This window comes from Ciconia boyciana, chromosome 2 (assembly GCF_034638445.1).
Source record: "Ciconia boyciana chromosome 2, ASM3463844v1, whole genome shotgun sequence".
Taxonomy (NCBI): Eukaryota; Metazoa; Chordata; class Aves; order Ciconiiformes; family Ciconiidae; genus Ciconia; species Ciconia boyciana.
The window spans coordinates 13,281,889-13,423,403 of NC_132935.1; the positions used below are offsets into that span (position 1 = coordinate 13,281,889).

The window sequence follows — 141,515 nt, forward strand, 5'->3', positions numbered from 1 at the left end:
GAGCCAGGCAGAGCAGATTTGTAACCCCCCTGGGTGTAACAGCACCCTACACCCCTTCTCTTCAGGCTGCCTAAAGCCTCAAGGTCTTTTTTTAATATGTACAAAGTTATTTATTCTTTATTTGAATTAGAGACTGCAAAAATGCAACATTCCCTTGCTTGGCCCTTCAGGACAGTAAGAGCCCAAAGGCTCGCTTACCGCCGGCGGCAGCACAGCAATACCGCTCTGTTTGCCGACATACGGGGTAAGACCTGAGTTTCAAAAGCCTGTTGCAATGAACCCAGAGCACGATTTAAGCCTGAACTAATGCGAACAGCTGGTCTGCTCAGAAAGAGCTGGAAAGAAGAGGCCTGGGTGCTCTTTACCCACTTAACCCCCGGCCCCCTGCAAAATGGCTGCTGTTTGGACGCAAAACACACCACAAAAACGGTACTGCCAGCATCTTCAATACTGCTTCTGAGCTCTTTCCTCAGACCCTTAACCTACCCCCAGTGGTGTATTTTCAAGCCTTTCTCACCCTCCCCAGGGCTGCGGGGCGAGCCAGCAGCCGGGAGCCCCAGCAAGGGGCACCAGGCAAGCATCCTGCCCCGCCATAGAACCACCGTCCTCCCGCTGACAGCTGCCTCTCCCTCTGCCCACTTCTCCCCGACGGTGCTGCGGGCCCTCGTGTCCGATCCCGCTCGCATCCGCAGCCCTCCGCCGGAGACAGCCCTTGCCCAGCTGGGCCCTATCGCAAGGACCCTGTTTATCTCGTGCACAACTTGCCTCCCTCGTCTGCAACTCTTTGCCGGAGCCAAATGTTTACACTCGCCGCACACTCTGTCAGCTGGCCAGAAACATTAATATCCCCGTGGCAGAGCAACAAAGCCTTCCCAAGGATCCTCCGCACCACGCAGCCCAGGCTCTGCCACTCCTGCCCTCCTGGGACCCCCGTTGGCTTCGGTGGCTGCTGGGAGCATGGAGGAAAGGGATTAGGTCTTCCCAAGGACTGTTTATTTGCTTCATTTTATCATGATTGCTTTTAATTTTGAAGGCGCATGAAGATGAAGTGTACAAATCATTGGAATAATACTGCAGCTAATTTTATGGCGTCTTCAGCACCATCCAAAAAGAAATAAAAAAACCCAGCCAACAAACACCCAACTCCCCCTGCAATGGAGCATTCTAAATAAAGTTTTTGAAGCAATACAATATTCGCCTGTATAGTTGTCAATGTTTCCACTGCCAGTTTGTCTACCTAAAGGAACCAAGTTTTGGCATGGCTTAGATCAGAAAAAAAATAACATCTTTAAATGTTTGCAAGGGGAATGGGATGGGTGGGGAGGTGATGGGAGTTAAAATCACTAGGAGTGTTGTACAATGTTGGCCTAAGAGCCTTGGAAAGGAAAAGGCCTCAATTTATCTGGATTTACTTGCCCGTGCCTGTGCCAGCAAGGGAGGGAGTGGAGCAGCAGCCCTCGCAGCCCTTACACCCAGCCAGGTAGCAGCACCCAAGGTGTGGGTCCTCCTCAGGAAGAGCCAACTGCTAACGGGAGCGGTGAGGCTATAATTTAACACTGCTTACTGCTGCTGCCGAGGTGAGCTTAGCAAGCATGGGAGCCGATACCCACTGCAAAACACGCTGCCATGAAAGAAGTCGTCTATATACATATGCATAGAGAGGCACACAGACACACGCGTGCAGCCATACAGACAATTAATGAAAGCTGTCTTTCAGAAGCCTGGCTGTGTAGTGTAAGGAAGGGCAATATTTTTCTTGTCAGCAGCAGCTTTGCTTGAAGGAGAGGCTTTAGGACATGGCTCATCCTGTGGTGGGGAAGGAATGTGTCTGCATTACTCACAAACCTTTTTTTTTTTTTTTGTGAATATATTCTGCCTGATGTAAGTATAGCCTGCTTGACAGTCTTAATGCAGCCAGAAATGGCGTTTGATTTATGGAGGAGGTGGAAATCCAAATAGAAGAGGATACAGATATTCCAAGGGTGCTCATTTTGGTCCCTCTCCATGAGCACACGTGTTACCCCTGAAGTCTCTTGGTGTTGGAAACTGATGGAGGAACCTCAAAGCTCCTCTTGCTGGCCAGGGTGTTTTGCTGTAATACCCTCTCAGGTATCTCAGGAAGCCACTTCTACCTCCAGCCCATCCTCAGGTTACCAGATGAACTGCATCAGCTGGGATCTTGCATCCCACTTAATATTTAATCACCCTTTGCCCTCATTTTCTTAAGTTGGCAGTGAAACCCTAGCTAGCCTGTGTGCCACAGCACAGCGGTATTTTGTTACAGAAAGCTCGAAACAAAGCTTCCACTTGCTAATCCAGCCATGCTAATGGCCATACTGCTGGAGCTCCATAGATCATTCTCCAAACAGCATTAAGCAGCAGCGAGAGGTGTAGTTAAGGCATTACGTGAGAGCAGGCTCTACCGCACTATGCAGGCAGGGCAAGGGACCTTACTGCAAGATACAACGATGCCATCTCAGACAAGACCAAGCGATGAGGAAGATGGTAACGCCTCTTTTGGGCTCCACACATGTGCTTTTGTCATGTGTAGGGCCTCAGATGTCCTCACGGCTGGACAAGCTCCACATGTGGGTTTTTGCCGTGGGCTCCGCTTGCTAAGCCAGGGCATTTGCTCATTGAATGAGCACAAATAATCCCCATTTCTGAGGATTTCTGTAAACCCAGCAAGCATCCTGAGTGGGGTGGTAATGTCCTGACAGTTCCACTGCCTACGTTGCCCCTGCATGGAGCCAGTGACAGGGACACGGTGGCACCCGGCAAGGGCTGGGGAGCTGCGCCCGCGCAGCCAAGGGCTGGGCTGAGCCATTCACAGCCACGGGTTTCCGCAGCGGTTCAAAGCAGCAAGGCTGCAGAGAGCATCGGCAGAAAGGTTTCACTTGGGCTCTGCAGCCGGTGGGGAGGGTGACTGCTGCATCCCTGCTCATGCAGCCTTTGGCAGAGGCTCGGAGGAGGCTGGGGCTGTGCCTCCATGCATGGATCCGATCTCCGTGCACGGTGTGAGCTTGGAGAGGCTGGCGAGCAGTGGCTGCTGGGACTGTGGCTCTTCTCTGCTGGGAACCAAGTCCATCTCTTGGCCTTTCAGATATCAAAAATACCCAATCTGGGTTTTTTTATTTAATAATTATCAAAAAAGTTAAATGAGAACGAGGATTAAGGAAAGAATCTTCCCAGTAAAACACCTCTGACAAATACAGCAGGTAGGGCACTGCAAATCCCCTCCAAGTCCCTTCTTCCCAACCTGCTGCTGGGAACAGGGCAGGGGGAGCGCTGTGCCCGTGCCCCCCAGCCCGGAGAGAGGCTGGACCCCTGCAGCCGTTCCCAGCACTGGTTATTTTGCATCTCAGGACCGAGCTGGTCAGGACCGAGCTGGTCAGGCTCCGTTTATTTTGTAGCAACTCCATGGACTGATGCATTTGAAAACAACTTCTGGCCAGACACATACCTTAGCATATTAAAAGGTATTTTTAGTACCTCTGGCAGAGCGGATCAAACTCTGCTTTCAGCTGTACTAAGACAACTCTATGGACTTTGCTGGCAGTGCCGCATATTCATACCGAGGTAGCAGCTGGTAGAAGCTACTTGACTAAGTGGTCGCATTTACTTCACGCAAGACAAAAACACAAGCGCAGATAAATGCCGGTGGGATTCCTGACTTACAGTGGGCTGTATTTTCTTCCTAGGAGAGTGACTTTGCCTGATAAAAGTTTGAATTGCTGAAGAAACAGCATCACATAGCAAGGAAAAAATGCTCTGAATGTCGCCTCCTCGATTTGTGATGACTTTTTTTTTTTCACTGGTATAAATATAACTGTGACCATTTCATACAGCAAAGTGCTCTGTGATGTGTACAGTATAAATAGCCGAACTGATTACACTGGCTATAAACAAGGACTGGAAACCCTTGCTTCACCCCAGCAGTTAAAAACGGTGGAAGCAGAGAGCTTTACAGCTAAATGGTTAAAAGCCACAGCAGAACATTTTCTCGGGATGGCTCCAAGCGTGGAGCTGGTGTGCTGCCATCTCAGCAGCCAAGCTGAGACAGTGGGAAGCACGCCGCCACAATTGCATACTAAAAAGAAGGGAAGGCTGAGATAACTACCATATTCTTACTGTGTAGGCCATTTAAAAAAAATAACATATAATGATTCCTGCCTTATTGCAGTGTTTGGGTTCCAGATATAGCCTTGCATGGGAAGGCCGGTATGACACTGAATCAGGCCAAATGAGCATTTCCTGCTTTTAAGTAAAGTAATATAATGTCAGGAATCCAGCTCGTCGGAAACACCCTGCTCCTCTCCCTCTGCACCAGCGCCAGACACTCAAAATGAGCTTCAGGTGAATAATGCTGCTTCACTAGGACTTTGTGAGTGACAGTTCACAGCTCAGGTCCTTTGAATGCTTATTTTTATCACTATAAAACGAAGCTCGGTACGCCTCATGCCTAGGAAGTGGCTTAGCTCACTCAGAAACTCAGGGACTTGCCAGAGGCCTTAGATTTGTTTTAGCTGCCCTCAGTATCCAAGGTATTTCCTACTGTAAGTATAAGGAAACATTGAGGATACTTAAGCAACCATATTTGTTTATCTTAGGTCAAACTGGAGAGATTTTCCAGAACCACTACTGCAGCTGCATTTAACTTGTTGAAAGGCTGCATTTGTATGGAGCGCTTCGCTTCTGACTCCATGATCACAAACAAAAACCTTCACCGAGAGCCGAGCTCCACGGGGAAGGGTGCACGCAGCTGCTGAGCAAACCTGAGCAGACGTCTCCAGACACTCACTCTCTGGGTATGCTTCATTAACATTGGCCTCAACTGGGCCAACTCCTGCGTAAGGAGGAAGCCAGAAGGGAGAAGAAAATCACCAGCATTCCCTCCCTCAAATTTCTGAGTAGGTAATTACCTGAAGAGAGACAGATGTCCAGACAGGTTTCACCTCAAGAGGAGATGAGATTCTCCAAGCCTGCGAATCCAAAGTGTTGTAGGAGGGCAACCCCACCAAACCTGGAGCCATCTGCTCAGCCGGGTGATGTGTGAAGTGATGCTCTGCAGGTCCTCCCTTCCGGCAGCATGGCTCGTGCCAGTCACAGGGGACAGCCACTACCTGGGTCATGGACGGCGTCTCGCTAATGGTTCTGCAAGGCACCCGGTGGGAGGTAACTGTGACTGCTGCAGGGACACGGTGGGATTTTCACACCTCCTTCCTATTCCCTGGTACAGCTTTCTCAGGACATTCAGTCTAGGACCCGTGTTTGCAGAAAAGACGGGGGAAAAAAACTATGAAAAATGAGAAAATTTGGACCAAAGTCATTCTAACAAAAGAAAAGCAGACCCCAGAGATGGCCATTTTACAGTAGATGTTTGGAGAGCAACAGTGCTTCAGAGCACACACGAGGCTCTGGCTGGATGATGACTGGGTGAGGAGAGGAGGCCACACAGGTCAAAATATCCCGACTGGGGCTCTCATCCTGGAATCTGATTCATACAAATGCACCCTGGTGCCTCCCTGCCTCCTTAATAGCGCAGATCAAATTGCAGCATCCCAGGTACCTAAATTTAGCCTCTGAAGTCCATAAATTGATAGTGAAGCCTTAAATCAACACCTTAGAATATCGACACCTTAGAATATCAGAATAGTCTGATATTCTAAGGTGTCACACACCCATTTCGGTAGGGATTGTGAATGCTGAACAGATCCCCAAAAATTGGTAGGTGGTTTGATGATGCTGGCATATAGCCCTTGATGCGCACGAAGGACTTGCACTGACATTACAGACTTAGTCAAGGGCTATACGTAACCCATTAGCCGCAACCTTGCAAGATATGGATCACCTCTGCACTGCTGTCACAATTATTTTTTTTTAACTGTAACAGCTACTGGCAGGGCTGAGCGTGCAGGAGAGAGCCGCTGGCCAAGCGTCCCAACCCACACGTCCACCGAATGCTGACTGCTCTCTCTGCTGGCCAACTGAGAAATGGTATTTTCTCAAGACAGACCTGGTCATGTGTAAGTTTGCAAAAATGCGCTGACCAAGCAAATGCGTGCCAGAAAAACAGCATTTTTTTCTAAAGTCCCAAACAGGCGAATAAAAGAGGTTAGTTATCAAATAAACCATATTCTTAACTCAAAAGCAGCAGCAAAGAGAAAAAGGCAGGAGAGACGTGGGTGTCCTATCTCATGCTGCAGCTTACTGCATCAATAGCCTGATGGAGGTGAGAGAACTACCCATGAGATAGGATGTCCCCCCATAATGAATATAAAGCTATCAGGGTCTTGCCCTACGATGTCTACAAGTGAAAGTGTTGGAGAATTTCCAGTGACCAACAGAATACAAAAGCTGGGTGACCGTGGGATTGTAACTGACCTGAGGGCAGGGGGAGTTCTCCTTGCGTTGTTCAATGCCTGACTCAAAGGTGACCTAGTCCAAAAAGCCACCACTTAGGGGCTCTCAGCACATAAATACTGTAATAAGTGGACAACAGAAAGACTTCACTGTGGGAAAGAACAAGGTAGAGAAGGCTGAAAGGGAATGGAAAGCTAAGCTGCACTAAGAAATCATCGTACTGAAAGTAAATAAGCAGCACATCTTTGTGCTGGACACATCTGGACATCGTCTGGACACAGGGAAGATTAAAAGCCTCAAGGGCTATCGACAGCATGGAGTATAGGTAAGCACACGCTGATCCTGCTGTGCCAGTGCACCCCAGCAAATTGGCCCTGCAGTAATGTCAAAGCTTTCATATTGTTTCATATCTCATAGTAGCATGAGCCCAGCTCCCCTGCATCAAGGAGCGAGGGTCTCCCCAGAGCACCACTTTGGTTGGGTGGCTGTACTGGCCAGCTTGGAGCTGTACCTGAGGACCACTGAGTTGTGCTCTGCCGTGTGGTGTACCCCATACGTAAGTATGCCCGTGGTATGAAGCCACTTGAATCTTAGGTGTTTAAATAATCAGTGATCACAGAGTTGATAATTAGTGATGTCTGGCAGTGAAGTTGCCTCCCTCACCGTCAGCTTTACAGTGACAGTCCTTTGCTTGTACTTCTGACACGCGCTGCTTCTGCAGGCACTCGGCAAAGTGGCTCTCAACAAACTTTGCTTTTCTGTCTGCAACTTACTGTGGTGCTCAGTGAGTAAATCACACTGGTGGGGCCACCTCATGCGTCTGTCTGAGGTGACAGCAGAAAGGTTAAACACAGCAAGTTCCCCAAAACAGTGAGGATGAGGGTTAATTGGAGAGAGAAAGGAGCAAAGAGGGGAGAGAATTCACTTAGTCCCTCTGATAGGACACCAGGGCTAATTGGCATTAGAAAAAGGGCTGGTCTCTGCTAATTATGGTGAAGCAAGTAGCTCCTCCTTGTATTTGGGGCCCTAAGTGAGCACTTGGTGTATTCCTGAATTCTGTCTTTCTGATAGTACACCTTCTGAAATGGTGGTGAAATGCCACCAGGCTTGAAGGGCTACAGAGACAGCACCACAATATCAACATCCTCGGCACTGAATTAAATCTCTGGCTTTTACCTAATCCCTCTGGAATGACAACTTTTTACAAGAGCTGCAAAAAGATTGTTAATTATAGAAAAGCTATCATCACACACACCCAGCCTGCTACATGTAAAATTAAGCATCTGTTCAGAATTAGAGAGAAAAAGGACTGTCTCTTCACATTGATTTTTTTTAAACATGTATATTCTGAATAATGGTTGTGACTGTTCTCCTTAACAGCCTTGATTCTGAAACTAGATTAAACCAGGCAAATTTTTGTGTCTGAGCCTCACCAAAGGGAGTGTGTCACAGATTTCAGGCACCAGAAACCAGCTGAGGATGGCAGCTCAGTATTTAAATCAAATGACATACTCAAGTAGGGAGGGATGGGAACCTAATGTTCTGCAACAGTTTAAAGGGTCTGTTGAGCAATGCACAGGAACTCTGTGTATATGAGATTCAATCACTTGAAGGATAAAAAGTGCTTAACATAACCCGTTCATCTAAAATGTGGATCTTTAAATTCTCAGTTCTGCTATTGTCTAACCTCGGCAGTGTGTGCAATGCCCTGGGCACTGGGCAGGCAAATTTCTGCTGCTGTGCACTTTTACAACCACTCTTCACAATGCTCAAAAATAGTAAGTAACAACGTCTTCACTCACTCAAAGTGCGCCTGCCACATCAGAGTCATGCAGAAAGAGTTGCCATTTCATCCAAACACCGATAAATCAGACCTTTTACACAGGTATATTTGGTTAAATCCAGAGCTGCCTCCTCTCGGGAGAGCTCTGAGCACCAGTTTATCAGGAATCCTGAGTTCCACCATCTCAATCTCTTCTGGTGAAGCTGGTTCACAGAGACAGAAACTACAGATCAACTCTCCCACTCTGCAGATGAGTGCCCCGACAACTGGCCTCCTATCCGTAGTCTGCGCTGTTACCCAAGGAATCCATGTGGTAGCAGCCTATCTGCACAGCCAACCAGCTGTGCTGCATCTGGTAACAGAAAGTGTAAGTTTCTACATTCAGCCAGCCCTTATGACACAGAAAAAGAGATGACTGGATGAAGTGAATCAATCCCACAGTCGTTCAATGGTCTGTCTCTGCTGTTAATATGCTGAGTAAATTCTCTGGAACTGATGTGATACAGTAATAGAATATGTATATAACAATACACCTATATAACAGTAATATACATATACGTGTCTTAAGTTTTTATATTTTTCTGTACTTACAAATAAAATAATCCCTTAATACTTAAAACCATTACTGTGCTTTTCCTCACCAAGACTGAAGTCCATCACAAATGTTTATTGTAGTCTCAATCCCAGTAGGTTTCCAAGTCCTGACTGCATAAAGCCCTGGGCAGCCTGGTCTGACCTGATTTGAACAGGAGATTGGACGAGAGACTGCCTGACCCTTCTAACCTGAATTATTCTACCAGTCTGTGATTCTATGATATGCTAGTATGTAAAGTAGAACAGGTCCAAAACCAGAGAATTAAATACCCCACCTTAGCCTATTTCTGTAATCCCATGTTCAGGGCACTCTTCTAAGATGTGGGAGACTTTGCTCCAACCCCCCAATCAACATGGTGGCTTTCCTGGGTTCCCCTGCAAGGATGCAGCTTCCTTAGATCACCTCTAAGGAAATTCAGCAGCAAGCGACCCTGTATGGGGGAGGCTTTCTCATTCCCTTCCCCCCAACCATATGTTCCTGCTGATTTCCTTATACCCGCAAGAGCAGCTGTCTGACCTCATGGCAAGCCAGTTCAAGGAGCTAAGAGGCAGAAAAAAAACCCCTTTACTTCTTTCTGTTGGTTTAGCTTCCTACCCTGGATTACCATGGGGCCAGACAAATGCCAAGTGCAAGCACATGGGGGCAGGTGAGAATGCGCAGCCAGCGTAAGAAGGAAAAACAACTGCTTCTTCCAGCAACTGTCAGCACTAGAACAGTTTAACTGGCATGGCAGGCGTTTAATTCTCCCCTCGTACAGCACAGAAACCTAGATACTTACCTGGTTTTACATAGTGCTTGGGAGTTCAAGATTGTATTACTAAATCTATGTTCCCTTTGTGAGTCTGGCCTTTAGGCTTCTGCTAAATGAGCCTAACTGATAAAGTTAGTGACTAAACTGAGATCCACTGTCTGTTTATATAAGTGATAGAAATCATAACATAAAGAAAATATACTGTATCTCACTTCTAAAACGTGGTGACATTTAACAATTTGAGCTACATTGTTCAGTATTTTATGCATATATTTTTCCAAAAGCTTTTCTTACAGCATGTAAATGCTCTTTTCAATTTGGGTACAGTAGATGGAAAAGTCATATGCTTACAGTGGGATGTCTGCCTTTGATTTGACGTATTAAAAACCAAGTTCATTCTTACATAATCAAAATAAAAGTTTTTATTCCGTTCATGATATTTCTGATTGGGTATTCTATTTGCCCAAATACTTATTCCATGTAAAGAAACATAAACCATAAATACAATGTAAGAGCAGCAAAAGAAAACACAGCCACTCAAAACAGAAGCAGGGAGAACTTCTTTGTTTGTTTCACTGTCCTTCCAAGGAATAGCTGTAATCAGTCTGTCTGCCAAATCGATGCACAAAGTCCGGAAGGGGGAACACTGAGCCCCATCCCACTTTGGGATTCATACTGATGAAATCATCCAAGTTCATCTTGGAGTCTAAAAAAGGACCAGAAAAGGGAAATATTTAAGTTCTTGATGCAGCTTCTGTAGCACAGGTATACATCTATCAAGCAAATGCCCAGAAAACCCTCTTTGATAGTTCCATTCCAAATAGTGGAATTCATAGCACACTTGCTGAGCAGTAGTCCGGCAAGATCCTGCAAATTGTATGGTGCTATGAAAACATCTATTTCCAGTCTCTGAAATGTTGCTTTTGTCCCTGATCCCTCTCTCTGCCTATGGCAATAATCACATTACCAGATCAGTAAGCATCCTTAGTCATTAGAAACTAGCATGCGTAGCAAAGAGTAAGATTTTTCCCTGCAACAGCAGCCTAGAAGGGTCGAGTAGTGTCAGAGAACTGGAGTCCAAATAACAACCAACACAGGGAACTGCAATGCAATAAACAGGTGCTTGTAGTCTTCCTGCATTCACACAAGGCTCATTCATTACTCAAAAGCAGGGGAGATATTATTCCCCCATTAAGTTCTGAACCAAAGTCAACTGAGTCAGCTTTTGCACTGACTACAGAGGACCTGGATCAGAGCAGCAGTCAGAACTGGAAGTTGCTTACTGTCTCTCAGAAGTGATTAGTCTCTTGGCAAACCTACAATTCGTTACTCCCCAGACTACAGTATTTGCTCTGTATTTGCTTTCCCTCCAGCCCTGAACTTTGTCCTTGCTGTACACCGGTCCACTGCACAGTCAGAATATGCAGACCGGCAGAAATGTCTGACATAACCTAGCCCATAGCCTAGAGGGATGCTCAAAGGAAGGTACAAACCTAGGCTGGGGGCAAACACTGTTTTTTTGAATCCTGAACCACTGAATGAAGTCAGACAGGAAAAGGTTAACTGCCAGAGTTTCAAAAGAAAAGTAACCATGACTGCTCTTTGCCAGGAGTTTGATCTGCTCTGACCCTGCAGGAGAGGTAGAAACCATGCTGTCCTGTTCATGGATCCCAGAGAGCTCAGTGGAAAGTGCTGGTGTGCATTTTTTTGGTTTAGCTGCCTTATACATCCTTTTTCTGGAGCTGGCCTGGTACAAGCTTTGCTGACTCAGAACCATGCTGATCAGAGGTTTCTGATTCCTCAGCCTATTCAGCTCTTGACTACAAACATCCGTGGGCTTGTTGTTTTATGTTCTCACTGACGATCTGCACAAATAATCTTTTTAAATGCCCATTAAAAGAAAACTGGAAGAGAATGAGTTTAAAGAACAGAGTGGGAGAGCCACTGGATTTACTGTTACAGCTTTCCTGCTGTATTTAAGTATTTATTTTAACATGGATGATTCAAGTGCGTACTTAAGGATTAAGAACCAAACAAGAGTAGGCTCTAATGAATGGATTATAAAATCCATAGGATGGAATTTGCTTCAGCTGCAAATAGCTTGTGCAATTAGGTTTACCATTATGGACAGCGCAAGTGAGGAAGGGAAGACAATGTTCGGGAATCCCAGACCCAACAGTGCCAGCCATAACCCAGCCCCCGAAGCCCTCTATTTGCACCACATCTACGCTATGGCACAGCTTTGTGATTTACCTAATCCCAGCTCTCACCACTTCCAAGGTCTGGCCCCTAATTCTTTTCTTGTTAACCTGTTTGGGCTCTGCACATTGAAAATCCTTACGTCCAGCCAAGCATCTTCCTACCGCTGAAGTGAGTCTGGCAGAACAGGGCCAATTTCTGCCTGACTATGTGGGGATTTAAATAGCACAAGCCCAGCAATTTGCTGTTGTAGCTCAAGAACAATTAGTAGTGGGTAACAGCTCTTGCTTGCTGGTAGACTGGTAAGCCTGTTTTCCAATTCCCAACTTGTCTTTTCCTCCCAGATGCTTTTGTTTTAAAATTAATGTGATTCTTCATATAGTTTAAGATTTGAAAGATAAGTAATTGCCTGGTTTATGTGCACTGAGCATAGTAGAATAATTTAATAAAACTGTTCTGCAAATGGTAAAGAAGCCCAAAGGGGATTGTTCCAATAGAGTTACAAATGCAGCTGCTGCTGCTAAGAACTTTGAAGTTGCTGTCACAATGTCTGTAGGAAGTGAAATATTCTCTTAAATTCAGAAGGATTGTGGCAGAGCATAACACAGTCCATCAGAGAAGTTTAATGAAAGGAAAAATTGTTTTAACAAAGCCAACAGGAACACTCCTGTGAAGAGGGGATGGTCTAAGAACTGGTCAGTAGATGGCACTGAAGCAGTATGAGAGCTATCCATAGGAAAAAAGATAGCGAGACCTCTCCCGTTTTATTTAATTCAGGAGATAACAGTCTCTCTATGCCACTCTTCTTACTCATGGGCTGTATCTGAATGCCATGTATGTTATGTTAGACCTTGCAGCTTTAGGAAACAGCTTGGCAAAAATGCATGAGAACACCACAAAGTCCTCTTCCTGAAGCAGATGAAGAGTGACAAACAGCAGAATTTACAAAAGAGACATCTGGATGCTACAGTTGACAAACCAAGAGGATTTCTCCACAAAAGGAGGAGCATGCTTTATATAACATTTATACAAGGTCAAGAGCAGCAGAATCAGGTTTTTTTAAAGATTTACATTACACTTGCAGTCCTCCTCAGGTGCTGTGGCTATTATACTAGCTTGCATTTGTGCATGCACAGAGCCAATGCTTCCTCTTTGATGAAACTCACTTTGTTACGCACACACACTGTCAATGAGACCTAGCTGGCGCATTCTGGGATTCCTGCATAATTTTATTTTTTTAATCAAGTCCGACACTTTTGCCCCAAGCAGGGATGAAATAAAAGGCCACACACTATCAGATGGCATTGTTAGCCATGATACTTGTGGCTTCTGCCAACAGTAGTTAGAAAGCAATGTTTCAGCCAAGACAAGGCTTGGCTCACAGACCTTGGACTAACTGCATAATGACAGCTGCTGAATGGCTGCTGGAGGTGAGCAAGTCTGAAACAAAGCCTCCAAGATCTGCTGCTGCCTAACCTTGGGGGCACCCAAAATACTTAGAAAGTTGGGCTCTTCAGAGACTTCTGTAGGCATTTACAGTTCTCTTCAGATGGCCCTCCCTTGCCTGAGAAGGGAGAGAAGTGTTTTTGCAGGCAGAATCGGAAAGGCTGTTACGACACTCAGCTGGAGGGTGCTGTCCCCACAGCTGAGACATAACCAACGGTGCAAACCACCTTGGTCCATCTCGGTGTAAAACAAAGCTGCTCACCTTAAATTATCTTTCACAGAAAGCGGCTTAATTTCAATAAGCCACTCACAGAATTTAAATACTTCTATCTTTAGTTGTGCCTTTATTGTCTCTATCCTGACTTGATTCTTTACTTCCACAAAAGCTCAATGAAGTAAGGACCTAACTTGACAAACTGGAATTTTATTCTCATATGAAAGAAGCAGAAGGCTCCCATGAATTGCATATGAGCTACTTATATCCATATCGGTGCTTCTTTTTTTCCTTCACTAGGATCCTACCACCACCTCAGAGAGGAGATACAGAAGGGAACTACAGACATCTGCCTGGCCTCTGTCTAGCAGCTTGCCTGTTACACAGATATGTCACACAGCACCTCCAGAATTTCTCAGCTGTCCTACTCATGCTCTTCAAAACAAACAAAAAAACCCCAAGTAAACCCCCATCATTTATGGCTACCAGGGATATTAATAATAATAAAAAGAACAAAAAGCCTTTACAAATCAATCCTGCCAGTGTGCTACCAAACACCTAGGGAGAACTGAAATTCAAACCAATGCTTTTCAGTGTTAGAGCTGATGCTAACAGTTGTATATAAGCAGTACCACCATCTGTTCTGAGTAATTTTGAAATGCACTGTGCAAGCTGTATTTTACACAGGCTTGCAGTAAGGAGGCCTGATCTCACCAGGACTCATAAACTAAGCAAAATCAGACCTCATTAATTTGTGGAGAGAAGACTTAAAAGAAAACCCCAGGCTGGGCTCACCAGTCCTAGAATGATGAATCTGTGCACCAAATTGCATCATCTTAATTTATATTATTTGAACAAAATACCAGACTTGCTCCTGTTTTCTTTCAAGTGGCAACCAGGTGGGACCAGGGAAATCTGCTGTAGCTCAGGTATGCTTATTCCACCAGAGCTGCTTTGAGGATAGGGCTGGGTGAGAAAGCACCATGCACCCAGTTAGGTTAGCCAGCTTCTTCTGGCATGCATGGCAGCAAAGCAGAACAGTGGCCAAAGCAATGCCAATAAGAAACATAGAGGCCTAGCTCTGGAAAATGGCTAGGCCAGAGACAGTTGCAAAAGGCTAATGCTTAGCATGTGAGTTCTGATGGAATATTGAGGAGTTTCAGGGTTTTTTGTTCAGTTGGTTGGTTTGGGGTTGTTTGGGTTTGGTATTTTGGGGGGGTTTTTTGTTTGTTTTTTTTTGTTTGGGTTTTTTTGTGTGTGTGTTGTTTTTTTTTAATAACACTAAGGTTCTTTTTTAAAAAAATCGCCTAGTCCCATCTTCAATTTTTTTTAAGCACGGACTGGAATTTATGACTCAGGCTTATTTTAGAAGGTTTATTTTACAACCCCATGAGCAGCACAAATACAGTTTAAGAATAATTCCTTTTGAGTTAATATTAAGAAAAAAAAATGCTGAACTGGTTACTGATAGAGATTCCTTGATTCCATTCCAAAAGGAATTTCATGGTCATTAAACATTTCCTGGTGTATTTCATAAAAAGTGTCACTGGTCCCAGTATCCTGTCCCAGCTCCACACTGGGTAATTACATTATCCTACCTATGGTCCTATTTAACTTACATTTGACTTGGATACTATGGAATTTCCTTTTATTTATTCCTTGAATTTACCAGTCTCTAAAGGATGAGAATTACCAGTTCCACTTGTTGACAGCAACATTTTCTAAACCTGTATGTTGGCCTGCAGGACACATGCTCATCTACACAACCACATCACTGAAGCACAGGACTTAGATTCAGCTAAAAGTTAAAGCACATGCTTGTTCAACAACAGTTAAACCCAGACTCCTCACTGACTTACAACATTGTGCTCATTGAAGCACTCATCATTCTAAGATATCTCAAGTGCATACAGGGAAGACAAAAATCAAAGCTGGAGAAACTGGTACTGAATGAAAGACAACTTGAACTAAATATCCTAGATCTGATACAAACTATTCCTGTTCTGACCCAGATCCTGAAGCTACCTAATGAACAACCTTCCACCTTCAGTGGGTGCAGGCTAACCAGTTTTCTTCATCTGCAACATTCAGCCAACTGACCAGGAGACCAGAGTGCATCAGCACAGAGCTGGAATATTGTGTCCAGTTTGGGACTCCTCAGTACAAAAAACCCCCCAAAACATTGACATACTGGAGTAAGCCCAGAAGAGGGACATCAAGTTGTTTGGGGTGGGAGAACATGATATTCAAGGAGAGGCTGAGAGAACTGTGCGTGTTCAGTCTTAAACAGAGAAGATGAAGGGGAGACCTTTCTGCTGTCTGCATCTACCTGATCAGAGGACACAGAGAAGATGGAGCCAGAGCCTTCCTGGAGGAGCCTGGCAACAGGACAAGAAACAAAGAATGGAAGTTGGAACATGGGAAATTCTGATTAGATATGACAAATTATTTTTTTTTTTTACCACGACAGTGGCCAGATATTGGAACAGACTGCCCAGAGAGATGGTGGAATCTCCATCCCTGGAGGTGTTCAAGACGAGACTGGACAGAGCCCTAAAGAACCCCTGTTTTGAGCAGGGGTTGGACTGAATGACCTATGGATGTTCCTTTCAGTGTAGCAAGGTACAGAGCAAAGAAATAAAGCATGGGAGAAATTGAAGATCTATGTATCTTTCACTATCTATTAACATCACTGAGACAATCTGGAGGTTGGTTGAGACCATGTGGCTGCTGTGCGTCAGTGAGGTAAAGCTCAGTCAAGCAAGACAGATAAGGGGAGAGTTACAGGGTTTGCAGCTATGGAGTCATTCACTACAGCTAGAGGTACACGTACACATCTGCAACTGTTTGAGTCATTCTGTAACTTACTATCTGCAAGTAATGTTTTCTACTATTTTGATTTGAGTAGAAGTTTTCACCTTCCTTATCTGGCCTGATCTATATTCCTCACACTTTCATTAGCTCTCAACTATCACAAGAATAAGGTTTCCACAGGCAAAAAGTCCTCAGCACCCTGGAAGCTCCAGTAACAGTGAACCATCCACTGCAGTCCAGGCATTCTCCACTTGCTACACCACCTTTGTATAAACCTTTACTAGAGATAAGGACCAAGACATAGAATTTAAGGTGCTGCATAACCTGGATTGTCTAGAAAACACCTAAAGCTTCACAATGAAGACTACATCTGTGTTCCTGCCCACATTCATAACTCGCTTCTACTCTAGTGTGAAACACCAAGCTTCCTTAGAAGCCAAAGCAAAGACTGAGAATTAACTTGCCAGCAACTTAAAACCACGATAAACTTAGACCTAAACACAAAACATGTTTCTTTGACCCTGCCTTCTCTAACATAAATACATAGCAGTACTGTGTTATTAAAAAAGCAACAAAACCAAACATGCAGAGCAGTAACATGAAAACTCTTTCAAAGCAAAACTTCACCACGCTCTTCTCCATCTGGGAAGAAAATGAGAGAACAAACACATGGCAAATGTTAGCCAGCTTGCCAAACGCATGATTAGAATAAGCTGAAATGCTGTGTGATAAGAATGGTTTCAGCAGTTCTATAGAAGAGAAGAGATGGCAAGTCTTTCCTTCTCTCTCTGCTTGGCCCAGAGGCTATTATCTAGGCTATCGCTTAAAAGAGGCTTAAGGAAAAATTTGCTGACTTGCCAGTTTGGCTTAAAGTGTCCTCAGGTGCATACACCTGGTAGGGAAACCTCAAACAGATCGTGCAGGCAAACCTAGCATGCTGAGCAGAGCCTGAAAACTTTCTCCTGTCAAAATACTCTGCTCTGGCAGGATGGGACCTGCCAACTAAAGTGTGGTATAATCACTGTGTTAAAAATTCACTTTGTGACCCCTAAGCAAGTTGCTTCAGTTCCCTGCTGTAACAAGGGAACAGTATTACTTACCTCTCATTCTCTGCTCAGTTTATGAAGATCAGTAATTAATGTTTGATAATGGTAAATGCCAGGAGACATGCTAGACTTCACATGTTCAGAAAAGGAAGTGCCAAATGCTTCATAGCCCTATTTTTTTTTTTCCATACGAAATAATAAGCTAGTGTGCTGGTTTTGGCTGGGATAGAGTTAATTTTCTCCATAGTAGCTAGTATGGGACTATGCTTTGGATTTGTGCTGGAAACAGTGTTGATAATACAGGGATGTTTTCATTGTTGCTGAGCAGTGCTTACACAGAGTCAAGGCCTTTCCTGCTTCTCACCCCACCCCACCAGCGAGTAGGCTGGGGGTGCACAAGAAGCTGGGAGGGGACACAGCCGGGACAGCTGACCCCAGCTGACCAAAGGGATATTCCATACCATATGATGTCATGCTCAGCATATAAAGCTGGGGGAAAAAGACATTCGGAGTGATGGCGTTTGTCTTCCCAAGTAACCGTTACGCGTGATGGACCCCTGCTTTCCTGGAGATGGCTGAACACCTGCCTGCTGATGGGAAGTGGTAAATGAATTCCTTGTTTTGCTTTGTTTGCATGCGTGGCTTTTGCTTTCCCTATTAAACTGTCTTTACCTCAACCCACGAGTTTTCTCAGTTTTACTCTTCTGATTCTCTCCCCCATCCCACTGCAGGGGGAGTGAGTGAGCAGCTGTGTGGGGCTTAGTTGCCGGCTGGGGTTAAACCACCACAGCTAGCTGCATGTGCTTCTGGACACGTTATGGAACCATATTTATTTCTTATGTGCATCTTGGACCATGTCATTCAACACTGTAAACAGGAAAAAGGAGCTCTGGCAGCTTACCTGCAGTTTCAATGCAAGGGTATGAAGGAGGAGGTTTCTGCCATTGCCCATTTGCATCTTTCATATGAGATCTGTCTGAAGCAAATGTCTTCAAGTACAAATCTGCTCGAATCATTCTGATTTTCCTAAATAATAATGCAAAATTGTATCAAAAGATGCAGGTATACAATACTGCATTAGTCACTCAGAACAAGAGCCCTTTCCTCCCATCAAGGAACATTAATTTCATTAAATACATAAATCAGCAATACTGTGCCAAGCAGTTAACTAGTTAACAAGAAACTACAGTAGGAAAGAAAAGGGCTTTTGATGACTAACACAGTGCATTTATTTTACTGGAGTATAGCAAAAAACCTCTGTCACTACGCATCCACAAAGAGAACTTCAACTTTTGATTTCATGAAATAACATTCATGGTCTTTATATTTTATGTCATCACCTGTGAAATTCTGGATGAAGGCTGTCATCCAACCTAAAGGCCTCCACACTGTACACATCAAAAGGACACGGAAACGGCAACACTGTGTCAAGATCATAAATGAAGTTCTGCTCCCCGCTGGAAACATGAAGTAGAATAACATGGTAGTCCTGGGAAGAAGGGTAACTGCTATTAGTTAAACAGCCATTAATGAGAAACTGGCAAAGGGAGTGAAAAAAAAAGCTTCCTAGAAGCAGAAGCTAAAGATCCTTTCTTTAAATCCTGCTTTCTGCCCTTGAAGTATTAAGCCTGTAATGCTTCTGGCACCAGAAGAGAGATTTCCTAATGCCTGTCTCACCCATCGTGCCTTTCAAGAAACCTTGGTATTCTCCCCATTCCTTTGCAGCCTCCTTTGATTTAAGCCTGGACAGCTAAACTAAAGTGTATGCTAATCCTAAGAGAACAGCAAATCTCTTTCACGTCCCACACCAAAACACAAAAGTTGAGTTGGATAAGCATTTTTGTCTTAGACCCAGTCCTAAATAAAAGCTCACAACAATATATGATGATAGCTTAACATTAAAATTATCTAGCGATCTCTTCTAATAAGAGATGTTGTACCTGTTGCAGTAACACGGTATGTGAATTTGAGTGCCGAGTGTTTAGCTGCCAGAAGCAGCTGAAAAAACAGCATGAACTGAAAAAGCAGCAAACGGCTCAGGTCAAGAGGAACGTATGAGTAAGATGAATTCCTGTAGTAGCTCTTGAAGCTGGGAAAAAACGCCTATGGGTACTATACCACAGTTTTTCAAGGTAACTATTTTGTCTTGACATTTGGGTTCCGAGGTGCAGTTTTATTCCCTAACTTGTAAGAAACATAGGTGTGGTGGAGGTTTGGAGAAATTGGAGTTACTTATGTTAGGTGTCAGATATGTACACTGCTGTTTTCCAATATTAAATTGAAGGTAGCTGTTAACAGCTTATTAAAGCTTACATTAAATCCACTCACAAAAAGAGTCTGAAGCACTGTTTTTTGACGCTTTCAATGTTAAACAATCCTAACCACAAAGGGATTGGAATTAAAAAGATCTTAGGCAAGCTATTTTGACAGACCAATATATACATACAACTGTATGCAACAATATTTAGAAGAATCTGTTACAGAGTATAAGAAAAATTAACTACAAGCTTTACATATCCTGTGTTCCACTGAAACATCAAAGTTAAAACACCTTTTGATCCATGAGTTTTTATCAGAAATCCACATTCTGCAGTGGCCTTTCCCAACTCTCCTATTCCTTCTTAGATCATCTTCATAACACTTGGATCTCTTTTTAAACTAATCCTTTTTTGTACTATAAACAAACATATTTTGGGAGAGGATGAATGATTCAGAACACACAGAACTTCAGAAGTTTGCAGATTATTTTGCAGAATTTCAGAACCAGAAATTGCCACAGGAAATAGAGTTTTTTCCATGTCAGATAACTGAAATAACTCTGTAATGATACATATTTGAAAGGAATTCTGTAGTGGCAATTACTGAATTAATTCATGAAATGACACTCCAAAGCCACCATTTATGGGTCAGTTTAATTGATGACATCTGCATACATTAACGCTTATATTTTTCTATCCTCTGTCAGGCCTATATGGATATTTTCACACACCTACTTCTTACAAGTACGGACATCTACTGAAAATTCTACAAAGCTGGTAGCCTCAACGATACCCACATAATAATTTTCACAAATCTGCACGTACTCTTACCAATGTTAAGGTTTGTCATCTGTAGATTTTACTGGCTGTCTCACTGTTAATTTACTATGAATGGTAAAAAGGAGCACTGGATTTAGGCTCTTTATAAATTTCTTGTAAAAGAATAATAAATATTAATACAAAACTATAGAATGGTTGAGGCTGCAAGGGATCTCTGGAGGTCCAAACCCCCTGCTCAGGCAGGGACATCTAGAGCCAGCTGACCGGGACCATGTCCAGGCAGCTTCTAAATATCTCCAAGGATGGAGACTCCACAATCTCTCTGGGCAACCTGCTCCAGTGCTCCATCACCCTCACCACAAAAAAAGTGTTTCCTGATGTTCAGATGGAACAGTTTGTTGCAGTGAAGATGGCTGACACTGCCCATGTCTGATCCTGCAGATATCAACTATGGAAGCATGCACTCGAAATTACTGAGAGAGAGAGAGAGAGAGAGAGAACAGAATGCTTTACCCAGACAACAGGCTCATCTCCATGTCCTGATTTCTGCTTCCAGAGTGGAATCTGAAAGTTATAAGTGAATAAATCTGAAGTTAACAAAACCTTTCAGATTAATACAGATTAATTTGGGGTTAATTTGTTAGTTCTTTGCTAACCTATCCACTTCATCAGCTCACATCTGTGCTGCAGTCAGAAAATTTTCTCTAGTTTCTATCTTTCAGGAGCATGAAGTTGGAGATAGTATTCTGGACCACATAATATAATCATTCTCCTAAACCGACAGATTACAGGGAAGAATTCCCCCACAGCTCACAGGGACATCATGCCTCTTCCCATGCTCCTGAATGCATCAGATAACTAAAAGATCTTACATGGTATGGTTTGCACGCCTCTGAGCCAAAACGAGCTACAAGAGGGTTTTGGACCATGTCTCACTTACAGGTTGGGCTGTGGTTAAAATGCCTGGGCCCATGTCTCACCTACGTCAGGCTGCAGTCTAAAGACCTGGGACCACGTCTCACCTACACTGGGCTGCCGTCTAAAGGCCTGAATCTCTCCATAGCTGCATTCGCATCACATCTCATCGACTCACCATCCTCTTATCATTAGATATGAAAACAGCATAAAATTCTTCTAAAGGGTATTCATCCTGACTCCTGATGTAGTCACAAAGTTTCCAAACGTTTTCTTCACTGTAAAACATAAGAATTAATTATTTTTTCCCCCTTAGCTTCATTTCTAGTGAACAGAAGCGAGCCGAGAGGCGATGCCTGCTGGAAAGTCACCCAGTGCAGACTCCATTTGTGGCCAGAGGCGCTCCAGGTCACACACCCGCTTAAGATAAGCCTCCCAGTACAGGCTGACACAACGCGCGATTATCGCTCACGCCGCTCTCTGCCTCAGCGCCTCACGGGGGGTGGGGGCATCAACCTCACGGCTCCCGCCTGCCCCGCGCACCGCCCCCGGCCCCGGCCACCGGCGGCCCTTACCAGTAGCAGCTGGTGTAGGCGCAGGCGGGGCGGGGCGGCACCGCCGCCTCGTAGGCAGCCGCCGGCCGCGCCATGGCCGGCCTCGGCGGGGGGTGAGGGCGGGGCAGGAAGTGCCGGGCGCGGCGGGAGCCACCGGCTACGCCTTCCCCGAGGAAGCGCGGCCGCGCGGCAGGGCCGCCATGCCGGCTCGCCTCAGGCGCTTCCCGCGCATCGCCGGAGCAGCGGCCAGGGGCGCGGGAAGCGCGGCCGCTCGCACGCGGGGCCCCCTGGGGCGGGGAGCGGAGGGATGAGGAGCCGCGCCCGCCGCCGCGCGGGGGAGCGGCCGCTTTAAGCGGCGGCCCCGGCAAGCCCGGCGGCCCCGCCCCCTGCCGGCGGGAAGCGGCGGAGGGGCGGGCGCAGCGCGCGCCGCCGAGCCAATCGCGCGCCGGCAAAACAACCTGCTCAAACTTTTACGCGCCAAAAACGTCGAAAGGCCGCAGGGCGGAACGTGTTCTTCCGCCGCCCGGGCCGGGACTCGCTGCCGGAGGGAAAAGCAGCCGCGGGGAGAGCGGGGCGGGGCGTGCGCCGCCGGCCTCCGCGAGGGCGGGCACGCCGCGGCGGGGGAGCCGCTGCGGCCTTCGGGGCGGGCGGAAGGAAGGCAGGAAGGCGGCGAGGCGGAGGGATCCGGGGGAAAGGGCGGCCACCCAGCGGCGCGCGAGCTCTGGCGGCAGAATCGGGCGCGGGGCTGGCGCGGCGCGGCCCCGGCTCCGCCATGGTGGTCCTGCGGAGCAGCGCCGCCCGCCCGGCGGCCCGCGACAGCCGCGGCCGCCGCCGCCCCCCCTTCGACCTCATGGACTCCAGCTCCGAGTTCATTTCCTTGGAGCCCCCCTCGCTCAGCAGCCGCCGCATCTGGACGCGCTCCGGGGCCGCCTCGGCCGCCGCCAGGGCCGCGGGATCCAGGGGGACCAGAAGAGCCGACGAGGCCGTGAGTACCGGGCGGGGGGAGCGCCGGCTCCTCTCGGCTCTGCCCCGGCTCCGCGAGGCAGGCGCTGGGCTGTGGGCCCGGGGAGGTGCGCGGTGGGGGTGCCGGTGCCGGCCGGGAGCCTTCGGGAGCTGTTGGGGGGGTGGGGGGGAAGCTGGGAAAGCCGGGTCCCCGCGCAAAAGCGCCGGAGATCGGTGTCACGTGGAGGAAAAAACAGGGGAAAAATGAGTATTTAGCGTGAGCGCCTGCAGTTGTGGCCGGTTGCGTTACCGTGTGTGAAGAAGCAGCCGGGGCCGCCCCAGCCCCGCCGCCCCGCGGGTTTCTGGGCACCCCGCAGCTGAAGAGGGGCTCGGCACAACCTCTGGGCCCGGGGACCAGTGACAGGGTGCTGAGAGACCCTCACCGGGTCGCCTGCAGCCCTGCGAATGTAAACTTTTCGCCTCGCCTTCTGGTTTGGTGTGTTATCTGTATTTCCCTTTCCCCCTTTATTTTGATTGAATTTGTTACCTAAAAAGTTATCTTAAAAAGATCTTAGAGACCGCTTTACTTTAGTTGTGGTAACGCTCATAGAGAGAGCACTCGCTGTTTTGATGACAAAAATACATCAAAATACATGCTCGACACAAAATATACATGACCTATAACTGCATTCTAGCTGTCCTGAAGTGCCTGTAAAATACTCCTTAGTCAGGTGTATATAGGTACTACTTTGGATGCCTTAAAAACAAAGCTCTGTTTAGAAATCAGGACTAATTTGTACTTAATTAAAGCACTTATGTGCGTAACCTAAAATGGTGAACATTTTACTTCAGCTTTTTATAATTTGAATCTACCCTAGTAGCAAAGAGACAACTTACATGATTATAAAGGATATTATGCTGTCTGTGCTATCTGCATCTCAGTGTTGCTACTTGAATAACTGAACCATTTCACTTTGAGAAGTTCATTGTTTTTAATGTAGCCTTCAAAAGCTAAAACTCTTCTCTGCTCTTTCCAAGTCAGGCTCTTCTCCACAGGGTGTCCTGCATTTCCATGACAAATAAAGGCAGACCAGATCCAACTCAGAAGTGGTCTGCTCTTCAGGGGAGCCTTGCCTTGGAGTGATGCTTGTAGTGGACTCTGTTTCTTTCCAGCAGAACTCTTTCAGGATTTTCAGTTGTATGGATTAATATATATATATTTTTTCCATTATTTTCAAGACTACTGAACTAAGAAGGAAGAAATCCTTGGGGTGGTTTTTTGTTTGTTTTTTTTTTTTTTTTCCTTTGCAAACAGTCATGGAATCTGCGTAAAGATCACTGCTTTGCTTTTGCAGTGTACACTAGAAATGGTTGTCAGAGGCTACAGGGAATTCAGCTGCCTGTTGCGCATGGGGGAAGGCTGTGCAAAGTTAGGCAGATAAAGCAGCTGGCACGTGTTTTCAGTGTGAACAGGAATGAGGAAGATAAATGTAAACTTTTCACTGAAACCAATGCAGAATCATCATTATGAAACTGGCTGTAAAGTTCTTTGTTTTGGTTTCTTTATTTCTTTTCTTTTTTTTCTTCCTTTTTCCAGACCTTTCCCATGCTTTGAGGCATGGAGTCATTCTTATTTCATTTGTAGGATGGCCAGGCTTTGCTGGAGCTTTGTAACTGCAGAGACAATGCAGAAGTCATCTCCGAGATGACGGAGATGATGATGCTGGTGCTAGTTGCATGTTCAAGTCCTAATGCCTCTTTCCTGTCTTGTTGATGTGCAAGGACTTGGTGGTGGCAGCTTTTGCGGTTTTTCTGATATCAGCACGCAATATATCTCTACTTATTTAGCTTATTTTGTCCATAGAGAGTAAGGAGCATATGGCAGGAGGGCTAAGGTAAACTGGCCTCTGATGGGTTTATCTTCTTCCAAGTTTCCAGTTCCATGGAGTCCCGTGGCAGATCTGAAGTGGTTACTGTCCCCTTGGAAGCTGTGTATCTGCAGGTCTATAACCCTGGTGTAACTCCCCAGGCTGAAAAAGATTGTTGTCTTGTGACCTGTATTTGAGGGCAATGTGCTCCAGAGTTCCCTTTTTGTCTGGGCAAAGTGGAAACCAGCACCTTTCTAGGCTAAGCCTTCAGACTCGTCTGTATAGGGACCTTGGCATCTGAGCTCACAGCCTTGTTGCCTAAGCACTTGATCTGTTCTGATAGTACTTCAACATAGATTTACTTCCTCAGAGATACCAGATAGCTAAACATAGATTTTGTAAAAAGACTTGTTAGAAACAATTTCTAATCACTTTCTATAGCATGAGAAAAGTAACAAAATATGAAATGCTTTCAAAATTTGAAATACTTCACAAAATTCTTTCATCCAGTTGCCTTACCTTTCCAGTTTAGCCATTTGCTTCTACTGAATTTCAGTTCTTGAGCATGTTTTTTCAGCCTGATAGGGTTGATAAGAGTTAGTTACTCTTGCTCTGCTGGTAGCTTGCTGGAGTTCACCTAATGGTTCTTGGTGTCTGCCATTTCACAGAGCTGGGATGCCTTCCTACGAATGGAGGATGGTCAGAGTTAGCAATATGCATTGTTACTGCTTTGCCTGTGTCCTAATTTAAGCCAAGATTAAGGTAAAAAGTCAGTATAGAGGATAAAGAATAACACAAGTATTGCGAACATTACATTAAAAATACATTTAAAAAGGCAAACAAGTGCATAAGTATACATAGAAATATTTCCCAGGTCACTATACCCTTTTTTTTTCTAACATCTGTGCTGACATTCTTTAAGTGTTTGTTCTTCTTTCAGTCTGGGATTTGGCCCAGAAATTTGTGAAGTGTATTATTGCAGTGTATATCTTTTAACTGATATGGCAAACCTTTAAGATTTCTCCCAAGGAATATTTACTTCTAGATCAATGAAGTAGAAATACCCAGAGTGGCAGTTATAACTTATGTATCTTGCAGTTTAAGTAAGCTAAATCTTCCAGAGTTGCTCCCAACTTCAGAGTCTAATTTCACAAGTGAGCATGTATTTAGAAATAAAGCCTCTTACTTAAAAAGTTGTCCTTATTTGAAAGTGCTGTTTGTTGAGAGTAGCTGAATCTGGTAGCCCTATGAACAGTACAAATGGCCTGATCCTTCTTCCCTCTCTGGCTGATCAGGATGAAAACCTGTTAGTGGGAAAATACACACAGAGATGTATATATGTAATATGGATCCCTGTATTTGGTCTTGGGCACGCAGTCTGTCTGTAGCTGCCATCAGATGCCTGGGTCTCCCCAGGGGCTGGCAGCCGGGTGTGTAAGCCCCAGAGGTGCACAGCCCTGTTCCAGTTGCTGGTATTTAGACCCCGTGTGTGTGCTCACACGCACGCAGTATGTAACTGTCCGTAGACGCTCGGTCAAACCAGTAACAGGCCCTGGGTGGCCTGGTCTCCCCGTTGCCTCATGCACAGACACAGACGGGTCCCTGGCCCAGACCTATGGCCTCTCCAGTAGCTGCCCCCCAGCCCAGCACTTGGCTCAGACCCGCCTGGTCTCTCCAGTATTTGTCCCAGACTTGTGGCCTTTCCAGTACCTGGTTCCCAAAACTCTCACCCTAGCTACCCTAGCCTCTAACCCTAGCTATGCTGGCTTGGTGTCTGTTAGCGATGGCGCAGGCCATAAGGAGGTGTAGCCCCTTCTCCCGTCGCTGGCACTCGGACCTCTGTGCCTCATGACACAGAAACACCATCAAATAAATAAATAAGAAGCCAGGACAGACTGTGGTGATCGGCGTCCCACAATGAGTCATCTTCTAGGCAGAGGCCCTCACTCGGTCTGTGAGGTGACCCCCGAGGCCTCTCCCGCCCGCACCCCTGGGGAGTCCCTCGCCCTGGAGCCAGGCCTTGGGCTGACCGACGGCCTCGAAGGGAGCGGGGTCGGGCCGCTCCCCCAGTGCTGCGTTACGAGGGTGCCTCTGCCTGCCAGTGCTTTTCTGCTGCTTTTTGTGCAGATTAGCCTTTAATCACGTAACCTAACATTATAGGCAGTTCCCAGGCATGCCGATAGATTGTATAGGATGATATATAAGCCATACTCATACCAGCTGCAGGAATACTACTGAGTACATTTGCAGGTGATAGAACATCATTATTTCTTGGTCTAGGGGTTTTTTTTCTAGTTGTCTCAGTGATGAATGCTGAAAGTATTGGTTCAAGTCTTTATTTACTCCTTTGTGTGAGCATGCACAAAAACCTGCCTTCTTCAGATAAACCTAGGCCTCTGTAAAATTAAAAATTAGTTGAAAGGCTTCCTGTTACTATTTCTTTCTTAAACTTTTGAGAGGAAAAATGTTAAAGGTGACTCTGACGGATCAGAGTGCCTCTCATTAAGTTCTAGGTCTTGCTACATCCATCTGTGCTGGATCTGAGAAGCAGAAAATGTCTTTAGGGATTTCATCTCAGATGCCCAGATTAAAAAGCCATCTATGGGAGGCACCTTGTGAGGCCTCGCTCCACCAGCCCGGAGGACTGCAGGGAGGGAGGTGCTCTTTAAAACAAGCGATGAAGGAAAGGTGATTTAAATCCTCCTTGTGCAAAAGGTCTGTCTTGAGAGAAGTTGTCAGGTTGTTGTGGTTTAACCCAGCAGGCAACTAAACACCACACAGCCGTTTGCTCCCTCCCTCCCCTCAGTGGGATGGGGGAGAGAATTAGAAAAAAAAAAAAGTGTAAGTTGTGGGTTGAGATAAAGACAGTTTAATAGGACAGAAAATGAAGGAAAAATAATAATGATAAAAGAACATACAAAATAAGTGATGCACAATGCAATTGCTCACCACCTGCCAACTGATGCCCAGCCAGTTTCTGAGCAGCAGTCACCGCCTCCCGGCCAACTCCCCCTAGTTTATATACTGAGCATGATGCCATATGGTATGGAATAGCCCTTTGGTGAGTTTGGGTCAGCTGTCCTGGCTGTGTCCCCTCCCAGCTTCTTGCTGGCAGGGCATGAGAAGCTGAAAAGTCCTTGACTAGTATAAGCACTGCTCAGCAACAACTAAACCATTAGTGTGTTATCAACATTATTCTCATACTAAATCCAAAACAGAGCACTATACCAGGTACTAGGAAGAAAATGAACTCTATCCCAGATGAAACCAGGACACAGGTGAACATTGGGGACGGCTTGTTCAAAGTTGACTGAAGAGAAGACCGTCAGACAGTTACAGGATTGCCCAGGTCTGTGGCTCAGGGCTGACCCCTCAGCAGCGGGTGGCTGCAGCTTTCATTGTGTGGTCCTGCAAGGGCCTTGCGTGTGTATCATTGCCCTCCTGTAGCGACCTTCTTCACGCTTCTGTCATCATCTCCATCAACTGCTAATGGAAGTACGTCTTAGTTAGTGTTAAGTTAGTGTCAAGAACTAGAAGAATCTGGTCTATTTTCTGCCCTTTTCAGTGTGAGATTTACTGTGGTGTACTCTTAATGAAACTTTGGGTTGTAAACTGAATAAGGCACCTCTCATCATCATCACAGCTTTTCTCACGTAGTAAAAGTGATAGTAGTCATCCTCCTTGCAGAAATACCAATGTGAACAAGATTAACAGCCATTAAAAAAGTGTATCTTGAGTTCCCTTTGGTTTCCTGTGGATAAATGCCGTCCTCCCAAAGGAAATCTTTTAATGTCCCTCCAAATGCAGTCATAAATGGAACAGAGATAGGAGAAAAACTCTCCTAACTAGATTTTAATCCTAGGACATGCACGGTCAAGCTTGACTGCTCTTCTGAATGAATTTTTAAATAAAAGTTGGGGTTTTTTTTAATTAAACGCTAAGTTTATATGAAAGGCTTTGCCGCAATAATTTATTCAAAGGATATTAAGCTCAAGTTGTCCACAAGAAAAGCATGGCGGAGGGGAGCTTTAGCTTCCAAAGCTGTGTTGTTTTTTGTTTTTCCTGAGAGCTACTTCTTGGTGCAGAAGTGGTTTAAGGCTTACCTGCTGTTAGTTGCACCACTGTCAAGTCAGGAGAGTTACAGAATAAACTTGCCTAAATGAGGGAGAATTTCCTTCTTAGATCAACATACATGGTTCAGATAAATATGTTCTTATTTCCTTCTTTCCCTAGGAATTTTCCTCTGGTAAAATTGAATGCTTCAATGGACACTGTTTAAGATCAACAAGAAAAAACATGCCGCCCTGTTCAGACTCTAGCTTTGACAAAAGCATGGAAATATTAAGTGAAAATGTCAATCGAAGACACTTTACGAGGTATTGTGTTTCTAGACGTCCAATCTCTGTTCAATTCATAGAACGAAAAGGAAAAGTGAAAGCATATACAATGAGTCATGTCATGATAAATCTACAGCTAAAAATCTGCAGGGGAATATGATTATGTTAATGTCAGTGCCAGTATCTTAGAACTAGACTCACTCTTCTTAGTAAAACTCTTCTGCTTGTATAAAAAACATGCATCTTTTCCCAAGTCCTTTGAGATCTCTGCTTTGGTTACTGAGATGTTATTTGCACTATTGAGACTTTAAGATTAGCAGGTTAGGAAATTTATGTCCTTATAGAACTGTCTGCATATGGTACGCAGCAGACTTGGGATCCGAATCCTCTGTGTGGTACACAGGCTTTTCTTTGCATGATGTGGAGCACTGGATTATAAACTTGGCTGGGTTCCCTAGGCTTGATGGGGAACAATACAATACTTCTGTACATTAATTCTAATACAATAATTCTTTTCTCCCTTCTCTACTCTGTCCTCTCTCTTAATGTAGGCAGTTGGCAAAGCCGAAATCAGACCAGAAAAAAGAAGAATATAAAGAAGGTAAGGAGCAGTAACTCCCTAGGATTCCTTTTTAGCCTGGTTTCTGAGAAGGATTGTGTTTGGTCACTCAATTTAACTTGGCCGCAAAAACTTCTGAACTTATCAACTGAAATTAGCTGAAGTTGCGAGAATAGATATCTCAAAGATAGTGAACTTCCTATGAGTTTTATGAAAAGAGGTAGGTGCAAATAGGAGGATATGCTATTAATTCCTTTCAGGCTTGGGGAGAATGCAGTGTGAATTCCAGCCCACTCTTAGGCACTAGAGAATCTGTTCCTTAGCTTCGTTTTTTTTGTCACATGGATTTTCTGGAGTCTGCAGGACACAAATTAGTTGAAAATCATTCTTGCAAATAGGAGAGAATATTGCAGTATTATAATATATGTGAGTTAAAAAGTAATTCAGTCATGAGACGCACAAACCCACTGAGCTGGGGAAGGTGTCACTGAAGTTCAGCGATTTACCTTGGAACTGAATTGCCGTGCTGAGTACACAAGCAGGCTTGGTGCCGTGAGGCCGCTTGCTGGCAGCTGGGAAAATCCGTTATTTCCAGGCAGTGTCCTGCCAGCCACGGGCTGAACGCGGGAAGGGGCCTGAAATGCACTTTGTGTGTAGTAATTCAAGTTCTAATTGTGCACTACTTTCTCACTGACCTCTCTTAACTGTGTTAGTGATAGTGCAAGTAATAAACCCGTGGCAAAGGATGCTGTGTGGTAAATACTGGGCAGATCTTTTTTTAAAGCAGGCAAGCATTTGAGTTCTTTGGTATTTGGGAGTTTATCCTGAGACACTTCTTACTTTCTAGAGCTTTTGTGTCATGATGCAGAAAATGAAAGTGATGCATGCTTAAACAGCATACTAAAAACAGGCATCTTAAGAAGAGACTTCCCACATAAACAATTTTTTTTAAAAAACTATTAGATACAATTTTACATGAATGGAGTAAAAACACCTTAGAGAGAGGTATTTGGTTTTTTTCACTTTTCCAGAAAGAAGTAACTGGAATAAACTTGCCTCCTGCAGGAACAAAAGTTGTGTGTGTGTTTTCATCAGATTGGCTTTCCAGTCTGTTAAAAAGTTGCTATATGAGTCATGCTTTTAAGTAGGTAGTTTAAAAATAAATAATTTAAGTTGAATGCTGTGGTCATGACAATAACTTCTAATTCAGTATCTAATTCAGAAAAAATCAATCCACTGCAGATTTTTTTACATTTTACTAGAGCAACGGTGAAATAAAGGGAATAACATATTTTCCGCCTCAAAATATTTTATATATCAATGCATTTTAGTCACCAGAACACTGAAGACCAGAGCTGATGCAAAAGCTGCAGAACAAGTCCATGAAGAAAATGGGGATTTGGAGGTCCGCCGAAGCTGCAGACTTCGACAAAGTCATTACACCGCTACAAATCAATCTGTTTTGTTTGACAAACTTATAACAAAGTGAGTGGGGTTTTTTTCATCATCTTGCAAAGCTACTAAAATGAGCCTTATTAACCAGCCTTTGTGCTATGGCTTAATATTGGCTAGGGACTTTCTTCTTTTGACAGCAGGAAAAGGTATTGTTATTCCTGGCAGCAAGAGCTAAATGTATTCGGTCGTTAGGCTGAGACTTCCCCATGTGCCCCTATGAATCCTGTACATCCTTGTGATAACTGCTGGGCTGCAGATGCCCTCCATAGTAGTGTCCCACCAGAGTTACATGGCTTAGAACTTGCAGAATATTGTTAGCAACCTCTGCTAACATTCCTTTGCTGTTGATCAGGTGGGGTCTCCTCCTCTTCCTGCACCAGTATGTCCTGTAATCATTGTTAATATATTGATTGATGTAAGGTGTGGTCCTTCATACTTTGCAGCCAAGCTGTTTAACCTGAGTTTTTTGGAAATAGGTGCTTGTGGCTGTTTAAGACTTCCGGGTCGGAGAGTGTGTGCAGGAGGACGTGTTTGGAAGGTGCTTCATGTGTAAAGAATTTGGGCACAGCCAATGTTTAAATTGGCCACTGGTATCTTCATTTTGGGATTGCCAGTTGCGGAGAGATCTCACACTAGAGCATCTTTTATGTATGGGCTGGGTGGGTTTATGTGTTGTCTTGTGAACCAAAACGATCACTTTACGTTGTGACATTTGGTAGATTTAACTTGCCCTCTAAATCAATTTTCTTGGCATCAGAAGTGGCTTCATTTTTAATTATCTTTTCTTCTACACTTATGAATATTTTTGTAACACGCGGTTGAGTTAAGATACTGAGGAAAGTTGGATACAGCCAAAGTGAAGTAGTCCTAGTGTTTCTGCCTGTCCGTCCATGGCTTAATTCTCTTTGTAAAGCCCAAACTGACCTTGTTTTCTGAAAGGTTTGCAAAGTGTAACAGCAGTGGGATGTTTTTTCCAGCATATATAGTCATGGAAAACCAACACGAATCTTAAATTACAGTTAAGAGAAGAATAAGCAACCTGTTGTCTGAGGAAAGCTGTGAACTAAAAATGACTTAATGCTGTCATGCAGATCAACTTAAGTGCTATTAAAAACTGCCATAATTTCTGTTATCTTACTATGATCTTCAGAATTCTTTTTTTCCTACTAAAACATTTTTTTGGTTTTTTTTACTGTGTTCAGCGAGAGGGGAAAATAAACCTGAAAACGGTGTATGTTTGCAAATCCTCAAATGCTTGTTCTTAAATCTCTTTATAAAAAAGTAAACGTTTGACCTAATTTTTAAGTAGTGTTTAAAAACTTGGCTAAGCGTCAATGACTCTGGCTTTGTGCATGCTATATTAAAATGTCATACTGATTATGTGTACTGTTTTAAATGGGGATTTTTTGTACTTGCCTGTCTTTGCTCTTACATGTCAACTTTTTATCTTAGTACTGCAGAAGCAGTCTTGCAAAAAATGGATGACATGGAGAAGATGCGTAGACGGCGAATGATGGAAGACCTTGGGGTGTTCCACGATGCAGAAGAAGTAGATGCTAATTTATTTTACTATTTTTGTATAAGTAGTGTATTTCACACAGGGAAATTACTTAGTTGTAATTTTAATTTAGCTGAAATAACTTCTTCCAAAGAATAGCGTACTCTAAAATAACGTTTGTTTTTGCTCTCTAATTATAATTTAACATCTTACTGTTGCAGTCATGCTACAGATACACTCTAAAGGTGGAGGAAATATCTTCTTCAGAAGACATGAAATAGCAGTGATATGCTGAAATACATGTCTTATACTACGCTTTCTGAATTGCCTTATGATTGTTGAATGGACACTGCTTACAAACAGCTGTTTCAGGGGTTGGGTTTTCACTTCAGATCTTACTGAAAAGTGAATTCATTGATGCCTGCTTTATCTATGTTTGTTCTTGTGCCAGCCTTGCCTGTGTACTTAAGTAGTCCTGTGTCCCTAGAGGAACTTATGTTAAAATTATATACAGCAATCATATTTCCTCTATACAGCAATCATATTTCCTCTGTCTTAGTTTTGCTCTATTAAATTAAGTTCTTCTACTGTCCTTTTGAATGACAGGCACTTCATTTTTTAAACATCTTCATAGCCTGCTTTCATATTTTTTTGTTTAGATCTGAATTCCTTTTTTTTAATTTTTATTTAATGAAACCAGAATTGTCTGTAGTACTTCATATATCATCTCTCAAATTCCATATGAATTTTTTTTGTCTGCTAGGAATTGCTTTTTCCTGGGTTCTGCCACACTCTTCAGTTATTAACCTGTGATTAATTGATACACTCAGTTTTGTATCTGGATAAGTATTTAACTATTGCATGTACTAAACCCTATTTTAGAGCAGAAATTCTTGTTACTAATCCTGGGTGCCAGAATTATGTTCCTATCCTCTCCTCTTGTACCTTAATTTAATCTTTTGTGTATATGGAGTCCCTTGATAATGTTACTCTATAGGCACCAAATATGCCGATATCAGGTTTTCTGCATATTTGTGACTGATCTTTCTTGTTTCTTTTGATTAGGAAAACCTTGATATGTACTCCCGAGGAAAGAAAGAAATCCAAAGAGCTGATGAAGAAATAGCTGATAATCAAGGTGGCATTGTAGCTTAGTTCTGTTTTAAATTTTCTTTACTATGCTCTAGCCAAAACCTTTGTCTTAAACAATTGAGATGAGCTGAACTACTGGGTATTTTTCATCTATTAAAAAATTTGTATTGCTATTGACATTACAAGCCATAGTCACGGACTCTAGTGAGCTCAGAACAGGTATTCAGAGGAAAAAAAAAAAATCGGTGCTTTTCCAAAATGTTTACAAGATAAAAGGCAACAGATGGCTGTGGACAGGTGGGAATATAAAGAAATGGACGGTATTACTCAGAATGAGAAAGAGTGATCTTGCTGCAGCAGGAGCATGACAGTTTTCACGGTTTCGAGCAGCACAGCAAGAGTTTTCAGGAAGTAAGGGAGGCTGCCAGATGTGTATGGAAAGCTCCTCCCGAGCGTGAAGATCAGCAGGGGAGAAGATAGTGTTGTTCGTTTTTGTGTTTAGCAGGTAGTCAGTGGAAGCTGCTGTCCGGGCCTGTAATTAGGAGCTGTCATCCCAGTACTCAGTGGGAAATAACATGAGGAATAAGGCTTAATTGCAAAAGGCCATATTAACTTTATGTTTGAAATGAGGGGGAAAAACTTTAAGGTTTTAAGGAGAATGATAGTTGCGATTAAGGCAGTCAGTCCAACGATCCTTGTAGGAGCTTTCTGGATGGAACAGAATGGGGCGAGACTGTACTTAAGGACAGAAAAGGATGTGGTGGTAGTTGAGCCAGTCATTGTTAGGTTGTGTGATAGACCTCTGCATGCCCACGTTGGAGCTCAGAGAGACAGCGGCAGGAGGGGGAGCTCAAATAATACCCCGCCAGGCTACTCCCAAGGCCATCAGCCCATCAAAGTCCCATCTGCACAAGCCCAGAGGAGCACAGGGGTGCGCAATGGCAAGCAGGGATCCAAATCAAGGACTCAAATCAAGGAGGAATAGCCACCTTGTCTGAGTCCCTCCCAGGGCTGTCCCAGCAGAACCATCAGCCCCAGCGTGAAACCTATCTGGATGAGTCTATCGGGGGCAGCTCTCCAGATCACCTTTTGGACTAAGGCGTTACTGCCTAGGGGTGGGACATTGTGGGATGCAGGGGAAAAGCAGTTCACGCAGGACTTATGGGATCTTGAGAGCAGGAACTGAAGGCAGGACAAGGGAGGGGGTTTAGGGGATTTTGGGAGGAACAAGAGTGGGAAAATAAAGGGGCAAGGGGATAAAAAGGGCCAGTCACGTGTAAATAGTTCACTGGTCAGTACGTTTGTTTGACTGTGCCCTGTGCCTGATCACCTGTCTGACCATCAGACCATCAGAACTTGAATGAGAGATGATTTATGCAATACCCATTGAGGGCAGTATCTTGTACATGTTACACAGACTGTGTAAGACTTGACCACTGGCAGTGGAGACCTACAAAAAGGTTCAAACTAGATGTCCAGGTGATCTTGTTCCTAATCATGAACAAGCCAGAGAACAGTCCGTGGCCTGTTTTTAGGCCTGTTATTCATTCAGACCTAGCCTGTGGCTCCCACGTGTGCACCTCAGTGGTCAGACTTCCTCGTAGAGCAGCAGAGAACTGTTGGAGCCACAGGAGTCCAGCAAGAGGCTGACCTGAAGAAACCAAGGTAGGGCAAGGTATTAACAAAAAGAAACATGCTCAAGTGTGCCAAGGGCATTTGACTGGTAAGGGAGAAGGACAGCTAACTCATCACTTGGAGATCTAGTCAGGAGAATATCAACTCAAGGCCTTAATAAGAGCAGCTTTAATACTAGGGGTTGGCAGTCTACAGGGAGGAACTATATGGCTTGGTTCAAGTGTGTAGATCTCAGGGTGTTGGGCAGGAGAGACCTGTAGAAAGTAATTATAAATAGCATGTTGGATGGGAAATAAGAGTATGGGGCAATTCATTTGTGATCAAAGTGAAAACTCTGGAATTTTAAATTAGGAAAAAACTAAAATATACTTTTATAATGAAAAGCATGCCAGGAAGGAGCGGGGAAAGTGTGTCAGTGTTGGAGTAAAGATGAGTGAAGCAAGGGGAAGGACTAGAGGAGCAGAAAAACAGAAATTCATGCCTTTGTGACAGGAGTGTTGTAGTACCGAGGACTGGGGATGGTAGTGATGTCAAAATCATTTTTCAGTTTTCCATGTGCTGTCTGTATATCTTGTGTAACTTATCTCGCATTCAGCAAGCAGTGCGACCTTTTGGGTGGAAAAAAAAAAGGGTAGTGCTTTCCAAGGAATAAAATTTACTTAATTTTAGTGAGCAGATAGGTGAACAGAGCATGTACATTCCTTGCCTGGTATCCAGCTAGTGACATGAGAGGGTATTATTAAGAACCTGCTAGATAATGATACTCTGGTTTTTGCATTTTTAGCCCCTTTCATGAAGAAACTTCAAGTTACTTTACAGAAGCTAGTGGCATAAACTGTATGCATTTGACGTAGTTTTCTCAGTGAGGAAGTTCAAACCTGTGGTTTGCCCATTATTGCTCATGTAATCTGTGGCAGAGCTAGGACTCAGAGCTAGATTACCATGCTTAGTCTTACCACTACAGAGTATTAAAAACATTTCCTGGAAACACTTTCTCAAAATAACAAGAAATAACTTTCTGAAATAGTGATTTTCATAAGAGCTGCATCTTAGCTAAGCAAGATGACAGAATTGTTGTTACTAAGACTGATGAGACGTCACCCAGCAATTTCAGCAAGGACAGAACAATATATGTATGCTCCTCTGTGTGTGTTTTGTAATTTCTGGAATGTGTCTTGCATAAATTGGTCTTAAGGTTTTGCAGGTTTTCAGATCTATTGTGTCATTAACATGAAGGTAATAGTAAAACCTGTAGGCATCTGTGTAGTGCATTTTGAATTTAATATAATTTGCAACAGTACTTAAACAGTTTAATGTTATGTCGATGTACAGTAGTTTCATCAGAAGAAAGTGAGGAGAAAGAAGATGATGATGGTGAAGACACTCGAAAGCGTTATGACTTTCGACAGAGGAAAACCGTTGAGCGCTATCAAGCTCCATTGGAAAGTAGGTTATATGCACAGTTTCTCTTAAGAGCTAATTTCTTGCATATAAATGAGATTATTTTACTTTATATATATATATACTTTATATTACTGTATATTACTATATTACTTTATATTACTATATACACACACTCAGCTTCTGTTTAAATTTCTTTCCTTCGTTCTGCAAGTAAATTTTATTAAATGCATGTATCCTGTGCACGTTATATTTTTTTGCCATTTGGCAGACTTATTGTTGTTTTTCAGTAAAAAAAATGGCCTATGTATCCTTGAAAGAATAGTAATTAAACAGACTTGATAATCTTACTCTTGTGGTTTTCAGTTCTCCTTAAAAAGTAGGTGTGGGTTTTTTTCACTTCTACTGTACTGATTTAAAAAAAAATCTGTCCCCCAATCACTTGCAGCTTCCCTTGAAATTAGAGAAGATGGGTGAAACGCATCCCATTTTCTATCCTTTCTATCCTCTTTAACTATCCTGCTTTCTCTTAAACTTCTTTGTAACATTATTCTAAATTCTTTGCTTTCAACAGAACCAAGACAACGTAAGATATATTTTTCGGGCCGGTCTTCACCTGTCAGACAGAGATATTCATTTAGAAGTGCTCAGGCACAAGGCTCTTGCTGCAAAAGAACTAACAGGTTGGTGTATGGTTAGTGATAGTTCTTATTTATCAATACTGCTGTCAGTCACATTACTGAATAATGCTTTCAAGGGTTTTTGGATTGGTGGTAATTACAGATTAATAGTATGATTATTGCTGTGGTAGTCTGAGGGTATAAAGAAAACAAATATTGCGGGTGGGAGACTACTCTTATTAGCCATTAGATTTTTTAAAAATGCAGTATTTGTGGTCACTGATAAGGTGATTATGGAAGTCGTGGCTGAGATTGTATAACTGAAATTCTTTTGTTCTGGAATTGGAGCCAGAATCTCCCTCTGAAAATCTTAGACTATTTAATCTTGAAGGATACAAATTATTTTCTTAAAACTGCAGATAATTTAGTTAGAGGGAGAGCCTGGATGAAAGTTTTAGTGGAATTTTTTATTCACTCAAATTGATTCTGGTTTCTCTTTGGAATCAGTTAATGTTTCTGTATTAAACTATCCATAAACAAGAAAAATGCTAAATTAAATTATGAATTATAAATTGCAGTAGTAATGACAAAGGGGTTTTGGATCCTGTAAGCAGTTGGAGCATGGAGAATGCCATGTCTTGATAGATATGAGCACTTTGTTTATCATCCTTGAAAGCAGACAGTTATGGAAGGAAGGGTTTTTGAAGACACATTTTTAAGTAAGTTAAAAAGGTTTATGTTTCACAGAGTGGATACATAATGCTAAGTGAAACTTGATTTGTGTGTGAGAGAGAGATTGGACAAAATGAGTAATTTGTTTATGAAATTTCTTTGCAAAATAGTTAAACATTTTACCTTCCTAAGAAAAATTAAATTTTGCTGCTACAAGGAAAATCATGTAATGTACTTTGAAATCAGATTCATAAGGAGTACAATGATCTGGAAACTTAATAGATCTCCAAGTAAATTCTGAGATAGAATTCACTTAAATTTTGATATTACTTAGTGAGTACTTCAATTTTTTTACTTGTTTGTTTAAATGTTTGCAGACGGAGACATGCAGTCCACAACAGTGATTCCACATCCTCATCCTCATCTGATGATGAAGAGCATTTTGAGAGGCGTAGGAAGCACAGCCATAACAGAGATTTAAGAAGGTTAATGTCATTGGAGAATAGGGGAGGGAGGAATCTACTTGGGAGGAGTTTGCATCTGCCTAACCGTGAAGTGTTATCCACTTCATCTTGTACAGTTTCTAAATTGCAGCAATATTTAATCATGTCTGTTGGTACTGACAACTGTAACTGGACTCTCTAAAATTGGATTTTTAGAATTGATTTTTAATAATCAATTTGATTTCTAGGCGGGAACGTGGGGAGGAACACTTTTATGTAATTTTTAAATGTAAAATTCTACTGCTCCTGTGCTTTACAGTAGTTTATTTGGAAAGAAAACCACCATAACAGAGAATGTTATAAATAGAGGAAATGATGGAGGTTTTGTTACTTAACAAATGCTCTAGAAAAACTATTTTAATAACAATCTAACAAATAAGTTTTCAGCCAGATGTCTTTCAGACATGTGTGTCTTCTGGCACACATCCCAAAGTCCTTGGGAAGGACCAGCAGTGGTGGGCAGCCTTTATAATGTTAATCCCCACTGAAATAAGTATCCTTGGGCTGTAACTTTTTGAATGTAGAAGCAAAAAAATCTTTGAAAGATGTCAGGGTGTTTTGGGGGGTTCTTCCATCACACAAATCAAGGTCAGTTCACAGTCTCCACATACAGAATAACTTGTTCTAAGCTGGCATTCGTATATGTGCTGTGTTGACTGGTATGGGATATTCATAAGTGCTAAGAGTTGTTAAAATAATTAACTCAGTTTAATGTCTGGAGTGACCATTTTCCTTTATTTACTCATGGACATTAAACCAATTTGAATGAATATTTAACTATTTAGGAAGTTTATGCTCATTTATAAGGTCTCTGCGTTCACTTGCCATCATTATAAAAGCAAAAATCTTCTAGCTACATCTTAAGTTAGAAAGCACCTTTCTCTTTCTCCTTAATTCAAATCAGGTGTCTTCCATTAAATTTTGGGAAAGATGAGTTAAAGGGAATTCGCAAGGATCGAATGAAGATTGGAGCAAGTCTGGCTGATGTTGATCCAATGCAAATAGATTGTTCAGTAAGTATTTTTAGTTCATTGTGTCAGTGAGATGTTTCCAGTGTTTATGAAAGCATTCAATAACATGCTGTCTTACAGCTACCTTGGTTTACAGTTTTGTCAAGCGATTTGAAAATTGCCCAGAACATTTCCTTTGTGCTGACATATAATTTCTGATGGAACCTTATCAAGGTTGCAGCTTCCTTTAACATATAGAATGTGTTCTGTTGAATTTATCTTTAGGTACGATTTGATGGTGTTGGTGGTCTTTCTGACCACATTTCAGCTTTAAAAGAGATGGTCGTTTTTCCATTGCTTTACCCAGAAGTCTTTGAGAGATTCAAAATTCAACCTCCAAGGTAACAGACACTGTTTAAAACTATACATTCTAATTCACCCATTTTCAGGAGAATATTCAACTGAGGTATCAATACGTTTCCATGCTTCAAAATTTTCAGCAGTGTTGATGGAGTTTTTTAGCAGTAGTAAAAAGTTATTTCTTAAAAATGCAGAGAATCCAGAATATATTCAGGTTCAAAGATTTACTGTGTGGTGAGAATATACTTTAAAAGTGTTTTGCCTTTAAAAGGTGGGGTTGGGGTGTTTTTGTTTTGAGTTCTATATATAAGTCAACTTGATTAGTTTATAAGCAGGAAGGAATAATCTACTGGTAGTCAACTGTAATTTATTGCTTGGAAGCCCAGTTGTCTCTCCTACCGACTCTCTTTTTTTACAAGTGCTCAAGTATCAATTTTACAATTAATAGTGCTTGCAACTAGAACCTTGCAGTGTTTGTTGTGCTTGGGCTAAAATACAGATCTGTCCACTTACACAGCTAAATTAGTTCTGCGTTAGGAAATAAAATTATTAGAGATTTAATTGCTAGCTTTATATATTCTTGGTCAACAAAACTCAATCATGGTATATTGAAATATGACTTTAAATTCTTTGCTTTCAGTAACTTTAGAAGTATTACAAATAATTAAAAGAAAACCTTTCAGTGTTTTGCTTCTTTATTCATTGAAATTCTTTTTGAAACAGCAGTGTATTGGCTTTTCTAGTTGATGGCTATATTTATCTGGAAATGCAGAATACCCTCCCAGCTTTATTGTTTATGATCCCAGCTCCTTGTTTATGATCAGAAATGGATGGTCTGGGAGACCAAATCCAGTAACTTAAAGCTTTTTAAGGGAGAATGAAGTGCTTTACTATCAAATCTTGCCTTTTGTGAAAACAAGAATGAATATGCAGTGTATTATTGAAGAATGAACTGGTGATTCATGAAGTTAGCCCAGTCTCAGATTCTGTGCTGAAGCTTGTTCTTGTTTAGCTCCACTGTGCTGTAACCACCCCTGTTAGTTTGTCAGCAGTTTTGGAAGTGTCCTTTTGAGACACTACGATCTTTTCTCAAGGTTTTGTACATCTGCGCTATCCTCTTTATTCATTTCGTTTACTGCCTTCTTGAATTGTGTAGAAACACAAAACTTCCATCTGTTTTGACTTTTCTCACACTTCAGCTGTTACTGTTATCTTATACATGAAATGTTTTGGTGAGGAGAGCTGTGTGTTTTGGGGATGGGGGCTGTAATAGCTATTTTTCAGTGATGTTTTTTTCTTATGTGAATCTTTTTTTGTTTTTTAATTGCAGAGGCTGTCTATTCTATGGTCCACCAGGGACTGGAAAGACACTGGTTGCTCGTGCACTTGCTAATGAATGTAGCCAAGGTGACAGGAGAATAGCCTTTTTTATGAGAAAAGGTGCTGACTGCCTGAGTAAATGGGTGGGGGAATCTGAACGACAGCTTCGTTTATTATTTGATCAGGTAAGGTTGAAATGAGCCGTGTGTTCTGTCTGAGTTGTAAGTGTAATTTTCTGTGGTCAGTATTTTTAAGAACTCCTCACTCCTTTTCATGTTTTGTCAGTTCCTTCCACTGAAATGGGTTTGTCAGTGTTTCCTTTTTCAGTGGGGTTTTTAGGGGCTTGAAATCTTGAGATGGATTGGGAAATATTAATAAAACAAACAAGAAAACCTCGCAAAGCACCCCCCCCCCCCCCAAAAAAAAAAAAAAAAAGAAAACAGCCACAAAAAAGGTTGCAAGAGGCAAGAGATGGTGGCTTTAGATCAAAGGGAAACAGATGCAGGCTGAAAGCATGGTCATTTAAATTCATAACGGAAGCTTGCTTCCAGAACCTGTAATTGAATTAAGTCCCAGCTCTGTTCTTGGCGGTTGCCAAATAGCTGTAAAAACTACTGGTACGATTTGTTTCCTGTCACCCAGTCTCAGTGGGTTGACATAGGCTGCTGTCTTCTGTTACTCGTGCCACTTACTCCATTAGCTCAATTAGTAGAGATCCCTGATGCTAGTCTGAAAAATCTAGTTCCAGTGATTTTCCAACCATAACGTTTTTCATCCATTTTCTCTTTAAAATAGTTCTGGTTTACTTATGTCAATATTACTGTGTTTTCATTCTAGGCCTACCAGATGCGACCTTCAATTATTTTCTTTGATGAGATAGATGGTCTTGCTCCCGTGCGGTCCAGTAAACAGGACCAAATTCATAGGTAGTACATTTTTTTGTATCTACATAGAAGCTGCTTGATCTTTGTGAAAAGACAACCACAACCTATTAAACTTTGTGACACATTAATTTGTCCTGAAAACTAGTAAATTCAATGCTACTAAATTTCAGATTATTTTTAAACAATAATTGAAAACAATTCACTAAGCTTGATATCAGCGCAAGGCCTGTGTTACCTTATCTATTTTTTAATGTCTTAAAATGAGTCTTTCACATCTTTCAGCATCTCATCAATAAAAGCTTGTCCTTTTTGAGTGATCATTGGAGAAGGTCATGTAGAACATAACGAAATTTACTAAACCAGTGAATGAAAACTATATTTTTCTGTTAGCTCTATTGTATCAACACTTCTGGCACTTATGGATGGCTTAGACAGCAGAGGAGAGATTGTGGTAATCGGAGCCACCAACAGACTGGATTCTATAGATCCTGCTTTACGAAGACCCGGACGCTTTGATCGAGAGTTCCTCTTCAGCTTGCCAAATAAAGAGGTCAGAACTTAAACTCAACCTTAATGCTAATGTGGCAAAGTCCATCTTTATAACAAAACCACATAACAATGCAGTATCACTGTCCTGGTTTTGGCTGGGGTGGAGTTAATTTTTTTCCTAGTAGTGGTATAGTGCTGTGTTTTGGATTTTAGTATGAGAATAATATTGATAACACACTGATGTTTTAGTTGTTGCTCAGTAATGTTTACACTAGTCAAGGACTTTTCAGCTTCCCATGCTCTGCCAGGCACACAAGAAACTGGGAGGGGGGACAGCCAAGACAGCTGATCCAAACTGTCCAAAGGGTTATTCCATACCATATGACATCATGCTTGGTATAGAAACTGGGGGGAGTTGGCTGGGGGGTAGCAATCGCTGCTTGGGGACTGGCTGGGCATCAGTCGGTGGGTGGTGAGCGGTTGTATCACTTGTGGTTTTTTCCTGGGTTTTGTTCCTCTCTCGCTCTCTTGTTGTTTTCATTATTATTATTATTATTATTATTATGTTCCAATTGTTAAACTGTTCTTATCTCAACCCAGGAGTTTTCTTACTTGTGCTCTTCCCATTCTCTCCCCCATCCCACCGGAAGGGGAGAGTGAGCGAGCGGCTGTGTGGTACTTAATTGCCAACTGGGGCTAAACCACAAGATGGGAGCAGTTAAAATTTGAAATCAGTATTGTACAACTTGGACAAAAGAGGGATATCTGTAGAGACTGTGTTGTACTGTGGAGGGCAGATCTGGTACTGAATATATATGATCAAGATGATTTCAACAAGTAGTTAGTTCTATAATTAGTTTTGGTTTCACTGTGACCAGCCAAGAAAATGGGATGCTGCTAGTCACTGAAATGTTTAAGTAAGAATGAATGTCTGAATTAGCTATAAATTACTGCTATCTCATCTTGAAAATGAAAGAAATGGTGTGCACACAAGAATTCCTTTTTGCTAACAAAAACTTCTATCAAGGCTGGTGCTGGAGCGGATTAAAATTTTTCATTCCCAAAGTGGTTCATGTTTGCTTACTTATTTAATCCACTTAGGCACTTTCACCCTGAAGTGCTCTTGCTCTCAGTCCTTGTTTTATGAATGGATAGTGGATGTACCTGTGTTGGATTGTTCCCAGGCTGGATATCCTGGGAGATACCTATAAGTACTTTGGGATCTGACATTCTTACTGGTACTTATTAACAGGGAGTTGGACAAAGATGTGAAGTACACTGCACAGGTGCAGGGCTTGGGACGCTTCTAGTTCAATAGCGATAGCTAGGCAATGACAAAATAGGTATATAGCAACCAAAAAATACTGCGGGGGGGGGGGGAAGATAAGTGTGCAAAACTGGAACCCTGTTTTTGTGTTTTTCTCTGGCTATCCCTGATACTTCTTTTTCTTTTATTAGCAGTTTTTGGAAAAATTATAAAATGCTGATTGGATTGAAGGCTAGTAAAAGTGCACTGAACAGTGTATTTAGCACAAACATTTGTCTCCAGTTTTTATCTGCTTTTAGGAACAGGAGAGTAGGTGCCAGGAAACATGTAATAGATGATTCCCTACTGTGGAAGAATTCTAGAAATCTGCCACAATTAATCTGTGTACCAGGAAATACTTGCTAAGATCAGAGATGTCTTGCTAAAGTCTTTCTAAGATCAGAGATGACGATAGGCAACATCTGACATTTTCTGGATCAGCGACGGTAGTTCGAGTTGTAATTATTGTTCTTCTTTGTAGTAATTGTAGCAATTTGAAATGTAGTGCTAGGACTGTTTTCCTTGAATGAACTGGCAGAAAAGCAAATTTGATGAACTAATGAGACTGTCACCATGAAATTTTGCTAGATTTGCGAGAATTTTCTTTGATTAAAAATCTCTGTTTGCAGATAAGTTTTTTACTACAATTTTTTCCTTAGGATCGTTAGGTCTCATACTTGTGGAAACTTACTTTTTATGGAAGTTATAAATGCTTTTTATTTCACTGCAGGCCCCCAGAAAGAGTTTAATGTAACAAATTGCGAATTATTAAATTTCCTGCTTGAAAAAGAAGAGAGCATATTAACTGAACTTTCAAATACTTAAACGTTTAGCAGATAAGAAAAGTATTCATATTAATGTGAGGGGGTTTTGAGTTTTGTGTTGTTTTGGCTTTCTTTAAGAGAAAACTTAGGACAAACTAAAATGCAACCATTTTGTTTCCAGGCTAGAAAAGAGATTTTCAAGATTCACACACGAGACTGGACCCCTAAGCCATTGGACATGTTTCTTGAAGAGCTGTCTGAAAAATGTGTTGGTAAGTGTGAAAACAAAGTGAGTTACTGCATGTGACTGAGTCCTAAGGAATCTGAGCTTGTACCAGGCAGTACCCGAGCTCTTGTGCCTTGCTGCAGACTGAGGCAGTGAGGCAGCTGGCACACCTTGGGAGCAAAGTTAGATGCTTCTTTTAATTTTCTTTTTGTCTCTCAGAACATTGAATGGGCTTGGGGAATCTTCCTCAGGAGCAAAGTTTTGATTAGGAGGCTGCTTCGTAAGTGCAGGATATCAGGTTGCAAGCCACGTAACAAAACTTCTCTGCGGTGCAGTAACTCTTTAAATTCTCTCTTAACTTGTTACTTTTTGGCTGCATACAAAGTCTTTCAGTGTTGCACTTTGGAAACCTTGGCCTTGACTTCTGTGTTGCCTGAGACTGATGTAACATTTGATTCTTGTTTTGTTTATTAGGATACTGTGGTGCTGATATTAAATCCTTATGTGCTGAAGCTGCCCTCTGTGCTTTGCGCCGCCGCTATCCTCAGATATACAAAAGTAGTGAGAAACTGCAGTTAGATATCGCTTCTATTAAAATAACAGCAAAGGATTTTGTCATGGCTATGCAGAAGACTGTTCCAGCTTCACAGAGGGCTGTGGCTTCACCTGGGCGAGCACTATCACCTGTTTCAAAACCACTGCTTGAAAACACACTAGCAAGAATTTTACAAGCCTTGCAGAGAGTATTTCCCCATGCAGAGCTTGCACTAAAGAAGGACCAACAGCAAGGTATAACAATGACATCCACTTCTTTAAAATTCTGCCAAAGCAAAAACTTCTGATTTGTACAATCAACATACACAAAGCTCTCAGCCTTAATAACAGTAGAATTTTATAATATGCATGTGCACGCCTTTATTTCAGGAATATCGTACATAGTTTTTATTCTGGATTCTAAACTGAAGTGCTGGATGAGAGCTGTGAATGACTGGCAATACGCAGTAGAGAACTATGGGTTCTCTACTAGAGCACCCTGTTTCTGACAGGAATAACGTATTTATCATTTGTAGAGATGGATTTAAGGTTTAATGTATGAGGCACCTCTTTCAAAATAAATATTTAAATGGAAGGAGAAGGGCATTTTTACATGAATGCTTCTAATTCCTATCTGAAGAATGTCAGGACCACAATACAAGTGTAAGTGGTTTAAACTAAATACTGTTTTAGCTATCATGATTTTTAACCATAGTTTCTTAATTTACATGTTTGTGGATCACACTGTACACTTGCACATGAGATCAGAATGTTTTAGTAGTGTATATTTTGGGGCTTGGCTTGTTTAGCATATGTGAGCTCACACTCCTGACTGCATCAGCCCTGATCAGGTTTAGTCTGTCAGTTGGTGAAAGCAAATAAATTGATAGACTCACTCTGCTCCTGATTAATGGAGATCCATGAATAGTTAGTTATTATGCTAATCCCTTGAGAATATCCTACCAGTATTACTCCCAGTAGAGTGGGGAGATAGGTTTGCATTGGTAAAATAGAGGCAGAAATGCACCAACAAAATAAAAGCAGAGAGGCTAGGGGATTGGTAATTGCATCCCCTCTATGTTGTCTGCCTTCCATTATCTCCTCCTTCAGTGATCTTTGAGGAGCCTTCTTTAGAAGACGTGTTGGTCTGTATATTCTGACTCACTAGTCCTAGACAAGTGCAAGTCTGTGGCCATCACGTTTACTTAATTCCCCCACTTCCAGCGGGGGAACCTGCTCTGAAAGAAGTGGCCTTGTTGGGTTTTTCAGATGTCTAGGAACTACAGAAGTTGTTCCTAATCAGCTTTATTGTAAGGAAAAAACCTCCACATTTTCACCAAGAGAGAGATATACCTTATGCAAATCATGGGACATAGGACAGCTTTGTAGAGACTTGTGCAATCTCCTTAGATCTGTGATAGGATGAACTCCTCAGAAAATAGCATTCAGCATGTGCCCTCAAGTGAAGAAATACAAGATAAGGGGTTTCCAGCACTGATTTAGAAGCTGTATTAACGTGAGAGTGAGATATGGACTATTCAGGAAAGTTAACAAACCTCTTTGTCTTTCAGACAGTTTAAATCATATTTTAAGAAATGATGCAATTGACAGTGATGAGGAATCACCATCAATCTTTGAAGATAAGCCAACACATAAAATGCCTGGTAGACAAAAGGAAGAATTCCTCAATTTTAGCAGGTAAATGTTTGTCCCCTTTATGTTTACATTTTTAAGGTGGCTGGGTCTGTAAACAGTTTTGGTGTGAGGAGTGGTAGATGGAGTAAAATGTGTGTGTGGGGTGATTGATATTTGCAAGAAGTAAGCGTGAAGATCCAGCTGGGTACTAATGTTCTAATGGAGTACACTGCCATAACCCATTAAACTGAATGGCCCAGCCCTCTTTTCCTATGTCAAAGGGGTCCACAGACTATTAGAAGATGTTGATTTAATCCATGGTATTCCTTGAAAGACTCAAGACCAAAGTGTGCTGTCTGTCCTTTTAACGAAAAAACCTGTATGGATTTGTGTAGCCATCTTTCGCCCTTCTACCTTCCAAGATTGTTTAACCAATATCGAATTATGTAGCAGAAACAGTTTATTAAAACACTGTGAGAAACTTAAACAATGTCTGTATTTTGTACCTTTAACCTACTAAGTTTATGGTAATCTTTTGACGTTTTAATGTGGAAGTCATGTAAGCCAACAGTTGAAAAAATAGATTGTCATCACTGTCGGGTCAGTTATTTTTCTCAGTTTCTGTTGCTGTGCTGTCCAGAAAATCTTCTGACCTGCTGAGCTTGGTTAAGTCTCTAGGATCTTTGACTTCAGCCAGCAAAGGTACAACAGTATTACAGTGGAAAAAACAAATGCTCTTCACAAATGTTTTTCATGCTAGTAAAGCAAGATTACTAGGAAATTAATACACAATTCAAATATGAAACAATTAGAATGACTGAATACAATAAATATAGATCTTATACATATTTAGTGTACTGCTGTAATTTAACCAATCCAAATGTGTACTTCTTCAGATACAGCTAATGTGTTTCAGTGCCCACGTTAATTTTTTTCTAGAAATGTAGCCCTGCTCCTTACTTCCTACCGTCTCCAGTAACTATGGCCAAATTTCAGCTAAACTTGACAGATGTAGAGATCTCATGGTTACTTAAACTCAAGAGCTACTGAAAGTTGTTGTGTACGGGTGGTGAAGAGATCCATATTGGTGTGTGCTGAGAGAGGGAGAGTTGTTATTCTCCCCCGTATCAGGTTACTGCCCAGTTGTCATGTGTGTATTGAGCTGGACAGTCCCCTGTGTGATTTAAGAGCTGTTACTTAACCCAGCCAAACAAACAACAGACATGCTGGGGATTGGCAGGATTTCTTAGGGGATGTATAGTACGTGTTTGTAAGAAAATGGGCTTTGATAGTCTTCCTAATCCCAGAGCAGCTTATTATTTGCTGGAATATGGAGAGTATTTACAAAAAAAAAAAAGGGGGGGGAAAAACCTTTAACATCTGTGTGACTTTTTATCACTTCATTTTTAAACTTATTTTCTTCTTATTGTTCTAGAAATGCTTACCACCAGCCAACATCTTGCAGGCCGCGGCTCTTACTAGTTGGAGGGCCAGGATATGGGCAAGCTTCTCATTTGGCACCTGCAGTAATACATGCCCTGGAAAAGTTTCCAGTTTATACACTAGACCTATCTGTTTTGTTTGTTAGCATCACAACTCCGGAAGAAACATGTTCACAGGTATCTTTTTTTCTCTTTAATCTCATAGGATTCATGAACTGTATATCAACTAGTAAACTAAGCAAAATTCACTGTTAATGGAGGTGGCCTGGTTTGAATGTGCTGTTATGTTTACTTCTGTCTGAAAATCCACTCTTCTTCTAGATCAAATGATACCGAATAAGGATGTTGTACATGGCCATATTTTCCATTCCATCCACAACAGTGAGGATGTTGCTAGCAGCTTGGGAAGCTGGGAGGTGCTGCTTATAAACCCCTCTTTATGGCACAAATCCTGCCCATCTCGGTGGGATCCAGAAAGTTGTTTTTATTGCTTCTTAAGACTCTGTGCTCCCAGTAGATGGCTCTGCATCAGCCTGACTGTGTGTCATCCACTTTTTGTAGCCTTCTTTTTTATTACACTTGTAAGGCAAACAAGGTTTTGGGGAAAATAAGTGTTTCTTTTTTTACATATACATATACAGCTTCTACTGCTGCAGTATATGCAGTAAAAGCATTAAAATTCATGGAACACTTACATTTGTACACTGGTGTGTTTTTCTTAACTAGGAAAATTAAATATAAGCAGATTTAGTGCTGTTTTTATTTTTAGGCAGGAAATCCACTTTGTTATTTGGCTATATTAAAATATTTTAACCTTTAGTAGCAGCATTTGAGAGCTGCACAAGTAAGGATGGACACGTTACATGACTGGATACTCATCTGTCACATAAGAGGAACAATTCCTTTTTTGTTATGTGATGGTTGCATCTACAGTCATGTAACTACCATATCTAGTCACTGCCCGGATATACCACATGCGCTTCCCATCTTGTGGCAGGAACTCCCAGAACATTGATAATCTGAAAGTGTGCACAGAGAAGTTTGTCATGTGAAAGCACTTCCCTCATGCGGGAGATGCATGTCCTTTTCTGTGACTGAGGTACCATCTCTAGGCAATGGCTTGTGGTCTTCCAAAGCATGTAATCTGGTCTGATGGATCCTTTGGTAATGAGAGGATGAGTGATTTAGCTATTCAGGCAGGCTGAAGACTGGTCACCTCTTATAAAATGTACTTGAAATTATGAATTGTAACCAGGCTTCTTCTACAGTGTCAGCCCTCATCTTTTCACATAGGTCTTTGTTTGTTCAGACTGTGCTCCAGGCTGACTTGGATATGTGCCTGCTCTGAATTGAAAACGGTGTAGTCGCAGTCGTGTAGTGATTTACCCAGACTAATACATCTTGCTGAAGGGTTTGTCTTGTTTTTTCAGGCACACCACCACACCAGCTGAGTTGTGAGGCTCTTTAGGAGTTATCTTACACCTAAGTAGTTTTGAAATTCAGTAGAGATTCACGTTTGTTTCTGTCTGCGTAGCAATGTCTATATTTGAGTCAAAGCGAAAATTTTACCTTACTGTTAAGGAGTTGTTCTTTTGCTGGTTTGTTTTGATGTTTTGGCTTCATGTACTCCTATTTCGTAAGATAGTTTGACTGATATGTAGTTATTTATTAGCCTATTCTACATGGTTTAGTTTTCTTATCCAAGCTTTCATTTTACCAGTTGATGCGAGAAGCTCAAAGAACAGCACCAAGTATAATTTATATCCCACATATCCATTTGTGGTGGGAGGCTGTTGGAGCTACATTGAAAGCTACTTTTACAACACTACTACAGAACATTCCAACATTTGCTCCAGTTTTGCTGCTTGCAACATCTGATGTGTGTCACGCAGATCTCTCAAAAGAGGTATTTCTGTCGATACTTTTCTTACTTCTTTTTTTCAATTTCTTGTTAATTTATAAATCCTTTAGGCACTGGAGTACTGTGCACTCTTAAGCAAATTCATACTGTTATTACGCAGGCACCCTAACCAGGTCTCTTAAAATTTTCTTAGACAAAACAATGCTGAAAGCATTTGTCTAAAGTGTTTTCTGAATAGAGAGATTGACTTTGACCCAACTTTTTCCCCCTTCTCACACACTCATGTTTATTAGACAGATGTATTAATTTACTTCAGACAATAATTCCAGTTTCAAGATGGTTAGGTATGTACTTAGTCAAGAATATACGGTGCTTGAAATGTAAACCGGAAAAAGATATTTTTACTGAAAACATTTTTACTGAAAAGTGAAAGATATTTTTACTGAAAAAGTACGGTGGTCACCCTGTTAATGATGGAATGTAATTTCAATTTTAAATTCTTTAATAAAAATTTCAGTTTCTTTCTTCATATAGGTGAAGGCTTTACAAACTAGAAACCTAAGTTCCAACTTCTGTTTAAGTAACTTCGAAATCAATTTTTAGTTGTATTCCTTAACAAAATTCAGTAAGAGTATACGCTTCGCTTTCTAGACATCTGAGAATGTGCATTAAAGTAAGGTGTTCAAAGTGTGAATATGCTGCTCTGATTATTTTGTCTCAATTATGGGGCGGGGGAGGGGGTGTTACCTAGATGTGTTTATCATCACATGCTTTGAAAGGGCTTAACTTTCTACAGAAGTTTTTATACTGTTAATAAATTCCTTCTAAAGTAAGTATTGAAATTCCTTCCATACCTTTTGGTAGTAGAGATTCAAAAATGGAGTAAAACTTGAAGTGTGCAATTTCAGACACCTCATTTAAATTAATTTAAAAAAAAAACCCAAAACCAAACACCTTACCAAAAAGCCCGCACTTGTCTCCTGAACCCTGCCTTTTCCCTCTATAGCTGCCATAAAGATTCAAACTAAAGGACAGCAAGGCAGGTAAATACAAAATAAGCAGTCTTGGAGGTGGTGAATGTCACCGCTTTATCAGTGTTTCATGTGGTCCCTTCATTGAGCTTTAACTCTAGAGGTGTTCCTTAGAGAAGATATTTTAATTTGCCATGCTAACCTATGAAAATCTAGCCTTTTCAGGCCAAGAAGATAACTTTTCAGTTTGTCTTACCCAGATGATTATTCAGTTTAATTTAGAAAGGCACTCATCTTTTTGAAATACAATATGAATTTGTGTGGCCTTATATCTGCAATATCTTTTCTCCTCATGCTTTAGATAAAAGAATTGTTTATTAATGATTATGAAGAAGTTTTCAAAATTGAGTTGCCTAATAGTGATGAAAGAAGAATGTTTTTTGAGGACTTAGTTGTAAATGAAGCTGCTAAACCTCCTGCATCAAAAAACAACGCAGGTGAGGATATTCTACATGTAAAACTTTGCTAACTGTAAGTTAATAGCTATACAGTATTTGCTTTGGTGGTAATTTTCTATCAATTTTTCACATGCTTGTATTTGAGTACCATAAATTGACTAAAAGTTTCTGATTAATTTAAGCTTGGCGGACATTGGAAGTATTGCCTGTAGCACCACCGCCTAAGCCTCGACAACTGACAGAGGAAGAAATAAGACAGCTGGAGGAGCAGGAGGAGGATACGTTGCGTGAACTTAGGATTTTCTTAAGGGAAGTGACTCATAGACTTGCTGTTGACAGGCGTTTCAGAGCATTTACAAAGCCTGTTGACCCAGAGGAGGTAAATTAGCATTGATCTGTAATACCATTTTATCTGTGTGTATTCATAATTCCTCTGTGTTTGTATTTCTCAGTGTTTGTGTGCTCTTTATAGGAAGGTTTATTTTTGTTTTTAGGACCATACTATTCCGATTTTTCAAGAAGCAGGAAGTGAATTTTGCTTTTACTTTTGCTGACTCCTTGAGGCTCTCAAATGTCTGTTACTTGAGTATTCACTGAAGGCCCCGGATTCCTTCTAAAACTTCCTTAGAACTTCAGAATATTTCAGTTGGAAGGGACCTACAACGATCATCTAGTCCAACTGCCACTTAGACCAAATGCCAACACAGTTTGCTCATGAAAAGGCTTTGATACGTAGGCATGTTACAGCACTGAAAAGCAGAGATCTCTTTATAATTATAAACAGTATCTATAGGACTGTTTTAATAAAGCCTAAAGCTCTTTAATTGACTGTCAATAGTTTCTGTGAGAACAGGAGTAGAAGCAGCAGTTTTTAAAATGAATTTTAAGATTCTATTCTCTGTTTCATCTGGGGCTCCTCAGTATAAGATCAACCATAAGGGCTGTGTGGTTTCTTCTTCCTCCTATACACTTCTTATGTCTCTTTTTCTCATTTAATTTATTGAATAAGTCTAAGCCAGGGGCATATACTTCAAAGTCAGCTGTAGTTTTAATACAGCTTTGTGTTTCAGCAAAGTCCTGTTCCCCTAAGCATCCACTGACTTGTCTTTCCCCTTACTTCTGAGATGTGAATAATCTAAACAAACATAGATGTCCTCATCTAAACTGGTCATTAGGGTCCTTTTATGGTCTGAGTAAAGAAATCGGCACCTCTGGGTCCAGTTATCTCATTCTCAAGTAGATGCCTAGGACAGATACTTCAAAGGTGCAATTTCTGCAGCCTTTTTCTTGCTGCCAACAACAAAGAGAATCTTGGGTGACTGTACCGAGAACGGTTTCTGTGCTGTGATTTTCTGAAGTGAAGTGAAATGAATCTCACTTTGGGTGTCCGTTCCCTTCTCTGCCCCATACATGCTTCTGACCTCTCTACTTAGTGGTTTGTTTTTTTTTCCCCCTCTGCTGGTCTGTCTCTTCAAAGCCAGTTGAAATAGCCCTTCTATTTTTGAGAAACTAACCGGTTAATTTCCGCATCTTTGGATGTGTCATAAATATTTTAGGTTTTTAAGAAGTCCTTTATTTGACTTTATTAAAATAATTAATTTTGGTACATACTGTGTTAAATTTCTGAGCACGTATATTTCATTTGTAGGTACCCGATTATGACGCAGTTATTAAACAGCCCATGGACCTTTCAGCAATTCTTTCTAAAATTGACTTGCACCAGTACCTAACTGCAGCAGATTTTCTAAAAGACATCGATCTAATCTGTAGCAATGCTTTAGAGTACAACCCAGATAAAGATCCTGGAGGTGAGGATGTGTTTTTATCCCTAATTTGGAAAAATTTTAAAATGTATAAATTGATAAATGTCAGCTGTGGACATAGACTTGGGGGTAGATAATTTTAAACATCCACAGAGAGCGTTTATTGCCAGGTTGTAAATGTTGTAGCATTAAACTACTTGGGCATGAAATTGTGGTAGAAGTGTTGATCAGTAACTAGTGCTTTTGCTTTAATTATTAACTTTTACGTTGTTATGCTGCAAATATTCACTGAGGTAACCTTTCGGAACCTACCTATGAAAAAAGCAAAATCTTTCTAAGTAATCAAAATAAAGGATTTCATTGGCTGGTAGAAAATACTCGCTTCTTACTGTAAAATTTCAGATCGTCTCATTAGGCACAGAGCTTGTACTTTGAGAGATACTGCATATGCCATAGTGAGGGAAGAAATGGATGAAGATTTTGAACAACGCTGTGAAGAAATTCAAGAATCTCGTAAGAAAAGAGGTATGTTTTTTGACGCTAAGGATTTTAAGACTTGTTTCAGTATTTGTAACCAACAATGCAAGACACAATTCTTTGCTGTCTGTTCTTTATTGCAAGGTTGTAGCTCTTCGAAGTATGCTCCATCTTACTACCATGTAATGCCAAAGCAGAACTCTGTTCCTGGGTGTAAGAAAACAGACCCAAAGTGTAATGAAAAAACGAAGATGCTAGCAGCGCCTATAGATTCCAGTACACCCCGCTCTAACGGCAAGTTGCATTTTATTCAAAACTTTCTTGGAGAAGGTGCTAAAGTCACTGATACCTTCTCTGTTCTTGTGACATAACAGGTTTATGTGATGCCTGGTTCTTCATGCCAGAGGCATTACATTTTTTTAATTTGCTTCAAAATGGGAGATAAATCCAGAGGTCATTCATTCAATATGGTTATGAAGTTCAAGTACAGTGGTTGGTTTACATTGTAAGACACTGGCATTGATGGCCCAGCTGACATTTAATGGCTCCTAAATTGCTGCCTCTTGAAGTCAAAAATGTTGTACATGGCAGTTTCTGAATACTCAACTAGTTTTTAGTTACATGAAACAGTACTTTTCCCTTCCCTGCCTTCAAATGCTAAAATCTATGCCACCTCTTACTGTGATTTCCAATTGAAGGAGGAAAAAAACAGGGAAGCAATAATAATAGATATGTAAAGGAAAGATCATTATTTCCTCACTTTTCCTGTGAAAAGGACATGAAATAACAAAAGGACTTGGGTCTCTTTCATTTAAAACACACGGCATGGTGTGAAGTTTCCTGGTCTCACTGGCATGACTGGGAATTTTGCCATTGACTTCACCCATATGCTTTGTGCAGTACTCCGTGAATACAAAGAATGGTGGGTTTTTCTGGAAGGCAAAAATGCAAAGTTTGTTTTAAACAAGGTTAACTGAAAGCATATGAGGTATAAGTCCTTACAGACAATTTTTTCTCCAGCAGATATTCCCTTAAAATTGTCTCTAACTCTGCCCAATGTGTGTTTAGTTTTTGAAGTTTACAGCTTTATAACAGATTTGAAGAAGGGCTCATCTCCAAATGCTTTTCTGTTGTTCATCTATATTAGTTCAATGTAATAAGACACTAAGCAACTTCACCTAATAACCTAGCTTTGCAGTAATATTTCCTATCTAAAGTAAGCATTTTCAGCTCATAAAATCTTGAAGCTGATGGTTTTGTGAATGAAATTCTGAAGCTGGCTTTTTAAAATCTAATAGCAAATTGACCTCATTAACTTGCAACTCTTTCTCTAGACATATGTAGGGAGACAGACAATGGTACTTGAGCTCCTTTGATCATTTTCCTTGTAAGTCAAGTAAGATGAAGATGCTGGATTTTGAAGGAAGAACTGTTTGGTAATGTTTTGGATTACTTTTTCTGATATCTCTTTGTAGATATGTCAAAAAGAAAACGCAGAAAGAACAAAGGGTCTTCAAGTATCGCAACAAAGAGGAGGAATTTTCAGTTCAATAAAGAGAATAAGGTTCCAGAAGACCAAAATGAAGGAGGGAGTGATGAAGAGTCTCCAGAAAAACATGTTTCTAACATGAATCGCACTGACGTTGAGTCCGCACAGGATTCTTCTATGGAAGAAAATGAAAACGTACTTCAAGAACGACAGAAAAATGGGAATGAATATAGATCTGGGACAGAAAACGAAAGAGAGAGAGTTCTCCTTGTGGCTAAATCTGCATCTGAAAGGAAGAGTGTCATGCTTCCTGAACATTCAGACCTAAGAAAGGAGAGTGAAATGCCAGATTGCCAAATAGCAGAAAGTTCTGAAGACGGAGATTCAAATGGTAAGTGAAAGGTCAAACAGGTCATTTAGCTCCTTTTTCTTCCTGAGGAGGATTACGCTACTTATTAGGTTTTAGCCTTCTTTAATTCCATTCTGTTATTTCTGCTGTATCTCTCTAAAATCAGCACACAGTGTTTCTTGCATAATGATGCTGCCCCTCTAGTTATGCTAGCCAAAGTCCTGTTTTTCTGCAGCTGCTGGCTTTTTGATTCTGAAGTTTGTTTTTCAAATGGTACCTAATTGAAAAACAATCGTTGACTTTCTCTTATTGTATGAGTATCTTCCCAGTAATGAGCAGTGTAAGTTAAAAAGCTGTACTTCAAGCAGTATGGACCCAGAGTCACATGTGGAATAGAAGACTTATGTCCTAATGTTTGCAATGTAAGATGTGTTTCCTAACCTAAATTACTTTGGAGTTTTACCACGCAGTGCTGTAATGGCAATGTGACTTTTTTTTTTTCCTGTTTTTACCCTGCCTTTTTCTCCAGTGCTTTTTTTGTGTCTGATTTTCTAAATTTTATGGAGCAGTGACTTTTGCCAGAAAGAAAGTAAAAGTCAAGCATTTCTCAGTGAAAAAATGGTAACAGGTCTGTCTCTGTCATTGCAGAGAGAGACTGTATTCCGGGTACAGGATACTTCACTGATACTGTATTCCAGATAAACAGAAATCCTGACTTAAGAAATTTGTGTCATTCCAGATTCGTGGGTACACCGTATGACTCGTGTGAGACGTTCTCGGGTAGAAGAGCAACAGGTGATCGGTGTCGAGAAAGCAGTGGAAGTTCTCACACAGCCAGTGATTGTGGATTACTATGAGCTCAAAGTAAGTCTAATTTCAATTTTGTTAATACTGAAGTAGGACATTTTCTTGCTACATGTACAGCTGTAGATTAAGTCAGTTTTTAACCAATGCCAATTAAAACAATTTATGGGAAGGATATAGCCTTGTGAAATAATTCAACCTGTAATGGACTATGACTCTTGTGCTTCCACACCTGGTGTAGACTGCTGTTGTTGCTTTTGGTGAACTAAATTTTAGGAGACTGGGTTCTCTTCCTAATTTTTAATTTAAAAGGGCTTGTTGAATTTTAAAATAGCCCACTGACAACCTGCTAGTACTGTTGGTGATTAATGTCTTAACAGTTTTTATGATGGATTTGGGGGTTTTGTTTTTTTTTTTGCATGTTTTCATTTCTTAGGAACCTGAAAAGGACCTTTATTTCTAGCAGTGATGACTTTAAACCTGAAGTTAGCAGGTTGACATAAAGCTCATCATGGATAAAATACTAATACCTACTTTTCTGAAATTCTTTCAAAATCCAGTGTTAGAATTTTGCATTCATTCAGTTACAGTATTATAAGGGTTTTCCAGTCCCTCATAGGAGAGAAGTTGCTATCCTAGGCTACAGTTGGGGAAAGGGTTAAAAATGGGCCTAACTGCAGGGGGTAAAAGAGGATTCTTTGCATGACTTGGAGAGGGTAGCACAAGGACCTGATCTTCAGGGGATATTGCAGTGAGGAAAATTAGGAAAATTGCTAGGTTGGAGTCCTGGAAGTTGGCCAGTGCAGAGAAGGGCTGCTGTTTACGTGCCATAATGAGAAAGGGAGTATTACATGGATATTTCCCCTGTGTGGGGAGAATGTGACCAGACAGGAATCCCCTTTGGTGAAGGAACTTGTCAGCACCATTTCTGTCACATTTTTAAGCTGTGACCTAATTTGTAGAGGTAAAACTAACTTTTCAAAGCTGGCTTCCTAAGGAAGCAGATTTCAGGGGGTTTTGTTGTTCATGTCTGCCTGTGTATGTAGAGAAGCCACATAGGTTCTTCATAGAGTCAGGGTACTAATAGCATGTGCTCCAAAGTTATTGCCCACTGGAGAAATTGTACAGTAGAGCCCTTATATATGTTTCAGCTTATATATGTTTCAGCTATGAGGAGAGCTACAGTCATGAAACACATCTTGTAGAAAACTTGTTTCATTAACATGGGTGCCATTGGAACTAGCTGCTCATACCAGAGAGCCTTTTTGGAATGCACCTGCAGTGAATAAGCTAGGTGAACCTCCAAAATGTAGCTGCTTGGTTTTGTTTGGGTTTTTTTTTTTTTCATTTATTTGCTTGCTAATAGGCCTAGAACTTTATGAACATATAGAAGAGCATGCAGTCATCTATGTGGCAGCAATTAGAAATAGTTTCAGATGGGATGTTGACCATACACCTCTGTCACATCCTACCTTGTCTGTTTGCAGCAGCTGAAAGCACGCTGCATGATTTTTCTGCATCTTAATCTGCATGTTGTATAGAATGAAGTTGAGGGGAATAATCAAATTTTGTGCTAGCTGATCTGAGGGAGGCAGAGTTTGATGACAGGCAGTTGTGAGGCAGTAATATTTTCATTTGGTGTGGCTGCTCTCTTAAGGTCCATCTTCACAACCTCACACAACACACAGATACTCAACAGCTGCAGCAGTGGAAGAAGGTGCTGCCACTAGCTTGTTCCTGTTGCTTTCCCAGAGATTATCACAGTCATCTTTGGTAACAGAAAGGACTGTGTGAGAGACTGGTAATCTGCTACAGGCAGAGTCACTCTGCTAGTTTATCCACTCTTCAGTTTAAAGGTAGGAGCTAACAGATCTGCTTCAGAGCAGTGTGTTCTGCCAGCAGAGTTGTAGGCACAGTACACGTTCAGCTAATGGGTAAAGGTGAGCACCTAAGGATGCTTCCGTTTCCAGCTGGCACAGCTGTATCTAGAAGATCTGTAGCCTGGCTTCCAAAGATCCATTTTACAGTGCCCTGCATTGCAGCAACAGTTTCTCTAATGAAATGCAACAGCCGCTTTGCTGTGGCAGCAACTCTGCGACAAAGTGGATTGTGTCATTCCCTGCTGTTCTGGAAGCAGTTGATTCGCAATTATGATCATTGATGTGATAGATTGATTAGTAATAAAATATTGTCTGAAATTTAAGCCTTCCTTTTCTCTGAAGTATGAAAAATTAACTCATTTTCTCCAGTTAAATCTTGTGAGATATTTAATCTGTTCTCTGAAGTGTCACTCATATTTTATTTAACAATATAAGAAAGTAGGATGTCACTTGTGTTGTATTGTTATTGTTTAGCTTCTGAAAACATAAAGAGCCTATTCAAAGGATCTTGCGCTGTTCTAAACTTGTAGTTTCCATTTTTTTCTTCAGCAACTGTTGCATTTTGTCACTGTGGTAACTAAGAACTTCAATGTATTTCACTTGGAAAAACTATATGCTGTTCTTAGTCAGTGCATTTACCAACATCGGGAAGATTACGACAAAACTGAATTAGTGAAGGTAAATTTTTTTGTCTTACAGCACTGTCTATCACTGTTATGCATGTGTGTGTTATGCGTATGTATGTGTGCACTCTGGACATCACGCTTATTTAGCATTACTCTTACTGCTTAGTTGCCTGTGTTACAAGACTTTTTCATTTCAGTCTGGAAGACATTTAGCCATGTTGCAAAACCATTGTTGTATTTGGCATAATTGTTGGCAGTTTCAGCAGGAAAAGGCTTGAACTTGAAGACAATGGGTCCACCCACACAGCCCTCTCAAAGCAGTTAACCTCAGTCTGTCAATAGTCCTTCTCCAGAACCTTTTTAGGGGTGGGGGGCTATGAAAGGAGGGTGCTTTTCTCAGTCTGTCGCTTCCTCTTTCTCCCCTTACAGGCAGACATGGTAATACTTCGTACAGTAGTCACTCCATTCTTGAAAAGAAATTAAGTATGAAATATAACAAGAGGTTGAGGCTTTTCTCTAGTCTCACCATAATCTCTTTTTAACTAGCATGGCTCGAGCATCTTTAATTTGACATATGGGGAGATTTCTGCCTATGCTGGTTTAATGCTAATGAGTCAAATTCTCTGATCTCTTCCTGTAAGAGAGGATTTCTGAGTTGTCAGAACTTAGCAGAAATCTTCCAGAAGCACCCATGGTCCCAGTCAGGCATTCCCAGTATTGAGTCGATTTAGATAGGTTGGATATTCAGTCTTCAGATTCAAGATCCTTGAATCCATTTGTCTTCGAGATGCTCATCCCTGAGAATAGATACAATTCTTTATGCCTCTCAGTCTGCTTTAAAAAAGAAGCCGCCTCTTCTCCTTGGTCCTGGTCATCTCGATCTCTTCTTCCACATCTGATAAAGAGTTAGAACGGACGCTCCATTCTGATTGTGCAACGGTGAGGATTATTTGGGTTCAGGGAGGCCATTCCTGAAAAATGCGCCCTTCTCTCATCTAGTATAAGGATGTGTTTTAGCATGAGAAGGGATTTATTTATGTTATCTCAGGGCTTGTGAGCTTTTGTGACTTAACTTTTAATGCTTAAATTAAAAGGGACTTGATTTCTTTGTTTTCTACTTCTACCTTTAGCTTTAACAAAAAAGTATCGCCTATTTAGAGTGTCTGTGCAAGTCGGTCAGGAGCAAGCTCTACTGTATGAAGAGATAGACTGTAACAAGTAATTATTCAAAGTGCAGAAAATAACATTTCCAGCTTTTAGTTGTGGCTTTTCAGGACTGTCTCCTCTTTCTAATTGTTGAAACCACTGTTGATACAGATCCATAGTCTCTTGATACAGATCCATACAGTCTGTCTAGCCTACTCTATTTTGGATGCATAAGGATGCATTTGAAGCCAGTGGATATAGAAAGATATTGTGATGGTGGTAGCACATGTATTTGCTAAATATTACTAACAATTGTACATATGTACAGATTCTTTATTCTTTTTATGCAGAAATAAAGAGAGTTCTTAAGCTTTTATTCATGCTGACTGCTACTCTGTCTTCTTTTTTTTATTAGGACATGAAGAAAGAAATTGCAGCCTTCAGTTATGCTCACTGATACTTGATTTCAGCATACTTGACTTCTACTCTGTAATGTTTTCTTTTCATTGCATGCTGTTATCTGTGCATAATTCAACAGATTAATTCTACATATATATTTATACATATATGAAACAAATATATCTTAAAATTTATTAAGAAAGCTCAAATAAAGTCCTTTAACTGCTTTTATTTGATATTTTTGTCCTATATATATATATATATATATTTTTGTGACGTACTGCTGTGATTGCCATTGGAACGCTGCAGATCTGAACATCTCCCAGCTAATTTCAGTACCTCTCTTTAAAAGAAAATGATTGAAAACTTGATAAACTTTTATCATCGTTTTCCAGCTTGTGGGAATACATTTTTCTGAAGTAGTCTGTGGTGCTGTATAGTCCATTGCATATTACATAAAGATTTTAAACCAAATCTCATTTTGGTATATGAAAAGTAAATCCTTTAGAAACCTCTTAATGCAGTTCAGAGGTAATTTTTTTTTAATTACCTGATAGCACCTCAAGTGGCTTTCATAGAATTAACAACCTAAAGACAGTATGTGGGGGAAACACTCTTTCCACAAACATAAGAACTTTTGCTATGGCATATTTGTGCCTGTCAAAAAAACCTAACTTGAAGCAAAGCAAGATTTACTACTGTAACTTTCTAAGGTAAAGTTTAGTCTTGCTTGTAATAATGACAATCTTCTTGATACTGGAGAATTGCATTTTAATATAAATTGTTAGTTGCAGGTCAGGTGGCTTGTAGTTGAATTAAATTGTAAATAGTTTTCTAGTTACCTGGAGGGAATTATATCTGTTTTACATAAAAGTGAATATATTGTTGGTGATAAATATATTTTAAGTAAAAGCAAAGCAATACCCCGTTTTGAAGATGTATGCCTCTTCAGCAGAGAAAATTTCTGTCAGTTAATTTGATGAAGTTATTTTTTTAAAAATGGAGAATAAGATAGGCAAAGTTTAATTTTATGAGAATCAAATTTTGTATCAGTTGTGATAAAATATGTGGCACGATACATTGCTGTTGTGTTACGTCACCTCACATACACAACGTCTGGTGATACTGAATGCCTAACTGTGCAATCCCTCTGTGTGTGTTTGGTTTCTTATGTATGTTTTAGGGGTATTTTTGTTTCTTTCTAGTGTGTTTGTCCAAACATCTGTGTACTATGCAGAATTTTTTTCTTTTATCTGTATTGTTTGGATGGGTATTAATAAAAAATGAATCATCCTTTTGGGGGGTTTTGTCTGCTCTGTGTTAATCACAGAATAATTGTGATCATTAACAACCTTACACTTAAAAAAAACAGCACGAGTCTTAAGACTTTAAAATACGAACTGTATCTGAGCAGCTTACCCCACTCTTGGTGTGTTGGTTATATGGCAAAGGCAAGCACAGGAGGAAGAAAAATTGTATTGAAAATGTACATTTTAATGTATATGACATTGGAAATGTAATGAAGGAATTAATGTCATTTTTCCTTAACTTGATCTACACCTTGGCTGTTGTCGCCCATTTTCAATGGGACTGTGGGGGGGGGTTTGCTGACCACGTTCCCAAGATGACTGAAAAACTGAACCAGAGTGAGAGCATGGAAATGAGGACCCAGAAACATTCCTGGGATCAAAACTTTTGCTCTTCAAAGCTTTGATCAAACTCCTTCCTGTCACTAGTCTTGACAGGATACTGTACCTATACAGTTTTTTTTTTTTTAGATTGTTTATAATTCTGTAAATCTTGATCTTCCATGACCAGCTGTTAATGGTTAACTCTTAACAGTTCCCACAAGCCACATCTTTATTTTTCTTTCTCAGGAAAACAGTCATATTTTAGTGGCAAACAGCAATGAAAGAAATATAGCATGTAGAAAAGCAACATTTTTGAGAAGTATGCAGTGAGAGCTAAAACTAAGTATTGACTAAAATATCTAGGTATGTACTAAAGGTAGAAGTCCCCTTTCTCCAAGTTCTGTAACTAAACAAAGGAAAAAGGGGGTTTGTGGGTTTTTTTTCCCTCAGAGCCGTTACTTCTGTGCTCACTCGCCTTTGCTTTAGGGCTCTGGACCCTGCGGCAATGTCCTCCCTCAGCGACAGCTCAGGGCGCCCGAGGGAAACTCGGGGCTGGCGTTGGAGAAAAAGCCTTCACGGCACTAGAGACGACGCTGTCCTTAAAACCCGTCTGGGTGCGTGGCGGGAGGGTCTAGAGCGGAGCCGAAGTTTGTCGGCGGAGGAGCGGGCTGTGAGGGCGCCGCTGCCACCCGGCAACTCCCGGCCTGTCGCCCCCGTTTCTTCCGGCCGCAGCCGCTGCGCGCCGGCACCTCGCCTGGCCGAAGGGCGAGCAGACGCCGGCGGCCCCCAGGCTGCGGCGCCGGGGCAGCCCCCCGCGACCGGTCGCTGCCTCGGCGGAGCCGGGCCGCCCTCCGGCTGGTGTCCGCCGTCCTGACGGGCGGGGCGGCGGCGGAGCGGCTCCGCCCCCGCTCCCTGCCAGGGAGGCTGAGGCACCGGCCGCCGCTGCCCGGCCTCCCCGCGCACCCGCCCCGGGGCAGCGAGGCGCCGGGAGGATGCGAGTGGGCGCTGCGGGCGGCGGCGAGGCGAGGGCCCGGGCGGCCGGCGGCGTTGGGAGTTCCCGGCTCACCCGCCGCCCCCCCGCCCCAAAAGAAGTGCAGTAGTTTGTGAAACGCAAGATGGCGGCGCGGCCGTGAGCGAAGGCGGCAGGCAGGCGGGCAGGCAGTCGGGCGGCGCGGGCGCGGGCTGAGGGGGCGAGGCGGAGCGGCGCCGACAGGTAGGGGCTCGCGTCTCCCGCCGCCTCTGGCGCGGGCGGAGAGGGGGCTCTCGGCGCCGGGAGGCGGGAGGGCGACCCCCCCGGGGAGGCGTGCCCCCCGCACGCCCCCGCTTCCCCCGGGGAGCGGGCCAGGTGCTCTCCCGGCGGGGACGGGGCAGCGCCAGCGCGCCCGCCGCCCCGCGCCTCCCCGGGGCAAGGGCGGCTCCTGGCCGGCGGGGGCGGGCGGGCCGAGCCGGGCCCGGCGGGGGCGGCCGCCCTGCTGCCGCCCGGGGGGTGGGCGCGGTGGGCCGGCCGCGCCCCGCCCGCCTCCCTATTGTCTGGCGGCGGCGGGCGAGCGGCCGGTGCTGTCCCCGCGGCCGAGGGGCATCGCCTGCCGGGGACGGCGGGGTCCGAGCAGCCTGGGGGAGCCAGGGCGGGGGGCGAGCCGGGGCGTAACTTCGAAGCGGACTGCTGCGTGCTCCCGCCCCCCCTGGCCCGGCCCGGCCCGGCCCGGCCCGCAGGGGGGTTAAACCCCTTCGAGTCCGAGGACGAGCTCCTCTCCCCGTTGTTCCCTCCTCCGCCCTGTGCCAGCTGTGAAGCTGGGAGCCTGTGCATGGCTTTGCTCGCCACAGGGCGGAGGAAGATTCGTCTGACTTATCAGTTGGAGAGCCAAGAAGTTCAATCCCGGTGCGCCCGGAGAAGCTGGCGAGTTCCCACCCGGTGTCATCGGGCTGCCCGCGCTGGCGCTCGGGCTGACGGACTGACTGACAGACTGACGGCAGCCAACGAGCCATGAAGTTCTGGCTCCAGAGTTGTCTCGCATCCCGTGGTGTTGCAGAGCGGGGGCGAGCGTGGAGGAACAGTACGGTGTATGTGCAGGCAAAGTTGGGGAAGATGTCTGGTTTACTCTTCTGGGGGTGTCTGGGTTTTGGGGTGCGTTCTGACGCTCGGCTCTCCCATAGATCAGGATGCGCCGCACTGGAGATCAACACCGACTTCAATAAACCACGTAATGGAGGCAGTTCCGGATCTCTAAAAGGGCTCAGAGTATCTGCAATAGTGAACACTATCTGGTAGGTACTTCTGCTTTATTTCTGAGCTGCTTGGACTTTCTGGTAGGTTAAATAGTTAGTGGAAGGATGGAGAAGTTTTCATAAAGTGTCATGTAAAACACTGAAGGCTGAGATGTCTCTTGGGCTGCAAGCTGGAGTAGGTGCCACTTATTTTTAAAATAGAGATGTACAGAGAGCATATTGGGGATGTCAAAGTGCATATAAACATTGTATAAATAAAAAGTGTATTTTGTTATGAAACTCGTTACATGAAAACAAATATTCCATTAAATGTAGGAATGAGAGAGGAATTTTAAGAGCTGTGCTGCTGGTTTTGACCAGCAGCCTGGTTTTTGTTTGTTTTTGCTTAGAAGGATTTCACACACACAAAAAAAGAAAGCTTGTGAGTACTTACAAAAACCCTGTTTAAAACAACCTGCGTGATGCAAACTATAGGACTGCCCTAAATTACGTCCTCTTTGACCAAGCACGCATCATTTAGAAAACCCTTTTGTTACTGTCTTTAAACATTGCCAGCAAGGCAGTCAGTCTGTTTCACTTGTGTTGTTAAATGAATTCCCCTAAGCCGATTAGAAGTAGATGCCATTTTTTATAACTTAAATGATTTGCGTTTAACTTCAGGATAGTGGTTTTTGTGTCTTTGCTAGACTGAAAAGCCCTCTGCTATCACATTTGGGTAATGTGTGTGTATACTATGATTGTCCCCAAACTTGTCTTTGTAAAACATAGCAGTTTGAGGTAGAGCTTTTCTTTGTGAGGCATACTTTTCTACTCTCTTAATGTTTCTTATGTTCTTCTGGATTATTTCCTCTCTTGCAACACCCTTGATGACCTGCGCGTGCTTTAGCTGGATCCAGTGTCCTGGTGTCTAGCCTTAATTGCTGTCATTTATCACTGTTGGTTATTATTGGAATAGACAATATTTATCACTGCATACCAATATATCATTGGAGACTGTTAGAGCTGTGTATTGAACAGTTCTGCCTTTTGTAGATTTCTCAGTACTGAAGAATTTCTATCAAGTAATGGACTTCATACTATTGTTAGGATTTGTTTTGTTCCTAATGTACCGAAAAGACTGTTTCTTGTGTCTTTTGCTTCACTGAGCAGTCTATAGCATTTCACTTAAGCTTACTGCTATCCTTGAGCTCTCCCCCTGGTTTTTCCCCCATTTGTTTATATGTAGTCTGAGGGAAAGGATTAAATTTTGATTAACATTTTCATCTAGTTATGATTAACATTGGTGACCCTTTTGTTCAGATGTGACTTTAGAAGAGTCTTATTTAAAAAACAGTTATATATCTTTGAAGTCAGATTCTTTCCTCAAGTTTGAGTTCAGGATTTTTTCCAGCTTTATGAAACTGTGACTTTTAAAGCACCAAGTACATATAAACGGGGTTTAATTCTGTTTGCACATAATAAGTATAACCAAGGCACACTCACTTGTAGCTAAGCTGTGGCTAATCTTTATTTTGGTGATCAGTTTCTCTTTACCTGTCAAGCTGAGATCTAGTAAAGAATTCCACGGTGTCAAATTCAGTATTTTTATGTTTTCTAACTTTCAGAAGTCCTGAGCCTGTTGAAAAATTTACAGAATGATCTTTTCAGTGTCTGTTTATTAAATCAACGTCCTGTGTAGTAACAGTTTTGGGGTCGTGGCGTGGGGGAAGGTTCTGAACATTTTTAGCTGAGTGCATGGACGTGCTGTTCTCTTCTGTATATTAACGGTCAATATTCCCTCTCCTTGCGCTTTAGATGTGGGGTCATTGATCCATAAATGTCCAAGATGGTTTGCCTCCAAGTTGTCAGTGACTTGTAAACAAGTGATGCAATTTTCAATATAGTACCATTTCCCCTTTTTCTTGTATTTATTTGCTATTTCCTAAATAGGCAGCAATATTGATCTTAGTGTTCTACTCGTGTATCTCCCCACTACGTGTCAGTAGCATCACCTTTGTCGAATATATACCTATCTATAAGAATATGATTTTCTGTTTTTATTATTTAAGTTTCTAATATTGTCAAATTAAGCATTACAGCAGCTTCTTTCTTCAGACTATCAAAGGGATGTGATTACTTATGTTTTCAGCGTAATTATTATTACTAATTCCAATTTATTGTCTTTATTCCAATTCATCTATCTCTCCTTTTTTCTCTCTTTTTAAAAATTTTTTGTGGCTAGTTCAGGACCTTCCCAAATATTCAAACCACTTTGCTGCATAAACAGTTGTTTCTTTTTCTGTGGAGGTGGAAGTCACCAAAAATGGTACGTTTCCTTATCCTGTACCAGCCAGATGGTTTTTCATAATTCTGTGCCTTGCATCACTTCAACTGATGGTTCATTTCCAGTTCTGTTGTCTGTCAAGGAACTGGAAGGAACTTCAGAAAGTCCACTCGAGTCTCTTTCATTTCTTTCACAGTTCAGTGAACTGTAACGTATTTCATAGAACAGGGTCTCTACTACCAGTGGATCCTTTCTACCCAGCTTCAGAAATCAGCCCAAATTGAGCAAAAGTCTGCTGTTGTCACTTGTGGGAAGATGTGTATCACTCTTTTATCCTTAAGAGCTTTGAGATCATAGTAAATGTTAAAGTTCAATAGAATTCAATGGAAAAGAGTACGATCTAAAGGGGCAAGAACTGGAATGTAAAGTACATTTATTATATTGTTAAAAATATAAAAAGGGCAGTATCATGCTAAAGCACAGAAACTAGGAAAATTGCTGATGACTAAAAGAGGAACGGATGTGGCTAGATGGAAGAACCTTTAGGAAAAATGGTAAAGAACTTTGAAGATGCTACTTTTTGCACTCCTTAAATGACATCAAAGATAGCAAAGAACTTAATGTTGCAAACATCCTTTAGCAGAGTGACGTCTGCTTGTGCCCAGCAGGTCTAAAGGAGCTCAATATATTTTGCTTCCAAAGAATAGGCTTCAAATTGTGTTTGGAGCCATTTAAGAAAGTGAGTTTGGTATTTTAGGTTCACTCCGTCTTCGCCAGTGGCATTTTGTAGTCTGCTGCTCACCTTCCTTATCCATGGGTCTCACTAGGAGTTGAAGGAATTTAACATGCTGCCAGGGGACCCACAATTTGAAGTCGTTGCTCAAGCAAGCCTTGAAGGCTGGCAGTCTTGTTTAAACAGTGGGCAGACAGAACTGTGTAATGAGGCATGCATAACGCCAGCCCTCGCTCTTTGGCAAAGCCAACGTCGTTCTGTGAGTGCTGTCAGCGCCAAATTCACCCCACCAGACAGAAGGACAGAAACGAGCTTTTGAAGTTTCTAATGGTTATGGTAAAAGTTCTGCATGTTCAGCACTCTGAGTCTTCAAAGCATCTTATGAATCACATATGTTGGATAGGAAATAGCTGTTAGCTTACAAAGAATACTGTGAATTAGGCAATCATTTTATATAGGTTTTAAGGCTTGAATCCTTATTTATAGCTTAGGATTGTGATTATTTTAACATTGTTTTACCTTACAAAGGTGCTAAGAACTTCGTAGATGGAAATGCACATTTGTATAGTCCAAGGCAGTCTTGGTAGAGGACTCTAAGCTTGGCTTTCCTAAAAATTGCGGTGTATTAGCCTAAATAAAACATGGTACTAATGTGTTTGCCTTCCTCCCTGTGTTATAATGGAAAGACATGTTTCGTATGTCAAAACACTGTTGATTTTAAAACTCTTCTACTGGCTCTGTGCATGGGTGTAAGGCTCTGTTTTGGTAATTAGGTCAAAATGAGATCTAGGAATGTTGTATGTCCTAAAAAGAGTAAAAGGGACGCAATGGGGAAGGAGTCAGGAAAGAACAATTATTACTACCTGGGCTGTGAAAGACTGATAGTTAAACCTGAATTACAGCTGTGTGCTTCTTCAAAAAGTCCAGATTCCTAGTTAATCTTAAGAATACATTCTAAGTAGAAAAATACTGCCTTTTTATACGTAGGTCAGCTGCCTTCAGCAACATCAGTTGGAGCTGAGGGCGCTCTGCAAATCAGAGCTGTATCAGTAGTTAGGCACTTGGCAGCAGTTGCCAAGTGAGCTAGATGGAGCAAGCGTGAAAACTCAGGGGTTTCTGTTTCTCAGTAGGATTCTCAGCAAGACGAAACACATTTGTAGCTTCGGTGGAATTTTTGGAGCATTCAGCACTGCACAATGTCCAGCCTTGTTTGCAGTGTTGAATACTTTCAGCTCTCTGTTGTCCAAACTTCTCAGTGGGTATCTGGACTGACAAAAGGTTCACCATACCTGGAGCGTCACGTGAGTTCAATTTGTTTAAGCATAGATCAGTTGGAGGAATTGGTGCCCGTACAAGATCCCTGCTGGCATTGTAGGTATCTGTTTAAATATGATGCAAACCCACACAACTTTACTCCTTGTATCTTACGAGTGTTTTTCAAATTTGACTTCTTAATACATTTTACTTAAATTTTTTGGAGAAGTTTGTGGGTAAGTAGGGAACAAAATTTTTTTATTTCATTAAAAGAAATAATTTAAGATGGAAGGAGACTTTCTTTTTTTGGTGAAATGATTACAACTTTGCGTGTTTTATCTTGCAGTTCACAGACATTCATTTTAAATCTGATTCTTGACAAGTAGCTTTGCTTTTTTTTTTTTTTTTTTTTTTAATTCTCTAGTTCTTTGGTTCCTCCAGGGGAAAAATAAGGCCATGGTAATATCAGCTACTTGTTTCTTTTGGGGAAAGGGGGGAAGAGGTGAGAAAAAAGAGTAATATTGAAGTAAAGTAAGTTTACTCTTTCCACACATAGTAAAGAAATAGTCATAAGTACACATCCTTAGAAATATGTATATTAATCATTATATATCATGTTCAGAGAGGGAGAAGTTTTACATTACTGAATACACTGAAATTTTACTTCAGAGTCCTTTGCTTTGAAAGCTTTCCAGTATATTAATATTTGCGTGGATGATGACAGTGCAAACGCCGTACCCTGTGGTCACGCATGCTTACTGATGAAGAAGGAGCAATACTTTTACTGCAGTTTAGGCCAGATGCATATGGGCACAAGCTAGTTTTAAGGGCAGAATTTGTGGATATATGCTCCCTTATATGAGTGAATATCCTATTCCTGGATGTAATCCTCATGAAGTTACTCTCTGTGAATTACTGAACAGGAGACCTTTTCCTTACGAGGCAACATTTAAGTCCGCATGCTGCAGAGAGATGACTCTTGGGAGAGATGGGCTGAGGGTGAGAGCCTGCTGAAGGGTTGGGACTGAAGATTGCTTTACACCAGAGCAGCTTCTCTGCATGACTTTGTGTGGAAAGATTCAGTCATTTCGACCCAAAGCAATGAAATAAAAAGCTCAGTCAGCCATTTCATCTTAAGATACCCCGCCCTCCAAAACAAATATTAAAAAGAAAATGTAGGTTTTGGCCCATGCATATCCCAGTAATTTCCACTGATTAAGTTGATGCTTGTAATTGAGATCTAGACAGGCCATGTTTTGCAAAATTTAAGTATCTTTTTAATTTCAGTCGATGAAGTTACAAGATTTATATAGTCCCTTTGATATTTTATTTAACCCAATAACTGCTTGGGAAGGAAAGAGTCTGTTTAATTTACCTTTGTCCTAGATTCAGTTTTAATATCTCATGTTTAAATGAAGGGGGGGTTGATCTTTATTCTTAATGATTCATGCTGCCTCAAAGCACAGTGGTTTCTAGTTGTGTGCTGCCTTTCCCACTGGGGGATGCAAACAAAAGAACAATAATTTCAGACTCCTCCTTCAGTTTCCAAGAGAACCTTAGCTGCTCAGGGATAGCTTTGAATTTTAAAAGCATTTTTCTTCCAAATTATGTATTGATTGCACACAAAATAGCAGTGCTGTAATATGCAATTTAAAACAAATGCACGATGGTGCTCATTTGCTTTTAATGCTGCTTTTTCCAGCAGAAAAACAAAAAGTGGATTCTGTTCCCATAAACCGGTCTTGCAAAATCCTTACAAACATTTATTAGTCTAGACACAAAATATTCTTACCCGGCCTCAGCTTGATGATGGCAAAAAAAAAAAAAGCAGCAAGCTAATATTGTACTTGGCTGTCAAAAAAGGGAAAGAAAAAAAAAAAAGCTTGCCCCAGGCTAGTGAACCAGTAACATTTTGCTGCCTACAACAACAGATGCATCGTATTCCCATGGGGTTTCCAGGCCTGCCTAGTCTCTTATGCTAAACTTGGACACTCTCATAAACATTCTCTTTGAGTACCACACCCCAGTCGTATCCTGGGCTCTTTTAATTTGCTTGATTTAATAATGACACTAGACATGTTCGTCTTGCCTCTCCTTACCAATCTTTGTATTCCCCTCTGTCTCCCCAGATATCATTTAACTAATGCATTAATTCAAAAACAATCCTAATATATGGGAACTTGAATAATTAATAGAAATCAAAATGGTTTAAAATAGGTGATTTAATCACTGTTTAAATCTGCATGCAGGAAACCTTGATTTAAATGATTTCTTCTAATCTTGATTTGCATTTGTGCTTTTGATAACTTTCATAAATGGCAAATGATTCTTATTGTTTGATATCGTGGTAGTTTGCAGAGTTTTGTTTTGTAAAGAGATAAATTGTATTGGTGAGTGTTTATTTTATCAGTCCTTTTACCTCAACATACACTCACTCAGAGTATTAATTTTTACTTTTTGCCATTTTCTTAGAAAATGGTGAATTATGCATATCTTGTTTTTCACATAATGATTAGTTCCTGTTATCCCAATTTAACTCAAACTGCACTTGGTTGGAAATTAAAATATAATTAAAAATTCCCCTAAACAGCATAACGTGTCTGTATTATTAATTAAACTACTGTAAATATGTAGAATGTCTAAGAATACATTTATTCAAGCATGACTATTTTTTTAAGCCTACAGATTTATGAAACAAAATATGATACTTTTTAAATACTTACTAGATTAAATTTATTGTTTCTGTGATGACGTATCTATGCCTGTTAAGATTTTAGCCCTGGCAGAGCTCATGCTCAAACCTGAATTTGAGATTTTGCATAGAGAACAACCTGTCCTGCTTTTTCAACTTTGAGGCAGGACACTTCTGTCATTCAGAAAATAATTCGTATCTTCACTAAGTGCAGATGTCTACAAAGTGAATGTCTGTCTATAAGGTTAGTCATTGACTGCCACTAACTCAGTGTTTTCACTAAGCATTTCCAACTTAGTTAACTAAGACAACTTGCTTCTAAAAAAAAAAAAATTACATGAACTAAAACTGTTTTAATACAGATGTTTTTTTCTCAGTACTTTTATTCCATTAATAAAAACTTACCTATTTACAGTTAGAACAGTACTTCAGTCAGTGCTCTTAATGAGGATGACTGGTTTAATGTTGGTAAATTAGATAGGTGTTACTTATGTGAGGGAATGTGTTCAGTGTGTTCTTGAAACATTAATGTAAATTAACAAAGTGTTTCTGACTAAAACTTATTTTGATTTTCCTACTCTAAATAATAGGTTTAAACATAATACTGATTCTTCTCTCCCTTCTCCCCCAACTCGCATGCTATCCTGTTTTGTGTTGTGTAAATTTTTTTAGACTTTTCTGTTGCTTCTTAAATGTGTTTTTATCAACACATACAGTATTTTTTAATAAAATTCTACTGCCCATTCTCATTTAAATCAGTGAGAGTATGATTTTTGACCCTAGGATATTTATGCAGCTTTAAACTACCTATATATTTTAAAACAAAACTAATCCGATTTTTTGATGGTGTTTAAATCTAATGCAGAAAAGAAGAAAGCAGCCCCACAGCTATTCATTTTAAGCACAGCGTTTTAGTTAACTACATACTTTCCACTTAAATCCTGTTGTGCTAATTTTCCACCATTATACTAGTACATGAGAGACAAAAAGTGAAACTGGGTAGTCAGTTTTAGTTGTAAGCTGAAACATCCCAAAATCCTGGGGAAAAAAATTAGAATAGAAGGGACTTCCGGAGATCATCTAGTCCAGCCTCCTGCTCAAAGCAAAAGTAACTGTGAAGATAGATAGGGTTGTTCAGGGTCTTGCCAAGTTTTGAAAACTTTCAAGGATGGAAATTCCTTAAAAGTTCCCAGCAGATCTCCACAACCTCTCCAGACAACTGATTACAGTTCCTCGCCAGCGCTGAGATGCTGTTACTTCACCATCACCATGCCCCTAAAGTGATGTTCATCTGTAGCAGACCAAGAGTATGTTGGTGTTGCAGTGAGAGGCAGGTAAACCTGAGCTGGCTTGACAGTCTCACGCTGGTCCTGGCAGTAATTTAGTGCTGCACTGGGAATACTTGCACTTAATGGTAGTGACCAAGTACCCTGAATATGGAGAGGGAAACTTAAGTGTTGTATTTGTGTTGTGAAAGTGCTGCTGCATGACCAATGTTGGTTGGATCAGGTCAGAGGATAGGTAACATCCTGAAGAACTTCTGTAAGATCAGCTGTGCTTTGCAAGCATGAACACAAAATTTTTCTGCATCTCTCCAGCATGGAGGAGTCTGTCAGCAGGGATGGGGTGAATTCTTGGTTTTGTCTGTCCTTAATTTATGTGATTCAGTTTACATTTGTAAAGCTGTTATATGACACTGGAAGCATTCTGGAGCCACATTTAAAAAACCTTCCAAAATATCAGTTCCAAAGTCACATTTTTTACGTCCTAAGTGGAGAAGCAAATCATGTGGCAAAGAAAATAAGACTTATGCACTCTGCGCTCCTTGACCTTCTCACAAAGTGGTAGCAGACCTAAGAGGCTGGAGGAGGCTTTAAGGAGGGCATCGGGTGGGAAGCAGGTGGGTCCAGGGCATGCAGAAAAGGTTCTGAGGAAGTATATGTGAGCAAAAGCCCATGGTGGCCTAAGTGGTGGACGAGGCTCTAAAGAGTAGTTGCAGCCTTGGTCACGTGCCTTAAAGTCTTCACCCTGACATGGGCTAACCTAGGTCCGTGCAATAGAAGGTAATTTTTTTTGGCTTTTCAAGTGACGCTCCAAGTCCTTGCTTTTTCCTCATTCATAAAACACTGGCTCATACAAACACTGGGTTTATACATTTATTTCAAGTATTTTGGGATCCTTTACAAGTTACTTTAATTATGGGTCTGTATCCTGGTGTACGCAAGTCTGTGTACATGTGGAGCATGTAGCAGTACCTATTAGTGTCACCTGGTGAGTCCATTGTAAGTCCTTGTTTTCAGTTTCTTATGATCATTGAAATGAGAATTTCTCACACATTGTTTCTATTTGGAGGCTGATTTTGTTCTCTGTTCATTGAGTTTTGGGGAAACATTCAGCTGGTCCCAGAGCAAAATTAACAGAGTGAGGAGGGAAGCAAGGAGGGGAAGAGAGGTAATCTCAGTGTAAAAGCCGTATTATCTTTCTTTTTCTGAACAGCTCTGTGCCTCAGGGATTTGACATAGGAACTTGAAATTTGGCAAGGATCTAGCCTTGAGGTCTGAGAAATGCGTTCTGCTGTTTAAAAAAAAAAAAAAAAAATTTGGCAGAATTATGAGTCATAATGTATCACCACCTTTTTGTATCCAAGGTAGAATTTGCAGGATGTTTTGTTACCTGCTCTTGATCATGCTTTTATGCCTGTCATGCACACTTGCAGGCTGCTTTAAACCACCTGTATTAAATGGATTCTCCTCCTCCTTCTATCTAGGTTATTGTATTGGCATGCATCAATGTAGTCCTTCAGCTGCTGCTGCTTCTTTTGCTCCTGCAAATGCCACTGGCCTAGCAGGAGGTATAAAAGCACTGGGAGCTGGTAAGTCCTGAGACCTAGTCCCACTTGTTTAAGTGTAGAGAGCTCCCAAGACTAATTGCTGTTGGGAAGATACCATTTTGCTACGGTGACAGGCAAATATTAATGAAAGCAGATAGCAGCCGATTTGAAATCTGGTTTCCAGTGTGACGAGGGCACGTATGGTTAGTTGCAGTCAGTGGAGGAGGGGGAGAGGAGAGGGAGACAATCTGTGCTGAGCTGTGTCACCTTTAAAAGCGCGGGGGTTCCTGTATAGCACGAGGGATGATTAGAGAATGAGTCGGGCTATCTAGCAAACGAGACCATCTGTAGGACTGCTGCTTTGGTCTCTGAAGAAGTTGAAAGGTGTCTGGGGACACAAACTCCGGGAAGTGAAAGGACAGTCTTGTACTTCCAGCACTAGGCTAGGGCCTGGGAAAACGAAGGTCTCTAGAAATTTTTTGTCTGGGAAAAAAAATGCAGATTCAAGTTGAAAGGAACATTTTGTGAAATCATGTCTGTGCCAGATTGTTTCATTTTAAAGAAGGAAATCCCAAGAGAATAAAACCTTTTGTTTTAAGGAGAAACTTTTGATAAACAATTTTTAAAATTAATTGGTTTTTACTGTTCTGTTTTTTTAAAAGCCAATATGAAACATTTTGGGGGTTGAATTAAATGTTTATTCAACCCAAAACACATTTAGAAATCTTTTCAGGTCAATAATTTATTTATTTCTTCCTCCTTTCCATTTTCTATGTAGCAGCACAGCAAGCAAAACTAAACAGAGCTGTAACTATGCAAAAAAAGTATCCCTAACTCTGCTGCCATTTTATTGGGTGTGATAAGCATTTACATAAGTCAGACACTCACTTTCAAGAATAATCATGCAGAGATGTCTGATGTGAAAAGTACTGAGTGCTTACAATTTGAATTGAACACTTCAGAGGTCAAAAAAAAAAAAAGACCTGTCTATGTGAGGTTTAGCTGCCAAGGTGACCGGATCACATAGAAAGTACATGCTTATGTGACTGAGGAGCAGAGACACACAGCATATATATTAAAGGTACTTCTTCTCCAGTGCACCCATGATTGTTAAGTACTTGTCACGTTTGATCAGTGGTTTCTATATGATCAGATATAAAAACTGGTTATGGCTTTGTGTGTCAAAAGCAGTGACACAAGTTACTGTGCTCACTGTCGAGGTACCTGGGGGATATTTTGCAATAGAGAAAGATAATCTAGGTCATTTAGTGGTCACTTCTGGCCTGAAATTCTGAAGTTTAATTTGATGGAACCTGCTTGTAACCCATTAAACCAGTGGGGGTAGGAGGTAACCAAGAAGGTCTAGTCGCATGTCCTGTGGCAGGCTGCACAGGCTGGGCTTTGTGTCAGCTTCCCAGTGCTCCAGCATGGGTCTGGCTTTGGCATACCCTGAAGCTGTGTGTGGGCAGGCAGTACAGTAGCTTTTGGTACGTGCCTCCCTCATTACAACCTGTAATGCAGCAACCTTACCTTTGTAGCACACATGAAGTCCTGCTGAAATCAGTTTGACAAGTTTCACTCCCATGTTGAATTAGAACCAGACCTCATTTTAAAATGGGAATCAAATGTGAAAGTTGCAGGGTTTAGATAGCGATTTGGCTTTATTTTGGAGTCATAAGGGTAATGCTCTCTGAACTTTACAGATAATGAACAACTGAAGAAAACAGCACTATAAAACAAAGTCCTTCACCCTTCTTGCTGAGAGGCAGCACAGATCAGAGCAGATTAGCCTATACTGAGCTCTGTGCAGAATAGTTTTTGACATGGATACATCTACTTTGAATAAATGGTAATAGTTAGACAGAGGCTAAACAAAGGATCAACAATTGCATATTGTCATGGATTAATCAGAAGCTGTAAGGAGAAAACAATGTTTTCTGTGTTGAGAGAGATCATAGGCAATTTGTAATCTAGGTGGTTTTAAAAGTTAGAAGCAGTTTCTGTTGCTTCATCTTCTGAGCCACCCTGTTTGTGCATATTCTTAAAATCACAGTATTTGGGTTTGGATTTTTTGTTGGCACGCTTTTCCTGCATGCAGGAGGGAAGTGTCATACAGCAAGCAGGGAGAAATGCATTTTCATAAAGCATACAATCTGAACACACAGTGAACACTTTTTGTCATTTATTTTCTTGCTGCATCAGCTACTCCTGTTTGAGGGAGGGAAGGAAGAGGTGGGTAAAAAATACATGCTAGAAACAAGTTATTTTACATGTCTTCTGCTGTCAACCCTTTGTCTTGAAGGTTTCTGCCAGCATTTAGAGAATACTTATATAAATCTTTATCCAAATCTGCTATAGAGACAACTTTAAATGTTGAATTCCACTCTGGAATAAATCTGTCTTAATATAATTATTAATGAATTGGGATTATTAACTGTTATAGTCTGTTTCTGAAGAGCAGTGTCCTGAGCAATTGCCTGCTCAAAGATAAAATATAAGATCCTGGACCTTCCAAAAAGTATGCCTGCACTTACTTTTTTTAATGTTCCTGGAACAATGTCTGTTTCATGGGCTGTTTTTTCTAGGAATGTCAATTGTATGAAAATCTGAGGTAAAATTACAGGAGAGGATTGCAGTGATGAATGTCTTGAGAGATTAAGAGTGCAACTAATTGAAAGTTTTTCTCCAGATTCTTTCATTGAAAAATACTGCTTTTGACATAAAGCAAACACCTGGAATATTTCATTACAAACCAAACTGCACAATATAATTTCAATATTAACAGCGAGGGATAAAAATACTATCCAGATAAAAATAGAAAATCTTAAACAATATTGTCATGTATTTGACCCTAAAGTATGTAAAGGACAAGCCAAAGCAATCTCTGAACCACTAGTGATGATCTTCAGGAATTCAGGGAGGACGGGGGGAGGTCTCGGCAGACTTGAGACAGGCAGAGTACCTAGTCTTCTTAAAGGAAGGAGAGGCATGAGCAGAGGAGGAGAACACGCAGGGAATCACAGATCGGTTAACAGGATCTTCATTCCCAGGATGATACAGGAAGAATTTACTAAAAATCAGTCTGTAAGAACCTAAAGAATTGTAACAAGGTTCTTAAAAAGGTGGATTTGTCAAAACCAGACTATGCCAAGCCAATCTGATTTCATTTTTTGCTGGAGTAACTGGCCTACTGGAACAGGATGTTGCAGACCTTGCTGAAGTCAAGATAAACGGCAAGGTCCCACATGGCATTCCTGTAAGCAGTACAGGAGAAGTGTTTTAGAGGAACTGAAGTACCAAGGTGATGCATAATTGGTTTGATAAACTACTTGAGTGTGAATTTTCATAATCCCTGGGTAAACTGAGAGAACATGTCAAGCAGGGTGCTACAGATAGAATAATCCCGTTAGCACCAAGGAGAAGGGAACAGAGGTTCCTGTAAAGTCTGTAGAGGAAAGAAGGCTGGGAAGAGTTGCAAGCATCTCGCTTTGTTGAGATTTTAGCGAATGCTGTCATAGCTCTTCATAGCCCTGAATTAAACAGGGTTCTGAAATCACAACATCCTTTAAAAAAAAAAATATTGCTTCCTGTAGTCAGAAGAGCAGAGATGCAGCTTTCTTTTTCTGAGACCTGCTTGCATCAAAGAAATGTGTTGCTCAGTTGGTAAACAGTGGAGGGATAGGATTATCTGCCTGTGCATCGTGAGCAAAACTGAACCACAGCAAACAGAGATGTGGTACAGAGATTTAGCTAAAAGGCTGCAGGTGATGCAATTGCACATGGACCTGTAGGCTTACAGGCACCATGAACGCTATTGGGTAAATGAGGGGACTGGAGAAAAACTTACTGATTTGTTGGACAGGTTTCCCATTTTATTCATTATCTCCAGCCTTATCTCAAGCATGCTTCAACACCGCATGTCAGGTCAAATGTTGCTTTCACTTGCACTCTGTGCCATCCCAGAATGGGACTCTCAGCGAGCCCTTAAGTTCACTCAGGCTGCCCTGTGTATAGATCCTACGTGCTGCACTAGGGATGAGGCACTGCAGGGTACCGCAGTCACTTTTCAAACTGCAACTTCAGTCAGCAAAACTAGCTGTTAAGTAGCTTTTGAAAACGGGCATTTCTGGCATTTCTGAAATTTTACTCAAGATCGCAGAAAGATTAGGTAATACCACCCAGCTCTTCCCCAAGAGCATTGCTCAACACTGAGTCTTGGCAGTTGTCTTTCTTTTGTCAAGAGCCCTCTAGCCCCACAGAGAAGCAGTACGGTTAATAATGCTCTACCTCTCGTCCCTCAGGACACTGAGACAAATGGATTCATTTAGCTTTGCTTCGTGGTTCTCTCACTGCAAAGATAAATGAGATGGCCTGCAATACATACTTTGTATATACATTAAAATAAATATCTTTTACACTTCTGTGCAGTTTTACAGGCTGCCAGCATTAACTTGTGGAAGACGCGTATCTTTCAACTCCAGTACTATTAAATAATTGTCATCCTGGAATGATGATTACCCAAGATTTATTGAGCATTGTCAGTGTCCTCAATGTCGTGTAACCGTATCCTTGGCATAAAAAGCCTATCATGTCAGGCTGTGCGCTTTGGATGTAGGCACAGAAGTAGTGCAGAGGGTGACTGTTAAAAACATTTGGGGAGGATTTTTATGAAAAAGTGAGGTGAGGCACACAGTTTCAAAAACAGAGCTTATGGAGCAGCACTGGGTGGCAGCTATGGATGCACACTTTTGTCTTGCCGAAAGAAAAAAAATGCAAAGCTAAGAACTATTTATCGTCCTTCCTATCCACAGCCTCTGCCCTCCCATAATCAAAAAGAAAGAATCGTGTTATCGTACGGTGAAAAATAGTAGTTCTTTTCCCCTTCTAGTTTCTTGTAACTGCCTTTTTTCCTTTTACACTGTTATTTTTCCTTTAAGACTTTGTTGTGAACAAAGCTGCCCTTCTGTTTTTAACCTGTTACATGCTGTTGCCTTTCTAAACCTTCTGAAACAGCTACTGAGCATTCCCCTTGAAGTTGAGCATGCTCCCACTTTGGGAAGTAGCTGATGTTCCACTGTCTAAAAATTCATGTAGCTATGGGATTTCTGGTATGAGAAATCAGTGTCTGATTTTATTTCAAGAAGAAAACTATTACAGAGTTTATAACCCTCTGCAGAAGTTTGTGCATCATTTCCAGCAGACTAGTTGTCCCTGTGGGATAAAACTCACTCCAGTCGATGCTATTTAAGATTATATTTATTCTCTGAATTTCTGTAGACCTCAAATTTATTTGGTGGTACTTCAGTTTTTCTTAGAAATGGACAAGGAATTCTGAACAGAAAATATATCATTTTGTTTGGCTTCTGCTTGCTATATTAGTCTTTAATGCTTTTTCTCTCTGGTATAGTTCACACAATCAATCATGTCCCTGTTAATGCATAGAGGCATGAAAACAGATTTTAGTTAATTGCCATGTGCTAGCAATCAACTTTTATTGGTTTGGGATTGGTCTTCAATTGGAGAATGACATTTAGGGAGCTAGGAAGAAAGGATAGTCATCTTTTGTCTGTCAAAGTGCCTTAAAAAGGCATTGTTTTGCCTGTTTTCAGACTTGGGAGAAAGGCCCTGCATATGCACATGCTCACATGTATAATGCAATAGAAAAACACTTTAAACCTGCCTTTTCTGGGGCCCTTCACAACCTCTGACATGAAAGACATGACAGAGTCAGTAGCGGAGGTGTCAAGTTTGTGATAGGAAGGACTTGAGCTCACAGGGCAGTCAAGAGAAGTTGTCATAGCATAGGCAAAGCAGTCCAAAGGCCAGACTGCAAAAATTATGTAGGACAACTGACCTCAACATTGTGCCAAGAAAAAGGCTTCTGAAGAAAGGGAAGCAGTCAGAAAGTTACATGTTTTACGCCATCCTGTGCTTTACGCCTTTCACTGCATTGACATGAACTAAAAGAAATTTCAGCCTGTAATAAGTGGATTGGATTTTGCCTTTCTTAGCTTAGCTTCAAGTATCTCTTTTTGGAATGGGCCTGCTGGTTTCAGTGGATGAACAGTGGCAGATTGAACCCCAAAGGGCTGAATTACCTTAAGCCAAAATGTGTAGCAGAATAGAAGTTACTCTTTAAATTGAACTAATTACACTGTTTCTTCTTTGCTACAGGTGGTGGATGTGGACTTTAAAACAGTGTGTCTCAACATTTCATCCTCAACTATCTATTTTTAATCTGATTGCACTACAAAAGAAAAGCTGCTAATGGGATAAATGTTGAGACTTTACAAGAACTGACTTGAAGTACCGAAAGCCATTATTATTAATCAAGAAGAGCTTGAAGCTAAGTCTGTATCTGACCAGTCAGTATCATTTTCACATAACAGGCATGGCAAGTAAACGAAAATCAACAACACCATGCATGGTCTTAGCCAACGAGCAGGATCCGGATCTAGAAATGGTATCAGACTTGGAGGAAGGACCACCTGTACTCACTCCAGCAGATAACCCTACAGCAGAGAGCGTAACAAGTGATGAGGATGTTCATGAGTATGTGGATTCAGACAATCAGAAAAATACAAGTAAAGTAGAAGGTGGTTACGAGTGTAAATACTGTACTTTTCAAACTCCAGATCTCAATATGTTTACTTTTCATGTGGATTCAGAACATCCGAACGTGGTATTAAATTCATCCTACGTTTGTGTAGAATGCAATTTCCTTACCAAAAGATATGATGCTCTCTCAGAACATAATTTGAAGTACCACCCTGGAGAGGAGAATTTTAAATTGACCATGGTGAAACGTAATAATCAGACAATCTTTGAACAAACAGTAAATGATCTCACTTTTGATGGGAGTTTTGTTAGAGAAGAAAACGCTGAACAGGCCGACTCTTCTGAGGTCCCCTCATCAGGGATCTCAATTAGCAAAACTCCTATTATGAAAATGATGAAAAACAAAAGTGAGACTAAACGTATCGCTGTTTTCCACAATGTAGTTGATGACATTCCTGGTGAAGAAAAGGGAACTGAAAATGAGCCAAACTCTGAAGAAGTAGTAGAAAACCCACCACCAGCAGTTTCCGAGTCAAAAGTGAGCCATTCAGTTGTTTGCAGTGCAGCAGATGTGGCTAGTGCAGTAGTGACTCCAGCACCAGTGCTTCAGCCTGGGGTGGCACAAGTTATAACAGCTGTTACAGCTCCACAGAACTCAAACCTGATTCCGAAAGTCCTAATACCTGTAAATAGCATTCCAGCCTATAATACTGCTTTGGATAACAATCCTCTTTTGCTTAACACCTACAACAAATTCCCATATCCAACCATGTCGGAAATCACTGTTCTTTCCACTCAAGCTAAGTACACAGAGGAACAGATTAAAATATGGTTTTCTGCCCAGCGTCTGAAACATGGTGTGAGCTGGACGCCGGAGGAAGTGGAGGAAGCAAGGAGGAAACAATTTAATGGCACGGTGCATACTGTGCCACAGACGATTACCGTTATTCCAGCACACATTTCTGCCGCTAGCAATGGTTTACCTTCAATTTTACAGACATGCCAAATAGTTGGTCAGCCAGGACTTGTTCTCACTCAAGTTGCAGGTGCAAATACGTTACCAGTAACAGCCCCAATAGCTTTGACTGTAGCGGGAGTCCCAAACCAAACACAGTTACAGAAGAGTCAGATTCACACTGCTCAGCCTATTGCAGAAACCAAACAAGTAGCTGCTGTTCCAGCCCCTCAGCCCATCAAAAATGAATCCACGCTGATGAATCCTGACTCCTTTGGCATCCGAGCAAAAAAAACTAAGGAACAACTGGCAGAATTGAAAGTCAGTTACCTTAAAAATCAGTTTCCTCAAGATTCAGAAATTGTTAGACTTATGAAAATAACAGGCCTGACTAAAGGAGAGATCAAAAAGTGGTTCAGCGATACACGCTACAATCAGAGAAACTCAAAGAATAATCATGGGATTCATCTCAACAGTGATTCATGTGCCACCATTGTTATTGATTCAAGCGATGAAATGAATGAGTCCCCAACGGGAGTCACTCCACAGAGCAAGTCATCGTGGAGTGCTTTTCCTGATTTCACCCCACAGAAATTCAAAGAGAAGACTGCTGAACAGCTTCAAGTCCTCCAAGCAAGTTTTCTTAATAACCCTGTCCTTTCTGATGAAGAGATGAATAGGTTAAGAGCCCAAACCAAACTGACCAGGAGAGAGATTGATGCTTGGTTTACAGAAAGAAGGAAATCAAATGTCTTAAAGGAAGAGGGAGCTGACTTGAATGAGAGCAATGCTGGCAGCTCAAAAGAAGAGGCTGGAGAAACATCTGTGGGAGATGGAGCAGCAGGAGCAAAATCAGGGTGTTCCACTTCAAGCAAAATAGGCAAAAAATCACCAGAGCAGTTGCACATGCTTAAAAGTTCCTTTGTCCGTACTCAGTGGCCATCTCCACAAGAATACAATAAGCTGGCAGAAGAAACTGGGCTCCCAAGATCAGAAATTGTGAGCTGGTTTGGAGATACTCGCTATGCCTGGAAAAATGGTGGATTGAAATGGTATTACTATTACCAGAGTGCCAATGCAAACAGTCTGAATGGCCAAGGCTTTGCAAGGAAGAGAGGGAGAGGAAGACCAAAGGGGAGGGGGAGAGGGAGGCCTCGGGGGAGGCCTCGGGGAAGCAAGCGGTTAAATTGCTGGGACAGAGGTGTGTCTGTCATAAAATTCAAAACTGGAACAGCAATCCTGAAGGACTACTATATGAAGCACAAATTCCTTAATGAGCAAGACCTTGATGAACTGGTAGCCAAATCTCACATGGGGTACGAGCAGGTCAGAGAGTGGTTTGCAGAAAGGCAAAGAAGATTAGAACTTGGAATAGAGCTGTTTGATGAGAATGAGGAGGAAGACGAAATGCTGGAAGATCAGGAAGATGAGGAAGAAACAGATGATAGTGATACCTGGGAACCCCCCCGACATGTTAAGCGTAAACTTTCAAAATCAGATTGACATGCAATTTGGGATTTGGGGGCCAAAAACCTATGAATTAGGTTGGATGTTATGGTGAAGAGCCAAATGATTTTTCATGGCCTTCAGTTTAGCAAGCACCTGCTTAGCATCTTCCTTCCACCTAAAAGAACATGGGCAAGATGCTACCTGTGCAGGCAACAACTATTTGCTTCCTTGCTACAAGAGATGGACATCCTCAGGCCTAGCCTAGGACATGGGGTTATAAATTGGATCCAGTTCAGCTCCTCCTCTTCCACATTACTGATAGGAAGGTTCATGTTCATCATTCACATGACTGCTTCTCAATATTTAATTGCCTTATGTTGTTTAATTCCAAAAAAACACAGACACATTTTTTCGTTGATGTAGGAGAACATTGCCTGCTCATGAAGGAGGAAAATACAAAAACCTAAGATGTCTTTTTGCAAACATCGCTTCACCTGAAAGGTTTCAAGGCCTGGGTTTATTCCTTAAGGAAAGAGTTCAAAACAAAAGAGGAGGGGAAAGGTGTGACAAAGGAATCAATGAACCTAGGGGTGAGGATTGCTTGGTTTAAGAAAATGAGGTGATATTGGCACCTTTTGCGTATCTTCAGAGTGTTTTGGGTTTACAGAACTTGTGCTGAAATGTTCCTTGTGGATAATTCCGAGCTAACTGAATGAGTCTAATGCTAGAAGATGCTTTTCGTTGCATTTAATCAGTGTATCCTACATCAGTTTAATTTAAATGCCTGACAGACTTGACGCAGTTGATAGTAACATTCGTTTTTAGCTTGTGCATTCTTTCCTTTGTTGGAAATGGTAAGAGAAGTGTGTATATTTCTAGCTAAAAATAATAATTTCTTGAAATCTTACACTGAATTTTAAGGTAAACATGAGGCGGAAACTGCCTAAAAGTTGTTCAGATTTGCTTAGGGGTTTGTAAGAATACACAGATACAGAGATGAAAAGCGTCTTCGGGTACCAGTAAGAAAGGTTTTCAAGTAAGTTGTGGCAATGACATGATGTTTAATTCTCAAACAAAATGGAGTTATATGGCTTTTAGATGCTTAGGAATGATAAACATGCTAGTGTTTAATTGTTCTTCAGCGATAGCCCAGTTGAATGATTTGTGCGCAAGTTTAACCTTAAATTCATCCTAATGGATTGAGCTCGCCACTATGCTTATTGTTCTTAGGGCTGCTGGCTGAACGCACTTATTTTTAGAGGTGGTTTGATCTACCTGAACTGAACTCCAGAAATAGTTTAATCTAATATGAAACACTTACATCTTGAATAAGTGTCTTTAAAACAGGGGGGGGGAGCCATTTAAGACATTGAAATCATAGTAGAGTTTGAATTACCAACTTAAAAACAACGGGCCAAATTCTTGGAAGTTAGTTTAGGCAGATGTCTGGCATCCTGGAGGACTGGTACTCCAAGGAGAGTAGTTTGTGTTCTTGCTGCTGTCGGTGTGCATTTTTTAGGGATAAGTTACTTTATATTTAGATATCAAAAGATAATGATGAATTGGTGCTGTTGTCACCAGCACTGTCTGCTTTTACATTGGCACTAACGGAAAGGATAGTAGCAATCTCCTTTTGCACATCTGTCAGCATCTTCTCTGTAGGCTTCTGCATCTGATGACCAATGAGAGACACATTAGTGTAGAGAAAATGTGTCCTAATGTTTCCACATTTCCAAGAACCTAATCTGGAATTACTCTTTCTTGTGTACTCTGTCACTGTGATAACTGTCAAAAGACCAAGAAAGTCCTTTTAGTCATGATTTTCTGAAGCAGAGGAGTCTGTTAGATCTGTTTTTCATACCTGGTTGTGGGTGAAACCCAGGTCAAAGCAAGAAAGGGAATAACATCTGACAAAAAAAATATTGTGAACTCACCTTCCTCTCTGGACACTTGTAGTTGCCCTTCTGCTCCCATATTGAACAGGCTGCCTGAGTTGCAGGAGGATGTTCTGTGTGAAAGCCATTTACCAGGGTGAGCTCTTCTGACTGTTTGAGATTGCTGGAAAGAAAAAGGCAATGGCTTTTGGTGTGTGACACAAATGTGATGATGAAACTATTTCCTGGCTTCCAAGACTCAAATCAGTAAGGCACAAAGTAGCCAGCAGTGCTAGAGAGGACTCAGCAAGGATCCCTCAGTTTAACTTTGGGGTGGGGGAGAAGCAAAACCGTGTTGTCAGCATATTTCATTGGAGTGCTTATGACTCTGGATCTCTGGATGTGAGTGGAGATCCAGGATCTGGCCTTTTCAGCATTGACTGCTACATGTGGTTGTGAGGTATTCTTGTTTGGCTGGTAATGGTATGGATGAGGCTGTTGTAGATTGCCAGCAGATATGACTCGCGTTAGCTTCAAGTTACTCTGGGATTACAGGGTCAAAAATCAGTGCTTGCTGAGTGGGAAAGGACAAAGCTAGTAGGGAAAGAGATGCTATTTTTAAGTTTCCAAAAATATTAAAGAAAATCCTTAAAATCCTTGGGAATATGCCTCTAGCAAGCAAAATCTGGAGTTGCCTTAATCCTTAAGGTTGACCCAGAATTCATTTTCTTTAAAAAAAAACCAAAAAAACCTAAACCCCACCCAAGCAACCTGTCCAAATAAACATCTCCATTTTTTGTTAGCAGAGACTGCATTTAGGTTAGCATTAAATCTGACCTTCTTGAAAAGATGGGAAAAAATAAAGACCCAAGTTAATTATATGATTAAACTGGGAAATTTTCCATTTTGGCAGTGTTCTGTTAAATAACACTCGGCTACAATGGTAGGCCTTAGCACATCTGGTCTGAAAAACACAGGAAGAGGAAATACATTGTTTATCAGACTAAATATAGTTGGATTGGACGTCTTCTTTCAGTAAAATGGTCAGAGATGGTGGCTGATGTATCCCGGGCCAGATTTTCAGTTGCTGTAAATATTACAGTTCCATGTATTCTAGTGGTTATAATAGTATTCACAGCCCATTGAGGAACATCAGCTCTTTGCAGAATATAAAATTTAAATTAAACCATGTGCTGTGGGTCGGCTAATGAGAGATGCAGAGTACCTACATTTCCTTTGGGCTACGTGCACATTGTAAGCCTTTCAGTTGTGCCAAGGATGAGAAGAATCTGGGTGGGTTCAGCCTGAAGGCAGCAGTTGTATGCATTCATTATTGCTCATAATCTGTCTGTTATTTCTGTTTGAACAAACAGAGTCCATTAATTACCAGTTTATTTCATGTTTACAGCATGTGTATATTTGCACTGCATACTGGGAGAGAGGGAAACTCCTTCCGGAGGCCTCCCGCATCAGGGCTGACAGGAGGGGCATTGGAAAGAGCTGACAGCATGCTGGTCTGTTTTATCTGTGAATTGTGGTCATGGCTGGTGGGAACTCAAAGCTACTGGTAACAGCGGTTTAGCCTAGATTAATCTCATCTAACCTTAGGCTGCTGTGCTCCTTACCTAGGTGCCCAAGGCACACTATATAGTCTCCTGAGAGAAACAGAAATCACCTGGCAGGTGGAGGGGATGTGGCGCCTTCTCATTCTACCAGTTACACACAGGAAACTTCCTGAACCTCAGAAAATGGCTTAATTTATGATGACTCTGAGCATTGCTGTGCTCATCAGCAGTGCACCCCTGCAGCCTGGCTCCCTCTTGTAGCTTACGCACAGCTGCAAGGTGTTTTGGAAGCCACTTGGACTGAGTGATGTTGACAGTGGGGAGGGAAGGGGCAGGAAAGTATGTCTACCCTGAGGTGAGTGTCCACGTGGGGTTTTGTTGATTTCCCTGCTCGGTGAAGAACTGTGTGTAGATGAGCCTGTGGTATGTTTTCTGTGGAGCTTCACGTCTTAGGTTTGAGCTAGTTATGGGCCAGGCTTCAGTGATTGTCATTGACAGGGAGATGAAGAAACTCTTTGATCTTGCTCAGATCTTACTTCTAGGTAGCTGGTTTTTTCTCAGTCTTCATTGGGAGCACTGTTTCAGAATTCAGCTGTGAACATCAGTTCCTTTAGAGCTAAGATAGGGCTTTCCTTTTCATCTGCAGTTTCTGCCAGGAGTACCTGATCTGATGATGCTAGTTACTGCTGTCTCTGCAATTCAGCTAGAGAGAGAATAAAGATAATCCTGTGCCAGAATGGAGGAGAAGGGCTAAAAGAAAGCAAGCAGTGTCACAACCGGGTGAGGCACCCAGCGTCACTGTATCATGCTGCTTCATGGCATGTTTTGCTGTTGCTTCTAAGTACAATGAAAGAGCACGGTTCCATCTTAAACAGTGCTGTCTTCCCAGTATCAACCTCTTAATGACCCCAAGGTTAGTGTTTGTTGTAAAAAGAAAGTCAGACCTATTCCTCCCTGGAGGTTTGAATGAACTAACAGAGTGCTGGCTTGTAAGAAGTGGAAAGAAGGGAAAATGCAGAAGCTTGAAGGCTCTTGACTTTTGCTTGCCCCGCAGAATTCACTTACCTAGAAGTCGATAAGCAAAACAAGTTTTACTCTTGCTGTTCTGACAGAACAAGTAAAGTATTGCAATCACTCATTTTTAGCACACAGAAATCTCTGCTTTGTTTTGAAAGCAAAGGAGAGGAAAGATATCTAGTACCTCATGATTAGAATTTAGTGGATTATCTCTAATACACTATAGCAAATGAGGCCATTCCCTTTTTTAACCTTGTCCAGTACCATTTTAAAAACTGCTTTTTCATGACATTATATGCAATATGGTGTCTGGCTGTAACTTTGATTATTGGGAAGGAAACTCTTGCAACATGACATGAAATAATTTTTCTAATGCATGATTTGCTGACTTTGGGCAAAACCCTATTTTCTTCCTGCTCGCCAAGGAACCCTTGAGGCAGGCAAATGCACTCCCTTCTCCTCTACAGAGCAGAGAAAGCATTTCTGGAGCCCATACAAAGTGATTCATGGCCTTATGCAGTCCCCGTAGGCCAGAAAGCCCAAAGATGCAGACACTCTATTCCTCCTCCGTTTTCCTCTGAAATGAGAGCACAGCAGTAACTCTTGACAACTAGTCTCTGGCTGCTGAGTAACCAAGCTGTAGTTTAAGGTGGGGAGCATTTTCCCTTTTGCACTTAACGGAGTACTGTGTATTCAGGCTGGATGTCAGTATTTGCTTCTGTAAATATGACAGTATCGATTTGCGTCCTCCAAGTCCCGTATCTGTCTATATTCATATCTCCCAAGGAGAGAAGATAATCTTTAAGCTTCTGTAATATTAAATATCCCTGCCCTAACCTGAATGCACAAAAACAGAGTGCAATGAAATATAGCTACTTTCTTTGATTTAATTTATTTCTTCTTGGAAAATAATTTTGCCTACCTTCAGTAGTAACAAAAAGATAGTATCAATGATCAGAGAGCAGTAAAACTGTTAAGAGTTGTTCATAATGCCTGGGATGATTGTGTAAATTAGGTATGGGAAGGGCTAGGAGAGAGCTCGGTTCCCTGCACTGAACAGTGCCGGGTTACAGCTGTATTCTCCATAAAGCTTGTGATCTCCTAGGAAAAGTAGATTTACCAAGTAGCATGACACAAACTTATTGGGTCAAGTTAGTTGAGGTTTGGTGATGTATTAAAATTCTGCAGGAAAAGATTTTTAAATGAAAGTTGTAACAGAAAGTGAAAAATCCCCTCAATAGCTACTTATACACACTCATGGCTCAAATTTCTGTATTGTTTTCCCACTTCTAAAAAGGGAGATTTTGAAGCATAGATGGGTTACAGCCAGTATTTTCAAGTTTAATGGTCTGAGCTTTTGGGGGTTTTTCTCCTTCTACAGTGAAGAGCATCTGCACTTTTTCAGTGGATAGTCATTGCAAAACCGACTTACACAACATTGTAAAATGTAGAGTGGTAACTGAGGATCCCATAGCACTTTTCACGAATTAAGGTGGGATTCGTCTGATTGCATGTTGATGTCTGCATTTGAGCAGGACACTGTAGCTAGTTAGTGTACCTAATGAATGCAAGCCTGCTCATCTTACGTGCCTGGAGTTGGTCAGACGAACTGCACCCTAAACTCCGTTGACTGTTACACGTGGCTTGCAGGCAGACGCTGAGACTACAGACATCTGAAATCAGGCGAGATGGATCTTCGCCTGGGAGCATGCTGGCTGGATTGCAGCACTGATCTTTGTGTTGTGGTTAGCAATGGTACTTACCTCTGCTTCCAACTTGATGCTCGTTGGGAAGTGTGAGGCCTTTTTTTATTTTTTTCCTTTTTTTCTTTTTTTTCTTTTATTCTAGAGCAGGTGGCACTACAGTGGTGGATAAAGTAACGGATTCTTGGTTATAATACTGTGGCATAAAAATGATTTGGGGTTTCTCAAGTATTTTAGAGATAAGGTTACTGTATGAACATTGGACTGTGCAGAACTTAGAATGTGTTAAGACACATAATATTTGTGTCCCAGTTGATGAAAGTATTCCCTTATGCTTATTCAATACTAGATACCTATCATGAAACTTTCCCTAAAGAATCTGCTAGAATGACAGAAGATTCAAGTCTTCATCTGTGATACGAAATGATCAACCACAAGAGCTCCATTACGATTTCAAAATGTTCCCCCCGCCTCCAGTTCCAGCTTACAGAAGTGTTTCCAATTTTGCATATTTGGCTATCTGCATGTATTGCTTACAGTCTGTACAGAAATGCACTAAAATGAGTTGCCCTACCTGGGAAGGCTTTATATTGTATAGAAAATGTGGCACTAGGTACTGCTCTTCATGTGCACAGGAGAGTTAACAGGTGTCGATCTCGTTTACAGAAATGATGGCGCTTTGCAATTTTCTATAATATATTGCAATATATTTAAATGTCCTGTTTGACATGTGAAATGAAATTAAGTTAATGCATTGTTATGTATTCGAAGTATGAGGAAGACGATTCACTAACGACCAGCAAGGTTTTTAGAAGGTGTCCAGTATGTAGCTGTCTGTGTGATCTGTCTGGTAGATGTGATGTTAAAGGAAGCAACAATACTGTCACTGTTTAGAATGAAGAGTTTTTTTGAATGATGCAATAGCTTACAGTGTCTTTCCTTTGTAGCTGCCCAATGTGGTGAAGGGGAAGCAATTCTTGAAAAAGTTCAAGATAACTGGTTAACTGTGAATGGGCCTAATCTTTCGTGAAACCAAGAAAATTTTTGGACACACACAGGACTTGAATACTCAAAAGGATTGGAACTTAGTGTTGTGCCAAAGTTAAAACTACTGCAGTTGGCAGAAGTTCTGCACTGTAAATAGAAGACTGATTAAAAGACAGCTTGTAAAAAAAAAAAAAAATCAAATTTTAATACAGTACGTTTTTATTCTGATACATGATGGAAACATTCTGTTTTAGACCTTTTTTGAAGAGGCTTCAGTGACCACTAGATTTTGTCCTCTTATATTTTGTTTGGCCTAATACTATATGTTCTAGTAAGATGGGCTTTATTGCCTGTGTTCTTTGATATGTGATTAAGCTTATAGCTTTGAGTGACCAAACATTTTACAGAGTAAAAGTTCTTAGAAACAGTATAATGTAACTGATATTTCTGTGTCTTATTTATCAGGCTCTGCACAAACTTGGAAAGTTGTGCTGGACTTGTACAACTCATATATGGGAACGCAGCATACTTCTGGATATTACAAACCTAAGCCTTTGTGGCAGTATGGATCTTGTCTTTGGATTTATTTTTGTTATTTTTTTGAGGCAAAGAGACGAATGGATGCTGCTGTAAAATATTTGTAATATTGCCATTATTGCTTTCTGTAGCAATTATTGCTTTTGCTTCAACAGATAAGGAAAATAAATCAGAGATAGAAAAATCCTAAAAGACCCTGGTAGAAGAAAGGATCATGTGGGAACTTCTGAAAAATAAACTTTGTACCAAAAATTTGAAAACAGAAATAATGGAATAAATGTCTCCTTACTGAGTACGTGTGGTTTTAAGAGGTGGTTGGAAACCAGGAACCATGTCTGTATGAAAATGTCACAAACCAGATCTTCTCAAATGTCTTTTTTCCTGTTACACAAAACTGAATTTCACTAATTCCTCAGATGCATTGAATTTGGCTTGGCTGAACAGCCAGCGTGAGGTCAGCTTCACGTGCGAGTCAGTACAGCTGCTTGTTGCTGAACTGTTCTGCTGCGTCAGCAGGCCAGGGACGTTCACGTGATTTTTTTCTCATTAAGGCAGATGCTCTTTATTATCGTATTTAAAATATTCGGGGTGGGAAGGCTAGGGGCGAGTAGGAACCACCTCCCCGCTGAGGTCCCTGTCAGTTGGATGTCACGCTTTGTGCTGCTTTTAACATGTGCCTTTTCCTCAGAGAAGAAGGGTCTGAGATCAGCACTTTCTGTTGAGCTCTGCATCTCTCCGGCGAGCCTGACTTGCCGTCACTCACAGAAGCTCCCCACCGGAGGCAGTACCACCATCTTGCATCGGCGTGACTCATCACACCTGTCTACTGCAACTGTTGTGCTGCAACCAGAGGGGCTCGAGACCAGGTCTTCCCTGCGGGACCCGGCATTGTGCCTACAGACCTGTCCCCACCTGAGAAAAAGATGTTTAAGGCAACAGAATTGGTCCCGTGCTGTAGCTTATGTCAGTCCTGAAAAATTACATCCCTAGCTGAAGTAGTGACCTATGCACAGGCCTGGAGATGAGCGCTAATAGTCAGTACAGCTTGGTGTTTGGCCAAATAGTTTTACTTGGTTCAGTGAAAAAAAAGGGGGGGGGGGGGGGGGGGGAAGAAAGAATGCTTATTCAAGAATCTGTCAGCTAATGAGGGAGTTATGAAAAGCCCTGGATTATGCACACAGTCACCTTTTTTTAAAGTTACCTTTTTTATTTACAGTGTTATCAGTGATTCCAAAATGCTGCAATTCAGTCGATATTTTCACAAGAGACCAGCTGGTCTTGTGGGTTGTTTCCCCTCTCCCAGCCTTGTCTTCCCAGCCCCTTCCATCTTCCGTTTGTTTTCATAACAATACTGTCAACTACTATTTTTAAGAATTTAAAATACCAAGCCACTTTGTGCACTGCCTTATTTTTCTTTTTACGCCAGGAAGTCCCCTCTAGAACGATGTTAAATTTCTCCCTGTGGGCTTGGTGTTGCTTTGAAATACTGCTGGTGGTGGTCTTCAGTCTGTCGGATGGTGGTTTCTAACATTTTTGGTTGTTAAATGACTTGTTGCACTTCAAATACTGTAAAATGAAACCTTTGAATATATTTATATGTTTCTACTGCTATAATGTTGAACTATTAGCATTGTGACTAATTCCTCTCCCATGTGTGTTTCTTTACAGGCTCAGTGCTGAGCTGATGTTCATTACCTTAAAATATTTATTTAGTAGAAGAAGGAAAAGACGGAAAAAGGGAATGAAAGTGTGTGTCGCACCTAGTTGATTTGTGTCTTTGGGTGAAAATAAAGGTCAGTGTTGGCAGTAATTCTCCTCTTAGTGATTTTCAGTTTTCCTAAATGAACGCCAAATAGGAAAAAACATAATTGCGGTGAAGCCTGTCTTAAGGGACTAACATGGAAGAGGGCCCACAAAATAGCCTCTAAGAATGACGTGTTCTGAACCAAAGGAGATGGTACAAATAATATTGCAATTGTAACTGCTCTCAGTCCTGCAGTTTCTTTCCAGCAGCTGGCCAGAACGTCCAGGTGAAGTCCAGCTGCAAGGATTTCTGTGCAAGCATCGCACCTGGCACCCACAAAGTGCAGAAAGGGAGGCCCACGGAAGCCCTCTGACTGAAGTGGCTCATCATTTTTCTTAGTGACACCACGAAGTTAAAAACTACATTGCTGATGTTATGTTTTATGGTGTTCTTTGCCCTAAATTCATTTCACTTGTAACGATTTGGGGAAGGGAGCAATTGTGGGCAAAGTCCATTCTTGATTTCTGCATTTTGTTTGCATTTGTTCATTGAGCAGTGCTTTCCCTCTGCTTTGCCTCACGCTTTCTGCCGGCACTAATACTTGTACAAGGCAAATATGAAGCCATAGAAGCTAAATTTAATAGCAGTTTCCACTGGTCCTTTCCAGCAGCGCAAAAGCTGCATGGGAAACAAGGCACTGGAGAATCAACAAACAGTTTGGTTGTTTCCCTTGTGGAGGCAGCCTCCCCTGACAGCCTCCATGTGGAAAAGGAGAGCAGGACTGGAAAAGCCCACGAGTTGTGAGGGTCACTCCAGGGCAGTCCCAAAGCCCTGGGTATATTTCTTCAACATAGCATATTTTTTTCTAATTCTTTAGATTTGTTTCTCTTTGTTCCTGCAAGATGGCAATATTGTAGGAAGACAGCTGAGTTTAATGGATGTTGTTACAAGAGAGGGCTACAGCAGCCCAGACTGGTGTCCTAGAGGAGTTGCCAGCAGTGTTACTTAGTCCTGTGCAGTCCTGAAAGCCGCAGTAGTAAAGTTTTAACCTAGAGAGGTAACAAATCTGCTGTGGTCTCCATGGCCTAGTTTCATCACAAGTAGCAATTAAGCAACAAGCGTAACTGTGGCCAAGGGAAGTTAATGAGTTTTCAGAAAAACTGATAAAACTGAAAAAAGGGCATAGGAGGAGGCATACAAACTTCACCACACCCAGCAGCGAGTCTGTTGGGTTTTTTTCCATTTAGAGCAGTAGATGGGAGATACCACCCTTTGCCATGACTTCTGCATCCAGCTTGTATCCACAGACCATCAGGGTACAGCCTCGGTGCGTGTGCTACACGGCTGAGTGGAGCAGCTCAGACATGTGATTCACATCAGTACTGGAAATGTGCAGGCTTGCATGGGAAGATCACTGCTTTAGGATTCTCCCCAGCACCTGATCACCTTCTTCTTTCTGTTTCTCCAGAAAGCTTTTTTCCTCTTCTCTTTTCAACAGCATTCTGGTCAAACCCAAGGGCGTGCTCATTTTGTTCATCATTTATCTTACTAGACAGAAAGTAGTTGCAAAACCCATTAATAGCTGAACACATCTGTGCCTAGTGCACCCTTTTGGCAATAATGACTTTATTGGGTTTTGTGAGGCCTGAGGGGGAAGGATTATGGCCTAGTTGATATGGCTTGCCAGGGGTTTGAAAGGTTGCGCTCTTTTAAGGTAGAGCAAGCAAATGAACCATCTTTTGGGGGATGTGTTCTCTCCTGTCTGTCCTAAGGACCCCTAAAAAGCTTCTGGCTTCTGTTACCAACAAGGAGTTCTTACTCTTTGATTTCTATGATGCATGACCCTTCACCTCCCCACCCATTTTTGTCGCTTCTTACTAGAACTGTGGGATGGTTCAATAATCTAAAAAGAACGGGGATTTCACAGTTTTACTCTTCTGAGAGATGAGAAAGCAAAAGGAGGTTCCCTGCCCGCTGGACTCAGCGTCTGGTTGGAGCCATGCTGCTGCTCTGGCCATCTCCACCTCCCCAGTCAGCACTTCCTGCCTGCTTTCTTGCCTGATGCCCTTCTGCTCAGTCCCTGGCCTCTGCGCTCTCATGTTAATACTGCCCTGATTTCAGTGTACTCTCCTCCTTCCACAGTGCATGAGGGTGCCAGAGCACTTTTCCCTTTTAGGAGTAAGGATTCATTTTAGTTCCTGCATTTGCCTTTGCTCAGTCCTGGTTGTACCTTCCTCAAGGACAGATCTGGATTTAGCAAATGTAGCTTCCTCTTGGTCACATTTGGCTGAACTGGTTTCTCAGCTAGCTGGAGATGGTTGGCGGTTCATCCCGATTTTACCAGCACTTCTTTAAAGATGTACTGAGTTTGAGACAAGTATTATTTTTCTGAAATTTGGGTCAGTGGCTTCTGGGAGCTTTGGCTCAGGGGGGTCAGTCTTTTGCTGCACTCAGTGCGACCACTTCCTGTTCAAGGAGGGTTGCTCTTGAGCTCTGCAGTTGCATCTCAAACCATCGTAGTAAGATTTGCTAGAGCTCATCTGAGCTTGTCAGAGCTTTAACTGCAGTTCTGTTTGCAGTTTGTAGTAGCGATAACCTCTGTATGCCCCTAGCCATGAAATGTTGTTATTTGTATTACCCTCCCATGTTAGTCATGGACAATATCCCCTTATGTGTGACACCATGCAAAGATGATGAAAGATGGTCTCTGCTGTAAAGGACTTGCAACCTAAATAAAAGGCAAGAGACAAGGACACAGCGAGACAATGTCAGCAAATAAAGAGCTGCTCCTATTTTCATGAACATGTTTAGGGAAGAGCCGATGGTATGACTGTCAAAAAAGAAAACTAATCTTCCCTCACGGTATGAATATTTCACAATGTCTGGAAGAATCCACTTAACGATTTAGGAGCCACCCATCCTTTGAGGAATGCTGCCTGTGGGCCTTACTGCCCTCTACATTGCAGGCAGCTCTTTTGCTTTGAGGAGGGAACTAGTCTGTCTTTTGCTTTCTTCCAAGGGCAGCTCCTTTCCAGCATATTTTAATAAAGCTATAAACCATGCAAGAGCTGCATTATTCCTTAGCCGACGTGTGTGGGTAGTGCCTACCAAGATAGGGCCCTAGTTGCTGACCGAGGTTTCTTGTTTCTACTGTGTGTGCTTGATGGTCTCTGAAACCTTTGTGATGTGCATTCTCCTGGCACAAGAGTGGCCAGGCTGTGGTGGGCACCCATGGAGGCTATCACAATAGAAATAATAACTGCAGTAATTAAAGAAACACTGAGGCAGAATTCTTCTGAATTAATTTTGCCTCAGAGTAGGCTGGGATGCAGGGAGAAGAAGGGCTGTCAAGATCTAGACCAGCTCCATCTGCCATGCTGTATTTTCTTTTCCTGGCCAAAAGGCTTAGGCAATAGGGCAGCATGACAAATTCCTGCCTATTGCTTGAGTTGTCTTCGCTGCCCAGGCTTTCTCTGGGCTCACCCTGACTGCAAGATGAAGCACACTAGCCTGCCCCCTGTTCACCGAAGTTGAAGCTGGGTCACAGCACCTCACCGCCGGCGTAATGAGGCATGCTCGTGTGAACAGCTACAATAGCCTTGCTGATGTGCAGGAACTTGCTCGGTGACCGCAACTTACTGGAGCCCATTTGTTTTATTGGTCCGATGTTCCTATGCAGAGCCGGTGGTTTAGGCTGTCAGTGGAGTAAGACCTCAGCTGCCTTTAGGAAGAGATTAATCTCTGGCTTCTTTTTATCCCCGACGCTGCCTACACAGAGCAGCTGCAGCAGTGCAGGCTCTCGCAGGGCTCATGTATCTCTGAGCCCCCTCAAAGCTGCCTCTTCTAGAGACATTTTCTCCTGCGTGAAGCCAAGGCTAACAGCACCACGGGAAATCATGCCATGCAAACTCAGGCAAACAGCTTTACTTAAGTACAGTGGGAATTTGTATTCTGGCAGCTACACCGATGACTCGGGTCTTAGGGGAGAAATTGAGCAAATCTCCGGTGCTGACAAGGCACAGGAATTTCCTAAAGTTGCATTTTTTAATTTCTGTAACTAATACAGGAGGAGCCTTTTAAATATCTGAGGGGAGGCCGGGGGAGAGCCAGGCAAGGGAGGAAGGAAGAAGAGAGGCAATATTATGCCCATGACTTATGACTGAAACCACGCAGTCAGCTGCTAGGCCCCCTGTGTGGTGCCCAGGAATTGCTGCTCTCCTATCACTGATTTACCAGACAAAGGCATTCTCTGCATTGCAACACAGAGCCTTTGCAGACCACGTTGGTATCCTCGGAGGCAACGATGGCTGAAACCCCCAGCCCTGGAGGACTCTGCAATCCAAGCTGGCAGCCAACCAGCTGCTCTGGGATTTGCCCCTGGGAGTGCCTTGCTCTTTTATATGTTTTACTTCGAGCTGGGGCCACATTTCACTTTGATTACTCATGTTGCTTTTTTGGTTTTTCTTCTTTTTGATTTGCTCTTAATCGTCTTGCTGGATTTTTGTGCTTTGCTCGTTAGACTGGTGTGTTGCAGTGTAACTGGCAGTCCTGGAGGAGAGGGAAAGGAATGCATATGTCCAGTGTATGTGAGGAGAAGTGCAGACGCTGTAACTGTTTAGACACTAATGCTAACCTCCACAGCCTGACTCCTGTGTGCTCTGCCTTTGTCCTGCAGGAGCTCATCACTGGTCTGTGGGCAGGAGGAAGCCAGACGGTTTTGGGGTGCACATACAAGCAGCTCTGACTCTGCTCACCTACCTTGACGCTTGTAACAAGAAGACTGAAGCATGTCGAGCAAACTCCTGATTCCCTCCAGACTTACTTGCTCAGCAGTTTCCTATGTTCAGGAGGGCTTGTTTGACAAACAGCAAGTTTAAAAGCAAAAAAAACCCTCAATGCCCTTTTATTTTCTTTTCAAATCTACCTGCCAAAGTTGAGTTTCTGCCTAGGGATTTATGCCAGATGATGCTACATCCAGTCATAGCTATGCTGGTATGGAAGGATATTTTGAGCATGTATCCACTTGGAACAAAAAACCCAAACCCAGAACCTGTATTTTACATGTCTACTAGGAGGAAACCTTTAAAATTATCCATACAAGCAGTGCTTTGGCCTCAAAAGCTGTTCTGGTGTAGACAGGTTCATTAGTCCATTTTTCAGGTTAAGGAAGTACAAGGATGACTCTTCAGCTCACCTTCTCCAAACCTGCATGGTGATTAGATGGGACAAAATGGACCTTCCTGGATGAACGGACTGCCAAGGCAGAGAGAGGAAACAGCATTGCAGTACGCTTACAACTCATTCTGTGTACAGTAATATCATGAGGCAGGGTGTACAGCTGGGGTAGCTGCAACTTCACCTAGGTGCTGTTAATGATCCACGGTGTGCCTGAGAGCCTTTACATCTTGACAAAGCTCTCGGATCCGTCTTTACTTTGTCATGTCCCCTTTTCCCGTAGCACAGTGTAGGGGGGCTTTGGGAAATCCTGTCTTGGAAAGCCTGAGATTTCACAAGTTTCCTCTTCTGCTTTGGGGCAGAACCAAAATCAAATGGAAAAATTACCGAAATACACTCCCACCCACCCCCGCACAGGCACCAGGCCAAGATGCTAACAGAACAACTCTACAATTATGCAATTAATTTACCAAAGCATGGGACACTTTTTGGTTCAAGTATTTGTTACAGGATCTTACAACATTTCCATTACGGTGACTCGTGACCAAACTCCTCGCCAGAGCCGGGGCACTGCGACGGCCCTGCTGCCATCGGGAAGCGCAAGCCGCACCCGTTTACCACCCACCTCCGAAAACCAACGGGCAAATGCCAGAAACGAGAAGTCACAAGCTGCCTTAAGGGAGGGCCTTCCTCTGCTCTCGCTTCTCTCGGCGGGCTCGCCCTTGGCAAGACCGGCGGCGCCCGAGCTGCCACCGCCCCCGTTTCCAGTCAGCGCCCCGGCTTCGCAGCGCTCCCCGCCTGGTGGGGGGCGGTTTGCCGCAAGGACTGCCCTACCGCAGCCGGCTCGCATCTCCCACCCCGTGTAGCGGGGGGGGCCGAGGCCTTGCGGGGGCGCCCGCCTCAGGCACCCAGCGAACAGGGCCGGACGGAGCCGGAGCCCGAGCGCGGCGGTCGGGACTACAGCTCCCGGCGGGCAACGCGCCGCAGCGCCCCTCACACCGCCCTGCCTAAGATGGCCGCTGCCCGCCGCGTCCCCTCTAGCCCGCGCCGCCCCTAACTCGGTGACCCCGGAGGCTCGCCTCCGCCGCGCTGCCGCCCTCAGTGGCCCTCCCGGAGAGGCGGCCCGGCAGAGGGCGCGCTGCCGCCGCGCGGCGGGGGCCGTTCCGGGCGGAGCGGCGGGATGGAGCCGCTGCTGGGCTGGCAGTTCGAGGACTCCCTCTTCGCCCCGAGCCGGGAGCGGGGCCTGGGCGGCGGGGCCGGGCCGCCCTGCGGCGCAAAGCACTGCGAGCCCCGCGTGAGGAGCGGGGGGCGGCGGGCGGGCCCGGCGGGAGCGGCCGAAGGGGCGGCCTGGGTACGGCGGGGGCGGCTGCGGCCCCCCTGACGGGTCTGTGCTGTGCCCGCAGTGGTTTCGCAGCGAGGCGGACGGCGGGGAAGGCGCCGGCGGGCTAACGGCCAGCAAGTTCCGGGCGGACTGGGCCTACCGGCAGCAGGAGTTTGAGGTATTTCCAGGACTCTTGCACGGCCCGGGGCCTGGGCCGAGCCTGGGCCCTGGTCGGTGGAAGTTGTGGGTATATGAACTGGGGTGATCCCATAGTCCCCGCTGTGCTGAGTGAATGTGTTTGTATATTTGTATAAAAGCCTCCCAGCTGAGCCACGGCCTGGAGGTGCTGGACAGTGGTGCAGTTACGTCCAGCTTGATGGCTCCTCGTTTGTGCTGAAAGCACAACAGCCCCACGGGCAGTCGCGGTGACCTGGTGAAGAGCCGTCCTGGCTGAGCTGCAGTCAGGCCACGATGGGTTTCAAACCATGTTCTGGCAAGCTCCCCCAGCCCAATGTCATCTTTCCAGGAGTCAGAGTGAAGTCAAGATAAACTGGCCAGAAATGCTGCTCTGCACCCAGAGCTGATCCAGATCAGGCTTGCACATCCGAGTGGTTCAGTAGTGAGCAGAGCTGGTGTTTGTGGCCATAGAAGTCATGGTCAGCCAGAGTTAAGCATGTGGATTTCTCTGCTCCTGGGGATAATACCGGGTCCCACAAAGGCTGTCAGATTGCTGGCAACCACTTGGCTGCTGCTCACCTTTCTCAGAGCTCCTGCTGCTGTCAGCTGAAAGCTGACTGTAGTTGTCAGGCTCCTCACGTTTGGCTTATGAGCCTCATCATTAATTGTCCCACCTCTCTGCTGCCTCCCCTCGCTCTGGATGGCTGGTTGTGCCTTTGGGGTGCATTTATGTTCCCTGTTTCTGGTCTTGCCTGCTGTAGTCCTAGACCCTGTCCTCACTGCCTACTTCCTGAGCCGCATTCCTGATTATCAGTGCTCTCCTGCCTCTATAGTCCTAGTTGCAGGATCCAGTCTTTTGTTTTCTGGTTGAAATCAGTTGCTTCTGCCCTTGTTTCAACTGTAATAGTGTCTCGTTCCAGGCTATGGTTTGCATTACAGGCTCCCTGATTTCAAAGCCCTCAGGCTGACTTCTGACTCCACTCTTTTGCCTTGCCCGTTGGATTTGTGGATCTTTTTGTACCTCAGATGGTACTGATTTCTGCTTTTTAATGTTATTCCAGTGCTACTGTTGCCTTGTCTATACCCGATAGATGCTGTCCAGTCTCAGCTGAGACGCACTGAAGGGCTTCGTAAGAGTGTGCTGAGAAGAGAGATGCCTCAGGCTGCGGTCAGACGTGGCTGCTGACCCTCAGGAAGAGCAGATTGCTCCTTGCTGTGTGCTGTGGTGCCCTCTCAGGAGAGAATGACACCCCCTCAGATCTGCTAGTGGAACAGACCATTGCTTCCTAACCCTTTTCTATCACCATGATCCATGTTAAAAATATCTAGTCTTCAGTCTTATTGCTAACCTGGATCACTGTGACAGAACCAGAACCAGACTGCGCATAAAATTGCCAGAAGCAGAACTAGACTGCACACAAAATTACATTTTCACCAGTGGCTTCTGCACTCACTGGCAGAGCAGAGCTCCCTCTTTTGCTTGAGAAGGAATGTGAACTTAACACTAGGGAAGAAAAATATTTCAGCCATTTTGCTAGCAAGTATTTAGGGTATGTCGCCTGGACGCTCTTTCTGTTAGAACCATTCAAGTTTGCAAGGAATAATTAAATACTCATTTTGAGAGATGGGAGAATGAGCGCTGCTCTTTAGTCTTCTGGTCTGAGCACTCATGTGGAGGGGGAGGAACCAAGATTCCAGTCTTAGCTTCACTGAATATTTAATTTAATGTATTTAAATGTTAATTGGAGTCCTGGTGAGTGCCCTGAGCATTAAGCTACAGCAGTATTGCTCATTCTTGTCTTTTTCTTTAGCCCAATTAATATTTAATAATTTCATGCAAATTAGAACCACCCTACAGGAACAATGGAGATTCACCTTCCCTGCGGTGTTTTCTGACTTGCTGATTATTCATGTGAGGTGAAGTACTTGCAGGTTCAAACCTTCCCATGGAGAATGTCATGGATTTGAAACAAGGTTCCCCAAATTTAGGATGAGTGCTCTGATCATTGAGTTGGCAGCTGGGGGAAAGACACCTTGTGTCACATACTGCCCAGGTCAGTAGGTAATCCCTTCTGGATCAGACCTGATGGGGGAGAGGTGGACAGATGTGTGGTGAATCCTTCCAAGGCTTAAACATGAGTTAGGGGATTGAGGTTGCTCATCACCGTCTGGACTTGGCTGTGTAGTACCAGGGCCCTTGTGTGTTGCTAGCATAGGTGGTAGCAGAGTCCAGAGAAATGAAAATGTGGACTTCAGCTCCTGAATTCCCTTTGTGAGTGTAGTCATAAACAAAACATACTGTCAGGCTTACTTTAAATGAAAATCTCTCACTGTTTTGTTTGGCTTTTCTTTTTGTCGACACTACTAGAAAGCCCTGTGTGAATACTCAAACTGCTTACTACTCTTACCTCCCAGTAACATTGCAATGAGACGAGATGTCCAAGAGGGCCAGGCTCGGTGTTTATCTCGCCTAGGAAGGCACAAGGAGGCTCTGGATATTGCAGAAAAAATGGTAAATAATGCAATCCTTCTTTTAGGCTTTGAACATGAAAATATTGCCAGTAGTTCTTTCATATGGACCATTTTCTGGAAAAATAATTTTCAAGTGTATAATCCTTCAGGATGTTCAGTGCTCAGAGTATTTGGTAAACAGAGGGTAACTGTCACTGCAGATATAATCACTCTTTAGAAATCAGAACACCCTGTACCACAATGAGCTCCCTGTGCAGGGAGGCTGGTAGTCCTGGAAGGGACTAAATATCATGCTCTGCCAGGCAGAATTAATGTAATGTAATAGGAATTATAAGAAAGGGGATAAATGAGTGCTTAAATCTTTCCACTATAAAAGTGATGGTTCAAAACTCCCTTTTATTTCCATATACTTGCTGCCAAACTGCCACCAAGAAGAGTATCTAACCACAAATTGAGTTTTTCCCATAAAGGAAAAAGTCAAGAGGCTCTGAAGTCTGATAGAATTTTACTGCAGCTGTTTATTTTATATAAAAGGTGTTTATACTACAAAGAAGGGCAGCTGTAACTCTGAAGGGCAGTTTTAACTCTGAAGGCAAATAAACAAATGACAATATGTGGGGCCTTCTTGCCGTTCAGGCTGCGACATGGCAGCTAAAGGGAATGCTGTCATCATGATTGTGCATGATCTGTGTCATGTTGTATCATTTAAAATTAAGAGTGCAGTTTTGTACAATTTAAAAATGACCTTTAGTGATATTTGTGTGTTATTATTCAGGGAGACATTTTCTTAGGCTCTGAAGGATGGTTCTGTTCTACTCCTGTTTTTAATCTATTATCTTTTGTTTCTAGAGAAACAATGCTACTAACACAGATCACTTAACGGCGGTTCTCAACCTGCAGTTTGCCATTTACCAGGGTCTGGAAAATGCAGAAAAAAAGATCACGTGTCTGCAGCAACTGATCTGCTTACATCCTTTCAACCCTTGGTACTGGAAATTACTTGCTGAAGCTTATATGAGCCTTTTACAGGGTTTGTCTCCATCAGTCATTCCAGAAGCAAATCTAAATCAGTCTGAAGAGGTTAGTGTAAGCGATAGCAGTTTCAAAACATCAACTGGAAGAGAGATTAATTTGCAGCCTCACAGATCAGACAGCCAGAAAGAAGGCCCTTGGTCTAGCCTTGCTACAGAAACAAAGAGGGAGAATGCAGTGACTTGTAGGAGCAGCCAAGCTGTAAAAGAATTCTTCTGCACTTCGGAAGAACCGGAACGGATGGATGAAGGGAAACGCACAGCCTCCGAGTCCTGGGAGCAGAACATGTCAAAGAAAGTTGGGATAAAGGCATGTGCCTCGTTTATTAGAGCAAGGTAACTAAACGTATTATTAGAATAATGTTAACTTCTCCCAATCGAGAACAATTTAAAGCATATTTTTCCCAGCCTTAATATTTTCAGTTTACATTTTCAGTTTAATTGTTTGTTTCAGCGTTGACAACGCTAACTTAGAAGCATCCTGCTATTGCTTCAGATCTAAAAAGCAAAATCCACTAGTATGGTAGCTGTGAGCAACCTAAATCTGAGTGGAAAGAGTAAACCAGAGTCATGCACTGTTGAGAAGTAAAATGTTTCTTAATGACCTTATTACCTGAATCTTTTCAAGTAATTGTATACAACAGCCTGTTAGAGCATGGCTGTTTCCTGGTTTGGTATTAAAGATGCAGCAGCAGAAGTGCCCCAAAGGGAAGGCCAGCCAGTCTTCCTTCTGCAAGTGCCACCTGTCTTATTTGCTTGAAGCCTCACGCTTGAGTGAAAATGTATTTTATAATAATACCCCAATCTGCATAATGGATGAGGTTGAAAAATGAACTCTGTGACAGCTGATTGACAGGGCTGCATTAAAATGCTCTTTTCTTTTCTTCCCTCTCTTCCTAAAAGTCTTGCACACAACAAAAATCCCCAAAACATAATCTTTTAAAGAGATAATTAGGAACTGTTTTTGTTAAAATAGTCTTGGATTTTTCCCCCCTCTTGCGTCTCAGTAATGTATGAGTCACCAAACGTATTTAAAGCCATTTTATGAACTTCCAAAAATGTTTACAGAGAACATTTTATAACTGCCCTGTTAGGGCAAGATTTAAGAAATGTAAAACCAGGTATAGTAGCTTTTAGCTGTACTCAGACTAAGAGATGGTGACTTCAAATGCTACTTGGGAGAAGTTAATAGATTTAGTACTGATATTGAATATTAAAGCTACATTCATATTAAAATAGTTTGTGTTGCTTGTTTTGGAGTGTATGGTTTGCCATTGAGACAATTGTAAATTGTGGGATTTCCTTGCCTGGCTGCACAGTTTCACAAAGTGTTATTGTAGTTTATATTCCCAGATACACTTGTCCAGGGTAAGCTTCTCCCCTGCCCAGGGCTTATGTGTTAAATAGGTTGTCTAATATTTTCGAGTCTGTTGGATTTTAAGTGAGATGTGGATGTTGCATAAACATATGTGCAGGGTAAATTGCACCTGGAAAAAGGATGTTAGTATTGCTTTTTGTACGAAATAAGGTTCTATGTTAAAGCATCATGAATAATTGACTCTTCTAGTTTTGTCAACAAAAAAAAAATTGGAGAAATGGTTTTGTTTAATTTTCATTCTTTCTTACATTATGTTGATGCAAATTTTGAAATAAAAACGCTTTACAAATTAAAAATACTTTAAGATCTTAAGTCTTCTCTTCATAAAAATATACACCTTTATTATAACATGTGCTTCATTTAACTTTGGTAAATGTGATAAAAAGAGATTTGTTGTTGTTCTTTATGCATAAAGCTTGAATTAAACATAGTTTCAGTAGCGATACTACTAAGTCCCAGTGGTGCCTTGGTTGAATATACTTAGATATTTCCTCTGCTGACATATTTTACCGTCATTGTGTGAGGAGGACTCTGGAAACGGCCACTGCTCTCTCTGGTGGAGCAGTTGGTGATGGGGTCCCTCCGTGACGTGAAGCCACGTTGTGAGCACAGCGTCTAACCTTCACCGAATCATGGTGGTGACTTCTGGGGCACTGCCTTGAACATAAAACTGTGATGAGAGATTTTAGAAAATATTCCAGGGTTGGCCTGTGTGGGGAGGATGTTTGATATTTGTCTAAAACCCCCAAACTTCTAGCTCTTCAGGTTACAAAGGTAATCACTGCCATAGGCAAAAATGCACTGCTGTCTTGTTAGGCCTTAATAAGGATGTGGGACACCTGATGTACTGCAGTTAATGCTAGCAGATCTGAGCTTCACTTTTGAATTGTGTGACACATACATGGGGAGAAAAATGTTTGCGCGGAGCAACCAGAGATACTTGGCATGTTGTTTTTCAAAAGTACTTCTCAGTACTTCTGTCATAGCACGGATATACCATACCCATAGTAGACTGATACCGATGTATTCATTTCTTTGCAGTTTGTGCAGTTGGTGAAAGTCAGGAAGAAGAGCTGTTTTCAAAGTACTATATTTTGTTTGGTTTTAGGTTTGCTGACTTATTCTTTTGCCAGCTATGCCTTTTTTAACTGCCTTTTTAATTTCAGGCTTTTACTTCAGCTTACCCAGTTGCAACAGTCGTCCTTTGTGCTAGAGAATAACATAAAAAGTCAAAAAGAAATTGATGACAAAGTGGCACAGCTTGGTTTCAATGAAAGTTCCTTGCTGTTGATGACCAAGGTAAGGGGATTTTTCACTGTGTGCAAGTTCTCAGCTATATGTAGGCTGGTTGAGGTACCCAAGCCAGTTCAGGCACAAAGTCCTGGAAGTGTGACACTCCCCCAAGCTAATTAACTGTGTCAGGAAGCAAGGTAAATTAGCTGGGGCAGGTTGTCCTGGTAGTGTGTTATCTGGAACTGACAGCAATACCTATATAGTGCTGGCTTGTGTCATGCAGGTGTATCTCTGTTCTGCTGAGATTCTCCTTTCGGGACTGTTCAGGGTTGTTAAGTTTCTCACTGGACTTGTATTTGCAGATGCATCATCGCTATGCGTTTCCTGGGATGCAGATTTTATCTCAGGAATTTTAGATGTCACAAAGTGAATCACAAGTATGAAATGGAAGTGGAGATTACTTTGATGGCCACAGCAGTATTAAACACTTCCAGAAAAAGTATTAAACATTTTCAGAAAAAGCCAAAGACATCCTTTTACATGATTTCTTCGTTCTGTTTGATGTACTGGGTTCTAGTTTTAAAGAAAAACAAAGGAGAAGAGTAACATTGCATGATTTTATTCATAGAGATTAAACATTTTTAGTGCTATTTATAGAGGTTCTTACTTTTATCTTAAGGAACAAAGGAAGCCACGAGATCTAACTTTGCTGTCAGTATTACAGCTTTAAGTTAGTGAAAGCCAGGCCACTGCCGGGTTGGCAGGCAGTCTTGTGGGATTTCATCCATAAGAGGGCAGTAGCATGCAGACTATCTCAGGTTTTGAAAAGGTTGGGAAAAGAAACTTCTCTCCTTGCTTCCCTCGGTCCCACACCCCCCAGGAAGAGATCAGAGTGTTGGTGCTGTTGCAGGGTGAGCAGAGTTGGCGTTGAGATTTCCGCTGCTAGTCAGAGAGTAAAAATCCCCCCGTACAAGCGTAGCCAGAATCTGGGCGGGATTGTGCAGCTGTGAAGCTTGGGCTCTCAGTTCTCCGTGATTATTGCAGAATGCAACAGGCAGACGACTTGATCGTGACTTGGAAACTTCTCCTGGACAGCATGTGGTTCATGTGTCAAAGGCTTTTCTTGTAAAGATCTGTTATTAATGTCATATTTACTGTTTTCTCTGCAAGTTATTTTCTTGTTTCCCATATTTCTTACTCTGTTTGCAGGTTATGGGGCAGGATCTTATACCAGAAAAACTAAAAGAGGAATTTCAGGGTGAGGTAAAATGCATAGGCCCTTCAGCGCTGTCATCATTGGTAACTGCATCAGCCACAGAATTTGAAAGCAAATGGTTCAGTAATCTCCAAGATGATTTATGTTGCTTTGACCCATAATTCTATTCAGATATATATCTCCCACCTTCGGTAACTTAAAGGTTTTGTTGTGTTTATTCTCATATCTCCAAATGATTATGGAATGATATATGCAATAAAGTTCATATTACATTTTTTAAGAATCCTTACTGTATATCTTTTAAGAATACGTATAAATCTCTGCATTTAAAGTTTTAACATCTCATAATTTTCTTTGTTCACTGATTTGTTTGTATTTAAAATAATAAGGAATCGAGTATAAAATCGAACTATCAGTTGAGCTTTCAGAGGTAGCTTTCCATTGTAAACCTCACCGTGTTGTGCTTGAAGCGCCTCTGATTTTTTGGGGCCTGTGATGCTGGTGGGATGGAAGGCTTCCTCTATGATGTCCAGTTTGAAAGTTTCTTGGTATCAAATTCTATATTGTTGCATTTAGAGCCATGGAATTAGCCATTTTCTTAATTAATTTTTAAAATATTTATTGATTAATTGACATGATAGTGATTTCCTGTTCAGAACTGGATAGCTAGAAATCTTAAATATATTTATGCTGAGAAATTGTCAATAAGAACAATTCCATATGTTTTAGAAAAAGAATCTAAATGGTAAATATTTTAACTTGGAACTGGAAGGAGATTCTCTTTCTTCAAAGCTAAGTTGTTTTTTGCAGGCTTAGAAGTAGCTATAGTCTTGTCTTCAGTGTGCTTAGACGAGGGAGGAGAAAAACTGTCAAGGTTGTTTATATGTACTGAACAGTGTTTAGTCAGATCATATCCTTTGTAAAACTCTGCAAGGAAGAAGATCTTTGCTGTGAAAACCGGCAAACTGTTGTTTCTGCATCATACAGCTCCTTATGTTATGCTTTCAGTTGATAATGACACCACTTTGCTTTACTTTCTGAAGCATCCATGCTACGTGCTTTGGGCTTCCCCAGAAAAAGGCAGAGATTATCCTGTAGTTTCTTTTGCTTGAAATAGTTTACATTTGAGGCAAACAAGGTGTGCTCTTCCCCCATCTTCTCTTAAACCGAGACTTAAATTATTTGTAGCTTTTTGTAAAAGTGTTCTTTAATGGATATAGTTTAAAACTAGAAATCTCTTAGACATAATTTGCTGTGACTTTTCTTCGTGTTTTCTTGTGTTTTCTTTCTGAAGTACTAAAGAGTGCTGAAACTTTAAATAACTCACAGTTGAATGGTAATTCACCATATGTGAACACACTTTGTATCTGCTACTTTTAGGTGAATTTTAAAGCTTTAAGATACTTTTAGGGAACCTGTCCCTAACCGTTGGTATGGTATAGCCCTCTGCTAAGTTGAGTGTGAAACCTTTCTGGAAAAATGGAATATTGCCTTCAGCCATGTCAAATTCTCTTTGATAGTTTGGTGACTTAATGCGATTAAACCACATCCTGGTCAGCTTGTTACAAAAGATGATGACTTGGCAAGTATACTTGGGTAAGCATTAATGCACTCATAATGTATTACAGAATATTTGGTTTAGTCATGCGTGTGCTTTGCTAGGTGGAAATTTTTGTGTGCGTGTGTAGAGCACTATATTCAGATGGCAGTGAAGCCCGCCTGAAGGGCTGGGGGTGCTTTTAAGACTAACTGGTGTCATAAGTTTTCAGTAGAGACTGACCATAATGTGCTGTAAATTAATTACAATGTTGTTGGCATCAACAGAGGCTGTCTTACAGCAAAGGCATAGCAAACATGGAAAGCTTAATGCCAAATATGTCAGCAAAAAACTGGAACAGGGACTTCTCCTGGTTTCTTCTTAAACTTAAGGTCATGAGTAGCCACATAAAAAGGCTATAATTTGTTTTGCCACAGCTCTCGAGTAGGATCAGTAGTTAGGAACACGGCTTTTGCAGAACCAGTTCTGTATAGATATTTAATGGGAACTCACCAAATTATTTGGGTCCACAGCTTAGAAAGTGGAAACAGCCTTGGAACTGTTTTAGCAGCAAACTAAATACTTGCCAAATGTCATTTTGTGACTGAGATGTCCAAAATACACAGTGGCTAGCCAAGGTGATTTGGAACTTTTTGGTGTGCGTGCAGATTTTTTGACTCGAGGTTGTCTCTTAGATTGGCAACACAACAGTTAACTCCCCACTGGCTCCGGGAGTGGAAGGGAAGTGGCAGTTCTTAAGAACAGGCAGTATTTTCTCAAACGTACCAATAAAGCAAAAATGTTGGTTTTAACTACTGCAAAGACAACAACGTGAGTGTTGTTCTGAATGTGTCGCATAGTTACTGTTCCAAATAACCAGTGTTTAGGGGCTATGCACTGGGGCTATGAAATATTCCTTTGTCCCACTTGTGCCTGGCTATCTCTCATCTCAGCTACTTCAATTCCTCCTTTTTTGGCCTGCTCCTCGCTTTTTTGGCATGGCACTTCTAACTCCAGTTTTCTGTTTCTGATCATATCTCACAAGGGGCTTTGCATTTCCATCTTGCATTTGAATGCCTCATCATTGCTTCTATGTTCTGCATAATTCTACATCTGCCTGTAATACATTTCTTTATGTTTTGGCTCTTATGATATTATTATTGGTATTAGTACATGCACCAGTACTCCACGTTGAGTTAAATAGCAAATTTTAGTATTGCAAACTGCAAGCAAGAATCCATTAACAGTCACTGAGGTTTGATTTTGTTATTTTAACACTTGCTTATGGTACAGACACTTTGGGAAGGACCCTCTGACCCTGGTTCTGATGCTTCTGAAATGACTGCTGTGTACATACACAATCTAATGGTGTCTCTTGCTATTGAGTGTTCGAATACCGCTGGCTTTGAGGTGAGGGAACATGTTAGTGCTGTAACTAGCGACATTAACACAGTTTTCTCCATCACAGAATCATAGAATGGTTTGGGTTGGAAGGGACCTTTAAAGATCATCTAGTCCAGCCCCCCTGCAGTGAGCAGGGACATCTTGCACTAGATCAGGTTGCTCAAAGCCCCATCCAACCTGACCTTGAACACTTCCAATGATGGGGCATCTACAGCTTCTCTGGGCAACCTGTTCCACTGTCTCACCACCCTCATCATAAAAAAAAATTCTTCTTTATGTCCAATCTAATCTACCCTCTTTCAGTTTAAAACCATTGCCACTTCTCCTGTCACTGTGTGGTGGGTTGACCTTGGCTGGCTGCTAGGTGCCCACCCAGTTGCTCTATCACTCCCCCTCCTCAGCACAACAGGGAAGGAGAAAATATGGAAAAAAAAAAAAGAACTTGTGGGGCAAAATAAAGGCAGTTTAGTAAAGCAAAAGCAAAGGCTGCATGCGGAAGCAAAGGAAAACAAAATATTCTCTACTTCCCATCAGCAGGCAATGTCATTGTAAAAATTAGTATGTGAATAGTCTTAAGATTGTTTATAAGGAATCAAGAGTTGTAACATGGGATCCTGCTCATGCTCCCAGCCAAGACCCACCTTTATTGCTGGCAATAAAAAAGGGGGTTTAGCTAGTGCCTGCTTTTCCTGTCCTCTTTCTGGTACCCGTATGCAAACTAGAAGAAAAGAAAAATGCAAGCAAATCCATTTTGGTAACAATTTAGTGACCCAGGTGGGACTCTGCGGGTTCCCGACCTGTTGGGTGTGTTGACGGCATACGACACAGCCGGTACTGGGTGAGTTCACCTGATGGCCTTTGCGGCATCCGCATTCTCTGGGAAGGTACTAAAACCGGGGACAGCACAAGTCATAGGGGGTTCAATAGGTAAGGTAAAAGGGGGTTAGCTGCTGGCAGAAATTTTGGGAAACTGGAAGAAAATTGATGGTACTTCAGGACTCAGTAAAGCTCGAGCTGTAGTTCTGTGTCGGGATGAGCGTCCAGCTGGGACTCGGGAGAGGACGCCCTCCCAAGCACTGGCCCCTGGGAGGTTCATTTGATAGGAGTAAGCTGACCTTCCTGCCTCATATGTGATACGATAAAAGGCAGAATTGTCTCATATGGTAAATCCCTGCTGACTACTCCCTATCACCTTGTCTTTCACAGGACAAGTTGGAAGTTGTTTCCAGGATCTGTTGCTCCATCACCTCCCCAGAGCTGGAGGTGAAGCTGGCAGGCCTAGCAAGGGTCATGGAAGGGGGCTGCACAGGAGTATGGTGTGCAATGGTCCAGCAAGGAGGAAAGCCTGGGTGTTCTTTATTTTCTAGGAGGAGCAACAGGGGCAGACCAGGGCGCGCTCTTTTTTGGAAAAAAAGCAGCCTGTGGAAGAAGCAGTCAGTGAAATGCTCCCAAGGAGCACAAGCAGCAAGCACAGGGGATGTCCTTGAGCACGTGCTCCTCTGGGTACTTTGTGTGTAAGCAGCAATTGCTCACGCACACACGTGCACATGAGGTGTGCTCCATTAGCAGTCATATGGCCAGGCATCAGGCTTCACACTCGGAAGTGCTTTAATGGGCAACACTTGCAGGAAGCCAGCAGAAGCATCTCTGAGCCAAAAGACCAGCAGGGCCGGTTCAGGCTGGGGAAGGGACGCAGGGATGCTCTGGAAAACCCGGGTCAAGCCCAGCCCATTCATTCAGCTTCCAGGCTGTGAGTGCTGGGGCAGCAGTGGGATCGAGGTGCCCCGCAAACATCCTTCCCTGGCACGTGAGCGATGCCTGCGTGGACGGTCCCTTGTGCAATGCCACTCGCTGTTTCGCTTCTCTCTGCTCTCTGCTCCCCACTGCGAGGACATGCACAGCAACCGGCCCCGACAGGAGGGTCCCCATCACAGCCAACAGCAGTGGTGCTCTGACATGGCAGAGCTGCCATCCAGAAAGACCCAGGGGCCTTTGCTGGGCTCTGCAGGGGCCTATGCAGGACCCTAATCACCTTCCAAGTGCCCCAGGGCCTCCTCTGGGTTTTGCTGGGGTCTGTTGGAGGGTGATCAACGCTACCCACTTACTCCATGTAGCGCTGGCTGCATGATGTGTAGAGGGGATGTTTCCTTTGAACATCCAGTGTAGCACAGGCAACCACAGTGCCAAGAGGAGCTGTGCTTCTGTACCAAAAGCTTCTGAAGCGGCTCAAACCCCCTCATATGCTGGTAGCATCTCTTTGCCAGTCAGGGTGCAGTGGGCAGGGATAGCTGTTTGATCTTCTCTGTGTTTGCAGTGGCTACTCCAAAAGCCCATCGGTACCCCTTTGGGTCCTTGAAGTACCCTCTCCTGAGGTAGCCTATGCCAAGGACACAAGAGGCCTCGGGGCTGCTCACAATGGGGTACTTTTGCCACTTGTCCCTTGCTAAGCTCAGCTCAGCCTCCCATGCAGATCTCCAGTTGTAGGCCTCCCCCTGTCACTCCAGACATCCAGATGGGTTCTGTGCCCCAATGCCCTGATGGCACCAGCGTACACTCTGCACTGGTGTCTCCCAAAGCCTTCTACTTCTGTGGCTCTGATGTGCCAGGCTGTGCTGGTTTTGGCTGGGATAGAGTTAACTTTCTCCATAGTAGCTAGTATGGGACTACGTTTTGGCTTTGTGATGAAAACAGTGTTGATAATACAGGGATGTTTTCCTTCTCGCTCAGCAGTGCTTACACAGAGTCAAGGCCTTTTCTGCTTCTCACCCCACCCCACCAGCGAGTAGGCTGGGGGTGCACAAGAAGCTGGGAGGGGAAACAGCCGGAACAGCTGACCCCAACTGACCAAAGGGATCACTGAAAAGCTCAACAAGTGGGCCCATGTGAACCTCATGAGGTTCATCAAGGCCAAGTGCAAGGTCCTGCACCTGGGTTGGGGGAACCGCGGTATCACTAAAGGCTGGGGGATGAAGGGATTGAGAGCAGCCCTGTGGAGAAGGACTTGGGGGTACGGGTGGATGAAAAGCTGGACATGAGCCAACAACGTGCGGTCACAGCCGAGGAGGCCAAACGTATCCTGGTCTGCATCAAAAGAAGTGTGGCCAGCAGGTCGAGAGAGGTGATTCTGCCCCTCTACTCTGCTCTGGTGAGACCCCACCTGGACTAGTAACTCCAGGTGGGGTCCAGCTCTAGAGTCCTCAGCACAGAGAAGAAATGGACCTGTATGGAGCGGGTCCAGAGGAGGGCTACAAAAATGATCAGAGGATGGAACACCTCTCCTATGAGGAAAGGCTGAGAGAGCTGGGGTTGTTCAGCCTGGAGAAGAGAAGGCTCTGGGGAAACCTTATTGCGGCCTTTCAGTACTTAAAGGGGGCTTATAAGAAAGACGGGGACAGACTTTTTAACAAGGCCTGTTGTGATAGGACAAGGGGTGATGGTTTTAAACTAAAAGAGGGTAGATTTGGACTAGATATGAGGAAGAAATCTTTTACAACGAAGGTGGTGAAACACTGCAACAGGTTGCCCAGAGAGGCGGTCGATGCCCCATCCCTGGAAACATTGAAGGTCAGGTTGGACGGGGCTCTGAGCAATGTGATGGAGTTGGAAGATGTCCCTGCTCGCTGCAGGGGGGGGTTGGACTAGACGACCTTTAAAGGTCCCTTCCAACCCAAACTATTCTATGATTCTATGATATCCCATACCATATGATGTCATGCTCAGCAATAAAAGCTGGGGAAAAAGAAAGAAGGGGACGTTTGGAGTGATGGCGTTTGTCTTCCCAAGTAACCGTTATGCATGATGGAGCCCTGCTTTCCTGGAGATGGCTGAACACCTGCCTGCCCATGGGAAGCAGTGAACGAATTCCTTGGTTTTGCTTTGCTTGCGCCCGTGGCTTTTCCTTTCCCTATTAAACTGTCTTTATCTCAACCCACGAGTGTTCTCACTTTTACCCTTCTGAATCTCTCCCCATCCCACTGCAGGGGGAGTGAGCGAGCAGCTGTGTGGGGCTTAGTTGTGGTCTGGGGTTAAACCACGACACAGGCCATCGAATCCACACAGTCCAGTATCCCCGTTCATCCCTTTCCTCCTCCTGGCCAAAGGCAGGGACCCTCTGTTTCTGTCCCTGGTCAGAGTATTCACTGTCTGACCCTTTCGGTGCCAGACCAGAAGTCCCCTCACCGGGATCAAGGGAGGTGATCTCAGTCCTTCTGTGTCTGGCAGATTGCTGATTGCCTTCTTGTGTCTCTACAGCAACTAAGCTGACAGCCTTCTTGGGTGGCCCCTTCTTAACAGCTCTCTTCGCTCTTAGTTCGCGTACACGGGCTTCCAGGTTAACGGTGGGTTCGTCATCCCACTTCCTCATGTCCTCCCCTGGTCGAGCAGGAAGAACCCGAGCGTGCCATGCAGCATGCGCCCGGGGCTCCATTTCCCTCTGACCAGGGCAGGAGGGGCTTGGCTGTTTGGGGCACCCCTGACAGCCAAGGCACTGGCCGGGAGGGATGAGGAGGGACGGAGATCTTTGAAGTTTTGGAGCCAAGAAGATGCTCTCTTCACAGTTGGTGCATCCGTATCCAGGCAATACCTTGCTGCCGGGCCGTTAGAATATGAGGCTGGGTCGTTTTGAGTCACCTTCCTCCACACGGCCCGCATGCACAGAACGTCCTCTGCATCTTCGGAGACCTTGCTGTTGTCTAGATCACCGCAGATGACTTCCAGCACCGCTAATTCTCTCAGGTACTGGATGCTTTCATCTGCGGTAGTCCACTTCCCTGGGTAGTTCCCAAGATCTTCCTTGAACCTCACACTTGAGAGGAGCTGTCTCCAGAGACTGCAAATTGCTGCCTCTTGTCCACCTCCTCTCTCAATTCCCCGCTTTTGGCAAGGGATCCCACCTGTTGAGCTTCCTTACTTTCCAGTTGCTGACTGTTGGCCCTGCTATGCCAGCATCGGAGCAGCCAGGCAGCAATCTGCTCAGCTGGCTGGTGGCTGTCATCTTTCCGCATCTCTCAAAGTTCTGACGACGAGGTCAGGGGCCAGGCAGTTTCCTCCTCCTGCCTGATTTCTCTCGCTCCTTCCTCCCATTTCTTTGCTGAAGGACCAGCTTCCTGATCAAACCCTTCCTCCTCTTCCTCCTCCCTTGCTCACTGATGATACGGACCCGTTGACCTCCTTGTCCACTGTTTCTTTTTCACTACTGGGGCAATTACCGTGGTTGTTGTTATTTGGGTCCCTGTCTCAACCATGGTGTCCTCAGATGCCCTTTGGGTCCCTGTCTCTACTGTCATGTCCTCAGACATACTTTGCATCCCGGTCTCAGTCAAGGCATTCTCAGAGGTGGTTTGGGTCCCTGCCTTAACCACAGTCCTCTGATAGTACTGAACCGTGGCTCAGAAGGCATGGGCCAAGGCCCAGGACAGCGCTAGAAGCTGCTGGTTGTCATTGGGGTCGGCAAGGCACCCCTCAGCACTACGAGGGCTGCTATGGGGAAAGTTAACTCCATCCCAGCCAGACCCAATCCAGCCTTACATGGCCTGGCCTGGCCCCCTGCGCACAAAGGAGAGGTGCGACGCGTTACAGAAGAAAAACGTGAAAGGTAAAGATATCTTTGAAGACATGTGAAATAGGACTTGACTGAGAGTGACCTCGCCTGTACAAGTCGATTTGCTGATAGAAGAAACCAGACCAAACGGTCTGAAAGCGGCAAAGTTGCAGTAAAATCGTGTGTGGCCTTTGTGGTGGGTTGACCTTGGCCAGTTGCCAGGTGCCCGCTCAGCCCACCCTCCATTGTGTGCAGGGGGCCAGGACGTGCCCTATAAGGCCGTCCCACCCTACCCTCCATTGAGCGCTCGGGGCCAGCCCACACATATAAGGCCGCGCTCGCCCAGCCCTGGCCCATGGCAGACGCAGCCTCTGCTCCTGCACGGTGAAGGGAGGCAGCGGCTGACGCGAGCTGAGGGCTTTGCCGCCCCTCGCAGACCCAGGGAAGGCGACCGGTGGTGACTGTTGGCAGCAGCGTTCGGTGGCCGACGGCCCGCTCCCGAGGCTTCAGCCATGAGGCGGGATGGTGCAGGCTGGGGGCCTGTGGCACGCAGCCGCCCCTCACCGCGCCGGCGGCCTGCGCAGAAGGAGGAGTGCCGGCAGGAGCAGGCCAGCCGCCAGATCGAGCCGCGGCCTTTCCGCTTGCCGCTACGGGAGGGACCCCCCGAAAGCCACAGCGCTGGGCAGCAGGCGGCATGCCAGGCTGTGGCAGGTGCTCTGCTCCAGGTGCCAGAGCCTGCGGGGGAGGACCTGGTGCTTCCTGGCAGCGCCTGCAGCCGGCTGCTGGAGCAGAACACCCGCCTGCAGCGGGCTCTGGAGCACCTGGAGAGGCTACGCGGCGCCCTGGAGATGGAGAGCCGCCTCCTGAGAAAGAGCAGCTCTCCAGAAGCATGCAAGGAGGCGGAGAGGCTCCAGCAGAAATGTGCTCACTTAGCTGCCCTCGCCGAGCAGCTCAAAGAAAGATGCGGGCATCTGCAGGAGACCATCGGGCACCTGACGAATACTCCAGCGCCACTGCCCACCCAAAGCTCTGCTGAGGAACCGTGCATGAAATCGTTTCCTCAGCAGAGGGCTGGAGAAGGGAGAGAGCCCGCCGGAGCTTTGCTGGCACAGGACCAGCAGAGTGAAGCCCCACAGAAGGCGGCTGAGGAGCTCCAGGCCCAGCCAGCTGCAGATGAAGAGGGCTCCTATGATGTGAGCAGCCTCAGCCAAAGGTGTGAGGAGTTAGAGGTGCAGCTTCTGGAGATGACGGACAAAAACACCAGACTGGCTGAAGAAAATTCTCGCCTCCGTGGGCAGATGCGCTGGGCAGAAAAGGTTCAAGCTGAAAACGCTGACCTGAAGGGGCAACTGACGCGAGTGGCAGCGCAGCGCAAGTCTGCTGTCCAAGCCATCAGCAGGCTTCAAACCCAGCTGGAAGCTGCAGAGTGCAGACTGAAAGCTGTGCGAGAAATGGTAGAAAGTGCTCAGAGAGAAGGAAAAAGGGACCACGGAGAAGCCAGGCCACTGTTTCGAGCCCAGGTGAGTGAAGCAGAGAATCGGTTTCAGAGCCCCTCAGAGTCAGCTTGGGCAGGCGACAGTCCTGGGTCCTGCCTTCTTTCACAGGAGGACCCCACAAGTGAGACAGAAGAACCGGTAGCAGACAAACAGTCCGTCATCCTGCAGGCTCTGGGACAACCACCGGGAAAGCTTGGAGCATCCATAGCTCGATACAGCTACGATCCTTTGGATGGTCCCAGTGAGCAGCCTGAACTAGAGCTGCCTCTAACCGCTGGACAATATGTTTATGTCTTTGGGCAGGTGGATGAAGAGGGTGGGCCTGCGGGAGAGCTGGTGGACGGCACAAGAGGACTCCTCCCCTCTAATGTTGCCAAAGAAGATTCAGATGGCGACCTGGCAAACAAGAGCTGGGATGATCCTCGATATTATATTTTCGGTCTCGCGCCTATTTTGGAGGAAGATGAAGAGGATCTAGATGTGTGCGACGGGGCTAAAAGCATAAATAAATGTAGCCTACACAAACCTCCAGAATATCTACAGAAGTGAATTTGTACTTAAAAGTGAATTTTTTTTGACTTTTAGATTTTTGTAGAATGGGGGGACCTCTGGAAGGCAGCAGGGGCCTCCAAGGGGCCCCAACAAAACCCAGAGGAGGCCCCGGGGCACTTGGAGGCTGATTAAGGGCCTTTGCAGGGTGTGTCCCCAGAGCTGGATGCAGTACTGCAGGTGGGGTCACTACAGGCCTTGGTAACAATTCTTTCTCAGTCTTTCTTATAAGTGCCCTTTGTATATTGAAAAGCTGCAATAAGGTCTTCCTGGAGCCTTCTCTTCTCCAGGCTGAACGACCCCAACTCTCTCAGCCTTTCTTCATAGGAGAGGTGTTCCGTCCCTCTGATCATTTTCGTGGCCCTCCGCTGGGCCTGCTCTAACATGTCTGTCCTCTACTGAGGACCTCAAGCTAGATGCAGTACTCGAGGTGGGGTCTCGCCAGAGCGGAGTACAGGGGCAGAATCACCTCCCTCGACCTGCTGGCCACACTTCTTTTGATGCAGCCCAGGCTGCATCTGGGCTGCAAGCACACGTTATCAGCTGGTGTCCAATTTCTCATCCACCAGTATCCCCAAGTTCTTCTCCGCAGGGCTGCTCTCAATCCCTTCATCCCCCCGTCTGTACTGACCCTGGGGATTGCCCCAGCCCAGGTGCAGGACCTTGCACTTGGCCTTGTTGAACTTCCTGGGGTTCACATGAGCCCCTCCTCCAGCCTGTCCACGTCCCTCTGGACGGCATCCCTTACCTCGGGTGAGTCAACTGCACCCTCAGCTTGGTGCCATCAGCTTGGAGGGAACACCTCTCCTATGAAGAAAGGCTGAGAGAGCTGGGGTTGTTCAGCCTGGAGAAGAGAAGGCTCTGGGGAAACCTTATTGCGGCCTTTCAGTACTTAAAGGGGGCTTATAAGAAAGACGGGGACAGACTTTTAACAAGGCCTGTTGTGATAGGACAAGGGGTGATGGTTTTAAACTAAAAGAGGGTAGATTTGGACTAGATATGAGGAAGAAATCTTTTACAACGAAGGTGGTGAAACACTGCAACAGGTTGCCCAGAGAGGCGGTCGATGCCCCATCCCTGGAAACATTGAAGGTCAGGTTGGACGGGGCTCTGAGCAATGTGATGGAGTTGGAAGATGTCCCTGCTCGCTGCAGGGGGGGGTTGGACTAGACGACCTTTAAAGGTCCCTTCCAACCCAAACTATTCTATGATTCTATGATATCCCATACCATATGATGTCATGCTCAGCAATAAAAGCTGGGGAAAAAGAAAGAAGGGGACGTTTGGAGTGATGGCGTTTGTCTTCCCAAGTAACCGTTATGCATGATGGAGCCCTGCTTTCCTGGAGATGGCTGAACACCTGCCTGCCCATGGGAAGCAGTGAACGAATTCCTTGGTTTTGCTTTGCTTGCGCCCGTGGCTTTTCCTTTCCCTATTAAACTGTCTTTATCTCAACCCACGAGTGTTCTCACTTTTACCCTTCTGAATCTCTCCCCCATCCCACTGCAGGGGGAGTGAGCGAGCAGCTGTGTGGGGCTTAGTTGTGGTCTGGGGTTAAACCACGACACAGGCCATCGAATCCACACAGTCCAGTATCCCCGTTCATCCCTTTCCTCCTCCTGGCCAAAGGCAGGGACCCTCTGTTTCTGTCCCTGGTCAGAGTATTCACTGTCTGACCCTTTCGGTGCCAGACCAGAAGTCCCCTCACCGGGATCAAGGGAGGTGATCTCAGTCCTTCTGTGTCTGGCAGATTGCTGATTGCCTTCTTGTGTCTCTACAGCAACTAAGCTGACAGCCTTCTTGGGTGGCCCCTTCTTAACAGCTCTCTTCGCTCTTAGTTCGCGTACACGGGCTTCCAGGTTAACGGTGGGTTCGTCATCCCACTTCCTCATGTCCTCCCCTGGTCGAGCAGGAAGAACCCGAGCGTGCCATGCAGCATGCGCCCGGGGCTCCATTTCCCTCTGACCAGGGCAGGAGGGGGCTTGGCTGTTTGGGGCACCCCTGACAGCCAAGGCACTGGCCGGGAGGGATGAGGAGGGACGGAGATCTTTGAAGTTTTGGAGCCAAGAAGATGCTCTCTTCACAGTTGGTGCATCCGTATCCAGGCAATACCTTGCTGCCGGGCCGTTAGAATATGAGGCTGGGTCGTTTTGAGTCACCTTCCTCCACACGGCCCGCATGCACAGAACGTCCTCTGCATCTTCGGAGACCTTGCTGTTGTCTAGATCACCGCAGATGACTTCCAGCACCGCTAATTCTCTCAGGTACTGGATGCTTTCATCTGCGGTAGTCCACTTCCCTGGGTAGTTCCCAAGATCTTCCTTGAACCTCACACTTGAGAGGAGCTGTCTCCAGAGACTGCAAATTGCTGCCTCTTGTCCACCTCCTCTCTCAATTCCCCGCTTTTTGGCAAGGGATCCCACCTGTTGAGCTTCCTTACTTTCCAGTTGCTGACTGTTGGCCCTGCTATGCCAGCATCGGAGCAGCCAGGCAGCAATCTGCTCAGCTGGCTGGTGGCTGTCATCTTTCCGCATCTCTCAAAGTTCTGACGACGAGGTCAGGGGCCAGGCAGTTTCCTCCTCCTGCCTGATTTCTCTCGCTCCTTCCTCCCATTTCTTTGCTGAAGGACCAGCTTCCTGATCAAACCCTTCCTCCTCTTCCTCCTCCCTTGCTCACTGATGATACGGACCCGTTGACCTCCTTGTCCACTGTTTCTTTTTCACTACTGGGGCAATTACCGTGGTTGTTGTTATTTGGGTCCCTGTCTCAACCATGGTGTCCTCAGATGCCCTTTGGGTCCCTGTCTCTACTGTCATGTCCTCAGACATACTTTGCATCCCGGTCTCAGTCAAGGCATTCGCAGAGGTGGTTTGGGTCCCTGCCTTAACCACAGTCCTCTGATAGTACTGAACCGTGGCTCAGAAGGCATGGGCCAAGGCCCAGGACAGCGCTAGAAGCTGCTGGTTGTCATTGGGGTCGGCAAGGCACCCCTCAGCACTACGAGGGCTGCTATGGGGAAAGTTAACTCCATCCCAGCCAGACCCAATCCAGCCTTACATGGCCTGGCCTGGCCCCCTGCGCACAAAGGAGAGGTGCGACGCGTTACAGAAGAAAAACGTGAAAGGTAAAGATATCTTTGAAGACATGTGAAATAGGACTTGACTGAGAGTGACCTCGCCTGTACAAGTCGATTTGCTGATAGAAGAAACCAGACCAAACGGTCTGAAAGCGGCAAAGTTGCAGTAAAATCGTGTGTGGCCTTTGTGGTGGGTTGACCTTGGCCAGTTGCCAGGTGCCCGCTCAGCCCACCCTCCATTGTGTGCAGGGGGCCAGGACGTGCCCTATAAGGCCGTCCCACCCTACCCTCCATTGAGCGCTCGGGGCCAGCCCACACATATAAGGCCGCGCTCGCCCAGCCCTGGCCCATGGCAGACGCAGCCTCTGCTCCTGCACGGTGAAGGGAGGCAGCGGCTGACGCGAGCTGAGGGCTTTGCCGCCCCTCGCAGACCCAGGGAAGGCGACCGGTGGTGACTGTTGGCAGCAGCGTTCGGTGGCCGACGGCCCGCTCCCCGAGGCTTCAGCCATGAGGCGGGATGGTGCAGGCTGGGGGCCTGTGGCACGCAGCCGCCCCTCACCGCGCCGGCGGCCTGCGCAGAAGGAGGAGTGCCGGCAGGAGCAGGCCAGCCGCCAGATCGAGCCGCGGCCTTTCCGCTTGCCGCTACGGGAGGGACCCCCCGAAAGCCACAGCGCTGGGCAGCAGGCGGCATGCCAGGCTGTGGCAGGTGCTCTGCTCCAGGTGCCAGAGCCTGCGGGGGAGGACCTGGTGCTTCCTGGCAGCGCCTGCAGCCGGCTGCTGGAGCAGAACACCCGCCTGCAGCGGGCTCTGGAGCACCTGGAGAGGCTACGCGGCGCCCTGGAGATGGAGAGCCGCCTCCTGAGAAAGAGCAGCTCTCCAGAAGCATGCAAGGAGGCGGAGAGGCTCCAGCAGAAATGTGCTCACTTAGCTGCCCTCGCCGAGCAGCTCAAAGAAAGATGCGGGCATCTGCAGGAGACCATCGGGCACCTGACGAATACTCCAGCGCCACTGCCCACCCAAAGCTCTGCTGAGGAACCGTGCATGAAATCGTTTCCTCAGCAGAGGGCTGGAGAAGGGAGAGAGCCCGCCGGAGCTTTGCTGGCACAGGACCAGCAGAGTGAAGCCCCACAGAAGGCGGCTGAGGAGCTCCAGGCCCAGCCAGCTGCAGATGAAGAGGGCTCCTATGATGTGAGCAGCCTCAGCCAAAGGTGTGAGGAGTTAGAGGTGCAGCTTCTGGAGATGACGGACAAAAACACCAGACTGGCTGAAGAAAATTCTCGCCTCCGTGGGCAGATGCGCTGGGCAGAAAAGGTTCAAGCTGAAAACGCTGACCTGAAGGGGCAACTGACGCGAGTGGCAGCGCAGCGCAAGTCTGCTGTCCAAGCCATCAGCAGGCTTCAAACCCAGCTGGAAGCTGCAGAGTGCAGACTGAAAGCTGTGCGAGAAATGGTAGAAAGTGCTCAGAGAGAAGGAAAAAGGGACCACGGAGAAGCCAGGCCACTGTTTCGAGCCCAGGTGAGTGAAGCAGAGAATCGGTTTCAGAGCCCCTCAGAGTCAGCTTGGGCAGGCGACAGTCCTGGGTCCTGCCTTCTTTCACAGGAGGACCCCACAAGTGAGACAGAAGAACCGGTAGCAGACAAACAGTCCGTCATCCTGCAGGCTCTGGGACAACCACCGGGAAAGCTTGGAGCATCCATAGCTCGATACAGCTACGATCCTTTGGATGGTCCCAGTGAGCAGCCTGAACTAGAGCTGCCTCTAACCGCTGGACAATATGTTTATGTCTTTGGGCAGGTGGATGAAGAGGGTGGGCCTGCGGGAGAGCTGGTGGACGGCACAAGAGGACTCCTCCCCTCTAATGTTGCCAAAGAAGATTCAGATGGCGACCTGGCAAACAAGAGCTGGGATGATCCTCGATATTATATTTTCGGTCTCGCGCCTATTTTGGAGGAAGATGAAGAGGATCTAGATGTGTGCGACGGGGCTAAAAGCATAAATAAATGTAGCCTACACAAACCTCCAGAATATCTACAGAAGTGAATTTGTACTTAAAAGTGAATTTTTTTGACTTTTAGATTTTTGTAGAATGGGGGACCTCTGGAAGGCAGCAGGGGCCTCCAAGGGGCCCCAACAAAACCCAGAGGAGGCCCCGGGGCACTTGGAGGCTGATTAAGGGCCTTTGCAGGGTGTGTCCCCAGAGCTGGATGCAGTACTGCAGGTGGGGTCACTACAGGCCTTGGTAACAATTCTTTCTCAGTCTTTCTTATAAGTGCCCTTTGTATATTGAAAAGCTGCAATAAGGTCTTCCTGGAGCCTTCTCTTCTCCAGGCTGAACGACCCCAACTCTCTCAGCCTTTCTTCATAGGAGAGGTGTTCCATCCCTCTGATCATTTTCGTGGCCCTCCGCTGGGCCTGCTCTAACATGTCTGTCCTCTACTGAGGACCTCAAGCTAGATGCAGTACTCGAGGTGGGGTCTCGCCAGAGCGGAGTACAGGGGCAGAATCACCTCCCTCGACCTGCTGGCCACACTTCTTTTGATGCAGCCCAGGCTGCATCTGGGCTGCAAGCACACGTTATCAGCTGGTGTCCAATTTCTCATCCACCAGTATCCCCAAGTTCTTCTCCGCAGGGCTGCTCTCAATCCCTTCATCCCCCCGTCTGTACTGACCCTGGGGATTGCCCCAGCCCAGGTGCAGGACCTCGCACTTGGCCTTGTTGAACTTCCTGGGGTTCACATGAGCCCCCTCCTCCAGCCTGTCCACGTCCCTCTGGACGGCATCCCTTACCTCGGGTGAGTCAACTGCACCCTCAGCTTGGTGCCATCAGCTTGGAGGGAACACCTCTCCTATGAAGAAAGGCTGAGAGAGCTGGGGTTGTTCAGCCTGGAGAAGAGAAGGCTCTGGGGAAACCTTATTGCGGCCTTTCAGTACTTAAAGGGGGCTTATAAGAAAGACGGGGACAGACTTTTTAACAAGGCCTGTTGTGATAGGACAAGGGGTGATGGTTTTAAACTAAAAGAGGGTAGATTTGGACTAGATATGAGGAAGAAATCTTTTACAACGAAGGTGGTGAAACACTGCAACAGGTTGCCCAGAGAGGCGGTCGATGCCCCATCCCTGGAAACATTGAAGGTCAGGTTGGACGGGGCTCTGAGCAATGTGATGGAGTTGGAAGATGTCCCTGCTCGCTGCAGGGGGGGGTTGGACTAGACGACCTTTAAAGGTCCCTTCCAACCCAAACTATTCTATGATTCTATGATATCCCATACCATATGATGTCATGCTCAGCAATAAAAGCTGGGGAAAAAGAAAGAAGGGGACGTTTGGAGTGATGGCGTTTGTCTTCCCAAGTAACCGTTATGCATGATGGAGCCCTGCTTTCCTGGAGATGGCTGAACACCTGCCTGCCCATGGGAAGCAGTGAACGAATTCCTTGGTTTTGCTTTGCTTGCGCCCGTGGCTTTTCCTTTCCCTATTAAACTGTCTTTATCTCAACCCACGAGTGTTCTCACTTTTACCCTTCTGAATCTCTCCCCCATCCCACTGCAGGGGGAGTGAGCGAGCAGCTGTGTGGGGCTTAGTTGTGGTCTGGGGTTAAACCACGACACAGGCCATCGAATCCACACAGTCCAGTATCCCCGTTCATCCCTTTCCTCCTCCTGGCCAAAGGCAGGGACCCTCTGTTTCTGTCCCTGGTCAGAGTATTCACTGTCTGACCCTTTCGGTGCCAGACCAGAAGTCCCCTCACCGGGATCAAGGGAGGTGATCTCAGTCCTTCTGTGTCTGGCAGATTGCTGATTGCCTTCTTGTGTCTCTACAGCAACTAAGCTGACAGCCTTCTTGGGTGGCCCCTTCTTAACAGCTCTCTTCGCTCTTAGTTCGCGTACACGGGCTTCCAGGTTAACGGTGGGTTCGTCATCCCACTTCCTCATGTCCTCCCCTGGTCGAGCAGGAAGAACCCGAGCGTGCCATGCAGCATGCGCCCGGGGCTCCATTTCCCTCTGACCAGGGCAGGAGGGGCTTGGCTGTTTGGGGCACCCCTGACAGCCAAGGCACTGGCCGGGAGGGATGAGGAGGGACGGAGATCTTTGAAGTTTTGGAGCCAAGAAGATGCTCTCTTCACAGTTGGTGCATCCGTATCCAGGCAATACCTTGCTGCCGGGCCGTTAGAATATGAGGCTGGGTCGTTTTGAGTCACCTTCCTCCACACGGCCCGCATGCACAGAACGTCCTCTGCATCTTCGGAGACCTTGCTGTTGTCTAGATCACCGCAGATGACTTCCAGCACCGCTAATTCTCTCAGGTACTGGATGCTTTCATCTGCGGTAGTCCACTTCCCTGGGTAGTTCCCAAGATCTTCCTTGAACCTCACACTTGAGAGGAGCTGTCTCCAGAGACTGCAAATTGCTGCCTCTTGTCCACCTCCTCTCTCAATTCCCCGCTTTTTGGCAAGGGATCCCACCTGTTGAGCTTCCTTACTTTCCAGTTGCTGACTGTTGGCCCTGCTATGCCAGCATCGGAGCAGCCAGGCAGCAATCTGCTCAGCTGGCTGGTGGCTGTCATCTTTCCGCATCTCTCAAAGTTCTGACGACGAGGTCAGGGGCCAGGCAGTTTCCTCCTCCTGCCTGATTTCTCTCGCTCCTTCCTCCCATTTCTTTGCTGAAGGACCAGCTTCCTGATCAAACCCTTCCTCCTCTTCCTCCTCCCTTGCTCACTGATGATACGGACCCGTTGACCTCCTTGTCCACTGTTTCTTTTTCACTACTGGGGCAATTACCGTGGTTGTTGTTATTTGGGTCCCTGTCTCAACCATGGTGTCCTCAGATGCCCTTTGGGTCCCTGTCTCTACTGTCATGTCCTCAGACATACTTTGCATCCCGGTCTCAGTCAAGGCATTCTCAGAGGTGGTTTGGGTCCCTGCCTTAACCACAGTCCTCTGATAGTACTGAACCGTGGCTCAGAAGGCATGGGCCAAGGCCCAGGACAGCGCTAGAAGCTGCTGGTTGTCATTGGGGTCGGCAAGGCACCCCTCAGCACTACGAGGGCTGCTATGGGGAAAGTTAACTCCATCCCAGCCAGACCCAATCCAGCCTTACATGGCCTGGCCTGGCCCCCTGCGCACAAAGGAGAGGTGCGACGCGTTACAGAAGAAAAACGTGAAAGGTAAAGATATCTTTGAAGACATGTGAAATAGGACTTGACTGAGAGTGACCTCGCCTGTACAAGTCGATTTGCTGATAGAAGAAACCAGACCAAACGGTCTGAAAGCGGCAAAGTTGCAGTAAAATCGTGTGTGGCCTTTGTGGTGGGTTGACCTTGGCCAGTTGCCAGGTGCCCGCTCAGCCCACCCTCCATTGTGTGCAGGGGGCCAGGACGTGCCCTATAAGGCCGTCCCACCCTACCCTCCATTGAGCGCTCGGGGCCAGCCCACACATATAAGGCCGCGCTCGCCCAGCCCTGGCCCATGGCAGACGCAGCCTCTGCTCCTGCACGGTGAAGGGAGGCAGCGGCTGACGCGAGCTGAGGGCTTTGCCGCCCCTCGCAGACCCAGGGAAGGCGACCGGTGGTGACTGTTGGCAGCAGCGTTCGGTGGCCGACGGCCCGCTCCCCGAGGCTTCAGCCATGAGGCGGGATGGTGCAGGCTGGGGGCCTGTGGCACGCAGCCGCCCCTCACCGCGCCGGCGGCCTGCGCAGAAGGAGGAGTGCCGGCAGGAGCAGGCCAGCCGCCAGATCGAGCCGCGGCCTTTCCGCTTGCCGCTACGGGAGGGACCCCCCGAAAGCCACAGCGCTGGGCAGCAGGCGGCATGCCAGGCTGTGGCAGGTGCTCTGCTCCAGGTGCCAGAGCCTGCGGGGGAGGACCTGGTGCTTCCTGGCAGCGCCTGCAGCCGGCTGCTGGAGCAGAACACCCGCCTGCAGCGGGCTCTGGAGCACCTGGAGAGGCTACGCGGCGCCCTGGAGATGGAGAGCCGCCTCCTGAGAAAGAGCAGCTCTCCAGAAGCATGCAAGGAGGCGGAGAGGCTCCAGCAGAAATGTGCTCACTTAGCTGCCCTCGCCGAGCAGCTCAAAGAAAGATGCGGGCATCTGCAGGAGACCATCGGGCACCTGACGAATACTCCAGCGCCACTGCCCACCCAAAGCTCTGCTGAGGAACCGTGCATGAAATCGTTTCCTCAGCAGAGGGCTGGAGAAGGGAGAGAGCCCGCCGGAGCTTTGCTGGCACAGGACCAGCAGAGTGAAGCCCCACAGAAGGCGGCTGAGGAGCTCCAGGCCCAGCCAGCTGCAGATGAAGAGGGCTCCTATGATGTGAGCAGCCTCAGCCAAAGGTGTGAGGAGTTAGAGGTGCAGCTTCTGGAGATGACGGACAAAAACACCAGACTGGCTGAAGAAAATTCTCGCCTCCGTGGGCAGATGCGCTGGGCAGAAAAGGTTCAAGCTGAAAACGCTGACCTGAAGGGGCAACTGACGCGAGTGGCAGCGCAGCGCAAGTCTGCTGTCCAAGCCATCAGCAGGCTTCAAACCCAGCTGGAAGCTGCAGAGTGCAGACTGAAAGCTGTGCGAGAAATGGTAGAAAGTGCTCAGAGAGAAGGAAAAAGGGACCACGGAGAAGCCAGGCCACTGTTTCGAGCCCAGGTGAGTGAAGCAGAGAATCGGTTTCAGAGCCCCTCAGAGTCAGCTTGGGCAGGCGACAGTCCTGGGTCCTGCCTTCTTTCACAGGAGGACCCCACAAGTGAGACAGAAGAACCGGTAGCAGACAAACAGTCCGTCATCCTGCAGGCTCTGGGACAACCACCGGGAAAGCTTGGAGCATCCATAGCTCGATACAGCTACGATCCTTTGGATGGTCCCAGTGAGCAGCCTGAACTAGAGCTGCCTCTAACCGCTGGACAATATGTTTATGTCTTTGGGCAGGTGGATGAAGAGGGTGGGCCTGCGGGAGAGCTGGTGGACGGCACAAGAGGACTCCTCCCCTCTAATGTTGCCAAAGAAGATTCAGATGGCGACCTGGCAAACAAGAGCTGGGATGATCCTCGATATTATATTTTCGGTCTCGCGCCTATTTTGGAGGAAGATGAAGAGGATCTAGATGTGTGCGACGGGGCTAAAAAGCATAAATAAATGTAGCCTACACAAACCTCCAGAATATCTACAGAAGTGAATTTGTACTTAAAAGTGAATTTTTTTGACTTTTAGATTTTTGTAGAATGGGGGACCTCTGGAAGGCAGCAGGGGCCTCCAAGGGGCCCCAACAAAACCCAGAGGAGGCCCCGGGGCACTTGGAGGCTGATTAAGGGCCTTTGCAGGGTGTGTCCCCAGAGCTGGATGCAGTACTGCAGGTGGGGTCACTACAGGCCTTGGTAACAATTCTTTCTCAGTCTTTCTTATAAGTGCCCTTTGTATATTGAAAAGCTGCAATAAGGTCTTCCTGGAGCCTTCTCTTCTCCAGGCTGAACGACCCCAACTCTCTCAGCCTTTCTTCATAGGAGAGGTGTTCCGTCCCTCTGATCATTTTCGTGGCCCTCCGCTGGGCCTGCTCTAACATGTCTGTCCTCTACTGAGGACCTCAAGCTAGATGCAGTACTCGAGGTGGGGTCTCGCCAGAGCGGAGTACAGGGGCAGAATCACCTCCCTCGACCTGCTGGCCACACTTCTTTTGATGCAGCCCAGGCTGCATCTGGGCTGCAAGCACACGTTATCAGCTGGTGTCCAATTTCTCATCCACCAGTATCCCCAAGTTCTTCTCCGCAGGGCTGCTCTCAATCCCTTCATCCCCCCGTCTGTACTGACCCTGGGGATTGCCCCAGCCCAGGTGCAGGACCTCGCACTTGGCCTTGTTGAACTTCCTGGGGTTCACATGAGCCCCCTCCAGCCTGTCCACGTCCCTCTGGACGGCATCCCTTACCTCGGGTGAGTCAACTGCACCCTCAGCTTGGTGCCATCAGCTTGGAGGGAACACCTCTCCTATGAAGAAAGGCTGAGAGAGCTGGGGTTGTTCAGCCTGGAGAAGAGAAGGCTCTGGGGAAACCTTATTGCGGCCTTTCAGTACTTAAAGGGGGCTTATAAGAAAGACGGGGACAGACTTTTTAACAAGGCCTGTTGTGATAGGACAAGGGGTGATGGTTTTAAACTAAAAGAGGGTAGATTTGGACTAGATATGAGGAAGAAATCTTTTACAACGAAGGTGGTGAAACACTGCAACAGGTTGCCCAGAGAGGCGGTCGATGCCCCATCCCTGGAAACATTGAAGGTCAGGTTGGACGGGGCTCTGAGCAATGTGATGGAGTTGGAAGATGTCCCTGCTCGCTGCAGGGGGGGGTTGGACTAGACGACCTTTAAAGGTCCCTTCCAACCCAAACTATTCTATGATTCTATGATATCCCATACCATATGATGTCATGCTCAGCAATAAAAGCTGGGGAAAAAGAAAGAAGGGGACGTTTGGAGTGATGGCGTTTGTCTTCCCAAGTAACCGTTATGCATGATGGAGCCCTGCTTTCCTGGAGATGGCTGAACACCTGCCTGCCCATGGGAAGCAGTGAACGAATTCCTTGGTTTTGCTTTGCTTGCGCCCGTGGCTTTTCCTTTCCCTATTAAACTGTCTTTATCTCAACCCACGAGTGTTCTCACTTTTACCCTTCTGAATCTCTGCCCCATCCCACTGCAGGGGGAGTGAGCGAGCAGCTGTGTGGGGCTTAGTTGTGGTCTGGGGTTAAACCACGACACAGGCCATCGAATCCACACAGTCCAGTATCCCCGTTCATCCCTTTCCTCCTCCTGGCCAAAGGCAGGGACCCTCTGTTTCTGTCCCTGGTCAGAGTATTCACTGTCTGACCCTTTCGGTGCCAGACCAGAAGTCCCCTCACCGGGATCAAGGGAGGTGATCTCAGTCCTTCTGTGTCTGGCAGATTGCTGATTGCCTTCTTGTGTCTCTACAGCAACTAAGCTGACAGCCTTCTTGGGTGGCCCCTTCTTAACAGCTCTCTTCGCTCTTAGTTCGCGTACACGGGCTTCCAGGTTAACGGTGGGTTCGTCATCCCACTTCCTCATGTCCACCGGCTGGTCGAGCAGGAAGAACCCGAGCGTGCCATGCAGCATGCGCCCGGGGCTCCATTTCCCTCTGACCAGGGCAGGAGGGGGCTTGGCTGTTTGGGGCACCCCTGACAGCCAAGGCACTGGCCGGGAGGGATGAGGAGGGACGGAGATCTTTGAAGTTTTGGAGCCAAGAAGATGCTCTCTTCACAGTTGGTGCATCCGTATCCAGGCAATACCTTGCTGCCGGGCCGTTAGAATATGAGGCTGGGTCGTTTTGAGTCACCTTCCTCCACACGGCCCGCATGCACAGAACGTCCTCTGCATCTTCGGAGACCTTGCTGTTGTCTAGATCACCGCAGATGACTTCCAGCACCGCTAATTCTCTCAGGTACTGGATGCTTTCATCTGCGGTAGTCCACTTCCCTGGGTAGTTCCCAAGATCTTCCTTGAACCTCACACTTGAGAGGAGCTGTCTCCAGAGACTGCAAATTGCTGCCTCTTGTCCACCTCCTCTCTCAATTCCCCGCTTTTGGCAAGGGATCCCACCTGTTGAGCTTCCTTACTTTCCAGTTGCTGACTGTTGGCCCTGCTATGCCAGCATCGGAGCAGCCAGGCAGCAATCTGCTCAGCTGGCTGGTGGCTGTCATCTTTCCGCATCTCTCAAAGTTCTGACGACGAGGTCAGGGGCCAGGCAGTTTCCTCCTCCTGCCTGATTTCTCTCGCTCCTTCCTCCCATTTCTTTGCTGAAGGACCAGCTTCCTGATCAAACCCTTCCTCCTCTTCCTCCTCCCTTGCTCACTGATGATACGGACCCGTTGACCTCCTTGTCCACTGTTTCTTTTTCACTACTGGGGCAATTACCGTGGTTGTTGTTATTTGGGTCCCTGTCTCAACCATGGTGTCCTCAGATGCCCTTTGGGTCCCTGTCTCTACTGTCATGTCCTCAGACATACTTTGCATCCCGGTCTCAGTCAAGGCATTCTCAGAGGTGGTTTGGGTCCCTGCCTTAACCACAGTCCTCTGATAGTACTGAACCGTGGCTCAGAAGGCATGGGCCAAGGCCCAGGACAGCGCTAGAAGCTGCTGGTTGTCATTGGGGTCGGCAAGGCACCCCTCAGCACTACGAGGGCTGCTATGGGGAAAGTTAACTCCATCCCAGCCAGACCCAATCCAGCCTTACATGGCCTGGCCTGGCCCCCTGCGCACAAAGGAGAGGTGCGACGCGTTACAGAAGAAAAACGTGAAAGGTAAAGATATCTTTGAAGACATGTGAAATAGGACTTGACTGAGAGTGACCTCGCCTGTACAAGTCGATTTGCTGATAGAAGAAACCAGACCAAACGGTCTGAAAGCGGCAAAGTTGCAGTAAAATCGTGTGTGGCCTTTGTGGTGGGTTGACCTTGGCCAGTTGCCAGGTGCCCGCTCAGCCCACCCTCCATTGTGTGCAGGGGGCCAGGACGTGCCCTATAAGGCCGTCCCACCCTACCCTCCATTGAGCGCTCGGGGCCAGCCCACACATATAAGGCCGCGCTCGCCCAGCCCTGGCCCATGGCAGACGCAGCCTCTGCTCCTGCACGGTGAAGGGAGGCAGCGGCTGACGCGAGCTGAGGGCTTTGCCGCCCCTCGCAGACCCAGGGAAGGCGACCGGTGGTGACTGTTGGCAGCAGCGTTCGGTGGCCGACGGCCCGCTCCCCGAGGCTTCAGCCATGAGGCGGGATGGTGCAGGCTGGGGGCCTGTGGCACGCAGCCGCCCCTCACCGCGCCGGCGGCCTGCGCAGAAGGAGGAGTGCCGGCAGGAGCAGGCCAGCCGCCAGATCGAGCCGCGGCCTTTCCGCTTGCCGCTACGGGAGGGACCCCCCGAAAGCCACAGCGCTGGGCAGCAGGCGGCATGCCAGGCTGTGGCAGGTGCTCTGCTCCAGGTGCCAGAGCCTGCGGGGGAGGACCTGGTGCTTCCTGGCAGCGCCTGCAGCCGGCTGCTGGAGCAGAACACCCGCCTGCAGCGGGCTCTGGAGCACCTGGAGAGGCTACGCGGCGCCCTGGAGATGGAGAGCCGCCTCCTGAGAAAGAGCAGCTCTCCAGAAGCATGCAAGGAGGCGGAGAGGCTCCAGCAGAAATGTGCTCACTTAGCTGCCCTCGCCGAGCAGCTCAAAGAAAGATGCGGGCATCTGCAGGAGACCATCGGGCACCTGACGAATACTCCAGCGCCACTGCCCACCCAAAGCTCTGCTGAGGAACCGTGCATGAAATCGTTTCCTCAGCAGAGGGCTGGAGAAGGGAGAGAGCCCGCCGGAGCTTTGCTGGCACAGGACCAGCAGAGTGAAGCCCCACAGAAGGCGGCTGAGGAGCTCCAGGCCCAGCCAGCTGCAGATGAAGAGGGCTCCTATGATGTGAGCAGCCTCAGCCAAAGGTGTGAGGAGTTAGAGGTGCAGCTTCTGGAGATGACGGACAAAAACACCAGACTGGCTGAAGAAAATTCTCGCCTCCGTGGGCAGATGCGCTGGGCAGAAAAGGTTCAAGCTGAAAACGCTGACCTGAAGGGGCAACTGACGCGAGTGGCAGCGCAGCGCAAGTCTGCTGTCCAAGCCATCAGCAGGCTTCAAACCCAGCTGGAAGCTGCAGAGTGCAGACTGAAAGCTGTGCGAGAAATGGTAGAAAGTGCTCAGAGAGAAGGAAAAAGGGACCACGGAGAAGCCAGGCCACTGTTTCGAGCCCAGGTGAGTGAAGCAGAGAATCGGTTTCAGAGCCCCTCAGAGTCAGCTTGGGCAGGCGACAGTCCTGGGTCCTGCCTTCTTTCACAGGAGGACCCCACAAGTGAGACAGAAGAACCGGTAGCAGACAAACAGTCCGTCATCCTGCAGGCTCTGGGACAACCACCGGGAAAGCTTGGAGCATCCATAGCTCGATACAGCTACGATCCTTTGGATGGTCCCAGTGAGCAGCCTGAACTAGAGCTGCCTCTAACCGCTGGACAATATGTTTATGTCTTTGGGCAGGTGGATGAAGAGGGTGGGCCTGCGGGAGAGCTGGTGGACGGCACAAGAGGACTCCTCCCCTCTAATGTTGCCAAAGAAGATTCAGATGGCGACCTGGCAAACAAGAGCTGGGATGATCCTCGATATTATATTTTCGGTCTCGCGCCTATTTTGGAGGAAGATGAAGAGGATCTAGATGTGTGCGACGGGGCTAAAAAGCATAAATAAATGTAGCCTACACAAACCTCCAGAATATCTACAGAAGTGAATTTGTACTTAAAAGTGAATTTTTTTGACTTTTAGATTTTTGTAGAATGGGGGACCTCTGGAAGGCAGCAGGGGCCTCCAAGGGGCCCCAACAAAACCCAGAGGAGGCCCCGGGGCACTTGGAGGCTGATTAAGGGCCTTTGCAGGGTGTGTCCCCAGAGCTGGATGCAGTACTGCAGGTGGGGTCACTACAGGCCTTGGTAACAATTCTTTCTCAGTCTTTCTTATAAGTGCCCTTTGTATATTGAAAAGCTGCAATAAGGTCTTCCTGGAGCCTTCTCTTCTCCAGGCTGAACGACCCCAACTCTCTCAGCCTTTCTTCATAGGAGAGGTGTTCCGTCCCTCTGATCATTTTCGTGGCCCTCCGCTGGGCCTGCTCTAACATGTCTGTCCTCTACTGAGGACCTCAAGCTAGATGCAGTACTCGAGGTGGGGTCTCGCCAGAGCGGAGTACAGGGGCAGAATCACCTCCCTCGACCTGCTGGCCACACTTCTTTTGATGCAGCCCAGGCTGCATCTGGGCTGCAAGCACACGTTATCAGCTGGTGTCCAATTTCTCATCCACCAGTATCCCCAAGTTCTTCTCCGCAGGGCTGCTCTCAATCCCTTCATCCCCCCGTCTGTACTGACCCTGGGGATTGCCCCAGCCCAGGTGCAGGACCTCGCACTTGGCCTTGTTGAACTTCCTGGGGTTCACATGAGCCCTCCTCCAGCCTGTCCACGTCCCTCTGGACGGCATCCCTTACCTCGGGTGAGTCAACTGCACCCTCAGCTTGGTGCCATCAGCTTGGAGGGAACACCTCTCCTATGAAGAAAGGCTGAGAGAGCTGGGGTTGTTCAGCCTGGAGAAGAGAAGGCTCTGGGGAAACCTTATTGCGGCCTTTCAGTACTTAAAGGGGGCTTATAAGAAAGACGGGGACAGACTTTTTAACAAGGCCTGTTGTGATAGGACAAGGGGTGATGGTTTTAAACTAAAAGAGGGTAGATTTGGACTAGATATGAGGAAGAAATCTTTTACAACGAAGGTGGTGAAACACTGCAACAGGTTGCCCAGAGAGGCGGTCGATGCCCCATCCCTGGAAACATTGAAGGTCAGGTTGGACGGGGCTCTGAGCAATGTGATGGAGTTGGAAGATGTCCCTGCTCGCTGCAGGGGGGGGTTGGACTAGACGACCTTTAAAGGTCCCTTCCAACCCAAACTATTCTATGATTCTATGATATCCCATACCATATGATGTCATGCTCAGCAATAAAAGCTGGGGAAAAAGAAAGAAGGGGACGTTTGGAGTGATGGCGTTTGTCTTCCCAAGTAACCGTTATGCATGATGGAGCCCTGCTTTCCTGGAGATGGCTGAACACCTGCCTGCCCATGGGAAGCAGTGAACGAATTCCTTGGTTTTGCTTTGCTTGCGCCCGTGGCTTTTCCTTTCCCTATTAAACTGTCTTTATCTCAACCCACGAGTGTTCTCACTTTTACCCTTCTGAATCTCTCCCCATCCCACTGCAGGGGAGTGAGCGAGCAGCTGTGTGGGGCTTAGTTGTGGTCTGGGGTTAAACCACGACACAGGCCATCGAATCCACACAGTCCAGTATCCCCGTTCATCCCTTTCCTCCTCCTGGCCAAAGGCAGGGACCCTCTGTTTCTGTCCCTGGTCAGAGTATTCACTGTCTGACCCTTTCGGTGCCAGACCAGAAGTCCCCTCACCGGGATCAAGGGAGGTGATCTCAGTCCTTCTGTGTCTGGCAGATTGCTGATTGCCTTCTTGTGTCTCTACAGCAACTAAGCTGACAGCCTTCTTGGGTGGCCCCTTCTTAACAGCTCTCTTCGCTCTTAGTTCGCGTACACGGGCTTCCAGGTTAACGGTGGGTTCGTCATCCCACTTCCTCATGTCCTCCCCTGGTCGAGCAGGAAGAACCCGAGCGTGCCATGCAGCATGCGCCCGGGGCTCCATTTCCCTCTGACCAGGGCAGGAGGGGCTTGGCTGTTTGGGGCACCCCTGACAGCCAAGGCACTGGCCGGGAGGGATGAGGAGGGACGGAGATCTTTGAAGTTTTGGAGCCAAGAAGATGCTCTCTTCACAGTTGGTGCATCCGTATCCAGGCAATACCTTGCTGCCGGGCCGTTAGAATATGAGGCTGGGTCGTTTTGAGTCACCTTCCTCCACACGGCCCGCATGCACAGAACGTCCTCTGCATCTTCGGAGACCTTGCTGTTGTCTAGATCACCGCAGATGACTTCCAGCACCGCTAATTCTCTCAGGTACTGGATGCTTTCATCTGCGGTAGTCCACTTCCCTGGGTAGTTCCCAAGATCTTCCTTGAACCTCACACTTGAGAGGAGCTGTCTCCAGAGACTGCAAATTGCTGCCTCTTGTCCACCTCCTCTCTCAATTCCCCGCTTTTTGGCAAGGGATCCCACCTGTTGAGCTTCCTTACTTTCCAGTTGCTGACTGTTGGCCCTGCTATGCCAGCATCGGAGCAGCCAGGCAGCAATCTGCTCAGCTGGCTGGTGGCTGTCATCTTTCCGCATCTCTCAAAGTTCTGACGACGAGGTCAGGGGCCAGGCAGTTTCCTCCTCCTGCCTGATTTCTCTCGCTCCTTCCTCCCATTTCTTTGCTGAAGGACCAGCTTCCTGATCAAACCCTTCCTCCTCTTCCTCCTCCCTTGCTCACTGATGATACGGACCCGTTGACCTCCTTGTCCACTGTTTCTTTTTCACTACTGGGGCAATTACCGTGGTTGTTGTTATTTGGGTCCCTGTCTCAACCATGGTGTCCTCAGATGCCCTTTGGGTCCCTGTCTCTACTGTCATGTCCTCAGACATACTTTGCATCCCGGTCTCAGTCAAGGCATTCTCAGAGGTGGTTTGGGTCCCTGCCTTAACCACAGTCCTCTGATAGTACTGAACCGTGGCTCAGAAGGCATGGGCCAAGGCCCAGGACAGCGCTAGAAGCTGCTGGTTGTCATTGGGGTCGGCAAGGCACCCCTCAGCACTACGAGGGCTGCTATGGGGAAAGTTAACTCCATCCCAGCCAGACCCAATCCAGCCTTACATGGCCTGGCCTGGCCCCCTGCGCACAAAGGAGAGGTGCGACGCGTTACAGAAGAAAAACGTGAAAGGTAAAGATATCTTTGAAGACATGTGAAATAGGACTTGACTGAGAGTGACCTCGCCTGTACAAGTCGATTTGCTGATAGAAGAAACCAGACCAAACGGTCTGAAAGCGGCAAAGTTGCAGTAAAATCGTGTGTGGCCTTTGTGGTGGGTTGACCTTGGCCAGTTGCCAGGTGCCCGCTCAGCCCACCCTCCATTGTGTGCAGGGGGCCAGGACGTGCCCTATAAGGCCGTCCCACCCTACCCTCCATTGAGCGCTCGGGGCCAGCCCACACATATAAGGCCGCGCTCGCCCAGCCCTGGCCCATGGCAGACGCAGCCTCTGCTCCTGCACGGTGAAGGGAGGCAGCGGCTGACGCGAGCTGAGGGCTTTGCCGCCCTCGCAGACCCAGGGAAGGCGACCGGTGGTGACTGTTGGCAGCAGCGTTCGGTGGCCGACGGCCCGCTCCCCGAGGCTTCAGCCATGAGGCGGGATGGTGCAGGCTGGGGGCCTGTGGCACGCAGCCGCCCCTCACCGCGCCGGCGGCCTGCGCAGAAGGAGGAGTGCCGGCAGGAGCAGGCCAGCCGCCAGATCGAGCCGCGGCCTTTCCGCTTGCCGCTACGGGAGGGACCCCCCGAAAGCCACAGCGCTGGGCAGCAGGCGGCATGCCAGGCTGTGGCAGGTGCTCTGCTCCAGGTGCCAGAGCCTGCGGGGGAGGACCTGGTGCTTCCTGGCAGCGCCTGCAGCCGGCTGCTGGAGCAGAACACCCGCCTGCAGCGGGCTCTGGAGCACCTGGAGAGGCTACGCGGCGCCCTGGAGATGGAGAGCCGCCTCCTGAGAAAGAGCAGCTCTCCAGAAGCATGCAAGGAGGCGGAGAGGCTCCAGCAGAAATGTGCTCACTTAGCTGCCCTCGCCGAGCAGCTCAAAGAAAGATGCGGGCATCTGCAGGAGACCATCGGGCACCTGACGAATACTCCAGCGCCACTGCCCACCCAAAGCTCTGCTGAGGAACCGTGCATGAAATCGTTTCCTCAGCAGAGGGCTGGAGAAGGGAGAGAGCCCGCCGGAGCTTTGCTGGCACAGGACCAGCAGAGTGAAGCCCCACAGAAGGCGGCTGAGGAGCTCCAGGCCCAGCCAGCTGCAGATGAAGAGGGCTCCTATGATGTGAGCAGCCTCAGCCAAAGGTGTGAGGAGTTAGAGGTGCAGCTTCTGGAGATGACGGACAAAAACACCAGACTGGCTGAAGAAAATTCTCGCCTCCGTGGGCAGATGCGCTGGGCAGAAAAGGTTCAAGCTGAAAACGCTGACCTGAAGGGGCAACTGACGCGAGTGGCAGCGCAGCGCAAGTCTGCTGTCCAAGCCATCAGCAGGCTTCAAACCCAGCTGGAAGCTGCAGAGTGCAGACTGAAAGCTGTGCGAGAAATGGTAGAAAGTGCTCAGAGAGAAGGAAAAAGGGACCACGGAGAAGCCAGGCCACTGTTTCGAGCCCAGGTGAGTGAAGCAGAGAATCGGTTTCAGAGCCCCTCAGAGTCAGCTTGGGCAGGCGACAGTCCTGGGTCCTGCCTTCTTTCACAGGAGGACCCCACAAGTGAGACAGAAGAACCGGTAGCAGACAAACAGTCCGTCATCCTGCAGGCTCTGGGACAACCACCGGGAAAGCTTGGAGCATCCATAGCTCGATACAGCTACGATCCTTTGGATGGTCCCAGTGAGCAGCCTGAACTAGAGCTGCCTCTAACCGCTGGACAATATGTTTATGTCTTTGGGCAGGTGGATGAAGAGGGTGGGCCTGCGGGAGAGCTGGTGGACGGCACAAGAGGACTCCTCCCCTCTAATGTTGCCAAAGAAGATTCAGATGGCGACCTGGCAAACAAGAGCTGGGATGATCCTCGATATTATATTTTCGGTCTCGCGCCTATTTTGGAGGAAGATGAAGAGGATCTAGATGTGTGCGACGGGGGCTAAAAAGCATAAATAAATGTAGCCTACACAAACCTCCAGAATATCTACAGAAGTGAATTTGTACTTAAAAGTGAATTTTTTTTGACTTTTAGATTTTTGTAGAATGGGGGGACCTCTGGAAGGCAGCAGGGGCCTCCAAGGGGCCCCAACAAAACCCAGAGGAGGCCCCGGGGCACTTGGAGGCTGATTAAGGGCCTTTGCAGGGTGTGTCCCCAGAGCTGGATGCAGTACTGCAGGTGGGGTCACTACAGGCCTTGGTAACAATTCTTTCTCAGTCTTTCTTATAAGTGCCCTTTGTATATTGAAAAGCTGCAATAAGGTCTTCCTGGAGCCTTCTCTTCTCCAGGCTGAACGACCCCAACTCTCTCAGCCTTTCTTCATAGGAGAGGTGTTCCGTCCCTCTGATCATTTTCGTGGCCCTCCGCTGGGCCTGCTCTAACATGTCTGTCCTCTACTGAGGACCTCAAGCTAGATGCAGTACTCGAGGTGGGGTCTCGCCAGAGCGGAGTACAGGGGCAGAATCACCTCCCTCGACCTGCTGGCCACACTTCTTTTGATGCAGCCCAGGCTGCATCTGGGCTGCAAGCACACGTTATCAGCTGGTGTCCAATTTCTCATCCACCAGTATCCCCAAGTTCTTCTCCGCAGGGCTGCTCTCAATCCCTTCATCCCCCCGTCTGTACTGACCCTGGGGATTGCCCCAGCCCAGGTGCAGGACCTCGCACTTGGCCTTGTTGAACTTCCTGGGGTTCACATGAGCCCCCTCCTCCAGCCTGTCCACGTCCCTCTGGACGGCATCCCTTACCTCGGGTGAGTCAACTGCACCCTCAGCTTGGTGCCATCAGCTTGGAGGGAACACCTCTCCTATGAAGAAAGGCTGAGAGAGCTGGGGTTGTTCAGCCTGGAGAAGAGAAGGCTCTGGGGAAACCTTATTGCGGCCTTTCAGTACTTAAAGGGGCTTATAAGAAAGACGGGGACAGACTTTTTAACAAGGCCTGTTGTGATAGGACAAGGGGTGATGGTTTTAAACTAAAAGAGGGTAGATTTGGACTAGATATGAGGAAGAAATCTTTTACAACGAAGGTGGTGAAACACTGCAACAGGTTGCCCAGAGAGGCGGTCGATGCCCCATCCCTGGAAACATTGAAGGTCAGGTTGGACGGGGCTCTGAGCAATGTGATGGAGTTGGAAGATGTCCCTGCTCGCTGCAGGGGGGGGTTGGACTAGACGACCTTTAAAGGTCCCTTCCAACCCAAACTATTCTATGATTCTATGATATCCCATACCATATGATGTCATGCTCAGCAATAAAAGCTGGGGAAAAAGAAAGAAGGGGACGTTTGGAGTGATGGCGTTTGTCTTCCCAAGTAACCGTTATGCATGATGGAGCCCTGCTTTCCTGGAGATGGCTGAACACCTGCCTGCCCATGGGAAGCAGTGAACGAATTCCTTGGTTTTGCTTTGCTTGCGCCCGTGGCTTTTCCTTTCCCTATTAAACTGTCTTTATCTCAACCCACGAGTGTTCTCACTTTTACCCTTCTGAATCTCTCCCCATCCCACTGCAGGGGAGTGAGCGAGCAGCTGTGTGGGGCTTAGTTGTGGTCTGGGGTTAAACCACGACACAGGCCATCGAATCCACACAGTCCAGTATCCCCGTTCATCCCTTTCCTCCTCCTGGCCAAAGGCAGGGACCCTCTGTTTCTGTCCCTGGTCAGAGTATTCACTGTCTGACCCTTTCGGTGCCAGACCAGAAGTCCCCTCACCGGGATCAAGGGAGGTGATCTCAGTCCTTCTGTGTCTGGCAGATTGCTGATTGCCTTCTTGTGTCTCTACAGCAACTAAGCTGACAGCCTTCTTGGGTGGCCCCTTCTTAACAGCTCTCTTCGCTCTTAGTTCGCGTACACGGGCTTCCAGGTTAACGGTGGGTTCGTCATCCCACTTCCTCATGTCCTCCCCTGGTCGAGCAGGAAGAACCCGAGCGTGCCATGCAGCATGCGCCCGGGGCTCCATTTCCCTCTGACCAGGGCAGGAGGGGCTTGGCTGTTTGGGGCACCCCTGACAGCCAAGGCACTGGCCGGGAGGGATGAGGAGGGACGGAGATCTTTGAAGTTTTGGAGCCAAGAAGATGCTCTCTTCACAGTTGGTGCATCCGTATCCAGGCAATACCTTGCTGCCGGGCCGTTAGAATATGAGGCTGGGTCGTTTTGAGTCACCTTCCTCCACACGGCCCGCATGCACAGAACGTCCTCTGCATCTTCGGAGACCTTGCTGTTGTCTAGATCACCGCAGATGACTTCCAGCACCGCTAATTCTCTCAGGTACTGGATGCTTTCATCTGCGGTAGTCCACTTCCCTGGGTAGTTCCCAAGATCTTCCTTGAACCTCACACTTGAGAGGAGCTGTCTCCAGAGACTGCAAATTGCTGCCTCTTGTCCACCTCCTCTCTCAATTCCCCGCTTTTGGCAAGGGATCCCACCTGTTGAGCTTCCTTACTTTCCAGTTGCTGACTGTTGGCCCTGCTATGCCAGCATCGGAGCAGCCAGGCAGCAATCTGCTCAGCTGGCTGGTGGCTGTCATCTTTCCGCATCTCTCAAAGTTCTGACGACGAGGTCAGGGGCCAGGCAGTTTCCTCCTCCTGCCTGATTTCTCTCGCTCCTTCCTCCCATTTCTTTGCTGAAGGACCAGCTTCCTGATCAAACCCTTCCTCCTCTTCCTCCTCCCTTGCTCACTGATGATACGGACCCGTTGACCTCCTTGTCCACTGTTTCTTTTTCACTACTGGGGCAATTACCGTGGTTGTTGTTATTTGGGTCCCTGTCTCAACCATGGTGTCCTCAGATGCCCTTTGGGTCCCTGTCTCTACTGTCATGTCCTCAGACATACTTTGCATCCCGGTCTCAGTCAAGGCATTCTCAGAGGTGGTTTGGGTCCCTGCCTTAACCACAGTCCTCTGATAGTACTGAACCGTGGCTCAGAAGGCATGGGCCAAGGCCCAGGACAGCGCTAGAAGCTGCTGGTTGTCATTGGGGTCGGCAAGGCACCCCTCAGCACTACGAGGGCTGCTATGGGGAAAGTTAACTCCATCCCAGCCAGACCCAATCCAGCCTTACATGGCCTGGCCTGGCCCCCTGCGCACAAAGGAGAGGTGCGACGCGTTACAGAAGAAAAACGTGAAAGGTAAAGATATCTTTGAAGACATGTGAAATAGGACTTGACTGAGAGTGACCTCGCCTGTACAAGTCGATTTGCTGATAGAAGAAACCAGACCAAACGGTCTGAAAGCGGCAAAGTTGCAGTAAAATCGTGTGTGGCCTTTGTGGTGGGTTGACCTTGGCCAGTTGCCAGGTGCCCGCTCAGCCCACCCTCCATTGTGTGCAGGGGGCCAGGACGTGCCCTATAAGGCCGTCCCACCCTACCCTCCATTGAGCGCTCGGGGCCAGCCCACACATATAAGGCCGCGCTCGCCCAGCCCTGGCCCATGGCAGACGCAGCCTCTGCTCCTGCACGGTGAAGGGAGGCAGCGGCTGACGCGAGCTGAGGGCTTTGCCGCCCCTCGCAGACCCAGGGAAGGCGACCGGTGGTGACTGTTGGCAGCAGCGTTCGGTGGCCGACGGCCCGCTCCCCGAGGCTTCAGCCATGAGGCGGGATGGTGCAGGCTGGGGGCCTGTGGCACGCAGCCGCCCCTCACCGCGCCGGCGGCCTGCGCAGAAGGAGGAGTGCCGGCAGGAGCAGGCCAGCCGCCAGATCGAGCCGCGGCCTTTCCGCTTGCCGCTACGGGAGGGACCCCCCGAAAGCCACAGCGCTGGGCAGCAGGCGGCATGCCAGGCTGTGGCAGGTGCTCTGCTCCAGGTGCCAGAGCCTGCGGGGGAGGACCTGGTGCTTCCTGGCAGCGCCTGCAGCCGGCTGCTGGAGCAGAACACCCGCCTGCAGCGGGCTCTGGAGCACCTGGAGAGGCTACGCGGCGCCCTGGAGATGGAGAGCCGCCTCCTGAGAAAGAGCAGCTCTCCAGAAGCATGCAAGGAGGCGGAGAGGCTCCAGCAGAAATGTGCTCACTTAGCTGCCCTCGCCGAGCAGCTCAAAGAAAGATGCGGGCATCTGCAGGAGACCATCGGGCACCTGACGAATACTCCAGCG

The 141,515-nt window shown here is 45.1% G+C and overlaps 4 protein-coding genes across 11 annotated transcripts; 3 read left to right on the plus strand and 1 right to left on the minus strand.

The window, feature by feature from the left end:
• Nucleotides 1-9,837: 9,837 nt before the first annotated feature.
• NTAQ1 (N-terminal glutamine amidase 1) lies at nt 9,838-22,202 on the minus strand. 3 transcript variants are annotated; one of them, XM_072851938.1, is made up of 6 exons: nt 22,177-22,202; nt 21,343-21,442; nt 20,763-20,813; nt 18,552-18,700; nt 18,113-18,237; nt 9,838-10,198 (listed from the first exon to the last, which is right to left on the minus strand). In XM_072851938.1, the coding sequence occupies exons 2-6, from the start codon at nt 21,343-21,345 to the stop codon at nt 10,065-10,067; spliced, it is 462 nt and encodes a 153-aa protein (XP_072708039.1). In that variant the 5' UTR covers nt 21,346-21,442; nt 22,177-22,202; the 3' UTR covers nt 9,838-10,064. The 3 variants fall into 3 exon arrangements, with proteins under 3 accessions (XP_072708039.1, XP_072708037.1, XP_072708038.1); XM_072851936.1 differs by lacking the exon at nt 22,177-22,202 and adding an exon at nt 21,740-22,023 and having other exon boundaries at nt 9,840-10,198; XM_072851937.1 differs by lacking the exon at nt 22,177-22,202 and adding an exon at nt 21,582-21,729 and having other exon boundaries at nt 9,843-10,198.
• Nucleotides 22,083-61,726, plus strand: ATAD2 (ATPase family AAA domain containing 2). Of its 2 annotated transcripts, XM_072851933.1 has the most exons (29): nt 22,083-22,703; nt 28,762-28,904; nt 29,417-29,466; nt 30,756-30,909; nt 32,332-32,428; nt 33,443-33,515; nt 36,437-36,550; nt 37,080-37,188; nt 38,175-38,282; nt 39,205-39,313; nt 39,536-39,651; nt 40,941-41,115; nt 41,768-41,856; nt 42,205-42,364; nt 44,555-44,645; nt 45,074-45,388; nt 46,705-46,831; nt 48,204-48,387; nt 49,931-50,116; nt 51,404-51,539; nt 51,683-51,879; nt 53,149-53,308; nt 53,666-53,788; nt 53,885-54,034; nt 55,216-55,620; nt 56,318-56,442; nt 58,812-58,940; nt 59,719-59,827; nt 60,450-61,726. In XM_072851933.1, exons 1-28 carry the CDS (start codon nt 22,491-22,493, stop codon nt 59,785-59,787), a joined length of 4,107 nt encoding a protein of 1,368 aa, XP_072708034.1. In that variant the 5' UTR covers nt 22,083-22,490; the 3' UTR covers nt 59,788-59,827; nt 60,450-61,726. The 2 variants fall into 2 exon arrangements, with proteins under 2 accessions (XP_072708034.1, XP_072708035.1); XM_072851934.1 differs by lacking the exon at nt 59,719-59,827.
• Nucleotides 61,727-62,952: 1,226 nt separating this feature from the next.
• ZHX1 (zinc fingers and homeoboxes 1) lies at nt 62,953-91,791 on the plus strand. 5 transcript variants are annotated; one of them, XM_072851942.1, is made up of 5 exons: nt 63,620-64,125; nt 64,219-64,329; nt 80,237-82,627; nt 83,448-83,614; nt 89,533-91,791. In XM_072851942.1, exons 3-5 carry the CDS (start codon nt 80,454-80,456, stop codon nt 89,598-89,600), a joined length of 2,409 nt encoding a protein of 802 aa, XP_072708043.1. In that variant the 5' UTR covers nt 63,620-64,125; nt 64,219-64,329; nt 80,237-80,453; the 3' UTR covers nt 89,601-91,791. The 5 variants fall into 5 exon arrangements, with proteins under 5 accessions (XP_072708041.1, XP_072708043.1, XP_072708042.1 ...); XM_072851941.1 differs by having other exon boundaries at nt 63,621-64,125; nt 90,131-91,791; XM_072851943.1 differs by lacking the exon at nt 83,448-83,614 and having other exon boundaries at nt 63,621-64,125; nt 90,131-91,791.
• A 5,991-nt stretch (nt 91,792-97,782) lies between these two features.
• Nucleotides 97,783-106,739, plus strand: C2H8orf76 (chromosome 2 C8orf76 homolog). The gene is made up of 6 exons (XM_072851944.1): nt 97,783-98,920; nt 99,030-99,125; nt 101,493-101,636; nt 102,446-102,963; nt 105,172-105,304; nt 106,448-106,739. Exons 1-6 carry the CDS (start codon nt 98,807-98,809, stop codon nt 106,613-106,615), a joined length of 1,173 nt encoding a protein of 390 aa, XP_072708045.1. The 5' UTR covers nt 97,783-98,806; the 3' UTR covers nt 106,616-106,739.
• The last annotated feature ends 34,776 nt before the right edge of the window (nt 106,740-141,515 follow it).

What these genes read in the sequence shown, in the direction of transcription:
- NTAQ1 (XM_072851936.1), bottom strand. Translation starts at nt 21,813, where the DNA reads ATGGCGCGGCCGGCGGCTGCCTACGAGGCGGCGGTGCCGCCCCGCCCC. An exon ending in GCCTACACCAGCTGCTACTG is followed by an intron (nt 21,443 to 21,739) that starts GTAAGGGCCGCC and finishes TATGTTTTACAG; the next exon opens with TGAAGAAAACGTTTGGAAAC. An exon ending in TATCTAATGATAAGAGGATG is followed by an intron (nt 20,814 to 21,342) that starts GTGAGTCGATGA and finishes TATAACTTTCAG; the next exon opens with ATTCCACTCTGGAAGCAGAA.
- ATAD2 (XM_072851933.1), top strand. Translation starts at nt 22,491, where the DNA reads ATGGTGGTCCTGCGGAGCAGCGCCGCCCGCCCGGCGGCCCGCGACAGC. An exon ending in CCAGAAGAGCCGACGAGGCC is followed by an intron (nt 22,704 to 28,761) that starts GTGAGTACCGGG and finishes TTCTTTCCCTAG; the next exon opens with GAATTTTCCTCTGGTAAAAT. An exon ending in TTCAAAATTCAACCTCCAAG is followed by an intron (nt 39,652 to 40,940) that starts GTAACAGACACT and finishes TTTTAATTGCAG; the next exon opens with AGGCTGTCTATTCTATGGTC.
- ZHX1 (XM_072851940.1), top strand. Translation starts at nt 80,454, where the DNA reads ATGGCAAGTAAACGAAAATCAACAACACCATGCATGGTCTTAGCCAAC.
- C2H8orf76 (XM_072851944.1), top strand. Translation starts at nt 98,807, where the DNA reads ATGGAGCCGCTGCTGGGCTGGCAGTTCGAGGACTCCCTCTTCGCCCCG. An exon ending in TGGATATTGCAGAAAAAATG is followed by an intron (nt 101,637 to 102,445) that starts GTAAATAATGCA and finishes TTTTGTTTCTAG; the next exon opens with AGAAACAATGCTACTAACAC. An exon ending in GCCTCGTTTATTAGAGCAAG is followed by an intron (nt 102,964 to 105,171) that starts GTAACTAAACGT and finishes TTTTAATTTCAG; the next exon opens with GCTTTTACTTCAGCTTACCC.